At 41.4% G+C, this 110,887-nt stretch overlaps 2 protein-coding genes across 12 annotated transcripts; both read right to left on the minus strand.

Moving 5' to 3' along the window:
• Window positions 1-1,748: 1,748 nt before the first annotated feature.
• On the minus strand, window positions 1,749-67,230 carry SOHLH2 (spermatogenesis and oogenesis specific basic helix-loop-helix 2). Of its 3 annotated transcripts, XM_084981545.1 has the most exons (12): window positions 66,426-67,230; window positions 62,210-62,304; window positions 44,402-44,616; window positions 35,143-35,204; window positions 34,958-35,062; window positions 33,293-33,401; window positions 31,204-31,314; window positions 8,609-8,756; window positions 8,355-8,446; window positions 7,589-7,710; window positions 4,064-4,320; window positions 1,749-2,655 (listed from the first exon to the last, which is right to left on the minus strand). In XM_084981545.1, exons 3-12 carry the CDS (start codon window positions 44,464-44,466, stop codon window positions 2,635-2,637), a joined length of 1,092 nt encoding a protein of 363 aa, XP_084837671.1. In that variant the 5' UTR covers window positions 44,467-44,616; window positions 62,210-62,304; window positions 66,426-67,230; the 3' UTR covers window positions 1,749-2,634. The 3 variants fall into 3 exon arrangements, with proteins under 3 accessions (XP_084837671.1, XP_084837670.1, XP_020921046.2); XM_084981544.1 differs by lacking the exons at window positions 62,210-62,304; window positions 66,426-67,230 and adding an exon at window positions 53,908-54,156 and having other exon boundaries at window positions 4,064-4,146; XM_021065387.2 differs by lacking the exons at window positions 62,210-62,304; window positions 66,426-67,230 and adding an exon at window positions 53,908-54,156.
• CCDC169 (coiled-coil domain containing 169) lies at window positions 62,538-107,771 on the minus strand. 9 transcript variants are annotated; one of them, XR_014819287.1, is made up of 9 exons: window positions 107,581-107,771; window positions 105,057-105,136; window positions 96,497-96,607; window positions 96,349-96,389; window positions 80,130-80,228; window positions 79,587-79,640; window positions 74,030-74,106; window positions 65,980-67,230; window positions 62,538-64,434 (listed from the first exon to the last, which is right to left on the minus strand). XR_014819287.1 is itself a non-coding variant. In XM_084981558.1 (8 exons), the coding sequence occupies exons 1-7, from the start codon at window positions 107,661-107,663 to the stop codon at window positions 74,062-74,064; spliced, it is 513 nt and encodes a 170-aa protein (XP_084837684.1). In that variant the 5' UTR covers window positions 107,664-107,771; the 3' UTR covers window positions 65,640-67,230; window positions 74,030-74,061. The 9 variants fall into 9 exon arrangements, 7 of the variants coding, with proteins under 7 accessions (XP_084837684.1, XP_084837688.1, XP_084837686.1 ...); XR_014819288.1 differs by lacking the exon at window positions 62,538-64,434 and having other exon boundaries at window positions 65,640-67,230; window positions 79,799-80,228; XM_084981558.1 differs by lacking the exon at window positions 62,538-64,434 and having other exon boundaries at window positions 65,640-67,230.
• Window positions 107,772-110,887: the final 3,116 nt, after the last annotated feature.

A 110,887-nucleotide genomic window follows, 5' to 3' on the forward strand; every position in this document is an offset into this window, starting at 1 on the left:
TCCTGGCATTCAGGACAGTGCCTCACTATCAAATACTTACTGAATGAATTAAGAAATAACTAAATGGTTCTTGAGTTTTTTAACATTTGCCTGTTTTTCACTGAACACACAACAGTTTGATTATACACATAACCAATTACTGTCATTTCTGCCATGCTGGCAGACCATCCAACTCCTGTATGAGAAAAGCATGTGAGGGACAGGAAACAGGTGTAAAGAGAGTGACACTATCACTAAAAACTGTAACAATAGGGAGTTCCTGCTGTGGCTCAGTGGTAATGACCCTGATGATCACGAGGATGCGGGTATGATCCCCGGCCTTGCTCAGTGAGTTAAGGACCTGGCGTTACTGTGAGCTGTGGTGTAGGCTGGCAACTGTAGCTCCCATTCGACCCCTAGCCTGGGGCCTTCCATACGCCTTGGGTGTGGTCCTTAAAAAACAAAAAACAATAGTCACGGATAGCCAAGTATCCAGTATCTCTCTCTTCCTTCTCTCTTGACTTCCAGTGGGTCCCTAAGTGCTGGAGCACGTCTTCCCCTTTCCTTTCTCACAGGCATCACCCATGTTCAGATGCTTACTTCTTGGTCCCCCATTCCCCCAGGTACCCATCCAAACACCTGCACATCCAGCCAGCCAGCCAGCAAGACGGCTGACACTGAGGGTGGGACAATGAGTCATTTGCTTAGGCCGTGGAAAGGGCTCCATAAATAATTGTTTCTGCCCCCAGTCCCTGCTTGGACAGGGACAGGGACTGGGATCACCACCACTGTGAAACCTGCAAGCTGCCACCTTTCCTAGACAATCTCTTTACACCCTTTTCATTGTGAAAACAACTGCAACTGTCTCGTGACCAGCCAACCTGCTTTTTGAAGGAAAAATCCTGTTCTCTTCTATGGGCTGAGGCCCAACTAACCTTTCCTTCCTGGCTGAGAGCTAAACTGACTTGGAAGAGTATAGTTTATTAAAAACTAAATTCTAGTATTAGAAATGAATTTGGGAGTTCCCACTGTGGCTCAGCAGATTAAGAACCCAAAATAGTGTCCGTAAGGATGCAAGTTTGATCCCTGGTCTCACTCGGTGGGGTAAGAACCTGGCAGCGGCATAGGTTGCAGATGTCGCTCAGATCCGGTGTTGCTGTGGCTGTGGTGTAGGCCGGCAGCTGCAGCTCTGATTCGACCCATAGCCTGGGAACTTCCATATGCTGCAGGAGTGGCCCTAAAAAGAAAAAAAAAGAAAGAAAAGAATCTGGACACTTGCATGAAGTTCAGGATCATGGGAACCAGCGGTGGAAAAAAGATGGATCCGGCAGCCTCCTCTTCATGTTGAAAGCACAAAGGGGATGCTAAGAGTGAGCAGAAAGGACCCCTGGGTCACCTCTCCAGGCTGAATTCCCACAGGCTGTCTCTCGTGGTCCACGTGTGGGTTTAGGGAAATGCTGATGCAAAGAAAAAGTCCCGGGAGAAATCAAGGCCAACTGTGAACACAGAAAACACCTCAACAGGTTCTCCAACAAATGTCAACGCAGTTTCTCCTACCAAAGGCAAGGGTCAAAGGCACATTTATAATGAGCATAGCATCTTACTCGGAAACTTCCAGTTCCTTGAAAGAGTTTGTCAGAATCTACAAATTCCATCATCATGGCATCCTCAGAGAAAAATTACACAATTTGACATGAAAATCAGGCTATGCCCAAAGTAATTTTGAAACTTTTCAATCAGGTAAAATTAAACTCCCTGCATGACACTACTAAAAGAGGGAACACATATTTATTAAGCAGAACAAAAATGGGTTAACATTTTCAGAGTCAAAATTGTTTTTTTTAACAATAAACTTATACATAAGAACATTTCAGTGAAATATAAAACAAATATTTTCCTCCCTTTATCTTCATCTTTTCTAATATCTATAGGGAGATTATAAGGAGACAAAAAACAAAAAAGGACCTGCTAATCTGTAACTAAAGATCCAGAAAGAAAGATCTATTAGCTATTAAAGATCCAGAAAGAAAGACCTATTAGTTATTATTTCACTCAAGGGATGGTGAAATACAAAAACCAACACATCAATTTATTCATTGTAGTCAAGTGAGGATGTCAACACCTCTTTCAAACTAAGCTTTTTTAGTTTGAATGGTGCATAATGAAGGGAGCTCTCTAAAATGTCAAATCTAGAAAAGATATTACCTAGACGTAAGCGGCAATAATTCACAGTGATACTAAATGCCAGAATCAAGTTGCAATACCTGTACTCAGTGATGCCAGCGCATCGATGCACTTTATCAAGCCCGTGCCAATCTTCCTTAGAGGGGACTTTTTGCATAATCTGTGGAATACTTTTTAAGAACAAGTGTCTAGGTCACCTAGGCCATTTGTCCTTTTGGCGCCCTGGCTGCGGGAAATGCACGTGTGTGTGTATATACGTGTGAGGATGAGCGAACGCCGAGGCCTGCGCTTTCGCTGCCTGTCTTTCTATCTGCAGAGGCTTTTAGCACATTTATCAGAAGTCACACAATGCGAACTCTTTTGATAGTAGGTCTCTGGGTGTAGCTTTCAAGATCATCCTTTGTTCCATTCCTCCTGTATTGTCAAACGGCACCCACCAGGGGGTCTAGAGGGTGAATTTCAAACGTGCTATTAATACGCCCAAAAGTGTTGCTGCAAAGGTGAAAAAAAAAGCATGAATCGAATAATCCTGGTCCGTTCTTAACATTTTCTCTGTCCTAAAGCAATAGGACATGATTTGTAAATCATGTGAAATCTTTAGGTGAATACACCTACAGGTTTTAAAGTAGGTGTGATTTATGGCTATTAAAAGTAACAATTCTCCAACAAAAACCATATACAGTACGTGCAGGTCACACACACACACACACACACACACAAATGCTACAATCTCCCCCCTCCCCGCCCCTTGTCACCTGGCTTCCTGTTGCTGCTATACCCATGATTTCCAGCAACAGCATTATATCTGTAGACATGTCATGTTTTAAAATTTCCTTCTAATTCTTTTTAGAATATTTTTCTCATCAGCGTTTTTTTGGGAAAGTCACTATCATTCTCATTTCACAGAGGCCACGTAGAAGTAAGAGTACCGACCTCAAAGGACTGTGTCGAGGTCATTCGATTCACCACATCGAGTACACAGGGTGTCGAGCCCGTTATTTACTGAGGGCTCAAAACACCTTAACTGTTAGTAACATGCAAAGCACCGGTGATCACAAAGAAGCTGCCTGCTTCTTCCATCTGAGCAGGCCGAGCTGCTGTGAGTCTCCCTCCGGAACTGGGCAGGTCTTCCCCAAAATGAAGACTGTGATGTCTACATACGCCGAGCCTTCTGCCTGGAAGGCCTTTCCCGCCTCACCTCCCAACTTCTAACCACTCTTCTGGGCTAACTCTTTCCTTCACATCTCAGCTTAGATGCACTTCTTCCAGTGTAAGCAGGCCCCAATCTCGCCCTAATACATCTGCATTACCCTCTACACTCTGGGGTACTCGTCTTAGGCGCCCCAGGGCATGTCACACCTGCCTGCTTCCTGGGAGACTCGGCTTCATGAGGGCAGGGAGCAAGGTCTACCTTTAGATACCGCATCCTAAGTGATCAGCACAAAGCTAGAACACAGGTGCTCAGTAAATATCTCGTAGGAGGACATCTGGGATCTGAAAGCAGCCTGTTTGGTGCTGGAAGAACAGGGTTTCATACAGTGCAAGGGACGGCTGCCAGCCTAAGAGACAGAGCCGCAGCCGGCCACGGGGCCAGGGCAGGGGGAGGCTGCTGGGATGGGATGTGGCAGCTTGGACATGGAAGGGCCGCCTGGGGGGAGTCCGGGGGAGATTAAGTTCCACTGGGTCACTTCCGGCCATAGCAGCAGAGCCACACCCAGACCCCATCTCTGGACATCTCAAGAGCAGTCCTGCAGCACTGGGAACGCGAGCCTGGGCTGACTCCCCTGGTCCCAGTCCAAGAGATTTCGAACCAGAGGACCAACCACAAAGGGCAGGCCAGGGACCCCAGCCGGCTGGGATGGAAGAGCCTGATCTGACCCACAGAGCCCAGAAGACTTACCAGGCAGTTGGGATGTGCTGTGCATGTCTGGCCCAACACAGAATTGCAGTGCTGAGGAAGGAACTTGGAGACTTTGGGCACAGCTGTTGGAAAATGAACAGGAGTGTTCTGATTTGCCACGGCAGCGGCATCATAGGAAGGGATGACTTTAGAATAATATGTGACAGCATGGAAGGAATTGAGAGCAAGCGCCGTGCTGGGAACTCGAGCCTTGCACCCGTCACCCAGAGCACCCTCTGACGTGGAGCCAGACTGACCTTCAGGAACAAAGAAAGCAAATGTCCGTCAGTATCCGCGAACTGAAAACTTTGTGTCTAAAATAAATTGCCTTCTATTCCATTTCCTCACAGTGCAAACCTACGCTACTGCTACACTCAAATGCTGATGAAACACGAGGTGAACTTTCTGGTGGTGACATTTAGTGCCATCCACACCCTACAAATCAGTGTTCACATGTCATTAAAAGAGATTTTAGAGAAGCATCAGATCTGTTTGGTCCTTGCGTAGCCTTCATTGTAATAAAGCCTGTGACTGTCCCTATGAAACAAGGAAGAATGTTGGGAAGAACTCCATTCAGCCACAAATAAAGTCTGCTCATTGATTTTCTATCAGTAAAGTGGGCTATATTGTTATATAGCTATATTCTGTACAGTAACTAGAAGGCGGAAAAAAAATTTTAATATATAAAGAATGTTAATGTAATCTCAACTGTGAATACCTATTTACTTCCTTCTGAAGGTAATTAAAGTAAAATAACTCTTTTTTTTTTTTTTTTTTTTGGTCTTTTTAGGCTGAAACTGCAGCATATGGAGGTTCCCAGAGTAGGGGTCAATTCGGAGATGCAGCCGCCAGCCTACACTCCAGCCATAGCAACTCGGGATCTGAGCCGCATCTGCAACCTACACCACAGCTCACGGCAGTGCCGGATCTTTAACCCACTGAGCAAGGCTAGGGATCCAACCTGCATCCTCATAGAAGCTAGTCAGATTAATTTCCTCTGAGTCATGACGGGAACTCCCAAAGTAACACATTTTTATATCTACTTTAAAATACAAAGGTGTCTGGAATATGTGTGAAAAATTATTTCAGCAAAACTGTACAGTGAGGAGTTCCCACTGTGGCACAGCAGAAACGAATCTGACTAGAATCCAGGAGGATGCAGGTTCAATTTCTGGCCTTGCTCAGTGGGTCGGGGATCTGGTGTTGCGGTGAGCTGTGATGTAGGTCGCAGACGTGGCTTGGATCTGACGCTGTGGCTGTGGTGTAGGCTGGCAGCTGCAGCTCCAATTGGACCCCTAGCCTGGGAACCTCCATGTGCCATGAGTGCAGCCCTAAAATGCAAAAAAAAAAAAAAAAAAAAGTGTACAGAGAGTTATGGGAAAGGGCGGGTAAGGGCAGCTTAATGACGTCCACACGCTGAACGAGATCAGCACTCCTGGGGTGCAGATCAGATTCAGCACAGAAACCAGGAGACCACAGGAGGCCACTTAACTTCTCCAGCCTTCGATTTACTGGCAATGTACTGGCCGAGGTGGTGAAAGTGAAATCTGAAAGACTTATTAACTGATTTCAACTGTTCCAATCCCCTTTCAAAAAACCATTTGGCAACATGCATTGCCAACTACATGTGTGCTCACGGCCTCAAACTCATTCATCACACACTTCCAGGCAACCAGCCCAAGGAAAAGTCCAAAACAGAGGAAAATCTATACGTGGCGACATATTTCCTATCATATTATATATAGAATCACTCTCCCCACAAAACTGGAAACACTAAATGTAGCTAAGAAACCCCCCAAAAAACCTATTCTCTAAATCATTTGATAAACTACTAATACCATTAAAATGGTGATGAGGGTGGCATAATACAAAATTAAAGTATATGGGACAGAATGTTCAATAAAAAAGCCTGAGGCAAAAATCAGAGGTCCAATATGATTACAGCTATATTATTACCACAGAAAACTATGTATAGAAAAAGACTTGAAGGAAATACAGTAAAAATGAGGACAGCTATTATTTTAATTGGGTTTTAGCACAAGACAAATACTGCTTTTCAAATGGAAAAATGTATATAAAAAAATAAAATTAAAATGGGGGTTTTGGCTCAATGACCTTCAGCCTCTCTACTCTGAACCTGCCTTAAGACTATGGCCCCCGTGTATTTGTTTCTTCCCAACAACAGCAGTCACTGGGTCACCCAGTCACTCTGGGTGATGCAAAACCAAGACACCCTGGGCACAAAAAGGCCTAAACTCACAACCCCGCAGACAAGAGTCTGTAGGATACAATAGTGAGAATGCGGAATTAAGTACCGTGCAGAAAGAAGTAACCCTGACAGGAGTTCCCATTGTGGCGCAGTGGTTAACGAATCCGACTAGGAACCATGAGGTTGGGGGTTTGGTCCCTGCCCTTGCTCAGTGGGTTAAGGATTCAGCATAGCCATGAGCTGTGGTGCGGGTCGCAGACACAGCTTGGATCCTGTGTTGGTGTGGGCGTGGGCGGTGGCTACAGCTCCGATTAGAACTCTAGCCTGGGAACTCCATGTGCTAAGGGAGCAGCCCTAGAAAAGGCAAAAAGACCAAAAAAAAAAAAAAAAAAAAAAAAAAGTAACACTGACAAGCTTGTGCCTGTGGCCTGATCTCTGATTTAATCTGGGCTGATTTAATCATTCTTTGTGACATTCAGCCACAGCTACTTTAAGTAGATTAACCATGGCTCCTGGCTACTTTTTATCTATTCTCCTCCCCTCTCCCTTAAGTCAGGGGAAAAGTCTGAATTGACTAATAAACACCCTGAGGCTGATTTGATGACCTGAAGGAAGAAGGTAATGTCCTACTTGGGGCCCCTTTCTCTTTTGACTTTAGACACCAACCCCAGAGATCGTGTTTGTTCCATGGTTTCTACTAGGTCCCCATAACACGCAGGGTACCTCGACAGCTTCAGATGACACAGGAATCACGATGGTTGGCATTTTATAGCAGTAAAGTCTTTTTTTAATTAAAGTACGTATATTGGTTTTTTGGACATAATGCTACCGCACACTTAATGGGCTATGGTACGTATAACATAACTTTTACATTCACTGGGAAACCAAAAAATGTGTATGACTTGCTTTACTGTGCTATTTGCCTTGCTGCAGTGGTCCGGAGCAGAACTCACATCTCTGAGATGTGCCTGTTCGTTGTTAGTACTGAATTAATATGAATACGTCCCTTCCCTCTAGATGCTTTTCACGTAACACACAACGTCACCCGTGTGCCATCATCTGTCAGGAAGATGAGTTTTCTGGTAATGATAGTCGATTTTGAGCCCCGTTTCTGAGATCACACCATTTAAATGCAGGTGGGCAGCTGTGTACTTCCCGTAGACAGCCCCAGAGGACCCAGGTGCCATCTCCCATCTAGTCTCCCTCCCCTGGTTAGAGCAGTGACTGCACAGGAGCCGGCGAGGCAGGGTGAGCAGGACAGGCCCCGGGCGCAGGCACACATCCGCCGCACACATGTGGCGGCAGCCAGAGCTCACCTCTCACGGCTTCATCCGAGCAGCCCCCGGAGGCAGGGACAGAGTACACGTTCAAGCACTTATTAGCCAGGAACCTGATGCCTCTCGTAGGTGAGTAGGTGCTTGTCAACACGCTGCTTTCCCTTAAAAGGACAGAAAACATTCTTCAGGCATTTCTCAAGGAAGACCACAGGAACACTGCTGAGCTGAACTGCTCTTCCGTCATTCAAGTTCTGAAAAGCACAGACAGAGCCTACACTCTGGATTATATATAAGAACAAGCTGCAGAACAGGACTCATGATGGTTCTTGAGAATGTGGACGAATGATTTACTTTGCCTTTAGGGTCTTTCTTGGTTTAACACATTCTAATAAATTTGAATGAGGAAGCATTCATTTAACACATCACCTTTTATATCAGCAATTGCTTTAAGGGCTCCCAACGGACAGGGGCTGGACCGCTCCAGGGCCCATGACCTCAGTGAATACTAGGTCCATCGGCCTGGGCCCTGGGTGCGCGGCCACAGTCACAACAGGCCCTTGCAAAGCCCCTTTTTAAGATCCTCAGAAACACCAGAAGAAGGAAGAGAGTCAAATGGTCAAAGGAGCACAGGCCTGAGACTATTACATATTTTATCACTGCAATTAAATGATACACATCAGCAATGGGAAAAGGTCACTGCTTCTTATGAAATTAATGGGTGATTTCAGCGCCAGTCGCGTTTTCAGCATTAGCATCAGAGGAAAATAACAAGCTGACTTCAGATTCACAAGGGCCCTTGTCATACCTCTGTGCCCTGATGGTGCCTGGGATGGACAGCTGGATGGGCATTTGCTGTTTCTTACAAAACCTCCCATTGCTCTGAAGCGCTTCTGTTATCTGAGAGAGAGAGAGAGAGAGAGCGCACTACTTAGATTGTGTGAGATGTTTTTTCACATATACAAACATATATTTTCAACTGTAAAAACCGGAAAGAAACAAAACTGTAGCATTCGAGCGCCGTCTATGAGGATAAAGCTCAAGGGCCCGACGGTTGACTACCTGGCTCAGGACGGCGGGAGGGATCTTCTCGCGGACGAACTTCACGTAATCAACCGTCGCTTCGAGAACCGAGGCCGCGTCATTCTTTCTCCCCTTGACGTAGGGCAGCAGGGCGCGCAGCTGCTCACAGCAATACTTGATCCGTTCTCTGAGCGAAGAATCATAACAAATAAGGAGCAGTTGGTCTGTTTTCTTCCTTGCGCACGAGGACAAACAATCCTTCCTCCTGGGTTTGACCATAAAGGAACTGCCCCTCCCTTCCCGGCCCCCATTTCAGAGGAAGGCCGAGGCCCTGGAATCACAGCTTCCTGGCAATCACGCTGCTGCCAAGGGTCTTGCCGACGGTGGCCCGGCTCACCGGCCCGGCAAGTGTGCAGGTTACCCAGACCCGGAGCAGCCCCGCAGCCAGGGAGAGACTCAGACGCTGTTTACAGAAGTCCTTCTGTGATGCACCTAGAGACTCAGGATGCGCCTGTCACTGTGACCTGCACCACGTCCAGCAACACACCCATTAGCATCTTGTGATACACGGGCTCTACCTGTGACTCCACATTCTGAGCCAGAGGAAAATCAGAAGCTCGCTTCCTTTGCATGAGACAGAACAAATAAACCAATATGCAAATGAGAACATCACCATCCAGGTTCGTATCCCTCGGTTCTGAAGGGAAATGCGCAGGGAACGAAAGCCTAAACTGCTCCAAGCCCCGAGGACCTTCCTTATCCACGTGTCCGCTTGATAAACGCTGTGAGATACCTGCTTTTCACCCAGCACTGCCTTGACAGTCAAGGGGCGGCTCTGCCAATTACTAACGGGACCTTCGGCAAGTTACTCGACCTCTGAACCTTAGAGTGACAAAAATAAATGGACTTTAAAAACCTACTTTAACATATAGCCAGAGAATAACTCAAATATTCCAGATCAGTGGGTGGTATTTTAATTGGACTTTGAGATGCTCTGGGGGTTCTGTGGAAACGTCTCAGGGATCATTCTGTAGAAGGGATGCAAGAGTCAATAATTTGACATGTGTATGAGGGGCTTTGAAACTTCATACACCCTCTGCCATGGTATTCTCACTCACGAGGATCTCAAACACAGCACAAACTTTCTGTAAAATGATAGCCATGATAGCAGTCTATCAGTAAAATATGAAAAATAATCGAAACACACAAAATAAGTGGATGCTTAATTGAACTCTAGCATAATAGTTCAGCAGAATGTTACCTGGCAGTGGAAATGAACTGTTATAAAGCTTACTGGGAAAAAGTAGGATATTTCTACAGGATACAACTATAAGACAACATATAAAATATGATGACAAGTATTTAGACGAAACTAAGGCAAAAAAAAAAAAAAGACTGAATGTAAAAATGCCCAGTAATCACTATTTTTGCATGGTTGGACTATAGAAAGTATTATTTTGTCCTTTTACTTTCTACATTTTCCAAATATCTTTGTGGGGCATATATTAATTTCACGACAAATCCTATTAAACATTTTTCTAACTTTCATTAGGAGAATCTTTAAACATATAGGAAGACTGACAGCATTAAGAATTCTTAAACCTTGGAGTTCCCGTTGGGGTGCAGCGGAAATGAATCAGACTAGGAACCATGAGGTCGCGGGTTCGATCCCTCGCCTTGCTCAGTGGGTTAAGAACCCGGCATTGCCGTGAGCTGTGGTGTAGGTCGCAGACGTGGCTCTGATCCCATGTTGCTGTGGCTGTGGTGTAGGCCGACAGCAACAGTTCCAATTAGACCCCTACCCTGGGAACCCCCATATGCCGCAGGTGCAGCCCTAAAAAGACAAAAAGACAAACAAACAAACAAACCCAAAGAATTCTTAAACCTTAAAAGTTGAAAGAATTAAGAATTTGTGCAGGGAACACGACGTGGGTCTATAATAAGCATTCCCTGTCCTTGCTTTGTCACATATGAATCAACCTATAGCCACACTGTCAATCCACTGAAGTATTTCAAAGTGCGTTGCTGACTTCAGTATATTAACTCCCTAAAGATAACAGCATTAGTTATGGCTCAAATTATTTTATTTTTAGGTGAAAGTTAGAAAGAATCAAATGTGCAAATCTAAGGGTACCACTTTTTGAGTTCTGACAAATGCACAAAAGCATGTTGTGTATTTGTCAACATTCTCACAACCCCAGAAAGTTTCTTATCTTCCGTCTTGGTCAATCTCATCCTCCGTAAGAGGCAACCACCTTCCTGATAGTTTTCCATCTCCCACTGCTTTTGCCCCACCTGAACTTGACAGGAATCACATCTTACATGTGCCCTTTTAGGGAAGGTGTCTTCCAACTGCATTCTGTTTTTGAGATGTATCCATGGGGCTTATGTAAGTTATTTGTTCCTTTTTTATTAATAGTATTCTGAAGTATAAATATCCACAGCGTATTTATCCATTCTTTCACTGATTAGCAGATTGGCTGTTTCCAATTTTTGGTCATTATGAACAAAACTGCTAGACCTTGTGTATATCTTTTTGTGAATGCATGTGTTTATTTCTCTGAGGTAAATACCTAGGAATATAATTGTAATGGCTTGTTTTAAAAAATTTAGAAGGAACTGGCAGAACTTTCCCCAAAATAGCATCATTTTACACTCCAACCACTGACTTATGAGAATTCTTGTTGTTCCAAATGTTTGATGACATTTAATATTGTCAGTTTCAATGTTAAGACGTTGGCCTTTCTTTTTTCTTTTTTTTTCCCCGCCGTTTCTAGGGCCGCTCCTGCGGCATTTGGAGGTTCCCAGGCTAGGGGTTCAATCGGAGCTGTAGCCACTGGCCTACGCCAGAGCCACAGCAACGTGGGATCTGAGCCATGTCTGCAACCTACACCACAGCTCACGGCAACACTGGATCCTTAACCCACTGAGCAAGGGCAGGGACCGAACCCTCAACCTCATGGTTCCTAGTTGGATTCGTTAACCACTGTGCCACGACAGGAACTCCATGACGTTGGCCTTTCTGAGGTGGATGTGGTGGTGTCTCATGCTTTAATTTGCATTTCTATGATAAGTTATGTTGAGCACTTGTTCTGCTGCTTACTGGGTACTTGTATATCTTCCTTTGTGAGGTGTCTGTTCAAGGACTTTACCTACATTTTAACTGCACTTTATTAGTGTTGAACTTTAGGAGTTGTTTAGGCATCCTTAATGCCAGTATTTTGTCAGTATGTTTCTTTTGCAGGTACTTTCTCCCAGTCTGTATTTTGCCTGTTTTTCTTCTGCTTAGTCATGTCTTATGTAAACAAAAGTTGCAAATTTTGATGAGTCTAATTCACCTACTCCTTTTATGGTTAGCGCTTTCTGTGGCCTAAGGAATAGCTGCCTACTTCATTCAGCTTGTGAAAACTGTTTCTTCTAGAACTGCAGTGTTCAGTGCAGTAGCCACTGGCCATGAGTTTATTGAAATAAACTTCATTAAAAATTAAATAAAAATTTAAACTTATTTCCTAACTTGCAACAGTCATGTTTCAAACACTCAATATATGACTAGCAGCTACCTTACCGCATGATGAGATACAGGCCATTTCTAACAGTGCTGCAAGTTAGACTGAATCATCCTTTCCTAGAAGCTTTAGAGTATAGCCCTGTCTATGCTCCACACTGAATTATTTTTTATATGGTATGAGTAAGGGGTCAAAGTTTCATGCTTTTTTTTCTATATGGATATCCAGTTATTCCAGCACCATTTACAGAACACATTTTTTTTTTTTTGCCCAAGTTGTTTGCTCTGGTGATTTGTTGAAAATTAAGTGACCATACTATGTGTGTCCAGTACTGGGCTACCATGTTCTATCACCTATTGCTCAACCTCCCTGTTAGTAATTCACTGATTATTGTAGCTGTGTACTAAGTTCTAAAGTCAGACAGTGTAAGTCCCCAACTTTGTTGTACTTTTTCCAAGTCTGCTTTATTCTAAATCCTTTTTGGAGTTCCCGTAGTGACTCAGTGGAAATGAATCTGACTAGTATCCATGAGGATGCAGGTTTGATTCCTGGCCTCGCTCAGCGGGTTAAGGATCAGGCATTGCCATGAGCTGTGGTGTAGGTTGCAGATGCGGCTCGGATTTGGTGTGACTGTGGCGTAGGCCAGCAGCTACAGCTCTGATTCGACCCTTAGCCTGGGAACTTCCATATGCTGTGGGTGAGGCCCTAAAAAAAAAAAAAATACTTTTATATTCTCAGTCCTTTCCAGTTTTCAATTAGACTGTCATTTTTTACAAAAAAAAAAAAAAAAGCCTATAAAGTATTATTATTTAAATTTGAATAAAGTTATCTTTCAATTTAGTAAGAACTGACATCTTAACAGTTTCAATCTTTCAATTCATAATTGTGACATAATGCATGATTTAGGTTTTCTTTAGTTTATCACAGTAATATTTTGAGTGACCACTATATAGACATTTTGTATCTTTTTACATTTTTGTCCCTAAGTATTCTAAGTTTTTTTCACTGTTAATATAATTATTTTCAAATTTTCATTTTCTAATTGTTTGCTGCTAATATAGAAAAATACAAGTGACATTTGTATATTAGCTTTATATCCTGCAACTTTGCTATATTCACCTTTTGGTTCTAGGATTTATTTTGTAGGTATCCTAGAACTTTATACATAAACAATCATGCCATCTATAAATAAAAGTTGTACTTTTTCTTTCTAAATTGTATGTTTTTTATCTCTTCTTCTTTACATAATTGCAATGGCTAGGACAGCTTTTCAATGATGAATACAAGTGGTAAAACAGGCACCCTGACTTTGTTTCACATAGTTTTTAGGAACAAATGGTCAAAATCTCACCATTCAGTAGAGTGTTAGCTATAGGTTTTCATAACTGCCCCTTACTCAATTTAGGAGGCCCTTTTCTATACCTATTCTGCTGAAAGATTGTTTTGTTTGTTTTTTAAGGATCAACTGCATGTTGTGAAATAATATTCAGAATCTGTTCATCTGTGCTTTTTTCTCTTTTATTCTATTTAATGTAGTGAATCATATTTATTGATTGATTTTTTTTTTTTTTTTTTTTTTTTTGCTTTTTAGGGCCACACCTGGGGCAAATGGAGGTTTCCAGGCGAGGGGTTGAATCGGAGCTACAGCTGCTGGCCTACACCACAGTCACAGCAATGCAGGATCTGAGCCAATACAGGATCTGAGCCGCATCTACAACCTACACCACAGCTCCCGGCAACACCGGATCCTTAGTCAACTGAGTGAGGCCAGGGATCGAACCTGCAACCTCATGTTCCTAGTAGGATTCCTTTCTGCTGCACCACAACAGGAACTCCCATACTGATTGATTTTTGAATGCTGCATCAGCTTTCTAGGATAATCCTGGTGTGGTCATGATATATTAGAGCTTTATTATTTACTTGATTTGATTTGTTAATTTTTTTTTTTTGTCTTTTGTCTTTTTAGGGTTGCATCTGTGGCATATGGAGGTTCTAAGGCTAGTGGTTTAATTGGAGCTGTAGCTGCTGGCCACAGCCACAGCAATGCAAGATCTGAGCCGCATCTGCAAACCTACACCACAGCTCAGAGCATCGCTGGATCCCTAACCCACTGAGCAAGGCCAGGCATCAAACCCAAAACCTCATGGTTCCTAGTCGGATTCGTTAACCACTGCGCCACGACGGGAACTCTGCATTTCACAAATTTTTAAATGCTCTATTTTCATAATCATTCAATTTGCAATATTTTCTAATTTTTCTTGTGATTTTTTTTTACCAATGGATTATTTAGAAGTATGTTTTTAAATTCCCAGATAGTTGAGGTTTTCCTTTAATTGAGTTCTTATGGATTTGAAATTTAATTGTAGACAGGAAACACACTCCTTGTGAATTCAACTCTTTTTGTACTGCATCCCCCAGCATACAGTTTATGGAAGTGAATGTACCACATGACTCTGAAGAGCCTAGATAGCCTGCCACGGTGGCGGGTAGAGTGTTCTGTAGATGTCTGAGTCAAGGTGACCAATACTGGTCACAGCTTCTACGGTCTACTGACGTCGTGAGTCCAGCTGCTGTATCGATTGTGAAGAGAGGGATGTGAAATCTCTAACAATGCTTGTCAGAATCTGTCCCTTTAATTCTGTGAATCTGTACCTCAAATACGTAGTCATGGACTATTCGTGACTGTCACATCATTCTGATAAGCTGACACTTTCATCATTATGAATTGCGCTCTTTACCTCGAGCCATACTGTTTGTCTTAAAGTCTATTTATTTATTTAATCTCATTTTTGTCTTTTTAGGGCTGCACCCCCGCATATGGAGATTCACAGGCTGGGGGTCGAATCGGAGCTTCAGTCACTAGCCTACTCGAGAGCCACAGCAACGAGGGATCAGAGCCGTGTCTGCGACCCACACCACAGCTCATGGCAATGCCGGATCCTTAACCCACTGAGCAAGGCCAGGGATCGAACCCGTATCCTCATGGATGCTAGTTGGGTTCACTGAGCCACAATAGGAGCTCCTTAAAGTCTGTTTAGTAGTAACATAGCCAGTGTAGTCATCTTATATGTACTGTTTCATGGTATACACCTTTCTACTAATTTACCTTACTGTGTCTATTTACAGTTGGTTTCTTACAGACACCAGACAGAGGGTATTGTTTTTTTGTCATTACCCATTCTGATAATATCTTTCTGTAAGCTGGATAAAGATACACCATTTTACTATGTTTTCCTGTAGTCTCTTTGGCTTGTTTTTCTATTCTTCCTTTCTTGACTTCTTTGTGAATAAATTTTTAAATCCAATTTTAATGTGTCTATTGGCTTCATAGCTATGCCTTTTGTAACATCTCTGTAGAGCTGCTCTATGTATATGTATAAACATACATATGTATTATGTATACATATTATAATATATATGTACCCATAACTGCTCAATATGCATCTTCAACTAGTCTATTTGCACTTAATTTTTTTTATTTATTTTTTTATTTTTTTGTCATTTTGCTATTTCTTGGGCTGCTCCCGTGGTATATGGAGGTTCCCAGGCTAGGGGTCGAATCGGAGCTGTACCCGCCAGCCTACGCCTGAGCCACAGCAACGCGGGATCCGAGCCGCGTCTGCAACCTACACCACAGCTCACGGCAATGCCAGATTGTTAACCCACTGAGCAAGGGCAGGGACTGAACTCGCAACCTCATCGTTCCTCATTAGTCGGAATCGTTAACCACTGCGCCACGATGGGAACTCCTGCAGTTAATCTTTTATGACATCACATAAAACATATTAACGCCGCAATCACATAAGTACATTTTTCTCACTCATTCTTCATGCCGCAGTTGTCATATGTACTACATTTACATGTATGCTACAAATCACAATTTCATAGCACAATGCTATAATTTTTATGTATAAACAGTCTGTATTATTTTAAATAAATGAAGAGGTAAAATATTTGTTTTCTAGTATTTACTCACCTTATCTACACTTCTGATGTTATTTCGTCCTTCCTGGAGACCCGAGTTTCCACTTGTTATCATTTCCCTCCAGCTAAAGAATTTCTTCTAGGGAGTTCCCATTGTGGCTGAGCAGGTTAAGAACCTGACTAATATCCACAAGGACCCAGGTTTGATCCCTGGCCTCTCTCAGTGGGTTAAGGATCCGGCATGGCCATGAGCTGTGGTGTAGGTCACGGACATAGCTCAGATCTCACGTTGCTGTGGCTGTGGTGCAGGCCAGCAGCTACAGCTCTGATTCAACCCCTAGCATGGGAATTTCACATGTTGTAGGCATGACCCTAAATTTCTTCTAGACTGCTTATCCTGCAGGTCTGCTGTGGTCAAAATCTCTAAAAGTGGCTTCCTTTCACTATTTGCTGCTGGGAAATAATACCTAATAGAATATGATTTATACAAAAAAGTGAAGAATGTCAGACATGACAAATATGGTGGCATACATAAGAGACTAACTTTCCAATTTATTAACATTTTAAATACCAAAAGTATGCATTTCTTTGACAGACTTGGAATGGTATGTCTGCTGCTAAGGTTTTTGCTACAGATGCAAGAGCAAAGAGTTCTTGTACTTTCCACCTGTCTGATGATAGCAATCACGGATGGGAGAACACAAGAGAAAAGCATGGTAATACAGAGAAAACATGGAGAGAGAATTTTTACAACCTAAAAGTAGCTTTGTAAATAGCAAAGGGCCTGTTTTTCTAAATAAATAAAAACAAAAAACAAAACAAAACAACACCCTTAAAATTTGAGTTAAAGAAAGCCCACCGGGAGTTCCTGTCACGGGTCAGTGGTTAATGAACCTTGAGCTACGGTATAGGTCACAGATGTGGCTCAGATACCGCGTTGCTGTGGCATAGGCCGGCAGCTACAGCTCTGATTCACTCCTAGCCTGGGAACTTCCACGTGCTGTGGGTGTGGCCCTAAAAAGACAAAAGACAGAAAAACAAACAAAAAAAGTAGTTACAGATATTTTAATCTGATATTTTCACCTAGTTTTAGACTAGAATTACTTATCATTTCTCTAATAAAGATAAAGGTCTATCCTCTCCTTGAATCTCTGACAGCCTGTACCTGCTTTAACCAAATGCTATCTGGAGAAGAATCCACAACAGTTCTGGGAACAGTGTTTAAGAAGACATAGCTTGTTAATCCCAAACTCCAAATTTATCTCCACACACCTGTCCCCCCGACTCCACTGCTATCCCCTTTGGTAACCACGAGTTTATTTTCTATGCCTGTGAGCCTATTTTTGATTTGCAATTAAGCTCATTTGTATCATTTTTTAGATTCCACATAAAAATGATACCATACGGTATTTGTCTTTCTCTGTCTGGTCTACCTCACTTCATATGAGAATCTCTAGTTGCATCCATGTTGCTGCAAGTAGAATTATTTTCTTCTTTTTTATGGCCAAGTAGCACTGTGTGTACACATACACACACACACACACACACACACATCTTTATCCGTTCATTGTCGATGGACATTTAGGTTGCTTCCATGCCTCGGCTATTGTGAATAGTGCTGCAATGTACATTGGGTTCATGAATCTTTTCAAATTAGAGTCCTCTCTGTATATAAGCCCAGGATTAGTGTTGCAGGATCATGTAGTAACTCCATTTTTAGTTGTTTTAAGGAATCTATCCATACTGTTCTGCATCAGCTTACACTTCTAAGAACAGTGTACGAAGGTCCCTTTTTCTCTACACACGCGCCAGCATTTATTATTTGTAGATTTTTTTAATGACAGCCATTCCTCATTGTAGTTTGACTCGCACTGAGTATTTTTTCTTGTGCCTTTTGGCCATCTGAATGTCTTCTTTGGAGAAATGTCTATTTAGATTATTGGTCTCTTTTTTGATTGGGTTGGTTGACTGTTTGATATATTAAGCTATATGAGCTGTTTGAGTATTTTGGAAATTAATCCCTTGTAGGTAGCATCATTTGCAAATATTTTTTCAGTCCATAGGTTGTCTTTTCATTTTGTTTATGGTTTTGTTTACAGTATCTTTTGCTGTTCAAAAGCTTTTAGGTTTAATTATATACCATTTGTTTACTTTTCAAAAAATTTCTTCTACTCTAAGAGATGGATCCAAAAAAGTACTGGTGTGGTTTATGTCAGAGAGCATTCTGCCTACCTTTTCCTACAGGAGTTTTATGGTATCCAGTCTTACATTTAGGCCTTTAATCCATTAATCCATTCTGAATTTATTTTTGCATATGATGTTGGAAAATCTTCTAATTTCATTCTTTTACACGGCGCTGTCGAGTTTTCCCAGCACCACTTACTGAAGAGATTGTCGTTTCTCTATTGCATATTCTTGCCTCCTTTGTCTTAGATTAATTGACTACAGGTGTGTGGGATTATTTCTGGGCTTTCTATCCTGTTCCATTGATCTATATGCCTGTTTTTGTGCCAGTACCATACTTCTTTTTTGGTCTTTTTTTAGGGCTACACCTGTGGCATATGAAAGTTCCCTGGCTAGGGGTAGAATGAGAGCTATAGCGACCAAACTACACCACAGCTGCAGCAACGCCAGATCCGGACTGCATGTGTGACCTACTCCACAGCTCATGGCAATACTGGAACCTTAAGCCACTGAGAGAGACCAGGGATCAAACCCATGTCCTCATGGATACTAGTTGGGTTCATTACTGCTGAGCCATGACAGGAACTCCATGTATCATACTGTTTTGATTTCTGTAGCTATAAACACACTACTATGTATAAAATAGATAAACAACCCAGACCTAGTGTATAGCACGGTATTCAATATCTTTTAAAAACCTATAATGGAAAAGAATCTGAAAGGAATAGTAGATAGACAGACATAGAACTCAATCACTTTGCTATATACCTGAAACTAACACAACATTGTAATGTAACAACACTTTGATTTTAAAAAATGGTTTGAAAGAAGAAGACATGGCTTAGACGCTGGTCTCATGAAAACCTAAGTGGTCTTATAAGACGTCTGTCTAGCTTGCTGAAGAGACCGTGTAGAGAGGTGGAGACCAAAGGGAAGGAGAGTAGCCCATAGAGCACAACCTTCCACTGTCTCCACCAAGAGACCATCTGAATGCAAGACGCTACACTGGGCCCTCCAGACAGGCCCTTTGCCAGCTGAACATCATGGAGAAGCCACCGTAAAGGCCACATGGAGAAGAATTACAGAGTCAATTATTGAGGACCCATAAAATTATGAGATGTGATAGATAGGTTCTTATTGTAAGCCACTAAATTTTGGAATAATGTGTTACATAGCAATAGATAACTGAAACAAGAGCTCACTGTTTAAAGCAGAAATAGCAACAATGGGAGTTCCTATTGTGGCGCAGTGGTTAACGAATCTGACTAGGAACCATGAGGTTGCGGGGTCGGTCCCTGCCCTTGCTCAGTGGGTTAATGATCCGGCGTTGCGGTGAGCTGTGGTGTAGGTTGCAGACTCGGCTCAGATCCCGCATTGCTGTGGCTCTGGTGTAGGCCGGGGGCTACAGCTCCGATTTGACCCCTAGCCTGGGAACCTCCATATGCCACAGGAGCGGCCCGAGAAATAGCAAAAAAAAGACAAAAAAAAAAAAAAAAAAGGAAAAGAAAAGAAATACTAACAATGTGGGAATGATAATGTGAAAGTAAAATGACAGCACTAACAAAAAATAGGAGAGGCTAAGTAGAAATACACAGTTGTTTGTTAAGCAGCATAACAGCAATGTGAGGTAGGCTATAATAAGTTACAACCCAAGAGCAACCACCTTCAAAAAGTTTCAGCTGAAAAGCCAATAGAGGAGATGAAAAGGAGTGTTAAAACATACTTGATCAGTCCAAAAGAAGGCAGGCAACAAAGGAAAAAACAAGGAAAAGAAAGTTGTGGCCTAAAAATCCAGCTTGACAGTAATTATATTATATGATATGTAAATACACTAAGCACTCTAAATGAAGAGATTGTCAGAATAGAAAAATAAAAAGATTCAACTACGTGCTGTTTATAAGAGGTAATCTTTAGATATAAAGACGTATGTAGATTACAAGAAAACCATGCAAACATTAATCACAAGAAAGCTATATGAGTAGCAAACCAGATTTTAAGACAAGAAGTATTAGTATTGATAAATGGTCACTTCATAAAGAAAAAACACTTAACAACAAGTTTTGAAATACAAGAAGCCAACACTGAAAGGAATAAAGTGCAAAACAGACCAATCTATAATCATCACTGAAGAGTTTCACCATCCAAAAAACCAGTAAGGATACAGAATATAGGAAAAACACTGCCAATCAACTCTACCCAATTAATATTTATAGAACACTATACCCCTAAACAGCAGAACTGACATTCTTTTCTAGTACACACGGACTACTCATCAAGGGAGACCATACTTTGGGTCACAAAACAGAAAATATCAGAGGACAGAAAGCTCACAGAGTTCTCAGATGACAGCTATAATTAAATTATAAGTCACCATAATTAAATTAAATTACTGGAAAATCTCCAAACATTTGGAAATGAAGCCATACATTTCTAAATAATCATTGGTCGAAGAAAAAAAAATCACAATGAACTGTTAGAAAAATTTATAGCTTTAAATGCTTATATTAGAAAAAGGGAGGAATCCCTTGTGACACCGCAGGTTAAATCTCCAACACAGTTACTGCAGTGGCCCAGGTTCCATCCCTGGCTCAGGAACTTCCACATGTCACAGGTGTGGCCCAAAAAAGGAAAAGAAAAGGAGAAAAGGTTAAAAATGATGATCTAAGTCACCACCTAAGAAGAAAGAAAAAAGAGTAAAGTACTGAAAAAGGGCAATGACAAAGAACAGAAATGAATGAAATAAGAAAATGGGCAAATAAGAGAGAAAATTCAATAAATAAAAATGTGGTTCATTGAAAAAAAATCAGTGAAACTGATAAATACCTTGCTGAATTGATCAAGGAAAAAAGAGAGAAAACACAAATTATCAGTATAGGAATGAAAGAGGAAACATCATCAGAAACTTACGGACGTAAGAAGAGAATATCATGAACCTAAAGCTGTTCAAAACATCTGACAACTTGGATTAAATGGACACATTTCTTGAAGACATAAATTAAACCAAACTGACATAGGAAAAACATAGAAAATATAATCCTATAATCGTGAAAGAAACTGAATTTTTTTTTTTTTAAGGCTGCACTCAGAGCATATGGAAGTTCCCAGGCTAGGGGTGGGAACTTCCATAGCTGACAGCCTGCATCACAGCCACACCAGATCCGAGCTGCGTCTGTGGTCTACACCACAGCTCACATCCACTCCAGATCCTTAACCCACTGAACCAGGCCAGGGAGCAAGCCCAAGTCCTCATGGATGCTCGTCGGGTTTGTTACCACTGAGCCACAATGGGAACTACCGAAAGAAATTGAATTTGTCATTAAAACCCTCTCACTGAGAAAAAAATTTCAAGCCTAGATGACTTCACTGTTGAATTCTATCGAATGTAGCAATCTTAAATAAACTCGTTCAGAAAATAAAAGAAAGCCTTTAATTTTATGAGGTCAGCATTTCACTGATCCCAAAATCCAATAAAAACATTATAGGAAATCTACAGACCAATATATTTCATGAACACAGATGAAAAAATTTTAAACAAAATATTAGCAAATCTAATCCAGCAATAAATAAAAAGGGTAATATGTAAGTAGGGGATAGCATTCTAAAAAAATAATAATAAAAGTAATTACTGCATTAACAGAAAAAGGGAGAAAAATCATATACCATCTTAACAGACACAGAAAACATACTGACAAAATTTTATATCCATTCATAATAAATACCTGAACTAGGAATAAAAGAAAACTTTCTTAAGCTAATTAAAGACATGTATAAAACTTAGTTTATTTCCAATGTAATGATAAGACTTTCCCTCTAAAATTGGAAACAAGGCAAGATTATATACCATCACCTCTAATTAAAAATTTTTACTGGTGCACCTATCCAGGATGTTAAGGCAAGAAACAGCAATAAAAGCCATAAAGGAATAAAGGCCACAAACGTTGTAAAGGAAAATGTAAGTTGTTTTTATTCAGAGACGACATACTTGTATAGGTAGAAAATCCTCAGGAATCTGTAACAAATGACCAGAAGAAGAACAGATACAGCAAGGTCACAGGATGCGAGGCCAACATACGAAATAAATTTAATTCTGAGTTCTAGTAATGAAAATTTCAGGACTACTAATGGAGAAGAATATTGTTTACCAAAAAACATTTCAAAACCCACAAAACATTCAGGAACAAACTCAACTACAAAATACTGCTGAAATTAAAGAAGACCTTTAAAAACGGAGAGACTGACCAGAAGCATCGATATTGCTCACTATCAAGTTTCTGCCAAACTGACCCACTGATTCAACACAATCCTAGTCACTATCGCAGCAGGGATTTTTAAAAGAAGAAACTGATACGCTTATTCAAAAACTTACATGAGAAGTTAAAGGACCTTTACCATCCAAAGCAATTTGAAAACGGAGAACAAAGTTGGAGGACTGTATCTAATTTCAAGACTTACTGTAAACCTACAGCGATCACAGTGTACTATTTGAGGGAACAGGACAGATAAACAGATCAACAGATCACTGGAACAGAATAAGGAGTCCATGAATATAGCGATAACTTAACATGATTGACTTTTAGGGAAGTATCAAGCAATTCACCAGAGAATGGAAAATGTTTTCAGCAAAATCTTGAAAATATACATCTGGAAAAAAAAGCAAAGAAACACCTCAACACCTAGGTCATGACAAACCCATTGAGAAGAATAAAACAGTCGCAGAAGCTATAAAACTTCTTGTAGACAACACAGGGACAGACTGTGACTGGCTGGTAGGCAATAATTTCTAATACAGGGTAGGAAAAGCATGTGACATATTTTTAAGTATTGATATGTCAGAATTCATCAAACTGTTAACAACAACGAAAAAACCTGCTCATCAGGAGACACTGCAACAAAAATGAACAATGATCCATAGACCAGAAGAAACAGCTCAAGACATAAATCTAACAAAGGATTTGAATCTAGAATATTAGGGAGCTCATCAAACTCACTAATAAAAACATGAGTAGCCAACTTTTTTAATGGGCAAAAGACTTGAACAGACTGTTCATAAAAGAAGACATAAAAATGGCCAAAAGTGAGGCATTCCCACTGCGGCTCTCGGCAGAAACGAATCTGACCAGCATCCATGAGGATGCAAGTTCTATCCTGGCCTTGCTCAGTGAGTTAAGGATCTGGTGTTGCTGTGAGCTGTAGTGTAGGTTGCAGACGTGGTTTGGATCCTGTGTTGCTGTGGCTGTGGTGTAGGCTGGCACCTGTAGCTCTGATTTGATTCCTAGCCTGGGAACTTCCATATGCTGTGGGTATGGCCCTAGAAAGACGAAAAAAAGAAAAAAAGAAGAAGAAAAAAGGCCAAAAGGCCAGTTAAAATGAAAAGGACTCATACCACCAAATGCTGGTGAGAACATGGAACAGCTAGTACTCAGATTGCTGGTGGGGCTACAAAATGGTGCTACTGTTTTGGAGATCTGCTTGTAAGTTTCCTAAAAAGAGAAACCTACACCCATCTTCTGATGTGCAAATTCTATTTCTTGGTATGTACTCAAGAGAATGGAAATCTAGGTTTACAAAACATACATAAAAGAAAGTTTACAGCAGCTTTATTTCGAATAGAGGAAACCCAGGGAAGGAATAACCAAAACATGGTATGTTTATGCAGTGGAATTCTCAACAATAAAAAGGAACAAACTATTGATACGTATAACATAAATGAATCTCAAAGCATTTGCTGGGCGAAAGAAAGCAGATATAAGTGTACATGATTGATGGATCCATTTATATAAAGTTCTAGAACAAGCAAAACAAATCTATGGTAGTAGAAATCAGAACAGTAGCTGACTCTGGGGGATGGGAGAGGCTAGACCAGGAGACAGAACAGTGCGACTTAAACTGTGGATTTTATTACCATTCAGAAACGGCGAGGCCAAGAGATTAGGAGACAGATGACTGCCATTAAAAGATAGTTTGTTACTCACTCACAGTTCTGAGAGGAGGGGCACAGCATGCCATGCAGGATCTCCTGGGGAAGCACCAGCGGCGGTTAGGCCGAAGGAATGAGAGAAAACGTGGGCGAGAGCCGTTATTGTGGCTTTGAGGGGAGGAATGGGCAAGGAGGGTGAGCAGGCCTAGGCTTGTCTAGCTGAGTAACTTCAGCAGGCTCTGGGGTCCAGGGGCTGTCCCAAGTTGTCCGAGGTGGTTAGGACAGGGGACTATTGGCTTGGAATATAAAAGCTAACAGAGGGCAGAGTGGGGTAGTACCTAGATGTGTTGGTTTGCATATGAAAGGTGTGCTCACAGGTAAATCTTTTACTACATCCAGAAACCGGCCAGCCCTGGGAGTGCCAGTCTCCCCAAGGTCAGGAAGATCCCCGAGGTCAAAACATCGGAATAAAAAGACATGCTTAATATACAAGGGAACAGGCTAATAGGCCGGAACTGTGGTTGACGGGTAAAAGCATCTGTCTGCCTCCTGACCTGCACCGGTTCCTCCTGTGGCCCTGAGTGTCGTGGTCCAACTCCACACCCCCTCCCTGGGAACTGAGTGACAAACCATCTTTTCAAAACTCATCAATCCATACACTTAGACACGTGTCATTTATCTCTTACAAACACTAATTTAATCTTATGATATCTACTAAGAGTAACTCTTTTCCCTAAAGTCTCCAATATTCCTGAATCTCTGAAGTGTATTTGCAAACACTACAGATCTAGACTCATTCACTGCTTCTCAAATCTTTCTGGTTCCCACATCAGGGTTAGGAACTTGAGGCCGGGACATGGCTGGGCAATATGCGACCTGTATCCTTAAGTGAAAGTGGACAAATACTTAAGTTTCATCCTTTGGGGCATAACCCAAAGTGACCTCCTCAGAGCAGAATTTCATTCAAGTTTTACGTATTGGCTTTAAATAGGTATATGTCAACACAAGCTCTGAGAGAAGGTATCTGCAATATGGACATTTGGCCAAGGGCTAGTTTCTAGAAAATACAATGAACTTCTAAAAATCAATAGAGGAAAAAAAAAAAAAAAACCTATAAAAAAATCCAGTAAAAGGGTAGACAAAAAATGATCACTTAACCAAAGAGATTTCTTTTATTTATTTATTTTTGCCATTTCTTGGACCACAACCACAGCATATGGAAGATTTCCAGGCTAGGGGTCAAATCAGAGCCATAGCCGCTGGCCTACGCCAGAGCCACAGCAACGTGGGATCCAAGCCACGTCTGCAACCTACACCACAGCTCACGGCAACGCCGAATCCTTAACCCACTGAGCAAGGCCAGGGATCGAACCCACAACCTCATGGTTCCTAGTCGGATTCGTTAACCACTAAGCTACGACGGGAACTCCTACCAAAGAGATTTTAAAAACCATACATTTAAGACTTCACTATATGTTAATGTCATTGCATGTTAATTACGCCACAATTTTAAAAACAAACAGAAACAAGAAACAACGAGAAGGAAATATTGCGAAACTTTGTGAAGGATGTTAATGTTGGCTCCAAAAAGTAGGATCCGTAGCTCAGGGACCTCAGAGGAGGCTGTCATTTTCATTTTCCTTTGTATGTGGAAGCAGCAAAAGGCAACAAGAGGCCAAAGAACATGTTTTGTTTTTGTCATGTACCACAGGAGCCAGCTTGGTTATGACCCAGTCCAAAGAAATCAGGGGAAGAACCAGTCTGGTTTCATTCTTCTTCAGTTAAAAGTGATTCTGAGAGACTGAATGGCATCTGACGACAAAGGTCTCCTCAGTCCAAACTACGTCCTTGGTCTCCCCTCTATGTGACTGTGTCTCCAGCAGACAGGAATCCATGGATAAAATCACAACCACAGTGCACTACCACCTCACACGGGTCAGAATGGCCCTCTTTAACAAGCCGACAAATAACAAGTGCTGGAGGGGGTGTGGAGAAAAGGGAACCCTCCTGCACCGCTGGTGGGAACGTAAACTGGTACAACCACTATGGAAAACAGTATGGAGGTACCTCAGAAAAATAAATATAGAACCATGATAGGACCCAGCAGTCCCTCTCCTGGGCATAAATCCATACAAAACTTTCACTGAAAAAGATAAAAGCACTATTCACAATAGCTAAGACATGGAAACAGCCTAAATGTCCACTGACAAAGGAATGGATTAAGAAGATGTTGTACACACACACAATGGAAATACTACTCAGCTATACAGAAAAAAAAAAAAAAATGGCATTTGCAGCAACATAGATGGAACTAGAGACTCTTCTACTATGTGAAGTAAACCAGAAAGAGAAAGGCAAATACCATATATCAGTTATATCTGGAATCTAATACATGGCACAAACAAACCTATCTACAGAAAAGAAACGAACTCATGGACTTGGAAAACAGACCCATGATTGCCAAGGGGATGGGGGAGGGAATGGGATGGACGGGGAGTTTGGGGTTAATAGATGTAAACTATTGCACTTGGAGTGGATAAGCACTGACATCCTGCTGTAGAGCACAGGGAACTATATCCAGTCATTTGTGATGGAATATGACAGAGGAGAATGTGAGAAAAAGAATGTGTGTGTGTGTGTGCACGCATGTGTATAATGTGAGAAAAAGAACGTGTGTGTGTGTGTGTGTGTGTGTGTGTGTATGACTGGTTCACTTTGCTGTACAGCAGAAATTGACAGACATTGAAAACCAACTATAATAGAAAAATAAAATGGAAAAAAAATTCATAGAGAGAGAGATCTCTGGGCTTCATATAACTTAAGGCTCTCTGAAAACTTACTATTCAACCTTCTTTGAAATTCTAAGACTTGACCAGCCCTGGAAAAGCCTTTTGCTGTGCAATATTGCAGCAAAACTGACTTTCACTTCTTCTCAAATGAGTGAAATCCTGAAAATGATTAAACCACCATTTTGGACTCACAGATACAGAAACAAAATGAGGGTATCATGTTGAAAAGTACACACCTTATCAAGATAAAGACATTTATATATTGAAAACATGAATAGTAAAAGGGAATTAACTAAGAATATAAGAATTAGGGAGTTCTGTTGTGGCACAGTGGTTAACAAATCGGACTAGGAACCATGAGGTTGCAGGTTCGGTCCCTGCCCTTGCTCAGTGGGTTAACGATCTGGTGTTGCCATGAGCTGTGGTGTAGGTTACAGACGCGGCTTGGATTCTGCGTTGCTGTGGCGTAGGCTGGAGGCTACAGCTCTGATTGGACCCCCTAGCCTGGGAACCTCCATATGCCACGGGAGCGGCCCAAGAAAAGGCAAGACGAGAAAAAAAAAAAAAAGAATTAGCTAATTTTTATTAATCTGTTCTAATAAAGAAACCAGAGATGTTAGAGGAGTTTATAAAAAAAGAAATTCCAAATACAAATATTCAAAACCATCAGGTGGGATCATTATTTCCTCACATTAGCAAATACGTTACTCTATGCAGCTCAAAACCAAAAAGAAAGACAAAACCATATGTAAAGCAGCTGATTGAGAGAAGGAGGTGAAGGAGGAAGCGAAATAGACTAGAAACACTTATTTTAAGATTCAGGCATAATCAGAGGGGTCAAGAGGAGAAAACAGCAAAAAATAATTAGGGATGGATTGTTACTTTCTAGTATCTCCTAAGCAAAGTCTAAGTGGGGGTGAGGGTGGGGGTGAGGAGCTGCGTTTCTGGTTACAGCTTTTCTTTTTGGGAAACAAAGATTTCTAAGTCCCCAAAATATCCTTGTAATTCTCTAGATTAGCGGTTCTCAGATTTTCATTTTCATCAACCGCTAGCATTAAATAAGGGAAACAACAGAACTTTGGAGGACCGATAAAGGATTGCTAGCATTCACAATGGCCATGAAAAATAATGTAAGAAAGGTACCATCTCCCAATAACAATTTGTTGTAACCATTTACTAGTATCAGCATGATTTTAACACTAAATAAAGGAAGACATAATCTTAGCATGTGTTATAAAACCTATAGCTTTACAAATAGTCATGGCACTGTATTTTTCTCATTTCGCTACAGGTCAGCGATGTATAGAACAGCCTGGCAGCAGGCCCCGCGTCTTCACGTGGCCAGAGCAGCAGACCTGTGAGTAAAGGCCTTTTGGACCCACTAGCCCATCGACCAGCCCATCTCATCCAGTCCCAAACCCCACGATTTTCCCACTCATCTTCAGCAGACAATGAAGCCCACCCGGCAGAACTCAGTCACGTTTCTCCTCCTTTCCAGCCCCATCAACAGATTCATCTTCATCCGTTTAGCTCCCTCTCTCCATTTCCAGTAGGAGAAGTTCTTGATCCATAGCCTTCTGCCCCCGGAGAGACGCTAACGCTATCACCAGTGTCCCTTCCCACCCGAACGGGACTAAAATCCTTTGGCAGCCCTCCCACTAAGAGAAGAAGTCTACATACTCCTCCCTCAAACCCTGGTAGGCTCTGTGACTGCTGCAACGCACAGCATGTGGTAGAAGCGGCACCAGGCCGGTTTCTGGGCCCAGGCCCCCGGAGATCGGCAGCTTCCTCCCCATCCCCGGGACCTGCGTTGCCGTGAAGAAGTCCGACAGCTCTGAGAGGGCCACGCTGGGGAGCCCCAGCTGCGCTCAACCTTCCACTCACCCCTGCAAAGGCTCTGGACCCTCCGGACCAGACCACCCTCCAGCTCAACGCTACTAAGTGACCCCATGATGTCATATGGGCAGAACAGCAGCCCCGCTGAGCCCTGCTCAGACTGCTAACCCACAAACCAGGTATCAAGTCAATTCGTTTTGGTTTCATGTCCGAACAGCCAGAGGTAACTGAAACACGAGTGTCTTCAAGACCTCTGGCTCTCTTCTGGCTGTTTTCTTTTTGAAGGTAAATATGAACAGATTCAAGTCCAACCCGGCCTTATCAAAATTTTTCATTTCCCCTAAATGTCCTTTTACATCTCATCTGTGTTCCTGCCTTTCCTTTTCCATCTTTCCGTGATGGCACTTCTTCCCTAATTCTTCTTGGCCGATTTTTGCCAAGATCAGTGACTTCTGCTAAATACCAATAGTCCATCGTCAGCTCCTAGCTTTCTTGATCTCAGGGTCACAGGACCCTCCTGCACGCTGACTCCTTCAGGAAACTCTCTTCTCCCCCGTCTCCTCTTTCCCACTCCCTCCTGGTTTTCATCTCTTCCTAGGAACTCTGTATCCCTGATCTTTTCTCACCCGCCTGGGCCTTAAATACTGAGATTTTCCCCAAGGTTCTCTTCTCCACTTGTCTCTTCCCGACATGATTTTCAAAGCCGTCATATCCACCTCCATCCGCTGCTTCAAACAGATGCTGTGTCCTGATAGCTCTTAGCCTCTACTTCCAGCCTAGCTCTTCGCTAGAACCAAAGGGCCAGCTGCTTTGGGAAGCGCCAGTCAAACTCAGCAAGAGCAAAAACCACTGCCCCCTAACCCCCCGCCAGCCTGCCATCTACCATCTACTTGGAAGGCACACCTGACTTCTCCTTCATCCACGCTCACAACCAGTTCTCCGCCTTTGCTATTTTTCCCTATCCCAGGTCTAACGCCATGGTTCAGGATTTCATCCCTTCTGATTACAGACTGCCCTGGGCTCCAGATTCAGTCCACTCTCTAACATCCTGCTAGTGTGTTCATTCTAAGGAACAGATACTACCATTTTACTCCTGTGCTAAACTCCTTAAGTGTCTCCACAGCAGTTCAGGAGGAATCTCAAATTCCTTAACGCCCTTACCCACTACCTCTCATCTCTTGCCCCCACCCCCTGTGCCCTTTTGGCCAACTCTATGAGAACACCTGCAGTTCTGCAAATCCAGTGTACTTTCTTTTCTTTTCTTTTTTTTTTTTGTCTTTTTGTCATTTCTTGGGCCGCTCCCATGGCATATGGAGATTCCCAGGCTAGGGGTCGAATCGGAGCCATAGCCGCCAGCCTACACCAGAGCCACCCAATGAGGGATCTGAGCCGCATCTGAAACCTACACCACAGCTCACAGCAATGCTGGATCACCAAACCACTGTGCAAGGCCAGGGATCGAACCCGCAACCTCATGGTTCCTAGTCGGAGTCGTTAACCACTGAGCCACAACGGGAACTCCCCACTGTACTTTCTTACACCCCCGGCCTTCTACACCTGCTGCTCCTGCCACATGAACATCCTTCCCTGATTTCTATGCCAAATTGATAGTAACTTTTTGTTTAAAGCTCGATTTAGCTATCATCTCCTCAAGAAAGCCTCCCTTGCCCCTTGTTTGGTCTTAGTAACTTTCTTAGGGGGCTCTGTGTTCTCTTCTATCATGATGGTTATGAAAACATAATTTCCTACTTCGTAGTCTACATAGAAGTCTGTCTGAGCACTGGACTAAGACCTCCTTGAAGGCAAAAATTCATTTATTTACTTTTACTTTTTTTGTTGTTTTCATTTTCTTGGCCATCGTGTGGCATACTGAGTTCCTGGGCCAGGGATCAGATCTGAGCCACAGCTGTGGCAACACCAGATCCTTTAACTGTTGGGCTGGGGATTGAACCTGCGTCCTGGTGCTATAGAGATGCCGCCAATTCCATTGCACTACAGCAGGAACTCCAAATTAGTGATTTATTTTTGCTTTTTCAGGCTGTACCCATGGCATATGGAGGTTCCTAGGCCAGGGGTCGAATTGGAGGTACAGCTGCCGGCCTATGCACAGTCACGGCCTGGATCCGAGCCGAGTCTGTGACCTACACCACAGCTCACAGCAATGTGGGATCCCTGACCCATTGAGCAAGGCCAGGGATCGAACACGCATCCTTGTAGATACTATTTGGATTCCGTTTCCGCTGCGCCACGATGGGAACTCCTCCAATTTATTTTTTATCTTGATTTTCCAATCATATTCTGGCACATAAGACACCTGTCTATTTGTTGAATGACTGAATGAATGAGTAGCATATACACAGTTGCCAGACTTACTAGTTTCACATTGACTTTTTATAATACTATAAAAAATTATGAAATTCATGATAGTAAATTCTCCCTACAAAGAAATAATACTAACATGGCTGTATCAAAATTTACCTTCTCAGCTTTTCCTTGCTTGAATGAAGAAGAGAGATCCTTTTGCTTCTCTCGAAATCTGACAATGAAGCCTTTAATTCAAGTCCAATGTCATTTCTTAGCGATTCAGAACTAGAAAAAAGAGAAAATCATACTATATATTTAAAAAGAGGAAAACTGTTAGGCAATCAAAAACAATAAGCACCAATACATGAATCAAAGGATGCTTCTTTCTCTATGTCCCTAGCTTTAGATAAAAGTGCAGTAAATATCAAAGTATTTTACCTTATGCATTTGGTGCAGAATATTTTATTTCAAATTTCCAAAAGGGTGTATTATCAAGATCATCATAAATTAAATGACTGATCAAAATTCTAAAATATACTAATAAAGAATAACAGATACAAGCAGGATTAAAATACTCTAACCTTTCTGATTATGAGTATTCCAAATTACGACTCTATCTAAAGGTACATTACAACACACACACACACACACACACACACACACACACACACACACACAAAGGATTAGAGGGCCAAGATATACTGTCCAGCTTGATCAGCAAATGGCAGTTTCCTTCCATGTAAAAATTTGTCATTTAATGGACATTTTCTAGCTCTACCATTTTTCTAGAACGTCTTCAAGGCATTCTGACTGCTTTTTTTAAAAAAAAATTTCCATAAGAAATTTATAAATTAATATTATTTCCTTTATCCCAAGGGATATAACTTGTCTTAAAAATTTTATTTATAGTTGTAGGATTCTGAATAAAAGCAAGATACAAGATGAGTAGGGCTCAAAAAGAGGTTGCATGTAACACAAGAAAATCACAGAGCTTTTCACAATCCTTCCTAACCTCATATCCTAGATAAAGCTTAATACAGTAAACTTCTTTGAGGTTAAAATGTTTAATAAGATGAAGACAGCTGTTTCTGTCTCTGCTACTTAAGTAAGTGCATCTTTGGTTTAATCATGCTTATTGGCCGTCAAGTCTCTTCCTTGTTCAAAACAGTAGATGGTCACATTTCTATGAAGAGCTAACGGTCACATTCTACAAATTCTGGAAGTAATTGACTCAAAATTCTCACCATCATCACCTATGTCCTCAGCACTTATGTCCATTCTTTATAGCTCTATGCTCTATTTAAAATCTCCTTGGAACTCGGCTTAAAATGAAACAAAGAAATTCACAAAAACAGAATTTTACAAGCATACAATGTTAGAATTGAAAGAGTCTGAATGACCCGCAGTTCAATGGCCCATCCAATGCGGGTCAGAATACCAATTCTAATATCTGAGAGACAGACAGAGATAAAGAGGTCATTTTTCAAGGGATGTTTTCAATAATTTGGGGGGATAAGTTCATGAGTCACAGAAGACATCAGGGAGTTCCCATCGTGGCACAGTGGAAACAAATCCGACTAGGAACCATGAGGTTGCAGGTTTGATCGCTGGCCTCACTCAGTGGGTTAAGGATCTGGTGTTGCCATGAGCTGTGGTGTAGGTCATGGATGCGGCTTGGATCCTGCGTTGCTATGGCTGTGGCACAGGCCAGCAGCTATAGCTCTGATTTGACCCCTTGGCTGGGAACCTCCATATGTCATGGGTGTGGCCCTAAAAAAAAAAAAAAGACATCAGGGGGAAGCTTAGTGGCAAATGGGTAACAACTGAGGATGCTTCTATCTGTTAAATATTGGGGTTACATGTACAATTTTTGTGTGAAGGAAAGATTCCATTGTTTTAAAAATCTGAACACCACTTCTTGTATCTAACCCAGAATCTACTTTAACATGTCCAGTGATGGGTAACTTCCTTCCTTACATTCAACCGGCTCCATTGTGAATAACTGTGACTGCTATGACTTCCTTGCACTGACTCGAATCCTTCCCTAATGTGGACTCACAGTGCCAGCTCAGGATTCTGAAATACACAACAAGCTACATCCCTTTGCCACAAAACAGCTATTTTCTTTTGCATCACCCCCCGCACCTGAGCTGGTAGTGTTCCACAACCGATAAGTCCTTCAGAAAAAAACTGTCAGAAAATGAACAGAGTAAAAACTGCTATTATTAAAAACAGAAGAAGAAGAAGAAGAAGAAGAACTAACCAAGCAAATAGATCAGTAGAAAAATATCCCAGGTGTTCACTGCAGGACTTCTGCAGGGGCAATTCAGGTTCTTCGGACTTCACAGAAATTTCATTCTTAACTGCAAGTGCTGAAAGGAGAGCATTTTAATTCTAAAATCATCACACATAACAAGCACTAATCAAAAGCAATTGTCATGTTTCACCCAACAGATCTTACAAAGCAGTATTTTGTAAATAAAAAGCAATGTATAGGTTTCAGTCTGGAAAGGCTGAAACTACCCAGGTGAGAAAGCAAAATTAAAATACTACATCCAATTCACTTCAGGACATCCTTTTTCAACCAGATTCTACCAACTTAGGGACAGGTATGCTTAAAATGCACTCAACTGAGTTTTTTACAAAGTTATTTATAGGGAAATGTCAGAGACAGAAAATGAGTATGAGTCTTCAGCAAGCAGCTGCACTGTCAAAATAACGCATCTGATGGTTGTGCTGGGTTTTGGTGTTTGGTTTTTCTTTTTTTTTTTCTTCTCAGCTGCTCATCCGCAGAGCTGAGATGGCTGGATGAGATGTGGTTATGACTAACAGGAAGGGTGCCAGACAGGTGGTGATGAGCAGCTGCTCTGTTCCCACTGAGGGACAAAATGGGAAGAGGTTGCAAAAGGACTCTGGTCAAGATGGTTGGTTATCTACTTCATTTCCAGGAGGAACTCTGAAACATGCAGGGCTGGGAGCCACTGGAATGTCACAAAACATACTCGCATACTCGCTCATCTTCCCTAAATACCGGAAAAGAACATTTAAAAAAAAAAGGAAGAGTGTGCTGTAATCCTGTATCTTCTGGAGTTATGAGCCTTATACATGATAATCTCAACAGTGTTTTGCAGGCCTGATTTAAGAAAAATCACGTAATTTTCAAAGATTTCCTACTAGTAACCCAGGCCTAGAAAAATCATAAGTGGTCACTGACCAACAATGATTTCCAGTAGAATTTAATTTCAGAGATTGGAATCTGTCCTTTTACAAGCCAGATTAAAGCTAATTTAATTATCTCAAGTGTTTAGAGGCAGGCAATACACATAATACAATATAGGTGAAGAGTTTAGAAATGGGAGGTCTCACTGAGGCACTGACACTAATTATCTGGGTCTAAAAGTCGAAAAGAGAGAGGATAGCCACTCTACTAACGGAAGCAAAATAATTTATACGCAAGTGCTTTGCAAAGCCCAAGGATTCAAGGTTAATGGCCCTAGCTTTTAGACAATCACACAATGACAAAGCAGGAATAATTCCATTTAAATGACTAAGAAATGGGGGTAGTAGTTTAGGCTACAAAAAAACAAAAACAAAACAAAACAAAAAAACAAACAACAACCAAAAACAACAACAACAATCCTGGGCTTAGCCAAAACTTTGTATGTGTCCTGTGCGATGCATTTTAAACCTTTGTAGACCAACTCTTTCTCCACAAGCAGAGAACACATCTGTCCCTTTATTTTATTCATACCTGCTTCACACTCTATTTCCCACTGAGATTAACAGAGACTTACAGTATACAGCATACAGCTAATCCTTCATAGATAAAAGGCCTAAGTGGAAAATCGACTTAAAAATGTACAAATACAGTTTTCATAGAATTTTAATTAGAATTTTTCAAACCTTTGGAAATTTGTTTTTCACTCACCAGTATTTGAGAAATATGTTTTCCAGTATTTGACCACAACACTCATTTTTTCCATTGTCAGCGGCTCAGTTAAAGTAATATCAGCTCCGTGCCCTGAAATACAACCTAAGAATCTTTGTATTAAATATTGACCTTATGATTTCTGTTTGGAGAAAAAACAAATAATATATCCAACAGGCATATACCTTTAAAATTCTCAGGGATTATAAAAACAAATAGCAAATGTGTATTTTTTTTCTTGCCAAATCTGAAAAGGAAAAAAAAAATGTTAAAATGAAGCAAAATCATCATTTGAAAAACTGGGATTCAGAAATTTAGCTTACTAGGAACTAAATGCACTAGAGAGATTTTCTTCACTTCATTTGAATTTTAAGTGGTGGTATTAATGTGGAAACTTAGTGACAACAGCTGCTCAAATCAGTTAGGGAAAAGAGTGATCCATTTTTTTTTAAACAATTTATAATTGTATTTTTATTTCATGCAATTGCAAGGAGAAGATTCTGAAGTGTGTGGCTGGGGTGGACAGTACAGTTACAGATTCTCTGAAAAATACAATGGAAGGGGATACTCTCCTGAAACTAACATTTACTCTCTTTACAGCTTTATCTATAATAAATGCTTCAGCTTCTTTGTCTCCACTTAATGGGCAAAAAAATCCAAATTCTGAGTCTTGAGTCAAACCCCTGGCTTTTCTGAGCAGGAGTTCATTCCATTAATAAGAATAGTCTTTTAGGGGTTCCCGTCTCGGCTCAGTGGTTATCAAATCTGACTAAGAACCATGGTTGCGGATTTGATCCCTGGCCTTGCTCAGTGGTTAAGGATCCTGCGTTGCCACGAGCTGTGGTGTAGGTCGCAGACGCGGCTCAGATCCCACATTGCTGTGGCTGTGGTGTAGGCCGGCAGCTACAGCTCTGATTGTACCCCTAGCCTGGGAACCTCCATATGCCGCAGGTACGGCTCTAAAAAGACCAAAAAAAAAGAAAAATAAAAAAGAATAGTCTTTTAATGATTCACTGCTATGGCAACCACTAATGTGTACTCTTTACAACTGGGGAAGGGGTAAGGGAGAGAATAGATGACTTTTTAAAAATAAACTTTTAATTTTAGAATAATTTTGTATTTACAGAAAAATATATGAGCATTGCAGAGTTCCCATATATCCCAAACCCAGTTCCTTGTATTGCTAGCATCTTCTATTAGTTTGGCAAATTTCTTACAACTAGTGAGCCAATACTGAAACATTATAATTAATTTAAGTTCATTCTTTATTCTAATATCCTTAGTTTTTCTTAACGGACCTTTTTGCTATGTCAGGATCCCATCCAGGATCCTACTATTATATTCAGCCATTACATCTCCCTTAGGCTCCTCTTCGTTGTAACATTTTTTACTGATTTTTTGCTGATTTTGACAATTTTGGAATACTGCTCAGGTACTAGAATGTATGATGAACCACTTTTATTCTGACTTTTTAAAAAATGAGTCCAAATTTTATCAAGAATAACCACAAATTCACAAAAAAATTAAGGAAAAGAGGAATATTTTAAAGAATGTTATGAGGATGAAATCAGTAAAATCCAGAATGTGGGAATTTCTATAAGACAAATGACCCCTTTGTAAAACCTATAAGAACAAGACCAAAAAAAAAAAAAAAAATCAAAATCAAAGGGCAGGGAAACAATTCTAATTGGCATAAACTCACAGTTCAAAGAAGAAATCCTGACATAAACAAGAGAAATCTGAACACTGATGGGATATTTGATAATATTAAGGGATTGCTATTAATTTTTAGGTGCCATATTGGTATTGTGGTTATCTTTTGAAGACTCCTTATGTTAAAGAGGGACTTACTCAAGTAAATTAGGAATAAAAGGAAATGATGTTTTAGATTTGCTTTAAAATAATGCACAGAGAGCAGGGGTGGAAGAGAGGAAACCGGGCGTGGGAGAGGGTAAAGATGAAATGAGATCAGCCACCTGTTGTTAACTATTCAAGCTGCATTATGGGCACATGGAAGGAAGTTCATTATGCTCTTCTCTCAACCTTCATACGCTTGAACATTCCCAGACTAAAAATGTCCAGTTCAGTAAGTTGGAAATTCTCATAGTTTGATGGATACTGAACTAATATTAGCTCCAGTATGACGTTAGCTACAAGAAAATGTTTTTCCAAGGAGAACAGCTAAACCTGCCTAAGACAAGCAAACTATTTTATACATTAAGCATCATTTATTAGTATGTGGTCATATATACAGGTATTATTTATTCTGTAAAAAAAGACGTGAACCCCCACTACATAATATTGTTCAGTTATCTTATACACGCATGTGAAAGTAAATACACCTGAGCCTATATTCCAAATGACATAATTAATGTCATGACATAATTAATAGACATAATTAATCGACCTGAGTCATACATACTGAGGACTTGCCATGGGCCAGACTCTACTGGGCTCTGCAGGATATCATGAACAGACAGAAAGACAAGTCCTTACTATCACAGAGTCAACACTTTGTTCAGGAGGACAGACCCTAAACCAACTAATGAGGATGAGTAAGTCAGTGGCCGACTCTGTGCCCCAGTGTGGTGAAGGAAAGCCGTGGAGCCCAAGGCGGGCACCTGCCTGGGCACCAGCCAGCTCTGCAGCCTCAGGGAGGCTCCCAGGCAGAAGTGCCCCAGCCGCTGGCTGGGAGGTACCCTGTGAAAGGCAAGGGCGGCGGGGGGGGGGGGGGAGACAGGAAGCAGACAAACAGCAAGGTGCATTCTGGGCAAAGGGAACTGCAGGTGTCCAGGCTTTGGGTTGCAGTGAACAGGTGAGTTCAAGAAAGCAAGAGAAGTCCAAAATGGCTTTAGCACTGAGCACTGATGAGAGACACCCAAGGGGAGGCTGTAGAGTAGGCAGGGCTGGAGTCTGACTACATCTGGCCTTTTAGGCCAAGTTAATGATGTGGTATTTCATGAAAACAGGCCATGGGAAAGCTTGCGATAATACGGTTATATCTGCATTCTAGAAAGACCTCTCTGCCTATGATGGGATGGAATGACAGAAGGTGGCTAAGGGGACATTTGAGAGATGGTGGAGTAAAGCAGACATGCCGGAGAACTTTCTTTAAAAAATCAATGATTTAGAACATAAAGTTAATTATGTCAAACAAGCAAGATCTTGCTAAGATGTGACATTCATCCAAATGAAGTCGTCAGGCTTGATTCTGGCTCTACGAACTCTGAAAGATAATTTGGGCTGAAAGCAACGAAAGGAAAGAACGTATGGTATCTATGAGGAAAGGAGAAACGCAGGCAGCAATGCGACCATCAAAACAGGTGCAAGCGGGAGGGAGGATGGGCTCCGACCGGCAGACTGATGCGGTGGGAAGGAGGCCCACGAGCACAGGGCGGGGTGGACGGCGGGAGTGGACAGGGAGAAGGACACCGGCCCCAATGCCAGCATTTATTCCACATCTACCTTGTAAGCGATACACAAGTGCGGTGTATGACGGTGGAGGGGCAACAGGAGGAGGAAACAGAGTTGGGAGGGACAAACAGACTGAACGGAGAGAAACGTACTGGCTCATTCAGTCCAACTTTTGAGATAAAAAAAAATAATTTGTGGATTCACGAAATATCATAAGTTAAAATAGTCTAGGAGTTCCCGTCATGGCTCAGTGGTTACCCAATCCGACTAGGAGCCATGAGGTGGCAGGTTCGATCCCTGGCCTTGCTCAGTGGGTTAAGGATCCAGCGTTGCCATGAGCTGTGGTGTAGGTGGCAGATGTGGCTCGGATCCCGCATTGCTGTGGCTGTGGCGCAGGCTGGTGGCTACAGCTCCGATTCGACCCCTAGCCTGGGAACCTCCATATGCTGCAGGTGCGGCCCTAGAAAAAAAAAAAAGACACAAAAATAAAATAAAATATTCTAGAATTAAAGAATTGAAAAAAACCAGATTCTTTACTTTTGGAAATAATCTTGCATCTATTTTTTAAAATTTTATAAATTGACTGTACCACCAAGAAAATAGATTTGATTTGGATATGTGGATTTTTAGACTCTGATGACTTTCAAATTTCAGGCTTTACACCAGACAGAGTTGGAATTTCTGGATTTTTATCATTAGTACAGAACCAATCGCCAACCCAAACACGTCTCTTGCTAGCGAAACCCTCACTGTGCAGGAACTCCAGCAATCAATAGAGTTCCCAGAATCCAACCCCCTGGTCTAGAGCTCCCTTCTCATTCACATCTGGTACAATCAATAAGCTAAAAGTTTCTAGTTTCCAGGATCACCAAAAAAGATCCTCTAATGAATGAATACTCCTTCAAACACAACTAAGCAACACTAAAACACCACAAAATTTTCCTTTATCCACCCCAACCGATCCCACCTCTTTCATGTACCAAAACCCCAAACTGCAGGTTCTGAGACCTTATGAGCACGTGCTCAGCTGAGGTCTCCTGGGTGTAAAAATTCACAGTTCTCTGGGGAGCAATTTATTTCTCCTCACATTTTACAGAATACACTGTTTAAAGGCCATGATGGTTCCTGAGACTATACTTCACACATGAGACTGGATAATGAAATTCCTACATCTTTCTCCATGTGCTCCAGCACTGGAGGCTGCCCTAAGCTCAAATGGCAGCAGTGCCCATCCCTAGCCCTGCCCCATCCCCTAGTCTGGTCCCTGGTAGCTGGGGTGGGGGGTGGGGGGGACAAAAGAGCATACAAAAGTGCTTTGAGATGAGTTGTACACTCTGATGATCAAAGAACCTCAGGAAAGCCCTGGCTGGCCTCTGAAATCTACCATCTAATAAGAGGACCAAAAGGTTCTTAAAAGTCCCTATGAAGCCAGGGGAATTTCTAAATACACTTCCTTTATACCACAAGGATTTCAAAGGACAGGAGCTGGTGTCATCTGGGGATTTCAGCCTTCCTGAGTACTGTTACCCATTATGCTACCTGTGAGCCCAACAGAGCCAGACTAAGCTGGTGTGCGTTATTTGGGACTGGCAGCAAATAATATCCTTTATTAATTACTTAATTAATTACAAACTTTTTTCTTTTAGTGAGAAAATTGAGTTTTACTATAAATATGAAAACAGTAAATTCATCTGCTACTAACAGTGCACCTGTGGAGTTCCCGAGTGGCTCAGCAGGTTAAGTATCCAGCACGGTCACTGCAGTGGCTTGGGTCACTGCTGTGGTGCCGGTTGCATCCCTGGCCCTGGAACTTCCACATGCTCTGGGGGCAGCCACAAAAATAAACAAATAAATAAGGCACCTGCGATAAAATGCAGCAATTGTGAATTTATTCTGGTCGATAGTGAAGGTTGGTGTGCCCTGCCTCCACCCCGTTTTTTGTTAGAAGAGTTTCGAGCATGACCCTCCCAAGTCAGGTTCTCCACGTGACGCGATGCTAGGAAGGATAAACGTCTTGGTCCTCAGTTCCTGTTTACTGAACGATGTTTTCAGTAAGACCACTGGGACGTTTTGCTGTTATAGCGTTTACTGTCAAGTGTTCCAGTCATGCAAACTGGCTAATCAGATGTACTGAGCTGCAGAGTGAAGCCAAGGATGTTGTGGAATTGGGGACATAACAGGACAACATGTTAGATCCCTGTGGCTCACGAGATTGGGTTTTTTTCTTTTTGTTTTAATGGCCTCACCCATGGCACATGGAAATTCTCAGCCTAGGGATCAAACCCAAACCTCTACAGTGACCCAAGCCACTGCAGTCAGATTCTTTGGTTTGTTTGTCTTTTTAGGGCTGCAACCGCAGCATATGGAGGTCCACTGCCCTTGCTCAGTGGGTTAACGATCCAGCGTTGCCGTGAGCTGTGGTGTAGGTTGCAGACGCGGCTCGGATCCCGTGTTGCTGTGGCTCTGGCGTAGGCCAGCGGCTATAGCTCCGATTCAACCCCTAGCCTGGGAACCTCCATATGCCGCGGGAGCGGCCCAAGAAATAGCAACAACAACAACAACAAAAGACCAAAAAAAAAAAAAAGAGAGAGAGAATCACAATGCCAGACAGGGTCTGTACACTGTGGATGAGTTTGAAACGCACTCTAATGTTCTGTACGACGAAGTGTCAAGATGCATCTGAACTATAAGTATCTGCCCTTTGACTGTGGCTCAGTTCTGAGAACTGATCTAAGCCAAGGGTCAAATACTCCTGGAATTCTTGCACCAAGCATATGAATCCTAAAACCATCTTAAAATATTTTACCACTGGGTGGTATGTGAGTTTGTCTGGCTCAATAAAAATGTATTCATGAAATTATATCAAATTAGGGAGTTCTACCAGCGATGTCAACCTATAATGGAGACATGCCGTAATTCTCAACAACATCAGGCTATAAAGTATCATTATTTTTACGAATGCCTAAAACTGATTAATGATAAGCTCTAATCTGAAACCACAGTTTTTTTGAAAGAATAAATTTTAAAATCTTTTTTAAGGAGATTGCTTACATTTTACCCTAAAAGAAGCTTAGTATAACTAGCAGACTATACTTCATTCTTCTTTTCTTTTCTTTTTTTTTTTTTTTTTTTTTTGGTCTTTTCATCTTTTCTAGGGCTGCTCCCGCGGCATATGGAGGTTCCCAGCCTAGGGGTCTGCAACTTTATGGTTCCTAGTCGGATTCGTTAACCACTGCGCCACGACAGGAACTCCTCATTCTTATTTTCAATAGAAATTCACTATATTTACATAAAATCAAGTGCTCTGATACTGAAAATAAATGTGGACCTCTTTTACTCTATAGTAAGTTCTTCATTCACTGGCAGGACACATAAATTCCACAAAGAGAGAAGAGTAAGGTAAATACTTGTATATTTTCCTGAACCTATCCAGATTTTGAGATATTACAAAACCACAGCAAAGATCTAAGAGGGGAAAATCTAAAATACAACATACAAAACTAAGGCAAGATTCTTCATCTTGACTTAGTCATTAAATGTTAGCCAAAACTCAAAATATAGACTGCTCTAGGAAAGGTAAAGGTTTAAAATGCCTCATAAATGGGTAGTGTTTTTATGACTCATTGTACTAAGAAAAATCATAGCCTCAAAATATAAACATGCTCCACAGGGTTTAAATAATTCATAAGGCATAAACTCATAACAGCTTGAAGGCAAGAAAGGGAATTTTAGCCTCTGAGGCCAGCATCACAAAAGGCAACGCTTCTACAGAGAAAGCTTTGTCACTTTCGCAGGAACACAGAAGCTAGAACACACCATCGGCCCTAGAACGGCATTTCTCCCACTGGTCTGCTCTCACCCGCCCACACCTAGAGCAAGGGATTGAATACCTGCTGTTCTCCAAGACTGATACTGGACACTGGAAACTGTAATGAGATCAAAAAAGGAAAGAAAGAAAAGAGAACCACATCCAGGTGTATTCCACAAATTATCCTTTTTCTCTTTTCTAACAAATGCTTTCTACAGCAAAACAACCGAAGCCCCGTATGCGTGTGTGAACGTGTAGTTTCTTCCTCTACCGTGTGTCTGCCAGCTCAGCTTAAGCCACGTTATTCCGAGCAAGAGGGGCAGCTGTGGGGAGAATCCAGAGGCGAGTGGATCAGACGGAGGTTCTCACCTCCATCCTCCCCGCTTTTCCTAACTGCGACTGGACCGAAAGCGTGTTACCGAACAAGACCCCAGTCGTCTCCTGTTCAAGACCTGGCCTCGATCAGGAGCAAACACAAAGGCTTTACCACATCTGGAGAAGCTCGGCTGTGATTCTACTCTCGCAGTAGAGAGAGATCAGGCACACGGGCTTGCTCAGGGTTCTTACAAAACGACGTGGTGAGTTTATGCTAAGGTTGCCGTCTATGGGATCTCGGAGGTGTAAAAAGGGCTTCGATACAGACGCCAAATAGTTACAGGCCGTTAGAAAGACCACAAAGAGAAGGGTAAAGAGGTCTAGTCCGAGTTTTGTGAAAACAAGCCCCGTGGTCTCAGGCAAGTCACTTGGGCCTCAGGTTTGTGACCTGCCGAGCAGGGAGGACGAAGGCCTGCTCTACCGCCCTCATGTGGCTGCTGCCAAATGTAACCACTCCATATATGAGACCTTATTAGGAGCCTGCACCGAGAGGCACCCTACAGGAGTTTTTCAAGAGAGGATTACTAAAACAGGCGCATCTTCAGAGGGGAGACAGTTCACAACATATTTTAGAAGTGAAATCCACTTGCAGTAGTTTTCCTGGTTTGTCTAGAGTTCATATTCCCAGGAGAAACCCAAAGAAATGCAGAAGACCAAATGTCCTAAGCGGCGTACTGCCTGCCTGTCTGTCTGTCTGTCTTGGACAAGGAGCGCAGCAGCTCCGGCTTCTTCCCAGTCCCACCTTTACCTTCCCCTGACGTAATACGCTTGCTCTTTTTATTCTGGGATCACAATATTGCTCTGAACTTCCTCCTTTCATCTAGAAAGCCCTTCCACAATTATAAGAAGTCTGTCTTCTTTTCTTTTTTTGTCTTTTTGTCTTTGAGGACTGCACCCTTGGCACACGGAGGTTCCCAGGTTAGGTGTTGAATTGGAGCTGTAGCCGCCAGCCTACACCACAGCCACAAAAACACCAGACCCGAGCCACATCTGTGACCTACACCAAAGCTCATGGTAACACCAGATCCTCAAGCCACTGAGTGAGGCCAGGGATCGAACCTGAGTCCTCATGGATGCTAGTCGGGTCCGTGAACCACTGAGCCACAACGGGAACTCCCATAAAAAGTCTTTCTATATTCCAATATTATCTACAATTACCCTTCATCAAGTCCTTTTATAGAAGGGAAATACATTTGATCTCCCCTAGCCCTGTCTAAAATCATCCTAAATGGCTCAAAACCCTATATTAATCAGGCAAGAAAGAACCTACTTCCACTACTAGACTCAAGATCTCCAGAGCTGAGGGGCTCAAATAGAAGTAGAGCTTCTGTGGAACTACTGGATGGAACAAGAACCATGGATGGGCAGTGACCAGGTCTCAGCGGGTCCAGAGAGCCTCGTGGCTCCTTCACACGAGGACGTCTCTTAAAACAGACCCGTTCAGCCCACAGCTATCATGACACAGACCTACGAGCGCTCACCAGCTTCAGCATCAGCTGTAACAATGAATGAGCTCTGAAAAGACAGGCCATTGTAATGAGATGGTTATTAAAAAAGGAGTCTCCATGGAATTAAGGGAAGCATCACATACCAAATACATTTCTATGACCAATTAATTCTTATATCCTCACCCACAACCTCTTACTTTTTAAGTTAAAATGATTATTCTTATAACCGTATGTCAAACTGGCAGTAAAAACAAAGACATAGATGGAGATTCTGCCCTTGAACACATTCCTCATCTTAAACATGGAAGTAGAAAGAGTATCATTTTTTTAAGGATTTTTAAAAGTAGGCTTTAATAAAAACTCTTCTAAAGGTAAAGTGTCGAGATTTTTGGAGGTTACCTAATTAGTCTGACAGCTTCCAGCTCTTCGGCAGTTGGTAAAGCAGTTAACTTCAGGAAAACCATGTTGAACGTGCAATTATCCACCAGCGCTGCTGCCTTCTGCACATCGCTGATGGTGACGGTGACTTTGGCGATGCTTGAAAAGAATTTCTGTACGATGCTAGCCAGGCACTGAACAGCGACATCGCCAACTAATAAGAGGTCTATCTTTGCCTGAAAGAGAAGGAAAGAAGCAGAAGCACCACACACTTAACATCTGGGCATAGGGAACATGCCATGTGTGAGAAGATGAAATAAATAAAAGTTAGAAATGACCAATGTTGACCGCACAGTCGGACGGAACGGTCAACTATAAACGCACCTCAAGGGCAGGAACCATTCATCTCATGTCCTCAGAACCCAAGGGAGTGAATGGATCTGAAAGTGATGCTTTTTTCTTTTTTTTTAAGTTTTACCTACTGCAGTTTCCCTGCAAGTTTCTTTCTCATTCTATGAACAGTAGGTAGGATGCTTATGGTTTCCGAATCACCCACCCTGCTGGTCAACCAACCTGTTCCCTGATGAGAGCACCAAGCTGAGACCTCTCCCACACGATTTATTTTGATGAAACACACATTCCAGAGCACTGTGAAAGATTATGTCCCCTGATCCTAGGAAATAATCAAATCAAGTCCTTTCTTTGAACACACGTTATTCAAATCCCAACATCAGGAACCAAAAGACCCTTTATTTCCATTTGGGGATACTTTTAAGCACATTCGATGACAACAAACATATAACTTCCATTTGCCTCTTTTGTTTTGTTTCCTTCAGCGATTGAACACAGTCCACTGAAAATGCCAAAGGATAGCATTATTGAACAAGCTAAACTTCTCTTAGTAGTTTCAAACGCCATATATATGTATGCATGGATGGATGGATGGGTGTCAGCATGGGGGTTTCACTCTGCTCTATTTGCTCTACTCCTGGTTAACAGCACTGTAATTACTAGCTCTTTATCTTTTATATTTGCTAGGGCATATGGTTCCTTCCCTTGCCTTTTTTTTTTGTCTTTCTAGGGCCTCACCTGCAGCATATGGAGGTTCCTAGGCTAGGGGTCAAATCGGAGCTATAGCTGCCCGCCTAACACCACATCAGAGCAAAGCCAGATCCAAGCCGCATGTGTGACCTACATCACAGCTCACGGCAACACCGGATCCTTAACCCACTAAACGTGGCCAGGGACTGAACCTGTGTCCTCATGGATACTAGTCAGATTCATTTCTGCTGAGCCACAAAAGGAACTCCGCCTCCTTGCTATTTTTCAGTTTGGTTCTTAGATATTTTCCCACGCTGACGCTTCTGATAGAATTTTATCATCAGCTTGTCAAGTTCCACAATGAACCCTGTTAAAACTCTGATTATGGTTGCATTTATTTTAAAGATTAATTAGGGAATATCACCATGGTATTAAATCTCCCTATTTATGAAGTATGACTCCGAAAAATCAGATCTTTTCATGTCATTAAGTTTTATAGTTACCTTCATATAAATGTTGCTTGTGTCTTCACACATTGAGTCCTAGATTTTTCAAAATTTCAAGATTTTGTGAAGGGGATATCTTTTCTCACTACATTTTCTGATTGATTATAACTGACATAGAGAAGCGCTATTGATTTCTGTACCAGGAATGTGCTTCAAGTATTTTATGGCACTCTTCATTTAGTTCCAATACTTTTTAATTGATTCTTCTGCATTTACTAAATAGGTAATCATACAGTTTTCAAAAATGACATTTTTGCCCCGAATTTATGCCTTTCACTCACTAATCTTAAAGCACTGCCCAGGACAGTCAAAACAATGGTAAATGTGAAATGAAATTCTTGCCTTGTTCCTGACTTTAGTGGGAATATTTCAAATGTTTTTAGCACTGCATATGAAACTGAAGGCTTCTGGTCAATACCTCTTATTGAGTTAAAGACGTTTCTCTCTATATGGAGGCCAAGAATTTTAACTCAGATATGGGTGTTAAAATTTACCAAATGTTTTTTAGTGTCAACATGGTCTATTTTCCCTTTTCTTTAGTCTGGTCAGGAGTGAATTACATTGATAAATTTCCTAATGTCAGGCTATCACTGCATTACTAGGATAAGCCTATACGAATAGATTCAGTTTTATTTTATTTTATTTTGGATTCAATGTTGCTTTACTGTACTGTCTTACCTGGTTTGGGTATCAGGGTTATGATAGCTTTAAAGAAATAGAAAAGTTTCAAGGTTATTCTATGGTCTTATATATTTTATAAAATAAATTATCGGCTTTTTGAAGTTCAGGCAAAACTTATCCGAAATCTGGGCCTAGAACCATCTATAGAGGTAGGTTTAAAACTAATTTTTACAGTTCTGTAATGCTTACTAGTAAATTTAATTGTTCTACCTTCCCTTAAGTAAATTTTGTTCACATATATTTTAAAAAACCCATTTATCTTTTCCTTTTCTTTAAATTTTTGTTATTATTATTTTTTGTCTTTCTCTCTTTTTAGGACCACACCCACAGCACCCACCAGGTCTCTCAGGCTGGAGGTCCAATCGGAGCTGTAGCCTCCAGCCTACACCAGGGCCACACCATCGCGGGATCTGAGCCACATCTACGACCTAGACCACAGCTCATGGCAACACCGGATCCTTAACCCACTGAGCGAGGCCAGGGATGGAACCTGCGTCCTCATGGATGCCAATCAGGTTCCTTAACCACTGAGCCATGATGGGAACTCCCCATTTATCTTTTCCAGTGTATTAATTTTTAAATGTATATAATATTTATTACAATATTGATTTCATCTTGCTTTCTAATTAGAAGTCAACTTATAATTAATTTTTTTCTATCTTCTTTTTCTGGTAATGCTTTACTAGAGACTATAGAAATGTGTGGTCTAAAATGCGGTCATTTAAATTTATGTTAATTAACATTAAAGTGTGGGAGTTCCCACGGAGACTCAGTGGTAACAAACCCGATGCGTCCATGAGGACGCGGGTTCCATCCCTGGCCCAGCTCTGTGGTTAAGGATCCAGCATAGCTGTGAGCTCTGGCGTAGGTCGCAGACGCAGCTCAGATCCTGCGTTGCTGTGGCTGTGGTGTAGGCCAGTGGCTACAGCTCCAATTCGACCCTTAGCTTGGGAATTTCCATATGCCTCAGGGGCGGTTCTGAAAAGACAAAAAAAAAAAAATTAAAGTGTGAAATTCAGTTCAGTTACGCTAGCCATATTTTAAGTGCTCACAATCCACATATGGCAAGTGGCTACCATTTCAGCATGATTATAGAGCATTTTCATCATTGCAGATAGTTCCACTGAATGTAGAAGTCAGATTCGTTTTCGCTGTGCCACGATGGGAACTCTGAAAAGTAACGACATCTTTTCTTAGATGTTTAATGTAAGCTTTAGGTTAAAATGGAAATATATAAACTGAAATTATATTGTGAAGGAACATGAACACAATGCATATCAAAATCTGTAGGGTACAAGTCCCATTTGGATGATTAAAAAAAAAGACAAAAAAAGGCAAAAAACAAGATGTTACTTTTCAAGAGAATACTGGGGCTTTTTTGGCTCTTGATTAGTTGTTCATTTCTTACTTCAGTGCATTGTCAACAGTGGGTGTGCCCTACACAACTTCTACTTTTTAGAATCGGTTGATATTTTCTTTGTGGCTTAACATAGTCAATTTTTAATGTTCCATAGATAACTTGAAAAGAATGTGTATTTTCCATTGGGCATATATTCTCCATGCAGCTTTTAGACTGAACTTGTTCACTGCTTTCTTACTTGCTTTAAGCCTACTTCATCTTTCATTTTATGAGACAGATGTGTTAAAAATATTCACTAATTATGGTTTGTCAATTTATCAATTTCTCTAACTATAGACTCTATTTCTGACTATGGATTAGGTATATAAAGTTTCATGACAATTACACCTATTCATATAAATACATAACTGTAATATTTAATATATGCTATATCATGATCTATATGTTTCTACAGTATATATTAATATCATATATTGATAACAATATAGAAAGGAAACTTTATATATAAAATATACCTCTGTCCTTTTTAAAGCTTTTCATCTGAATTTTTTTCAGATATAGAGCACTTAGTTTTTTATATCCTTTTGAAATTTTCTGTATCATTTTGATTTTGTATGTATGAATTTTGTAAATAACACATACTTGAATTTTTAGGGTTTTTTCCCACAATCTGATATTTCAGTCTTCAATGCAGAAATTTAAGTAATTAATTACGTTAATGGCATGACCTAATGAACATTAACGCATATCATCAATGTAATTAATTAACCAGTAGTAATTATGAAACAAAAGGGCAGTAGTCTTATTCCCTTCATTACTGTGTTTCTTTTTTCCCATGCCTCTGTTAGGGTAATCAAATCTTCCTTTTTCCTTCCTGCTGCTCCTACACTTTGGGAAGTAAACCCTTTATGTATGTTCTTTAAGCAACACTAGGGCTCACAATTCAGTGCTAGTTTTATGGTCAAAATACTCGACAGTCAAAATTTCTTTGTCTCTGAACTTTGACGATATTGGGCCATTTTCTTCTCTCCTGCTTTGTTCTTCTTTTGGTGCTTTTCTCTCAGGCTGTGGATTCTGATAGTTTCCTAGGACGTGTCTGGGAATGGATCTCGGCCTACCTGGCACTCAGTGGACCTTCGGCCTGGGAAATTTCCTTCTATTATTTATTTGATTATTTCCTCCTCTCTGGTCTATTTGTCTGTCCTTGAAAATCTTCTATTAGATGCTGGACATCCTAAATTAATCCTTTACGTTCTCCAGTTCTAAGAGACTTCTTGAAGTTTATTGTTCATGTCACTAGCCAGGCTTCAGCCCTAAAGATTTTTACAATGCATTAACTTAACACGAATTGCTCATTTCTAAGATTTTTTTTCCTCTCTTTTGGTAATTTATCATAACCCACTATTTTTAGGATGACATCCTCTCTGAAGATACCAATTAGAAATTTCAAAAATTATTTCTATCCCCTTAATAATCTGTCCCTGGAATAGGTGGCTGGCGATCCTGTTATCCAAACATAAGTATGAATAAAGGACTAAGTCAAAGCATGTGAGCAGTTTCCCCTGAAGCTGGGGTGGTCTGCTCTTTCAGTCGCTGTTTCTTTTAAAGGGATCACAATCTATGGGTTTGGTGTGGGAGCCGGGGGGACTGTGGAAGCAAAGGCTGGAGAGCAAAGAGGCTGGGACTAGCTATTTGTCAAAAAAAAAAAAAAAAAAAGGCAGACTTTACTCTGCAAACCATGTGCTTTGGTGCATTTCCCTCCTGGGCAGAGCTGCCTTCCCTTTAATTCTTGTCGGATGTCGAGGTCTGGAAATTACCACTTCCAGGAGCCCGGCTTCCGAGTACAGCTCTTTTTCTTTGGAAAGAGCAGCTCCTAGGCTGACCCCTTGGCGAAAACCTGGTTGCTCTGGCTGTAGTAGCCATGAGCTGGGAGAGTCCGGGGGTAAAGCAACCCAGGGCTAAGGCTTTAGCAGGGGCACCCTCAGGTCCGGTTCAGCTTTGTTTCCACTAACATTCTGCCTGGACCATCGCCAGAATTTTTGTATCTCCGCATTTCTTCTCCATGTTTTTTAAGCTGTGTTTTTTCTCCTCTAGTTTTACTGGCAATTTGACCCCATCTGCTTTCTAACTTTCAAGCTTTCCCGGGGATTTATTTTGTAATATTCAGAGAGAGCTGCTTTGTTCAAAGCCAGATCCCATTAAGGACTACGTACTGTACTCGGTTGTAACATGTCTCCTTGGACTTTTAATTTAGAATACCCTTTTCTTCTTTTCAATAATATTTACTTGCCGAAGGTTAAGAATCTCCTGCCACGGAAACAGGGGTGGCTGGAGCGCTGACAGGTGTGCCTACTCATCACCACGCGCCAACCCCACTCACCGGGCCCACCCCATTTTAAACAGTAGAATTCTAACTCCTCAGCATGGCTTCTCTCATGGCCTAAGAGCCACCCTGTCACCAGCCTCATCTCCTTCCACATTCTAAGAAGACCTTGTAACACTCTGAAATGAGCTTTTGAAATCTGGAATTTTTGCAGTCGAGAGGATCAGGTCCCTTCGAAAGTGTTTCCTTTTCATTCTCAGTGGTACCTTGGGAGCAGGTGGGACTCTAAGCCTTCGTGATGCTCTGGAGGGAAGGCCGTTTGGGAATCTCCACTAGGGCACAGGATTTCTTCTGTACCATTACATTCCCTTGGGAGCCAAACACCAGGCACTGAAACAGTCATTAACAAGTGGCCGTAAAAGGACTGAGTCTATTTTTGCTTTGTAAAACCAGGTTAACTGAAGCAACCTATGCATGTCCAAAAATAACCTACCTGCTACAGATGGGGTGATCATTTAATTTCCCTTCCAAACTGAAACACTTGAGAATGATAGGGGTATAATAATTCATAACAGTATTAATTATTAATATTTAGTATTAGTAATACTAAAAAACCACATATAAACCGGGATGTCCTGGACTTTGAGTCATTTGTGGACCTTTCTACCAGAAAGGTTTATTTTCTTTTTCCTTTAAAACCCAGCACGTTTGTGCATCTGCTTAAATATGCTTGATGTTAACGTGCTGTCCTCTCCACCACACATATTCCCCTGGGACCCTCCCTCCCCCAGGGCAGACGGTGCTGGGAATTCAAAGTGCACAGACAAGCTCTCTGCCCTCAGGGGCTTACATGCTTACATTTTAGGAACCTTTTTTTTTTTTTCTTTTTTGGCTGATAAGAAAGCATGGCTTTCAATCCTTGGAGCACAGGGAAAACAGTGTAGGAGCCTCAGTCATACCAAAGCTCCTGCTGATCCTTTTTTTTAACAGCTTGGCGCAGTGGGAAGAGGGCAAAGGCTTTTGAGGTGCGTGGGACAGCTTCTGCGGCCTCCTTCAGCCACTTATTTCTGTGATCCTCATCTGGGGAGTAATAATACTTATATCCCAAGACCATACACTGCCCTGTAGGTGGTCGTTATTGCCACGTGTAGGCAGAACTGGAAGGACCATGTGTCCACGCCAGGCAGGGAACCCGCCCTAAGCCAGAGTGCTCCCTGCATTACCAAGCTGCCCACCAGGCCTGGGGAAACAGGGCCTACTGAGGAGCAAAGGAAAGTTATGAACAACAGGCATCAGCTGCTAACTCGAACCCTTGCCTAGCTGGCACCTGGCGCCTCTATTCCCCGCAGAGGCCTAGTTCCCAAATTCTCCCAAGTCTCACAGATAGTGTCCTGGAGCAAATCAAGAGCTGGGCTCGGAGGGGAGAATTCAGGTTCTGGGGAGTGGGGTGAAACTGAGAGGAGGTGGAAGGAGACCCAGAGGGGCGTGGGGATGCGGCAGGGCAGCAGCACTGCGTCTAAAGCCTCCAGTGCTTGAAACCAGACACAGGGCTCAGGGCAGAAACGAGGCAGCTCTCGAAAGAACCGATTTGCTCTCCTGCCAAAGGCTTCCTTCCCTGTCCTACAAAATCAGCACCAGAGCACACCAGGAGTGCTCCTAATCAGACAATCAGAACACCGCCCTAGTCCACCATCCCCAACTCCAATTAACTGAATAGCTTCTAATCAACCTAAATTTGAATATTTATACAGTTAAAAATATCTTGTTGATGGTGTGACATGAGCACAGGTGATGAGAAGGAGCCACTCATAAGAATAAAAGGAAAATGACTAAAACTCTCCAGCACATTCACCTCTGGAAAGCTGCGTTTAAGTCCCTCGAAGATTTTCACCTGTGATCATCTCGACTTGAATCTATGCTAGACTACATTTGGTGGAAATTCTTTCCTATTTGAATGGCTTACTGCACCTTTAAAAAAATAAATAAATAAAACCAATTTCATCGTGAGAGACTGGAAAATTCAAAAACTCTAAAGAGAAAGTAAAAGGCATCTGTAATTCCACCACTCAGGGATAAACACTACTACACCTTGCTGGGGATCTGCTGAGTGTGGACAGTTTTTACCAGGCGATGTCATCGTCACCAAGGCTCTTTAGCCACCCCGTTGGATTTCTGAGGTCAAAAATCTCAGGTAACACGCAGGGCGCTCCTGTCTCTGCCATTTTTTCAACACCGGATTTCCATTTGCAATCTGTGGCGGGCTAAACCCTTAATTAGTAACGGCAGGTGCTGCTGCGCTTGAAGCAAATCCCTCCTACAGTTTAGTGAGCTGTTATTTACGTCACTCTTATCACCGGGAGCAGTGCAGACAATCACGGCAGCAGCTGCACAGGCTGATGCCCTCACGGGGCGTTGCTGCCTCCAGTTTCCCCAGGAGTCAGGGGCTTTAAGCAGCTCTATCTGGAGAAACTGAGCAAGCTGCTCTTCTGTTGCAAACAAAAGGTTCTGCTGGGGCTTCAGACTCTCGAGGGTGGGATGCCGTAATTATTTACGTACTACTCAATCACCAGACATTTTATTCAGCTGTTCCATTTTGTACAGCTTTGCCTAATCCTACAGCACAAATGACTTTTTTCCTTGGAGTTTAAATGAGGGCCACCATTTTGAAATAATTATAAAGCCTCTTAAACTTCGTCCACGTTAGTGGTAGTCATTGGTTCAGACAGCTTGTGAGTGAGGCGATGTAAGTATACATTCTCAGGGGCACCGTCTCACCCTTCCTAGGGAACTACTCAGTAAGGAGAAAGCCAACACCAGCTTGTCTTTCTGGGGTTGATGGGCTTTAGGGTTCCTTCCTAGTGGGCTGCTAACATCTTTCATTTTTATCTAAAACGGTCACAAAAAGGACTCTGTGCTTCTGTCAACGGGTTGATAAGTCAGCTGTCTCCAAAAGAGGCCAGTGGGCTTTCTGATTCCAAGGCGGGTGGGACGAGGTGTAAAGAGGGCGCACCGGCTTTCCCGCCAAAAGGCGACGGTTTTCGACACGCGTCTGCCCGCTCTGCTGTCAGGGCGGGAAGGGCCGTGCCAGGACCCTGTGGGAAATAAGGTCGCCAGGCCAGTTCGCAAAGTGAAGAAACGAACGCCGAATTGTGCCGACAAGAAAGCCGACGATCAACTTTCCCACATGCAGACTAAAACCAACATTGTCATCCCGCTTTACCAGGCTACCAGCCCGCATACCGAACCCACGACGTCTCGCTCCGAGGTCGCCCCACCAAGGTTCGGGGGTGGGAAGATGAGCCTGGGTGAGGCGAGCGTCAAGAGCTGGAGGGGCTGACTTGACACAGTACAGTCCCCTTCCCTGCTGGGCCTGGGCCGCTGGGGTGCCTAGCGCGTCCCCCACCTCGACCCGGGCAGGCGCCCAGCGGGGGCCCCCAGGAGCGCGGCGGGGCGCCCGGGCGGCAGCAGGGCTGGCTCGCGCCCCGCAGTGGCCCCAGGCGGTGCCTGCGCCGAGCAGGTGAGCGCCCGGCCCGCCCCCGCCTCCCGACCGGGTCCCCGCGCCGCCCGCGCCGTTATAAACGCAGCTGCCTCCCCTTCCTCCTCCGCCGCCTCTTACCTGCCCAGGAGTTAGGCCGAGGTTCGGGCAGACAATTGAGGCCGCCATGGCCCGTTGCCCACGTGCGGGTCCCGGGGCAGCCGTGCCGCGGGAGGAGCTCGGCAGCCCACCCGCCGCGTCCGCGGTCCGCCCGGCGCGAATGGCTCCGAGCCCGCAGCGGAGGGGCGCGCACCCCCGGCCCGCCCTTAAAGTGGCCCTGCCGCCTGCTGCTCAGAGGGTCTCTGCAGGACCCGGGCCGGGGGAGGAGAGGGGGGACTTCCGGGGGAGGGTACCCGCGGGAAAGAGATGGGCCGCCCACGGTGCCCTGCAGGTCCTTGGGGGAGACCCCGTCATTGGCACGCTGCCCAACCAAAGTTCCAGTCTGTGCACAGCCCAGATCGCGTCTAGAACTGACACACCGCCTGCAAAGAGGGCTTGTCTAAAAAGTCTTCAGAGTGTCTTTTGGGCATGCTTTCAAGTTTAAATATTAGAAATTAGCTAATTAGCTTTTTTTGCTTTTTGGGTTTTTTTTTTTTCAAAGACAAACTTGAGAGAATAGGGAAGGCGAGGGCTGTTAAGGTGCTTCCCTTCCGAACTACTAAGAAATTAAAAAATTTATCATCAATTTATCAAATCAAATTTATCAAATCAAAGTATCATCAATACTGTCCATTTTCTCATGCGAAAAAGTCAGCAGGTGGCTGCTGCTGTGTAACCCACTTTGTTCAGTTTGCTATTATTTCTTTGCCATCTAACGCGTGCCAGGGTCTGTAGGGGATCCTTCCTGCTTTACTACTGTTCTTGATTCCTTCGGTTGCCGAAAGATGTTAGGGCGAGGGGGTGATGGTATCTTATGATATTTGTCACTTTGGATTTGCCTAGACTCTTTTTTTTTTTTTTTTTTGTCTTTTTGTCTGTTGTTGTTGCTATTTCTTGGGCCGCTCCCGCTGCATATGGAGGTTCCCAGGCTAGGGGTTGAATCGGAGCTGTAGCCACCGGCCTACGCCAGAGCCACAGCAACGCGGGATCCAAGCCGCGTCTGCGACCTACACCACAGCTCACGGCAACGCCGGATCGTTAACCCACTGAGCAAGGGCAGGGACCGAACCCGCAACCTCATGGTTCCTAGTCGGATTCGTTAACCACTGCGCCACGACGGGAACTCCTGGATTTGCCTAGACTCTTGATCTTACTTGAACACATAATAAATACATGCTCTACTTGAACCACCATCTCTGATCTCTGAGCAAGCCTCCTGTTTCCTGAGCAGGTGGCAGCGGGTTGATTTAGATCATGACAGCATGCAAAAATATTACAGTGGTTGTCTAAGCTTTTCATGGGAAGAAAAGCGAAAATAAATTTCTGGTGTGCTTATTCTGCATTATCTTCAGAAGTAAATGCACACATTTTAACAGATATGAATTTTGGCTCTTTATCGCTTTTCCATCTAATCAGGAGCTGAGTGTCTGGCTAAATGTCTGTGAAGCAGTTAAGTTTTGCTCAACAATATCAGCAGAGGTGAAGTCACAGCCAGGCGCAGGGGTGGGTGTGAATTGAGGCAGTTTAGAGTATTTCCCCTATATGGTAATCAGGTTTGCACTGACCTAAAGGCCTAGATTAGCAAGTCTGATGCGGATAGTGACAAAGAGATTGTGGAAACTGACAGACTCATTGCTTTTAAATTTGAGTGGATCATGCCCCTAATTTTATGTGAGAGGAAGTAATTCCTGTGTTAGAGGAAGCAGGAAGATAATAGAGCTCTTCAGTATTGAGCATATAAGATTCCAAGCTCCATAAGAATCAAATTAGGTATCTGAAGAGTTCCCAATCTCCTGAAAGAAAAAGAAAGCTTGCTTTGTAAATGAACAGGCATCTACTATAAACTCTCACTAGGGGTGATTTTTGTCCCCAAGAGACATTTGCCAATGTCTGAAGACATTTTTTTCATCATCACAACTGGCATCTAGAGCGTAGAGGTCAAGGATGCTGCCAAACATCATACAATGCACAGGACAGCCTCCCACGACAGAGAATTAATTATCTTTTCCAAATGTCATTAGTGCTGAGGTTGAGAAGCTCTACTATAAACCTTCTGAATTATAATATAGAATTATTAACCATTTAATTTCTTTATCCACCTTTGACACTCTTAAATCATGCTCATTTTTTTTTTAAATTGCAGACAAATGGACAGATGGACTCTTTCTGTGGTTCCCAAGAGTAACAATATGTTGCTTGAGCTTTTGATGGAAAACTGAATACTAAGAATTATAAACTATGGCAAGAACATATTTAAAAAATGGCAAATTTGAATTTAAAAATTCAAATTGCCTCTTAGAAAATAGTTCTCCAGTAATTTAAAATCATTAGCATTCATAGATATGCTTTATATTTTTCCCCAAATTAAATTATAATTGTGTATTTTTCACAATACACAAATTACAAATAGGTTGATAAGTAACACAGTACACATGGGCTCTTCAAATGAACTCGGAATCTAAGTTTAAAATGTTTGGAAATTTTCCACCCACCTATTTTAATGGAACTGTCCTATATAAACTATGTCCAGTATTGCTGGTTACCTGGCTTGTTCTCAGAGTCACAGAAATTGATTATTCAATTTCTAATTATCCTTTCCTTCCAAAGCTGCTCATTATTCTTAGCATAGTTATTCTTTCCTTTCAAAGCTGCTGAGGCCCGAAGAATGTTATTGTAGGTAGGACTATAACCATGGAAGTTAAAAGCCAGAGAATTAAGAGAGTTCAATCATATTTACTAACAACTTTTTACAATTCCTAATGCACTAAATTACCTTTAAAGTACATATAGTTTTAAACGCCGTGATTGCAATATTTTTGGAATATTAAATCCAAGCGTTTACTATAGCTTGACTCTGCTTAAATTATGCTCTCGTGCAGTGTGGCAGTAGGGTCCACAGTATCTCGCCCCTATCTGGCTTTCTAGATTCAGGTTTTATCAAGTCAGCTAGATCAGACTAAATCGAGTCAACAGGATTCCCTGATAGTGTCCTGGATTCTCCCCAGCAGTCCCCGGTGCAGGATCCCCATAACCAGATGGAGGAACCTCCTTCTTGGGACTGTAGTGCTGAGGGGATGAATTGCCTGCAGCCTGGAGAAGTGCAGAGCGACCTTCAAAGGCTAGGATAAAACCGGCCAGCAACTCCCTGTGAGCACAGTTCATTGATTTGGAAACTGCCCTGGATATTTCCTCTGATCCTCCCCAGCTGCCAGCTCACTTATCCCTTGGTCTTCGTTGGTTCTGATTTCAGCCTGAAAACGTTTCCTGTCCTGTCGTCTCTGCGTCAAGGAGGATAGGACCCCGCCAACCCCCCTCCCCATTCACATGCCTCCTTTCTGACTCTGGCTCAGTTCTAACATGACTGTTCAGCTCTGACAACTGCATAATGTGAGGTTCAGCACATTGACTCCTGAACATTCTTATTCATCCTGGCTTGGGGCCTCTCCTGCACTACCCTCTGACTTACACTTTCCTTTTGTGGTTAATGTGGAAAGACAACAGGAAAATTCCCAAGGTAGTCTCAATTCCATTTCACATCTCTGCTTCAACAATTAGAATTCACTTTAAGTAGCATGGTAAGGCAGAGACTGTCTTAACTATGCTTCATATCCCAGGTTCCCGCATATAGAGGATGAGCAATAAATATGTTTTCCCCAGTGAGTTAGGAACCACTGCCCTTGGGCAACGATGAAAGTCAAGGAATGGCTCCAACTTCTAATGATGCCCTGCAGCCAAGTACACTAAGATGTGACAGTTTTCTCATCATCCAATACAGCAATTCACTTTCAACAACAGGGTTTAGTTCTTCTGAATTACAATGAGGCAGATCTGCCTCATTTTAACCATAAGTCTTTACTCGGAAATGTGGAGCTAAGCCAAAGTGACACTAGAACTGCAGATGAGGGGGGCTGTGTCACTCAAGGGAAGCGAGGCCAGGCGCTGCCATGTTGATCAATTCTGAGGGCATCCTCCCAGGTGACCACAGAGCAGAACCCTTAGAGGCAGCTCCCCTGGAGTCATTGATTCTGGCGCCACTGCCAGAGGAGGTCAGTAGTTACAAAGTCACCCATTCTCCTTAAGCCGCAAGGACTGCCCACTGGAGGTCAGATGAAATTTCTACATCACCATCAAGTCAGACCCTCTTAAAAGAAAGAAGGCTCTTCTCTGTGAAGGCGGAGGATGAGGTGAAGGAGAAAAAACGATGTTCACATTTTCCTTGTAAATACTTAGGTATCTATTTACTACCACGATTTAAAAGTCAGCTAGAGAAATTTTTATTTTTGCATTATGAAAAATTTCATACCTATTCAAGAGTATATACATAATAGATGTACATTATGAAGTATATGTGTCTAGGCACCCAGCCTAACAGACACTACTGATTTTTAAAGTATTTTATGGGCCTCTGCCATTCCCAGTCTCTCTCCTTTCTCTTTTAAGATATAAAGGTTACTTATCCTTTTTTTTTTTTTTTTTTTTTTTTTAGGGCTGCACTTGCGGCATATGGAAGTTCCCAGGCTAGGTGTTGAATCTGAGCTGCATTTGCTGGCTTATGCCACAGTCATAGCAAAGCTGGATCTGAGCCCCGTCTGCGACCCACACCACAGCTCATGGCAACACCAGATCCTTAACTCCCTGCGCGGGTGGCCAGGGATCAAACCTGCATCCTCATGGATACTAGTCAGGTTTGTTACTGCTGAGCCACAATGGGAATTCCTGGAGTTGTTTCTAATAGTCATGATGCAGATGTTGGTAACCTGAGTTAGGTGCTGAATTAACAAAATACTAAAACAAGTGGCATGGTGTTAACTTAGTAGGTCTGCAGTGGGAGCAGTGGGAGGCAGGGACACAGGTGTGAAGGTGGAAGCCTGGAGATTCCTATTATGCCATAGCAGACCAAGAGCTCACCAAAGCTGTGGGACAAAGAAAAGATGCCCCCCAAAAAACCCATAATAATAATAATGTCAGCTTAATGTTACTGGCTGCCTTAGACAAGGCAGAAGAAGAAAATGAGCTTGGGATATAATCAGCCAGTTTGCAAGGAAAAAGGAATACGGAGAGTGAGTCTAAGGGAGAATCAAGAAATTTGGGGCATCGGTGGGCATGAAAGGGTTGGAAAGGCCAACTGCTTCTAGGCCCAAAAAGCAAGAGATAAGACCAAGAAGGATACTGAGCAAGAAGAGACCCACTAAGACAGCCTTGTGGCAAAGATCAGATTATGAATATTAACTTTATAGCCTAACCTATTATTGCAGATAGCTGCAAGGTAGCTGCCATTAGGTAGAAACAGATACAGGCCAAAGAAATAAATCACACTCTAAAATTATCATTATTATACATGGAATTGACTACCACTTTGATGGAGTTACATTATCCAAGAAACCATAAACTTGGTCTAAAAAGCTATTGATGGTTTGAACTATGAAGCCATCACCTGTGGGAACCCAAGTTTGTTCAAACAGAAAATGAGTTATAAAAGCTGTGCATCCCCAAAGGAGGGCCTAACCTTCAATGCCCACTTCGAATATGAGCAAGAAGACTGAAATGAAAGAAACTCCCAGGGAGTAGAATTAGAAACCGTTGAGAAAAATAAACAAGAACCTTCCCACCAGGAAGCAGAATCAGAGCTTGACCCACCCCATTCCCAGGGAAGAGGGCTTCCACCAGGTCTGCCCAATGGGACTCCATAAACACTGTGGACCAGCGGTGCTGTGCGGTCTTCCTTTTCCGGGTAAGTGATTACGGGGATCCTCCCCTCTCAGACACAGATTGGTACCATGGTTGTTTGGGCCCAGCCTGTATTTGGCTCAGACTATACAGCATTCGCACAAGGCTTTAAAGAGTAGTATCCTAGAAACACACTGATGAAAAATCAGGAGGTTCTGTTTCGTTATATATATAATGAATATATTCTGGTTATGTTCAGCAGACCAGAAAATACACTGAGTTAGAAGCACTTTAAAAATATCAATTGAAATTCTAGATTCTGACTCAATGAGGCAGGCAGGCCAGGGGCCATCACTGTCAACGAACAGCTGAATTTCTCTCTCCGTAGTTTCAAAGAAGGATAGCATTATCTACTGAACACAATATCCAAAGATTTGTAAGCCTTACTAAAAATATTATTTGATACTGTAGAGTGAGCATAGGCTGCTTCAACAAATAAAATACAAATGTCAGTAACTTAACACACACCCACTCATAAAAAACTTACTTTTCACATACACCACAATCAAATGAGGGCTAGCAAGGGAAGAGAAATGGGTCTGCTATATATGCAATGATTCAGATACCTAAGTTCCTTCCATCTTGTGGCTCTTCTCTCCCCTGGGGCACTGGCAATTACTTCTAGACCCTCCACTCATCAACTGAGACTGAAAAAGAGGAGACCCAAGAAGGATCACCTGGGAGATGTTTATGGGCCAGTCACAGAAATGCCATACATCATGTCTGCCTGTATTGTATTGACCTGAGGTCAGGCACAGGCCCACACCTAGCTGCATGGTGTTTCACAAATAAACCTCTAAACGCCATAGCATACATCCCACACACTACTAACCAGAGTGTTTCACACGTAGATACCACCCAACAAAGTAGTGTGTGCACCATGCACTGTTAAAATATATCACACGTGGAAACTGTAGCCTAGGTTTGCATCTCATAAAAAAAAAAAAGAGTCTGGTAGGCATAAAGAAGTCTGCCACAGTCCATCAAATTTGTTCACCAAATATCCTTTTGCTCCTTTCTTGCCAAAATATACTTACCAGCCCCACCAAGGAAAACAAGACAAAGCTGTGTCCATTCATTTTGTTCATGCAAATCTGAGCAATTAAGTTGAGAAAAATATATTTGGGTCATATAAAGAAAATGTTACAGACTCAAAGTAAAATCAATTTTTATATTGAATTTAAAAACATTTTGTTTGCTGTTTTGATGCTTTAAATTTAAATGGATGGACCCTTTGCTCTTGGCCTTCATAGAGTATCAGGGTGAGATATACCCTCTTGCCTGAAGAAACAGAAAATTGGACAAAAATATACAAAACACTTGTTTGCAGACATTGAGAAACATGCACTGTGAGAATGTGATCCATAAGAGAAATAAAGTGAGCCCTGCTCTTTCTCACATTTCTGTCTTGAGGAACATTCCAGGCCTCAGGGCAGGGAGGGGACCCCAGGAAGGCAAAGTAGTTTTAAACAGTGGAGGAGACAGAGACAGAGTTCAGGGAGACAAAAGATGTCGCAGGGCAGAGGAAGAAGTATACGAATCACAACTCCACGTGGGGGCCTCTGGAGTCTTGGATGGACACTAAGATGCCTAAGTTCAGAGAGAAAGTCTACACGGTGGGGCAGGGTGCTCACACAGGGCTAAGAGGCATCTGAGCTCCAACCAGCGAGAGGTGGGTATCCAGTTGATCACTCAAAACATGTAACGAAGACCCCAACAGCTATGCCTTAGTAACAGGGCTAAACTCCCTCTAGACCTACCCTAACAAAGGCCCGAAAAGACTGAACTGTGAGTAACTTAACTGCCTATAAGAACAAAGCCCAGTGAAAATCTGTAACCAACAACATAAAATCACCAATGTCTAGTATTGAATAAAAAATTAATAAACAAAAAGCAGGAAATGAGACCCCAACCAGGAAAAAATAAACCAATCACTAGAAACAGACCAAGAAATTACAGATAAAGGAATTAGCAAAAAAGCATGTTAAAATAGCTACCATAATATATATCCAATAATTTAAAGGAAAACATAAAAGAAATAGATATAAAAAGAATCAAAAGGAACAGATAAATGCATCTGTATAACTGATTTACTTTGCTGTTCACCTGAAACTAACACCATTTCCTAAGTCAACTATACTCCAATAAAATTTATTTTTTTAAAAAAAGTAAAGGACCGAGTGGAATGACATCAAGTGGTCTACCTCAGGTTGCAATTAAAGTCTTGAAAAGAGAGAAAGGGATAGAAAAGGAACTTGAAAAAAAATGACCAACATTTTTCCAAACTTGATGAAAATTTAAAATCCAGACATCCAAGAAGTGCATGACGAGGATAAACACAAAATCACACTAGGGCTCATTATTTGTTTAAAATGTTATAAACAATTCCTGAAAACTAGTAATAGAAAATCTTAAAACCAGCCACTTATAAAAGCCACATTATGTACAAAGAAACAAAGAAAACTGCACACTTCTCATCAGAAACTGGATGCCATGAGACACAGGAATGGGATCTTTAATGTACTGAAAAACTAAAAGTGACAACCTAGCATGTTACCTCCTGTTCCAGAAGGATTCTTCCTCTCCCTCTCCTCTGAAGCCTGGAATCATCATTTGGGCCCACTCTTCTTCCCAGTGGAGCTGGCCATTAAACTGAATACGCCAGAGAAAATATGTGTCAAAAATGAAGGTGAAATAAAGACTTCCAGACAAACAAAAGTACAGGAAATTCATTGCCAGCATACTTGCACTTCGAATGATTTTAAGGCAGTTCTTCAAGTGGAAAGAAAATAGTGCCAGATGAAAACTTGGATCCACTTAAAGGACGAAAGAATGTCAGAAATGACAAACATGTGAGTATAAATTAAAATGGATAGACTCCAAAAGGCAAGTTATTGTGGTTTATTAGAATAGTGGGGTCAAAGTTAATCAAAAAAGCAAAAGCAGTAGTACCTCACATTGGATTAGACTTAAAGAGTTTACAAGCATTTTCACACAGATCAGTTGATTATGTCCTTACAAAACCCAGACGATAGGTATTTCACTGGATGGATGTGTAGTGAAGAATTAACCTTACCAAAGAGAGGTCTGCCTGACTTTTGCTCTTGGCTGCTGGGAGGTGATCTCCGGGTCCTTAAAACAGTTTGCCTGATACGAGCGTCTTTATTTGCCTGGTGGTTTTGACCACCAGGTAGTCTAACAATGCGATTTTTTTTTTTTTTTTTTTTTTTTAATAATCACACCCTTAGCACATGGAAGTTCCTGGGCCAGGAACTGAATCTAAGCTGCAGCCACAACCTACACCACCGCTGTGGCCAGGACGGATCCTTTAACTCACTGCACTGGACCGGGGATCAAACCCATGCCTCCATAGCAGCCAGAGGTGCTGCAACTGGATTCTTAATCCCACTATCCCACAGCAGGAACTCCCAACAATGTGATTTATGATAGGGGTTTTTGGTCATGTGGTATCAGCTCTGTCATGTGGAGACTAAGCATCAGCCTTGTAGGGAGTGTGTGATGGGGAGTTATGTGAACCCCAATAAAAACTCTGAACACCTAGGATCAAGCGAGTTTCCCTAGTTAACAACACGCCATGCATGTTGTCACATATCATGGCTGGAAGAGCTATAACTGGCCAAGACCTAATGAGACGGGGACAATTGGAAGATCCGTGTTCGGAGCCCTCCTGGAGTCTGCCCTATGCGTGTCTTCTCTCAGCTGATTTTAAACTCTCTCTTTTCTGTGTAATAAACAGTAACTACATGAGTAACAGCTTAAAGAGTTCTATGAACACTTCTAGAAGATTACTGAATGTGTAGGTGGTTATGGCAACCCCCTGAATTTGCAGTTGGTGACCGAAATGAGGCAGTCTTCTGTGTACTACTATCTCCTTTAACTTCGCAGGTGGTTGTAGACACATTAGCAGTCCTTCTCCATACCCACCTTTCAAGCAGCCCTGCCAGCCTTCAGCAACTACTGTTAATCTACTTTCTGTCTATATGGATTTGCTTATGCTGGACATTTCATATAAATGGAATTATACAGTATGTGATCACTCGTGAACGGCTTGTGTCACTCATGATAATGTTTTCAAGGTCCATCCATGTTGTAGCCTATGTCAGTACTTTATCTCTTCTTACTGTTGAGTAATATACTACAATTTGTTTGTATATACTACAATTTGTTTATCCATTCATCAGTTGATGGATATCTGGGTTGGTTCCACATTTTAGCTATTATGAATAATAGTGCTGTAAACATTTGTGTACATATTTTTATGCGCACCTAGGAGTGGAATTGCTAGGTCACATGGTAACTCGACGTTTAACCTTTTGAGCAATGGACAGACTATTTTCCGAGTGGTGGTGCTGGGGGAAGGGCAGGGGGTTGGGTTCTTTTGTTTCATTTTTGGGTTTTGGGTGTGCCCATGACCTGTGGAAGTTCCTGGGCCTGGGATGAAAACTGAGGCACAGCAGTGACAACAGTGAATCCTTAACTACTAGGCCACCAGGGAACTCCCGTGTGGTACTGTGTTACACCCCACCAGCAGTGTAGGAGGGTTTTAATTTCTCCACATCTGCATTATTTTTTATTTAAAAAATTTTTTTTTTGTCTTTTTGCCATTTCTTGAGCCACTCCCATGGCATTATTACTCATTACTCCTAGCCATGTTCCCAGGCTAGGAGTCTAATTGGAGCTGCAGCCACCAGCCTATGCCAGAGCCACAGCAACATGGGATCCAAGCTGCGTCTGTGACCTACACCACAGCTCATGGCAACGCTGGATCCTTAACCCACTGAGCAAGGCCAGGGATCGAACCTGCAACCTCATGGTTCCTAGTCGGATGCGCTAACCACTGAGCCAAGATGGAAACACCCACATCTGCATTATTACTCATTAATATCTGTCTTTTTTTTTTTTTTTTTTTTTTGCTTTTTAGGGCCACACCTGTGGCATATGGAGGTTCCCAGGCTAGGGGTCCAATTGGAGCTACAGGTGCCAGCCTACATACATCACAACCACAGCAACGCTGGATCTGAGCCACGTCTGCAACCTACACCACAGCTCATGGCAATACTGGATCCTTAACCCACTGAGTGAGGCCAGGGATAGAACCCACAACCTCATGGTTCCTAGTCAGATTCGCTTCCACTGAGGCAGGATGGGAACGCCAATATCTGTCTTTTTTGATTATAGCAACATGTTTTTATAAATGGTACTTTTTATATTTTATAATATATTTGGACATTAAAAAATTTAAATATATTAAATATTCACTGATTTTCTGCTTTATGAATTCTGAACTCTTCAAAACAATCCAAATCCAAATACTGATATTAATACATATTTAAATATTAAACAAAGACCCCAAACTATCACTTTAGCACTAGCTATTTCAATACATAACTGCAACTTCTTATAAAACTTTCCATGAAAAATTGCCTTCAGAGCTTAGAATTTGATACAACTTTTTCTCTACTTGTATATTCCCTCTACAAAAAAAAAAAAAAAAAAAGGCTGTATAACTCATTCCTTGTGCTGATTACTAGAAAGCTTAAAGGTGGAGCTTTTCTTAGTTGGGAATCTTGCAAAACTTTAACTTTTATTTTTTATTTTTATTTATTTGCTTTTGAGGGCCACACCTACGGCATATGGAGGTTCCCAGGTTAGGGGTCCAATCGGAGCTACAGCTGCCGGCCTACACCATAGCCACAGCAAGGCAGGATCCCAGCCATGTCTGCAACCTACACCACAGCTCATGGCAATGCCAGATCCTTAACCCACTGAACAAAGCCAGGGATCGAACGCACAACCTCGTTTTCTAGTTGGATTCATTTCTGCTGTGCCATGATGGGAACTCCTTTACTTTTATTTTTATCTTTTATCTTCTTGGTATTGTTTTTATAGCTCTATATTTAGTAAAAGATAATACAACCCTCTTTAAAGGGAAATAGGGTATAAAGAAGTAAACAACTAAATAAGTAGTATCTAGTAATTATTTAATAACATGAGTCATTACACCTCATATCTATAATTAACTTAAACAGGGAAAAAGAATTCCAAACAGTTCCCATTTGGAATAATTTATAGGAAGTTACTTTATATTTCTCTGCATTACTTTTTAAAGATGTCACATTAAAATTTAAAATCACACTAAAAATCATTTGTCTATGTGAAATGTATGAATTCTTAATTAAAAAAAGAAAGTGAATATCTGGAGTTCCCATTGTGGCTTATACTGGGTTAAGAACCCGATTAGTATCCACGAGAATGTGGGTCTGCTCCCTGGGCTCACTCAGTGGGTTAAGGATCCAGTGTTGACACAAGCTGCAGTGTAGGTCGTGGATGCAACTTGATCTGGCATTGCTGTGGTGTCGGCCAGCAGCTGCAGCTCCAATTCGACCTCTAGCGAGGGAACGTCTATATGCCGCAAAGGGGACCCTAAAGAGAATTTAAAAAGAAAAAGAAAGAAAGAAAAAGAAAGTAAATATCCCTAAGTACCTACAGAAATGCATTTGACATTCACTACTGATCATTCTGAATAGAATTTAGGTTTTAGTGCCAGATATAAGGTGAGAAGACCATAAGCCGGAAACTATACTTACCTCTGAGTGATTTCTATAAAATTAAAGTCCAATAATTTCACTTATTAACTTGGGATAATAAATCACATGCATCTTCCAAACCTAGCTGACAATTATAAAACAATCTAAACATAAAGAGGAGGACTCGATAAAAATGTTTATGCCTTAAAAGAACATGTCTCTTACCCTCCTTCTAGCTCCACTCTTGACTTGTGAACCCTTGGCAAAGTTTGGTCCAAAGAATTAGGCCATAACTACAAATTAATAAACATCATAAAATGACTAACATTACCAAGTGCTGAGTGGCAGGACCTTGTAGTTGAATAAGTATTGGATTTCTAGAATGGTAAGAAGTCTTAGAAATTGTGTGGTTTGCCTCAGTCATTTTACAGATGTGGGAAATGAAGATGAGGTGAAAGAACTTGCCCCAAGTCTCTTAAGTTGAAAGCAGTGTTAGAACTACACCCAAGCTGATTCCTGATTGAAGGCTGTTTCCACAACACCGTGATAGTTCAAAAGAGCTTAAAATGCATCTGATTTGCAGCTTTGTTTAAACTTTGTGTTTTAAAAAGCCGAACATGACATATCCTAAAATAGCAGTGAGTTCCAATGCACTCTAGCACTGTTACTATCAGAGCAGATAATGGGTATATTATTAAAAGCAAGTGTAATGAAGTGTAAAAATATCTGGGATATTTTTTAAATTGTAAGCGTGCTTTTAAAATCACTTTCATACAGACAAAGGAACAAACTTCTAGAAGAGCTAAAGAGAGGCTTGATAGCTCTATCTTATCTATTTCATTCCCTGGAAAGTGTGTGGAACATTAACGTCACAAGTTAAATATCACAGATGAAAAAGTGGAAGAAATAGTAAGCAATCCTCTTCTAGAATCACAGGTTGCGTCTTGGAAGATAGTTTGATCTTGAAAGCTTTTTTACTGGTCCTCTCATGGCATTCGTTGTCTTCTGATTAAGTGAATTACATCTTCCTCTGAAATAAAATAAGTTTCAGTCATGATTGTTCTGTCACTATCGTGTACAACAAAAGCATTGTGTGTTATGTGGGAAGAGCTGTTTATTTCACCTAGTTCCCCCAGCCCTCAGTCCTTCACAAGGAATCTCTTTATGTAATTTTTTTGCTTACCATATAATGTTATACCACATCATCTCCTCAAGCTAGAGAGGCAGCTAGCTCAAGGACAGATATTCCAAAGGCCTGGAAGCAGCCTATGAGGTGGTCTAATGTAGAAAGTTTTGTCCAAAGAGCAATGAGATGGGCCATTCTGATACTTGCCTGTGGAAATGTGAATTAAAGCTAAGAAAATACATGGAGAGAGGCCATGAGGACAAGAGCAGGGACAAATGGAAAGAAGGATCAAGTTAAAAATTACAGTAAAATTGAAACTATGATATACCAAAATCTGTGATAGAAAAGTGGTATAGAAAGTGAAGATGGCAGTTGGTAATGAGAAGAAAATGAAGTGGAGAATAAACCAGTGGTCCATTATTCTACAAACGACAGCAGCAACATTTTTGTAGTGCATCATCTATGTCAGGGACTACTCTAAATTTTATTTATTTACTAATATCGACTTCATAAAATACCTATCATGTGGATAAATCATTAGCTCTGTTAGAAGAAAAGAAACAAGGTGATAAAGTTAAAGTATATCTGGAATTGAATACAGGAAGTATGAGTTCAAAGTCTGTGCCTTTAATGACCACTTTACATGGCAAACCACTAAAGCGGTGATGTGTGAACATCTGCTGAGGTCTTTAAAGCTTCCCTGAGTTCTAATTCTAATATCTGTCAGTCCAGTTCCATTGGAATTCCTGTTCTTGCATTACCATGGGATATTCTTTCCCTCATTGACTTATAAATCTTTATAAAACCAACTTCCCCATGTGCTCACTTGATATAGTAAGAGCCAGCTTCAATTCTTTGCAAGAAGCTTTAAAAAATATTTTACTCAGGGAGTGATGTCAGCAAAAATGACAGAAGAGGGGGCTCCAACAATTATTTCCTCCATAAAAGCAATGAGAAAATTGGCAACAATGGTCAGAAGCAACTTTTTCAAAACTATAGAAATTAACCAAAGGCTTGCAGCAATCCTGAAAATTTAATAACACACACACACACACACACACAGCTGAAACTCAGCAAGAACAATGAGCTCTGCAGCATTTTAACTTGCCCTACCCTGCTTTCCCCAGCTCTGCGGTATTCCTGTGAAGAAATTGGACAAATTAACCCTGAAGTTCATAGGGAAAATAAAAGAACTATGAAAAACCAAAACAATCTTGGAAAAAGAAGAATAAAGTTGAAGGATTCTCACACTTACTGATATCAAAACTTTCTGAAGAGCTATAGTCACCAAGACAGCATGGTACTGGTGTAAGGACCGACTTATAGATCAAAGGAATAGAAGTGAGAGTCTAGAAATAAGCTCATATGTTCATGGTTAATTTTAAAAGGGTGCCAAGGTAATTCAACTGAGGAAGAACAGTCTCTTCAGCAAATGGCGCTAGGACAACTGAATAAACACGTGCAAAAGACTGAAACTGGACACTTATACCATATACAAAAATTAACTTACAGTGGATCAAAAAGGAACTAAAATTATAAAACTCTTAGAAGGAAGCATGTGTAAATCCTTGTGTTCTTGGATTAGTCAATGATTACTTAGATCTGATACCCAAATTACAAGTAACTGAGGAGAAAAAAAATCCTAGGAAGCCAAGATCTACTGGAGTTGATCAAAATCAAACTTTTATACTTCAAAGAATATAATCAAGAAAGAAAAAAATGGGAGAAATATTTGCAAATCATATATCTGATAAGGTCTGGTAACCAGAATATATAAACACAACAAAAATTAGACAAACAAAATAGTTAAAAATGGGCAAAGGACTTGAATAGATATTTCTCTGAAAATGATATACAAATGGCCAGCAAATACATGAAAAGAAGCTCAACATCATTAGTCCTTAGGGAAGTGCAAATCAAAACTACAATGATATACCACTTCACATCCACTAGGATGGCTAAAAAACACCCGAACAATAACATTGACAAGTATGTGGAGAAACTGGAACCCTCACACATTGCTACTGGGAATATAAAATGGTACAGCCACTTAGGTAAAAAGTTTAGCAGTTCCTTAAAAAGATAAACAGTTACCAATTGACCAACAATTCCATTCCCTACCATGTACCCAATAGAACTGAAAACACACATGCACAAAAACTTGTGCACGAATGTTCATGGCAGCATTATTCATAGTAGTCAAAACATGCAAATGACTCAAAGGTCCATCAACTGATAAATGGATAAATGAAATGTGGTATATCCAAAACTGAAATTTTTATTCAGCCCCTCAAAAAAAGAATAAAGTACTAATACACACCCCCTACAAGGATGAGCCTTGAAAACATTACGCTAAGTGACAAAGTCAGACACATAAGACCACATATCATTTGCTTCCATTTATATGAAATAACAAGAATAGATAAATCCACAGAGACAGAAGGTAGATTAGTGATTGCCAGGGGCTGGGGGGAGAGAGGGATGGAGAGTTACTGCTGATGGGTGCAGGGCTTTTATTTTTTGGTGCAATAAAAATGTTCTGGAACTATATAGTAGTAATTGCACAGCCTTGTGAATACACTAAAAATCAACAAGTTGCACACTTCCAAAGGGTAAATTTTTAATGTAAATTATATATCATTATTATAATTTAAAAATGTACTTTTGGAATAAACTATTTCCTATGTTAAGTTTTTAAAATTCAAATCATGTTTTAGTATAAATTTCATCTTCTAGTATAATATGGAATTAACCATAAAAATTCAATTACATCATATTTAATAGTTCCTAAATGTGAACTATTGCTATAAGATCCAACTTACCAATCATCAAAGTGAAATGCATCACTCTAAGAACACGTTTAATCTCCTAGACATCTTTTAGAGTAATGCTTTTCGAGATGAAGAAGGCAACTCAACTCAGTGGGCTGATTCAGTGAATTACATCAGTATAAAAACGAAGCAGAACAGGAAACACCAGCATGCATACGCACAGTAAGGGTAAATACTGCTTCATAACTCAGTTGTACTTTAATATGTATGTGGGTATACTGGGCCACAACAGGCTCTAACTTATGGTCAGCAAAGTTTAGAAACCATTTTACAGCCCTAAGTATTGCAAGATTATGTCACATAACACTGCTGTGGATGTGCCACTTGCTGTTTCTAATTATTGTCATGTGTCCTACTCTCTTCCTAAAAATCACCTTTATTACTTTGCTGATTCCTTATAGTCAACAAAGTACTATACAATAAAGAAGAGGCGCTAACAATTATTGATTTTTCAACAATCTTTAATTCTCCTACTAACTATTCAGTTTGGGTTTCATCATCATTTTTATAGGTAAGCCTGAAAAAGTTACTTATATGAAGTCATGTTAAATAATAAGTGGCAGAAGCAAAATAGATTCAAGTTTATCTGCTCCAAAGCCAGTGTCAATTTCCATTTACCACCTTTGTTCTTAACTATTTTTTAAAAAAAATACTGTACTGTGTTTACAGTGTTATTTTGACTTGAGAATTTCCTTAGTCTACCTAATACGTATACATCTTTTGAACTTCTCCTTTAATAAAGTTATTAAAATGAGTACAAAGTATATATATTCTCCTAGAAAATACTAAAAATTGCTAATAGAAATCATCTGACCAGGGCCCAGACCCTCGGATGTAAGGGCCTGGTCACTTCATCAGAGGAAAAGCGATGAACCAACCACACGTGGTTCACTGCTGAACCGGCTTGGCCTGCGTGATGGCAGCTGCACTGTGGTCCTCCTCCCTCTGCCCCAGCTGCTGCCTTCCCTTCCCTCTAGCGGCACTGAGTCCGAGTGCTCATGGGTAAACTGCCTGCATGCTCTTTTCCACCTCAGGGGCTCCTCTTGAGAGCTCTGACCTATGTCTGTGTTCAAGGAAAAACCAAACTGCCCTCGGAAACCTACAGTCTAGTAGTATTTATGTGTATGTGTGTTAATATAGGATTAGAATAAAGAAGCTTTTTTTATTTCAAAATATTTCTCCCTCCAGTATTTAAATAAATCTTAACAAGAGAGGTGAAGAAATGTGAACTAGAAGGTAAATATACAAATCAAAAATAAATATTTAGGATGATCACAAAAAGAGTTTAACACAGCAGGGCTGAGACTGCTACCTTAGAAAGAGCTGCTTATAAGACTGGAAACTTAGTGGTAAATGGCTTCCTACACTGACATAAAACTTTCCTTAAAGAAGAAGAATGTAGGGTCTGGGGGTGGGGAATTGGAGGAAGGTGGTCAAAGGTATCAATTTCTAGTTATAGCTAAGTAAGTACTAGGGATCCAATGCACACCATGAGGACCACGCTTAACGCTGCTGTAGATACACAGGAGAGTTACTAAAGAGGGTAAATCCCAGCGTTCTCTACTGGCCTAATGGGTTAAGGATCTGGCATTGTCATGACTGGGGCTCAGGTCACTGCTGTGGCTTGGGTTCAATCCCCGGCCTGGGAACTTCTGCATGCTGTGGGCAGTCAAAAAAAATTAAAAAGAGGAAATACTAAGAATTCTCATTACAAGGAGAACATTTTTTTTCTCATTTCTTTCTATTATATCTAACTAAGATGATGGATGTTAGCTGAATCGATCATGGAAATCATTTCATAGTATAAACAAATCAAACCATCATGCTGTGTGCCTTACCTGTCTATCAATTATTTATCAATTAAACTGGAAAAAACCTTTGAGTACTAAGCATCTAATGAGGGTCCCTAGAATAGAAAACTTCACACATTGTCACAAATCATCGCTGGAGGAACAAAGTATTGTCCTATGCGACTCCACTGGGGGACATTTAGAAGCTTGTACCGGGTTTCCTCCAAACTTCATCTTATACACCTTTTCCTTGAAGATTTTGCTGCGCATCCTTCTGCTGTAATAAATCTTAGCTGTGTGCACAAATAGATCTGCATCCTGTGAGTTGTTGTGGCGAATCACTGAACATGGGAGTCGTCTCGAGGCCCTTCCAACAGAGTTGCAGAGGGAAGGCCTTCTCCAGAATTTACTTTCATGTTTTCACTACATTTTATTTCCACTGATTAAAAAAATACAAAGATAATGAATTATCTTTGTAATGAATTATATTTTAAAGTATTTGACTACTCAAGGAAGAATATGTTTTTATCCATCTAGCCAAATATTGAAGAAAATGTCCCAGGAATTTTCAGAAGAAACCTGCTATATTGCATGCACCCTGAGTGCCTGTATTTGAAAAGAATTCTGATTCATAGCTAAGTTATACCTTCATTTACAACTTTTATACTGTTATGTATGAATATATCCCCTACGTGAAATAAAGTTATAAAAGACAAGGATTAGAGATGGCTACAACATTGTAAATCAACTATCCAAAAAAAAAAAAAAGAAAAAAGAAAAAAAGACAAAGATTGCCTGAATAATTCTTTTATACTTAATGGAGGATCAGGAAAAATCATGTGTAGATATAGCTTCCTAGACTCATAAAATATTCCTCTGGGTTGGTTTTTTTATATAATTTTTTTTATTACTCAAATGAATTTATCACATCTGTAGTTGTATAATGATCATAACAATCTGATTTCACAGGATTTCCATCCCACAGCCCAGGCACATCCCCCCACCCCCAAACAGTCTCCTCCGGAGACCAGAAGTTTTTCAATGTCTGTGAGTCAGCATCTGTTCTGCAAAGAAGTTCAGTCTGTCCTTTTTTCAGATTCCACATGTCAGTGAAAGCACTAGATTATAAATTGGTGCAACCACTGTGGAAAGCAGTATGGAGGTTCCTCAGAAAACTAAACAGAGAACTACCATTTGATCCAGCAATCCCACTTCTGGGCATCTACCCAGAGAAAACCACAACTCACAAAGACACATGTACTCCAGTGTTCATTGCAACACTATTTGCAATAGCCAAGACATGGAAACAACCTAAATGTCCATGGACAGAGGAATGGATCAAGAAGAGGTGGTACATACACACAATGGAATATTACTCAGCCATTAAAAAGAACGCAATACCAGCATTTTTTGCAACATGGATGGACCTAGAAACTATCATGCTAAGTGAAGTCAGCCATACAATGAGACTCCTCTGGGTTTTTTTGTTTTGTTTTGTTTTGTGTTTGGCCACCCTGAGGATATGGAGTTCCAGGCCAGAGATCAGATCTGAGCCACAGTTGTGACCTCAGGGATGGAACCTGCGTCCCAGAGCTGCAGAGGTGCCATGGATTCTGTTGTACCACAGCAGGAACTCCTATTCCTGTTCTTTATTCATCCTAAATTGTTTTTTGTTGTTGTTTTTGTTTACACAGGAAAACATAGTTTAAACTGCACTGTCATCTATGTTTATTTCAGTGTCCATATTTCCTCATTAAAAAGGTCAAAGCTGATATATTGCTTGCATTTATATTGTTGTTAATGATGGAGTTTTAAGCTTTCCTTGGAAACAATAGTATTTTAGCATTAAAAAATAAGATCTTATCATGTTTGAGGAAGAAATACATTCCTGGGACCTAAAGAATGTATTTAAATAATGAATGGAGAGTACAAACTTCTTTAAGTTCTCTTACCATCTGCTATTTTATATTATTGCTATAAAATCTAGAAGTTCAACTTCCAAAATTAGGGGACACCTGTTTTGTCAGTACCAATCACATGTGCATATAATTAATTAGAAAGGAAAGCTATAGTTAGGCTTACGTTTTCACTAGATTCTCTTTCATCCTAGGCAGTTAATCCATCTGTTGCCTTTTAGAAACTTGGTTTGAGCCAGAGACCTGAAATACAAAAAGTTGAGCATTTACCCTCTTATTTCATGACTGACTTCAGAGATAAGAAATAAGTTAACTTTCAGAGATAAGTTACTTCCCAATTAACTCTTTCCTAACCAGACCCTTCTGTAGCATATATAAGAGAAGCTGAAGAATAATGTGAAATGCCGGACTTCTCCAGTATTAACAGGTTTCTAAAGATGCTGGAAACCCCTCTATCTCAATCCCACAGTCCATGGTGATTTTTTTCTTCTTTTTAGGGCCATGCCTATGGCATATGGAGGTTTCCAGGCTAGGGGTCAAATCGGAGCTGCAGCTCTGGGCCTACGCCACAGCCACAGCCACAGCAACGTGGGATCCAAGCCATGTCTGCAACGTATATACCACGGCTCATGGCAACGCTGGATCCTTAACCCACTGAGCAAGGCCAGGGGTCAAATCCACATCCTCATGGATAATGGTTAGGTTCTTAACCTGCTGAGCAATGATGGGAACTCCAGTCCATGTGATTTTTAACATAAATATAGAAGAAATTACGAAAATCATATCATTCATGTGATACAGATGATTAAAAGTTTTTATAGATACTAAATATTAATAATATATAAACTCTGCCATTAAGGTAGACAAAACAATAGAAGCTGTAGCTGTTTTGAACAGACAAGATCATATTTTCATTTATGTCTATTTTAAAATTTCTCCAAGATACAAAAGTGGACACTTCTGTGGGTGGTGTGAATACAGTCTGCAATACAGGAAAAACTGAAGCTGATGTTCTTAGTGATGGCGACTGCAGCCAGGAGAAAATGAGACCATTTGTTAAGAGTAGCTAGAGGAGTAAGAGAGTTGCTGATATAAACTTTGAAAAGCAACTTTTAAGGGATAGGAGAATCGCTAAAGATAGAGCCTCCATTTAAATAATTGGAAGGCGTTCCCGTCGTGGCGCAGTGGTTAACGAATCCAACCAAGAACCATGAGGTTGTAGGTTCGATCCCTGGCCTTGCTCAGCGGGTTAAGGATCTGGCGTTGCTGTGAGCTGTGGTGTAGGCCGTCGATGAGGCTTGGATCCCGAGTTGCTGTGGCTGTGGTACAGGCTGGCGGCTACAGCTCCGATTGGACCCCTAGCCTGGGAACCTCCATATGCCAAGGGAGCGCCCAAGAAAAGACAAAAATAAATAAATAAATAAATGGAAAACCTAGAAAAATATATGGTCATATGTGTTGAGGGGGTTAGCCTTAAAAAGTGAGCATAGTTAGCAGTATGAAATGCCTCAGAGATGCCTGTTACCAGGAGGCTTGAATTTGGTTTATTGTAGTCATTGTATTTGGTTTATTGAGAAACATATTGTGGCCGAGCCCAGTGCAGGGGCAGAAGGCAGCTGAAAGAGGTACCGGAGTAAACAGCAAAGGCAGTGAGTGTATTCACTCATTCAGGAAGTTTGGCTGAGGAAAAGAAAACTAAGGTAGCAGTTTTATGAAGATGCGGCATAAGAGGCCAAATAAAGTTGGTTTTTGTAGACGAGATGAGCATGTCACAGACACAGGACACGGCACAGCCAGTGGAAGACAGGTAGGAATTACGAAATAAGTCTTAGATGCAGCAGACAGACTTGGGAAGAAGTATGGGATCCTTTTTCTTCAAGGCAGGAGGAGGAACAGGAAAGGTGGATAAAGATGTGACTACATCTGAAGGTAAAGGGATGACAGTTGGACTTCACACCTGATGAATTCTTTGCTTTGTGAAGCAGTATGTTAGAGCATTTCCTGAAAGTGGCAACTGTGGACATGTTGGATCAGCAGACGGAATCCACTCATTTATTCACTCAGGAAACGTTACTGAGCATCTTCTGTGTGCCACGGCCAGATCAGGCCCTGGAGTACAAAGCTAAGTCACGGTTCTTACAAGCTACTGGGGAAACAGCAAAATAAATAGACTGTATAATGTGCTGCCTCGGCAGAGGCTTACATAGGTGCTTTGCAAGCATACAGAAGACACGACTAATTCAAGCCGTAGTGGGAGCCACACAGAAGGGTAGTCAGTTAAGAACCAGAGAAAGGACATTGTAGGTAGAGGGAGCAGCACAGGCATAAAAGTATAAAGCAGAGGAGTTCCTGCTGTGGCGCAATAGGTTAAGGATCTGGCATGGCTGCATAGGTCACAACTGTGGCTAGGATTTGATCCCTGGCCCAGAAAATTCCATAGGCCACGGGTGCCGGCAGTTGTGGGGAGTATAGAGCAGATGAAACCGCTGAGCAGCTTTGCTGAAATCCTTTGGAACGCAAAGTCGCTGAAGATGCTACACTGGGAACACCACCATATCTGTATTTCAGAATGATGACTCCGAAAGCAGAGAAGAAAAATAAGTATGGTGGGGACAAGACTTTAAGAGCTGTGCTGCTGGGATTCTCTCTCAAGTCTAGATTTAAACCTGGGGAGTTCTATCTTTAAAGAAGCATTAATAAAATAGAGTTGGCCAAAAGGGCAACAGAAATAGCCGAATAGTCTGGCACCTATGTCATAAGAAATGGCTAATACAACTTAATATTTTAGCTTAAGGAAAAAAAAATTATGAGAAGATCAACAGCTGTTTTCAAGTCTTTGGAAAGCTGTTACATAGGAAAAGTATAGACTTTCTCTTCAGAGGATGGAATTAAAACCAATGGGTTTTAAGGAATTTTCAAGGAAAAAGAGGAGCAGAGGTTTCAAGGAAGAAAAATAAGGAGTTGACACATGAATAAGACTAACTATTACAATTGCCTTACAATCAGAATGGCAAGCCATGAGGTCCCACCGTACATACAGCACAGCGGACTATATAATAAAAATAGAATTAAAAAAATTATTTGTAAATCCAAACTAAAAAAATGTCCCAGGCAAGAGAGAAGATACATGCAAATTAACTGATGTTTTTGGATCTCTCCAAAAGAAGAAAGTTTGGCTTGTGTTTTGCTCTTACCTGTATCCTTTGAATTATTAGTAGAAAAAACAAAATTTAAAAGAAAAATAAGAAGGGAATGGCCTGAGGTTTTCTTGTCTGTAAAGCAAAGAATTATATTCAACAATTCTCAGATCCATTGCTAGAATTCTATGTTTGTAGGAATAGAAGTTAGGTTTACCATATGTTGCAACAAGCTCCAGTCAGTCTTTCTGCCTGACTTTTTAAAGCTTTTCTAAATGTTTTATTAAAGTAGAGTTGATTTACAATGTTGTGCTTTTAATTTTAAAAAATTTTAATTACAGTATTCTGCCTGACTCTTAACTGAAGTATAGCTGATATACAATATTCTATAAGTTACAGGCGTACAACAGAGTGACTGACGATTTTTAAAGGTTACATTTCATTTATAGTTATTATAAAATATTGGCTATAATGCCTGTAGAATCTTAAAAAGCAATGTCCGTACTACTCATACACTGTAAATCAGAAGAATCCTGAGATGTGGAAACTCAGTTTAAGTCTAAACAGTGAAGCCAGCAGAAATATAAAGAGCAGACTCAGCAAATAGCTCTGGTTATCTATGAAAGAATCAATTATTTATGTATTCAGCAGGGAAAGAACAGCAAATCGTTAACCGACCTTTCCAGTCACCACAGTATCCACGTGGTCAGAACCATCTTTAACTACAACGATTAACAATTTACTCTAGAGTGAAAATCCTTATTAACATTTATACAGGCAAACAGGATTAGCATCTTCCTGGGAAGCTGTTAAAACAGGCTTTGATTGTATGTTCAGTGAGCCTGTATAATGAGAGTCGGAACCACTCTACCGAAATGATTTATTTTTAGATAAACAAGGATAAAGGAGGAAGGCTAAGACAAGCAGAAATTCTGATGCCCCGTCACAGGAGAGGGGTGAGCAAGATCAGGAAGGAAAAACAGGAAAATAGTGTTCCCCAGAAAATCTACTGGAATTTAGAACCAATTATGTGCCAGGCATTTCACTCAGCACTTTCCATGCATTGTATCTCTAAAGCGCGCGAATCCCATGCAAAATACTGCAGCTATTTCCCTTTCACAGAGGAAAGAAATGAAGGCCCCCAAAGGTCGCGCCCCAGTAGGTACAAATCTGCGATTCAAATCCAAATTTGCAATGATTTCGAAGTCTGTGGTCTTTCATCACATCATGGCCTCACAGAGGAGGCAGCAGTTTGCTACACCTTGAGGGAAGCAGCCCCGGCATGTAAGGGAAGCAGCGTGTTCCAAGCAGAGCACACGGTCTGGGGAAAGGCGTGTGGGTGCCGGTGCTGCGGGAGGAAGCAGTGCTTCCAGCCCAGGCTCCAGGCCCCAGTTTGCACTGGCTGTCCACGTCGCAGGTAAGAGCGACAGGCAGTGAAGCCACCGGTCTCGGTCTCCTACTTACCTCAGTTGGCACGAGGAGTCAGGCCCCCTTTTCCCACGACTGCCCTGACGTTCCTCCGCCGGTTGTTCTCTGGATACCCCCTGATGGGCGCCAGTCCTCCCACTGACCCTCCGAGACTCCAGATCAGTGATTAGCTGACGACCTTTACGTCAAAACCAGCCCTCAGGTGCTCCACCTGCTTGCCTCGCCTACTGTGTCCTGGGCACTCCAACCCTCCACCTGGCCCTTCTTCCCTTGACCGCTACTGCTACAGCTCTGCAGAGCTATACCTTAGACTGTCTCTTCTTGCCCTGTGTATCCTCCCTGGTGCATTTCATTTGTTCACATGATGCATTTACTCTCCATATGCTACTAAAAGTTCTAAACCCTTATCTTCAATCCTGATCTTTTTTTTTTTTTTTTCCCTGAGATTCATATACTCAACTGCTTTTTGGACATTTCCATCTGGATAATGCACATCCAAAAGTGAATTCATATATTCATATCTTAACCTTAAAACATATGCCAAAATAAAGTTAATAAGGATTAAACATTTAAATGTCCAATACTAAGCCATATAAGTACTAAAAAGAACTATGACATAAGAAGAAGTCATACATAAAAGATAGCTCTGACAACACCAAAACCAAAACTCTCTAATGCCAACAACTTCATAAACAAACTGGTAAGGCAAATGAAAAACCGTGGAAAACACGGGCACCGTCTTTCCGAATTCACTGAACACTTTCCTACCCTGTCATTTGTGAGCACACCCTTTCCACCAATAGAAATGCTGGGTCCCTTAGACCTCACCATGCATAACTGTGCCTTGAACTTCACAACAGCACGGGGATAAGTGCTTATTTGTTTGGAGTTTAGCAATTATAAGTCAAACTAAAAGGACAAATGAGGAAGCAACTACGCAAAACACTCTCTTAATTTGGGAAACTTTTACCTCTGTTTTACCTTTTTATAAATGTTACATATTTTCCTCTTCATGGACCCTCTATAGAAACTTGGTACCTTGTCTCCCCTAAGTCCAACATCTGTTTCTCCACCAAACCAAACTAATCGAAAAGTGAAAAACATAGTTTATAGTAAGAGAAAACTCTTAGAACTTGGAAGTGAAAAAGCAAAAGTTACCTGAGACGTTTCGGCTAGGTATGTACGGCGCTCATTGCTGGTCTTATGGTAAGCCTGGACAAGACCAGAGAGAATCTGATGTCAGAGAAGACTGGCAACACTAACGAGACTATTGCTAAGTCGAGTCTGTCTCTGCTTTTTTAATAGTGTAGAAAATAGTTTTGTAAATATTTTGTGATAATTACGTAGTAGTAGGTTTGTAGATAACATACCAGAAGTCATGGCAGCTCCAAAGGAATTTCTTAGTACAGAATAAAAACAAAACTTTGATTCATTTCTTTTTTCTTTTTTTCTTTTTGCCTTTTCTAGGGCCGCTTCCGTGGCATATGGAGGTTCCCAGGCTGGGGGTCTAATCGGAGCTGTAGCCGCTGGCCTACACCGGAGCCACAGCAACTCGGGATCCGAGCCGCGTCTGCGACCTACACCACAGCTCACAGCAACACCGAATCCTTAACCCACTGAGAAAGGGCAGGGACCGAACCCGCAACTTCATGGTTCCTAGTCGGATTCTTTAATCACTGTGCCATGACGGAAACTCCAAACCTTTGATTCTTGTTCCAGTCTCAGTGCATAATCTTTCACTTGACTTTCCAGACTCCTTTTTTCTTTCTCTAGTTGCTTAAGTACTGCATTTAAGGATTCCTGAAAGTATAAACAGTAAATGTTTACATGTGCTCACATTCTAAACAACAATAAATATGACCATCAATTTCTTCACTGGCAAATTCCTTCTATCCCAAATCATTTGTGATTTCAAAATTCTATAAAATGTACCTTTTCAGTAACGGTAATAATAATAGTTTCAATACTGGAGTTCCTGCTGCGGCACAAAGGGATCAGTGGCAACGCTGGAGCCCTGGGATGCAAGTTCAATTCCCTGCCTGACAGAGGGGGTTAAGGGCCTGGCATTGCTGCTGCTGCGGCATAGGTAGCAACTGTAGCTCCAATGTGATCCCTGGCCTGGGAACTCCATATGCTGTGGGACAACCAAAAAAGAAAAGAAAAAACTTACAGTATTTATTGAACCTTAACAATATGCCATGTACTGTGCTAAGTGCTTTTCACAGATTATTTCCTTTCATCCTTATTTTAGCCATGGAGATGCTAATATATTTATTTCCATTTTACTGTAGAGAAAATTGCACCCCAAAGAAGTTAGATAACTTGCCCAAAGGCCCGTGGTTAATAAATGGTAGAGCTGGAATGAGAACACAAGTAATCTGACTCCAAAAAGACACACGCTAAACAATTATTATATGTGTATTCATAGATTGCTACAGGGGTAACAAAAGTAGAGTATTAGAACAGGCAACAGGTTGATAGCAGGGGAACTGTGAGACTACTGTAGAGGAGGACAGTTCTGGAAACTAACACGTCAATCCAGACACCCCTCATGGCAAATAGCTGAAGTCAAGGAGAAGAGAAGGTGAGCCAAGTGTCAGAGCAAATTGGATTAAAATTTTAATTCCTAAAACAATAACTGATCTTTTTTCAGTATCTCCAATTATTTCCCATATTCTTACACATTAAATTTTAAAATCTTCAAGTCAAAGTCTACACAACTTTTGTTGGTCATTATCTAGGTCACTGAGTCTATTAAAAGAAACATTCAACTAAAAATGGAAGCAGCTGATTTAAATCTCCACAAAACAAAACTGCAAGAAATTGTAGAGTTCATATCTTCCTCCTGAAATATAGCTCATTCTCTAAAAACTTTATTTATTCTTTCTTAAATATCTGTTAATAATTATGAGAAGTGTAAAAATTGTATTGTAGGAATCGTTAGGTCAGCTGGAACAGCAAGTACTAGTCTCTAAAAATGACAGCAGTGATCAAACAAACTTTGCAAGTGGCAGCTCTCCACTGTGTATATTTGCTGAACATCCCTGTTGAACCTCAGTCAGTGATATTTCTCAGGCAGGCATTATTTGTCTTTAAAAAGTATGCACTGGCATCCTAAACGGTTTTCAACCCCCGTCCTCCAAATATAAACTTGCTCCAGAAGAAAATCAATGAAAGCCCTATAAACAGAAGAGGATAAACTGAGTTCTCTACAGAAAACCAAACCCTTACAAAATAAACCACTGCTCAAGTATGAGAGTTTCTGAAGGGACAATCAGGGTAGTGATGAATGTAGTTTAAAATTTTGCTGTATACACCCTTGCTCCAAGGATTCCAAGCTCAGCCTTCCACGGTAAAGTGGTTCACCTGCATCATTGTTGAATACATTTTTTTTGGCCACGCCTGTGGCATGTGAAAATTCTCAGGCCAGGGATTGAACCCACATCACAGCAGTGACCAGAGTGACAGCAGTGACAACGCTGGATCTTTAACCTGCTGTGCCACGAGGGAACTCCTAAAGACATTTTTATAGACGTGCAAGAGAATCTAACCATTTTTAACATGGTGTCAGTGGGAAAACACATTCCAAATGCCAGAAATAAACCCTGACACCTATGGTCAATTAATCTTTGACAAAGGAGGCAAGAATATAAAATGGGAAAAAGACAGTCTATTCAGCAAGAATTGCTGGGAAACCTCGACAGCTGCATGCAAATCAATGAAACTAGAACACACCCTCACACCATGCACCAAAATAAACTCAAAATGGCTGAAAGATTTAGATATAAGACACGACACCATCAAACTCCTGGAAGAGAACATAGGCAAAACACTCTCTGACATCAACCTTACAAATGTTTTTTCGGGTCAGTCTCCGAAAACAACAGAATATAAAAGCAAAAATAAACCAATGGGATCTAATCAAACTGACAAGCTTTTACACAGCAAAGGAAACCAAAAAGAACACAAAAAGACAACTTACAGAATGGGAGAAAATAGTTTCAAACGATGCAACTGACAAGGGCTTAATCTCTAAAATATACAAACAACCTATACAACTCATCAGTAAAAAAGCCAACCACCCAAATGAAAAATGGGCAGAAGACCTGAACAGACAGTTCTCCAAGGAAGATGTGCAGATGGCCAACAAGCACATGAAAAAATGCTCAACATCCCTGACTATTAGAGAAATGCAAAACAAAACTACCATGAGATACCACCTCACACCACTCAGAATGGCCATCATTAATAAGCCCACAAATAACAAATGCTGGAGGGGGTGTGGAGAAAAGGGAACCCTCCTGCACTGTTGGTGAGAATGTAAGCTGGTACAACCACTATGGAGAACAGTATGCAGGTACCTTAGAAATCTATGCATAGAACTACCATATGACCCAGCAATCCCACTCTTGGGCATACATCCGGACAAAACATTCCTTAAAAAAGACACATGCACCTGCATGTTCATCGCAGCTTTATTCACAATAGCCAAATTCTAAAAGAAATTGATTTATAAACAGCTGGAATACAAATTATTTTTGTATTAAAGATGACCTGAATGTGCTATTGTCCAAAACTCTAGGAGCTTATACTAGAAGTGCAGATGGGAAATAGGTAAATTCAAGAGCTGAAACAAAATGTGTGAGCAATAAAGAGGCAAGGGAAGATGACTAAGGGAGGCCCTGGCTGGAGAAGGATTAGAATGCTGCTCTCAGGAGTCAAAACATTGGGAGCTACTGGAAGTTATGAAAGACGGTGAGGGCAGGGTAGGAATATTAATCAAAGACAGTTTCTATGACAAAGGGATAATTTCTTTTTGTGGTATGGATATGCAGTTTTAACCTTTAAACATTTTTAATACACCTTCCTTGGGTTAGACTGTATCTTGCTGCTATTCCAAATACATGCTGACTGGATTCCATGCCTTGTGTCCTAATTTTACAATCCACTTTTTCAAAAAAAATATTCAAGCACCTACTACGTGCCCAGCATTGTGCTTGGGATGCCACAGTGAGAACTACAAACCCAGACCCTGCCTTCGCAAAGCTCAGAGCCTAACGCCGTGCCCAGAACGTGGTTTATGTTGATGAATATTACACATAAGCTTAAGAAGAATCTTTATTCTGCTGTTGTTGGATGGAATATTCTATGGAGTCAAAGATGGAGCTGATGTATAGTTCAGGTCGACTGTATCTTTACTGTTTTTTCTGATTTTTTGATCTCCCGACTATTGACGGGGGGTGGTTGTTAAGTCTCCAACTTTAATAAAGGATTTGCCTATTCTTCCTCCAGTAATTCATCAAAATTACCATCTAAGTGCTCCTATCAGTTTGTGTTTGCAGCAGCTTCTCTGTTCCAGGTTAAGCAGATCTCAATGATTATCTGGATTTGTCTGTTTATACAGATGTCAGGGTGGGAATTCGTCCTGCAAATTCAGTTTGCCAGTGAGTCAGGAAGAGTCATCAATTTTCAGGTTATCCACTTCTTGTTGTTACTGTAACGACAAGACTGATGACTTCCAAGCACTGTGTATTCATTGGAGCTGAAACCAGACATCACAACCTGTGCATGATGCTCTTTTCTAACTGGAATGAAAAGAGCTCACTCTCCACAGCAATGGCTGCACACCCTCCACTGCAGACTCACTAGTTGGCTCTAGCAGTGACACCACATCTGGCAACACAGTTGGGTTCCTAAGTGGCTCAGTCTGCAGTAGCCTACAATTGTTCTCCAAGATACATCCAGGCTGTGCAGGGGCCGGACTGGCAAGTTAAACAGAGCCATGTCAGGCCTTCTGTTGTCCTCCCTGGGATAATAAATTGCTTTTCTTTGACAATGTTGGCTCTGGATGGGGAAAGCGCATTTTGCAACATTTCCATTCGGCTTTCTGCACCGTGACAGCTCTTACTTCAGAGATGAGGGCCCAATGTGGGGTCAACCTCAGTTACGTCAACTTGAGTCAGGCACCCAGGGGGTTGGGGAATGATCCCTGCAGGGGCAGGGGATTCTGTGCCCACGTGGGGCCCAGCATGATCTGTGCTTTAGGCATAGGTTCTCATTCTCAGAGCTCAAAGTGTCTGGTTACTTCCTTTCCCACAGCATGCGGTCCCCATAAGTGGAGGTCTCTTTAGGGGAAGACTGGAAATATTGTCATGATATATACACTTGGACTGATATTGCAGGGTCCTTCCTTCTAGGAACCCAACCACCTCTTTGGTCAGTGATTTCTGGGTCTGAAAATTGGTTCAGGTCTGGGAAATAAGCAAAGAATTATGCTTTCTATGAGGTCAGCAGTCCTCAGCCTCTGCTCCCCCTTCTCAGTTTTTGCTAAATTATAAAGTTGAACAGCATTCTCATCCGTTGGCTTGGCAGCCAGGAGAGAAGGTGGGGCAGCTCCTGAGGGCGACTGGCCGCCTTGTCGGAGAGAGGCCCGTGCAGGAGCTTCAGGACAGTGAGTGCTCTAGCTCCCACTCAAGCTACAGGTCAGCCGCCTCTGCCCACCCAGGGGGTCAGCACAGTTGTAAACATCATCACCAGCATCCGTCCAGATCCCCTGTCAGTTTTAGGACGGCGGGTTATCGCTGTCAGGCCCTGCCCTTCACATAACAGCCTCGCCTGGAATGGTAACCCCCACAATTGGATCTTCAGCCTCGCTTTTCTACTGTGGCTGCCCTTTCTACAGGAAAAGATGGCCTCTTTAGAGGCTACACCAAGGCTCTTTGATCTTCACTCTTAGATTTAAGTGCTTGCTAACTATTCTCAGCCTCTCACCATCCTTATGCAGGATGACAATACCGCTTAGCAATAATCCCATATTTTCCATATGCCTGCATTGCGGCTTCTTCCACAGTATTACCTCCACGAGAACACTTTGCAGGGTCACCACAGTGGAGTCTTTCACAACTGAACCACCACACTGAGCCACAATCTACTGGAGCCACATCTGCTATCAAGGCACCGCGTCTGCCATGCAGTGAGTGAGCCAGTCCCAAATCCCATCCTACCTCCTGTTCTCCTACATCGCTCCCAGTACCTCTAGCTGTAGATGTGATCCTCTGAGAAGCAGACACCACGATGGGATGAAAAGTGAAAAGACCGTGTTATTAGAAATGCCTCCGTGAAGGGAAATCGGGAAGGAGCAGGAGAAGGCTGGAAAATCGTCCATTACAATGCAGATCGGACCCCCAGTGAAGGGGAGAGGCAGAGAAGCTTGGGTGGAAGCGGGAAGCATCCCAGGCTGGCCTGCAGCCTGAGGACAGTTTGGCAAAGTCATTAGGGAATCTTTAAGCCAAGGTCACCATCAACAGAGTCCCATGTTTCCCAGTTACAGGTCTGCTTTAGTATCCGCCCTGCACCTGACCATGGGCCCAGTATAGCCCATAGGCGGTGCAGTGCAGTCTTGATACAAAAGCAGTGATGGATTTTGAAGCCCAACACAGAGTGTCCTCAATTAACCTCTCTGTCCTGGGACATCTGTGACATGCATTCTCCAGGTGGCCCCACTGACTGCTCTTAAGAGCATTTCAGTTTTTTAAGTGAAGAACCTCCAATTTCTTACTCTGAGAGGTTTACTCCTGGCTGCTGGTTTTTTGGGAGTAGGGCAAGAGGGGATGGCGGGGGGTGGGGGGGGAGAGCTGGGAGATTGTGCAGACTGCATGTGCTCATTTAATTCCATCATTTTTAGACCTGTATCTCACTCTTACCCCCTCTCTATTCCTGAAGGCCAAAGTTCAGACCTATTGCAGCTTAATTTTTCCAGAAAATAGGCGACTGACTGAAGGAGAGAATCCTGACTACGTGGGGTGGCAGAGGGGTCCCAGCAGCCAACTGCTCCACGGATACATGTTCGACTAACCTCCCAGCTTCTGCCTCCTTCCCCACCTCCAGCTCCTTCAGTACCTGGTGCTGCCAAGTCCTAAGGAGTAAGCAGGTCTGGAGAGTGACTGCTTTGTTTTGACTGATATTCCTCTCGGCAGGCACTTTGCTATTGCCTCCTCAACTCTCAAGTCAGTGACTATTCCTTCAACTGAGGGTTTTCCAAAACATTTATACATTTGACCAAGTCCATAGAATGTACAACACCAAGAGTGAACCTTAGGGTAAACTATGGCCTTTGGGTGATTATGATGTGTCAGTGTAGGTTCATTCTGATGAGTGATGCTGGTAAGGGGATTGCATGTGTGGGAAATCTCTGTACCTTCCTCTCAATTTTGTTGTGAATCTAAGACTGCTCAAAAAAAAATTGATTCATTAATTAACTTTAAAAATTGCCTTGAGAGAAAATGAGAACACATTTTTAATTTTGTGAAAACTGTATTAGTCATTAAATACCCTGGACTATTAAAAGCAAGATATTTGTGATTTCATTTATAAGTTATTATACACATCAGAAATCCTTTAAAATTATAAAATCACACTTCAATAACTTTAAGGTTCATTTTAGATTTGGATTATTTATTTTACTGAACTAGTAAAATAGTAATGTAGAATTAGTAAATAAACTAGTATTTTATTTTATGCCTTTTTTTTTTTTTTTTTAGGTCTGCACCCACAGCATATGGAGGTTCCCAGGCTAGGGGTCTAATCGGAACTATAGCTGCCAGCCTGTACCACAGCCACAGCAACGTCAGATCCCAGCAGTGTCTGCAATCTACACCACAGCTCATGGCAACACCAGATCCTTAACCCACTGGGTGAGGCCAGGGATCGAACCTGCAACCTCATGGTTCCTAGTTGGATTTGTTTCTGCTGGGCCACTACTCCAGAACTAGTATTTTAAAGATGATTTTATCAAAGGCACAAAGTCTCTCATTCCATTACTTCCAATTCATTGGGAGACCCACAACTTAAAGTTCTTGGTCTTCCCAAGGAGCTGGTTTTATCTGATTATATACTCAGTGGTCACATACTAGAAAAGTGCAGCCTGGACAGATGTACCAAAATCTAGAGCTAAATGAAAGACTCAACAGGAAATTAAACCTCAAAAAAAATTACATACACAAAATTAATTCTTCCACTATCACAGAAGAGTTGTTTTTGAAACTATTCAGTTCTTCACATTTCAAGCTGTAGCATACTTCACATATGCTTATGTCTTTTTGTCCCTTTTTTTTTTTTTTTTTTCCCTTTCTAGGGCCGCTCCCTCAGCATATGGAGGTTCCCAGGCTAGGGGGTCTAATCAGAGCTGTTGCTGCTGGCCTTACACCAGAGCCACCGCAACGCAGGATCTGAGCCGTGTCTGCGACCTACACCACAGCTCGTGGCAACACTGGATCCTTAACACTGAGCAAGGCCAGGGATCAAACCTGCAACCTCATGGTAGTCGGATTCGTTAACCACTGAGCCACGACGGGAACTCCACATATGTTTATGTCTTAATTGTAAAAAGTCACCTTCCAACAGGAGATTGAAACAAAAGGATAAGAATAAGAAATTTCAGGATAATATTTACATAGCTAAAATCAAATATACTTTTTTTTTAAAGCCCCTTTCCTTTATTCCAAGTAGAAAGTAAGCTCTATTACCATCTATTTTTTAAAACAATGGTAATTGCTATACTAAAGAACACATAAAATCTACAAGTTAAAAAACCCTTCTATTGAATGCTTACAAGAGAAAAACCGAGAATGTAATTAATCACAGCTCCCGGATATGTGGTACTTCTCAGTGAAGGCAGTTGGAACAATGAATGAGCGCAGCCTTCTGCAGGCTTAAATGCCGGGTACCCCCTTGTGGACACCACTGTTATTACATTTATATACAAAATGTGTTCACTTTTCTCTGAGTTGAGCCTATATCTATCTCCAAATTAACCATTCTGATCTTTGGGGAGAACACACATCCGGTGATACTTATGACAGAATACCTCATATTGATTCAACAGACTTAGTTTTTAACAAATTGAACCTTCCTTTGAACGCCTTAGGATTATATTTATAAGCACGCATTAAAGGATTTAGATGTCGGCAAATTGGCTTTCTATGAATTAATTTTCTACAAATTGACCAGGAGTCTTGCAGAGAACATTTGAGGTGAGACTAAAATCTTCCTAAAGAATGTCTTTCTGTTTCTACACCTCCTCTCTCATGCCTCCCACCACCGGCTAGTCTTGTTGGTTTTAGAAGGATCTACGCTCTAACTGTCTGATGGACAGAACATGGGTGCTGGTGAGAGGTTTCCTTGAAGGGCCAAGCTGTCTGGGTGTGGAGGAAAACAGCAGAGAGTGCACTGACGGGAAAACGAGATGCAGAGAGGAACAGGAGTGCTATGGTCTGAATTTTAGTGTCTCCCTCCACCCCTAAGTTCATACACTGAAATCCCAATGCCTGATGTCATGGCCTCGGGAGACGAGGCCTTTGGGAGATGCTTAGGTCATGCGAGCGGAGCCGTCATGAGCAGGATTGATGTTCTTACAAGACAGACCCCACACAGCCCTTCACACCTTCCCCCACGCGTGGACACAGCAAAAGGCACTGTCTCCGAACCAGAAAGCCCTCACAAAACACTGAATCCACTGGCATCATAATCCTGGACATCTCAGCCTCTAGAACTGTGACAAATACATTTCTGTTGTTTACAAGCCACCCAGTCTGTTTTTTTGTTTTTTGTTTTTTGTTTTTTTTTTGTTTTTTTTTTTTTTTTTCATAGCAGCCCAAACAGACTGAGATAAGGGATAATTTTTTTTTTTTTATCATTCCAGCTGACTCAAGGCCCAGGATTTCCACTTTGCGATAGAGTTGGACACAGGGAAATGGTGGAACTTAATGATAAAAGACTTTATACTAACACTTGTCATAAGAAAGGCTCTCTTGCACATCATTCTCTGGGGGTATAAATTCTCTAAATTTTTTCCCCCCAAAATGTGCTCTGTAATAGAACCTACTTATTTTTTAATTTTTTGTCTTTTTGCCTTTTCTAGGGCCACTTCTCGTGGCATATGGAGGTTTCCAGGCTAGGGGTCTAATCAGAGCTGTTGCTGCTGGCCTTACACCAGAGCCACCGCCAACGCAGGATCCGAGTCGCGTCTGCGACCTACACCACAGCTCACGGCAACGCCAGATCCTTAACCCACTGAGCAAGGCCAAGGATCGAACCCACAAACTCATGGTTCCTAGTCGGATTCGTTAACCACTGCACCACGACAGGAACTCCAATAGAACCTATTTAGATGCCTGCTAACATTATCAATCTCCAGGCTTTACCCTACTGATGAAGCAAGCCCAGAATGTACACTTTCAATAAATTATCACTTGATTCTTATAGAGTTTGAAAATTAAAGAACCAAAACTTGACAGACTGACCAGCAACTAAGGATGTGGCAGGGCTGGACAGCTGGGAAACTGGAAAGCAGAGGTGCTAATCATCTTTCCTGCTTGTGTCAAAGGTACTAAGGTTGACTTGGCCTAAACACGCTCATCTAGGAAAGGAGACAGGCTAGTGTTAGGAGTAACAGGAAAGCTCGGGATGCTGACTCAGAATATTGCTGGGCTGCACAGTGGGAGCCACCACGCTGATAAAGAACTCAGCATCCTTAGCGCCTTCACCCAACTACCTGACTGGAGATTAATGAAGAGGCCAAAGGAACAGGTCAGAACCTGAGAAACAGCTATTGCTCATCGGAGATGAAACAGTCTAATTAGCCTTAACTTTTAATTATCTGGAACCTTAAAACAGTTAAACAGTTCTCATCTTCCAGGGCAGCACACACCTGGAAATTCTTAGAACATTGGGGAGGCTCTAGGTTCTTTTTCTGGGGGACACAAACAGAAGGGCTAGAAGCAACTGTACACCCAGATAGCTCATTTTTATTTATTTATTTATTTTTATTTATTTATCTTGTTTGTTTGTTTATTTTGGTGTAACCACCAGCATGTGGAGGTTCTGGGGCCAGAGATCAAACCTGTGCCACCACTGTGACCTGAGCCACAGCTGTGACAATGCCAGATCCTTAACCCACTGAGCCACCAGGGAACTCCAAAGGTTCTGTGCTTTTTATCAAAAGATTAAAACCCTGTGGAAGCCCCTGCTTTCTGGGTGGGGTATGAAGAAACACAAAATTCTACGATAGCTTTAAGAAAGTACAAGAAGATTCACAACTTGTGTAACAGCAGAGGTCAATAATTCAGACTGCACATTTCTGGGCCTCGCCTTTGCCCTTAGTCCTTCCAAATGGATTAAGGTTAATTTCACAACAGACTTGTTTTAGTGAAATTTTACTTCTTTATCAGGTGAAGGAAGGGAACGAGCATGCATGCTGCTCGCTCTGTCAGGCACTATGCTGGTTGCTTTACTCATCTTTAGCAGTTTTCATGGCAACCTTTCCTCATTTTACAGATGAGGAAATTAAGCCTCAGAGACGAAATTACTTCCTTCACGTCCCACAGTCTGAATCTGAACCAGAACAGTCTAACTCCAAAAGCCCGGTTTCCAGGGTTTCCAGGGAAAAGAGGTTACACTGGATCCATTTTCTCCCCCCCCCACCCCACACCACTTTTTCTCCCAGCATCCTCTCTTCTGCTCAGCACCTGCTTCCTTCCTTCGTTTGTGAATAACGGGCCGTGTGCTTCACCCTACCCTGCACGGGCAGCGCAGGCAGCTTCCTGGAGAACACGCCTCTGCGGGCGCGCGCAGCCCTTCTTCCCCTCGGCTCCTGGGAGGCCACTCTTGCCTGGTCTCCCCCTCATCCTTTTTTGATAGTTTTCCTCTGTGACTTATCTTCAATCGCAGTATTCCCCAGGGTTCAAGGCTCCGTCCTATTTGTCAGACTCGATATTTTTGCCTGAGCAATCTCTTACACTTTCACGACTTCAAGCAACACTGATGACTCCACGGTCTCCATTTTCAGAGAGACAATGTTCTATAGTCTAAAACTGTTTCCAGCTGCTTAGTGACCACTGTTATCTGCGTAACACACACAACACTGAAGTTTTCCTAATAGCCCCACTAGTTCTGATTTCTAGAGTCCTGCTCATTGTAATCCATAGTTATTCAAGCCTGACTGTCCTTAAATCCTCTCCCACTCTCACCCCAGTATCCAAATATTCATGGAATCCCCATTCCTAAATATCTCTTCAATCTGTTCTGTCCCTAAATACCACCCTCCAAGCTGAAAAACACCTTCCCTTACTTCCGTTAGTACAAGGGCATCCTACTTGGTTTCCCCGCCTCAGGTTTCACCCACCCTTGGGGAATCCTGGGGTGTGGGGTAGGGGAGGACTTTGAATTCTCTATAAAATCTATCAATAGCTTCCCATCACATACAAAAGGTCACACCCCCTAACATGGATCAAAATCCTTTGTTAGCTTGTCATATATTTCCAGGCTCATCTCCCATCACTTCTGTTTCCAGACATACTGAGCTGGGGTGTCTTTGGTACGATTAATCCAGACTTTATTTTCTTTCTTTTTTTTTTTTTTTTTTTGTCTTTTTGCTATTTCTTGGGCCGCTCCCGCAGCATATGGAAGTTTCCAGGCTAGGGGTCTAATCGGAGCCATAGCCACCAGCCTATGCCAGAGCCACAGCAACGCAGGATCTGAGCAACGTCTGCAACCTACACCACAGCTCACGGCAACGCCAGATCGTTAACCCACTGAGCAAGGGCAGGGACCGAACCTGCAACCTCATGGTTCCCAGTCAGATTCGTTAACCACTGCGCCACGACGGGAACTCCCAGACTTTATTTTCATTTGAACATGTGCATTTCGCATGATCTAAAACCTCTCCTATAAGTGTGCTAGAGCAGCACTCAAACTTTGGTGTGTATTTGAGTTTCCTGAGAGTTGTTACAGACCACAGAGGTGGCAAGCTGGATAACGGATGGGGCTGGACTTGGTATTTTTATGAAGTTCTCGAGGTGATTCTGTTACCTCCCAAAGTTTAAGGGCTATTGCCCTAAAATCAGTGCCAGCCAACTACAGCCTGGAGACCAAATCCAGCCGCAGGCTGTTTTTGTAAGGGAAGATGTGTTTGAACACAGGCCCACTTATCTTTTCGGTATTGTCTATGGATCCACAACAGCGAGCTGAGTAGTTGCAGGGGAGATCGGTGACCTGTAAGGCTGAAATTATCTACTCTTTAGCCCCTGGAGCAAAGTGAGCCAAGCCCAGAGGACCCTCTGTACCAGAAGACATTTATGAGGATGTTTACCTTGGCAATGCTTGTCACCCCAAGATTTTGAAAAATTTCCAATGTATTGAAATAGGTGAATACACAAATAAATTAGGATATATATATATATATAAAACGGAACATTTATAGCAGATAAAATTTACTAGATCTTTAGGTATTAACAACAATAGAATAAAAAAAATAGAAGAATGTTATGTAGTATGTTATTTTTATATGAATTTTTTTTAGACACAATATATGTAGAAAAGCATTTAAAAATAAACTGGAATGGCTTATATCAAATCCATGATAGCCTTGCCCAGACTATATAAATTATTATCATTAAAACATCTAAAGCCGAACAGCGACAAAAATCTGAAAATTTGAAAACAGTAGAACATATTTTTACCATACTATCCGCTGTGGGTTTTGTTGTATTCAAAACTGAAACCAGAGATAACCTAACCTGTTAAACTACAGGGGAAAGCAAATGAACATTGGAATATAGTATAGCCCTTAAAAATGTACATGAAGAAAATATAATATAAAAAATAATTGATTTGTCTGTGATTAATATAAAATAGATGGGAGTTCTTTGGTGACCTAGCAGTTAAAGGATCCAGCATTGTCACTGCTGTGGCATGGGCTTGATCCCTGGTCCAGGAACTTCTGCATGCTATGGATGTGGCCAAAAAAAGAGAGAGAGAGAATACAAAATTGCCCTTGAAATAAGGTTACAATTATATATATATTATATATATATATATAATTTATATATATATATATATTTTTAAGTGTAGTCTTTTTTTTGTTCCTTTGTTTTTTCTTTTTTGCTGTTTTATTTATTGAATTTGTTTTGTTTTGGTTTGGTTTGGTTTTGGCTGTGTCTGCATACATTCCCAGGCCAGGGATGGAACTTGAGCCACATAGTAACAATACTAAATCCTTCACTGCCAGGCCACCAGGGAACTCCTTGAGCTGTCCTTCTTAGTCAATATATATACATACAAAAACTACTAAGAAGACAACAGTAGTCATGTTTGTAATATTTTTCTTCCTTTTTTACTTTCCAAGTAATAATAAATAAACATATATTACTTTAAAATGAAATGTGGAAGACAGTTTGTGTGGTGGATAGAGTTAATTGCACACCCAGTATCCATTCTCCCCTTTGTCCCATGATGCTCAGTTAAAACACTACATCTCCCAGGCTTTCTTGGAAATATGGTTGCCGTCTGATACAGTTCTACCCAATGAGATAGAAAGCGAAATTGCTCGCTGCTGCTCTTTAATAGAAAGCTGACTTGACTGGCCTTCACCTTCGCCCTTTTCCCTTCACCTACATCTCTCCTTGAATGAAAATGTGAAGCAGGCGAGACGCCCTCTTGTGAGCAGGGGGACAAAGCCACACACTAAAGGATGGCAGAGTGAAAGCCAGGAGGCGTCCGGATTGCTGAAGGCGTGAGAACCACCACACCAACCCTGCACCGCATACCTTCAACACTTCCTGTTACATGAGGAAAAAGCCCCCAAATACCTTACTCTTTTAAGCTCATAAGCAAACCTGCAATTCAAAGTTACTTAAAATTAGTATTCAAGCTAATCAGTTTCTTACATATATGTGTTACTCCTAAAGACTGAGCAATCTACAGCAAGGATACAGAATCAGTCAATTTACAAACAGTGTTTGAATTCATACTCTAGCTCATAGAAACAACTAATTTAAACCCTTTTCCCTAATTATCAACCTAACAGAAAGTCAAAAATGTTTGCATTACACAAAACAAGGCATGTCTGAATCTCGCAAATATTGTTTTTATATAAAGAAGAAGACTACCTCTTTTGTGCTTAGATAAGAGCGATTTCTTGACTGGTCATAGGATTGCTGGATCCCAGTGCTTTTTGGTCAGTAGTTGGCTACTTTCATCACTAACTCTCTGGCTAGATCCCTCATCCCTGCTCTGAAAACTCTTCCCAGATTCCGCAGTGTAAGAAAAACCCCCAATACTCAGGGCATCTGCCCAGAGAATACAGAGGACCAGTTCCTTAGACTCTGAAATCTCAGTATCTTTCGCTATTTTCCCCATATGTTAGTATGTAGCCCCACTTTTGGTTCTTCTAATATTTCTTTTCTCCTTTACTGAAGAGACATATAATTCTCTGCCTCCAGATCTAAACCTCTTAGAGAATCACATTTTGTTCAAGGGGAATAAGTGTATTTTTTTTTTTGTTAACATGAACATATTACAGAGTCTGAGGCAGCAGGGAGAAAGCTGATTAAATGCATCTTAAAGGCGCCATAAAGTCTTTTCTTATGTCACAGAAGCACTTGTTGCTGGTCTTCATGAGACTAGATGGCCCAAGTTTTGAGCTGGGATCAGGGATGGGTTATCAAGAAGCAGGAAGCCAGAGTATTATATATTCTGTAGGTAGCAGTAAAATTCTACCTACAGTTAAGAAACACCTAGCTTCAAACAACCCTTAGCTTGCAGTAATTTCTAACACCACAAGATGGTGACATGACTCCATGGCAGAAGAAAAAAACTACTACTTTTGCAATTAAAAACAAACACATGTTATTTTCCTGACTTTCCAAGACATACACATTTCTGGGTTACAAATAACAGAGAGGTATGCAAAACAGTTTATTTCTCCTCAGTTCATTAACAAAAATACAAGATTTTTTGGTATCTTTCACTAAAGGTTTGCCGTGATTCAAAGAGCACACTCTGTAAATGCTCAGGTCTTCTGTGAGCACCACAGGCAGCTCAGTGCTCTACTTGCAGCTACTAAGAAAACATCATTTCTGATCAGCGGTACCAAAGGGCTGTTGGTGAGGCAGAGTTAAAGGGCACAGGTTTAAGAGGGAGAGAATCTGACTCCACATTTCCACACCGTGTGAAATTGATAAACCAACTCCATCTCTTTCAGCTTAGAATTACATGTATTGAAAGGAATAATATTAAATTTTAAGTTTTATGTCATGGGATTGTTTCAGGATTGAAATAACATACATGAAATTAATTTGTATTGATATATATGTTTAATGAAGGACAAGTTATTATTAGCAGTAGTATAATGTTAAGTCCCGCCAATTCAGCTGAGTATTGAGTTTTTATTTCTATACATAATACTCTAAATTTTTTTTACAAGATTTCCATGTTTTTCTGGGTATTTTTGAAATAAAAATCCAGTAAGAGTTCAGCATAAGTCATAATTTGGGCCTCTTCTACATTTTAAAGGACAAATATTTGAATGGATGAAAAAAAAATCAAAGTGCTTTGTAAAGTATAAAACATAAATGTATCTATTAGATTAAAACTGACTAGCAGGTAAAGCAGCCCAGGCAGTTTTACAGGTTCTCTGCTGCTAAGATTTTTACACATATTATGTGTGTGCATGAATGCAGGTGAACGTGTGTCTATCTGTGCCTGCGTGTGTGTATATACCAGAGGAACTAGAAAGGAACTGTTTTAGAGATGGGTCTGAGAGAGGTATTTCTGGGTTAAAGAGGCTCCTTAAGGGTGCAAGGACACGCTCAGGTCTCCTCCAAGCTGGACCACTGAGATCCTTTTACCTGTGTGTTGTTGGTACAGACAGAATCCCTGCCCGGCTTTATAAAGAAGACACCTGGCTGAAGGCCTCGTTGATGGGATTCCTTACATCCTAGGAACAGCTCCCCTGAACAAAGTATTTTATTTGGACCTTGCCACAGTCTTCAAACTTCTGTTTAGAATCAGTGGGGAAATATATATATATATATATATATAATTTCCTTCAATTATTCCTTTTGTTTAACCATCTTTTACTCACCACTGGCATCTGTTCATAGACTTGAATAGAAGACAATCTGTCTATAATAAAGCAAATATAAGCAATTAAGGTTTTATCAGGTTTTTTTTTTTTTTGGTTTTATCAGTTTTAACTCAACTTATAAACATATATACAGTTGCTTCTGTACCTGAAGGAGTTCCACAGATTTTCTCCAATTTCTCTTTGAGGGAAACAATTTGCTTTTCTAGTTGATCATTCAGTTCAAGCTGTGTCTCGTAACGGGTTTTCCATTCACCACCTGAGTGAAGGGGGGCGGGGATCAAGATCACCTGACCACCTTTCAATTATTCATGAAAACAACACGAATCAGCTCAGCCCTGCTCTGTTACTATGCTGGACTTCATCACTAACACAAGAACCAGAGTGTTAGTGAGAAAGTCACTGACCTAATGCCTCTGTTAGGGTCTCTGCAGACACCAGACTCACAGATTTCCACCCAGTGCAACCTTAGTGTCACTACTGTGATGCCTGGTCTTCTCCCTCCCCACCTTCTTCTCTTGTGTATCCTTATCAGCAATTTCATTAGAGGAAATTTCAGGAATACATTTCTTTCCTCAGAACTTGAATTATCCATATACTACAGCCTAAGCAGTATTAGCCTCCCATCCAATGTCACATCCATTTTTTTCCCTTTGCAAAAGAATTCCAAAGTCCATTTAACAACTACCAATTATGTGTCTGCTATGTTAAAAGGACACAACGCCTTAATATACTAACTAATTTAATCCTTATTTACAAAAACTTAGTTACCCATTTTACAGATGAGGAAACCAAGGCTCAGAGATGTCAAATAACATTATTAACATGACAAAGGTAATAAATGGGGAACTGGGATTTCAAGCTAGTTTGTTCCAGACTTGTAAGTGTGTCCCTTTTTTTTTTGGCTGTCCCGTGGCATATGGAACTCCTGGGCCAGGGATCCGATCCAAGCCACAGCCATGAACTAAGCTGCAGCTGCAGCAATGTTGGATTCTAACCCACTGTGCCAGGGCTGGGATCGAACCAATGTCCCAGTGCTCCCAAGAGGCCACTGATCCTGTTGCACCAGGAGCTCCAAAAGCGTTCCCCTTAACTGCTGTGCTATGGTGACACTGTTTACATTTGGCCACCTAGTCAAGCATCTTCTCTTACCCATAAGCAGTTTTCTTTCACCAAGTCCCTTGGCTATGGGGTCAACATATCTGTCTAATTGCTCTGGGAAAGGGGGAAGGACACAGCTTAGAATTAAGACCTCCTTTTAAGGCCCAAAGCTACATTTTTTATTTTGTATTTATGTATTTATTTAGAGTCTTCAAAGTCACACTTTGTAGAGAGAAAAAAGGTGGCGTATTTCTAAACTTTAAATGCTCTTTACAAATATGGGACAATATCTGCTATGTAACAGCTGATGGAGGAATCTAAGCAGAAAGACTTATTAGCTCACACCATTCCAACCACCTCAACCCTGCCCTCCCTCTCATCTCTAAGCAAACATAGTCTCCCAAAGAGAGGGAGAGGAATGCCTTCCCAAACTCAAGTCCAAAGTCATTAGTCCAAATGCTTAACAAGTAGATGGAGGCTCACAAAACTGGAGATTAATAAAATTTTTGTTTCCATGTAATAGTATTGGTTCCCCCAAATCTGGTCAACTTCCTACTTATCAACTGTTTTCTTTTTCTAGAAAAGGACCACACTGAGTTTTACTGTCCCTACCACACTTTGTTCTGTGATAAACCAAAAGTACTGAAAATACTCAAGTTTGCAATTTTGGCAAAAATTAAAAAAAAAAGTTTTATCTGTCTTTAAATGTAATAATGTTTATATTATGCTTTCAACTAGGAATAAGACTGGCAGTTGAAAATAGCAAGCTTCTGGAATAATCTTGATGCTGAGGGATGGTCAGAGCCATCTGAAACCAGCCAAAGTGACAGATGTGGTGCTGTCATTAGAGGGCCACAGAAAGGTGACACCAAAGAAGATGATCACAACCGTCGACCTATAAAGGACTAAGACATACTTATAACAAACCTTTATTATTATGAGGATAAAAATTTAGCAGACACATTTGTGTCTCTCGGGGGAAAAAATTACCCTGAGCAGTAACTCCATGAAACCACTGCTTGTGCAACACCTCTAGACACAAACCAAAAAACCAAGCACTGACTTTCAAAAGGAAAAAAAACCAAACTGCTTTGCAGTCTCAAAGTGGGACCTTGGCTAGAACCACTATAATGCAAAGCAAACCAAAAATCGAAAAATTTGGAGATCCCGTTATGGCTCAGTGGAAATGAATCTGACCAGCAGCATCCACGAGGATGCAGGTTCAATCCCTGGCCTTGCTCAGTGGGTTAAGGATCCAGTGTTGCTGTGAGTTGTGGTGTAGTTTGCAGACACGGTTAGCATCCTAGAATCCTGCGTTGCTGTGGCTGTGGTGTAGGCCAGTGGCTGCAGCTCTAATTCAACCCTCCTAGCCTGGCAACCTCCATGTGCTATGGGTGTGGCCCTAAAAAGACAGAAAAAAAAAAAAAAAAGAAAGAAAGAAAGAAAAAGAAAAATTCTAGAAATTTGATTCATTGTCAGTTTTGTGAGTTGACCTTCAAAGAGGAAGCAAGACAATATTATTTAGATGCACGCCTATCTTTCAGATATGGATTTTTTTTTTTCCAAAAAGAGGTGGATAGCATGTTCACAAAATCAAAACAAATCCCAACTAAAACTATACCAAATAATAATTTAAAGGTGTTAAAAAGAACAGTTGAATTGACTGACTCTTGACCCTACATGGACTTTCATGTTTGCACTGTTTGCATGGTTCACTGTATTTATAACGATCCTCAGTGATGGGATTACATTAACCTGAAAAGACGTTGTAAAATGACTATATATATATATATTTTTTTTTTTCATGGCCACATCTGTGGCATATGGAGATTCCCAGGCTAGTGGTCAAATCTGAGCTGCAGCTGCCAACCTACATCACAGCCACAGTGTGGGATCTGAGCCACCTGCAACCTATACCACAGCTCACAGAAATGCTGGATCCTTAACTCACTGAGGCCAGGGAACGAAGAACCCTCGTCCTCATGGATACTAGTCAGATTCATTAACATGCTGAGCCACGATGGGAACTCCAAAATAAGAGAATATTAACGAGCCCAGCCCAAGCATACTAAAGCAATGATCATTTGGTACCTTCCTATTTTGTATGGTGCAGTTTTTATAATAACCTGTTTCCTACAAGTTTCATAAATAAAATGGTTTCTTCCTTTTTTCACAGATAGCTGAAAGACTACCTGACAAAAAAAAAAGATTAATTAACTTAATAAGCTGGACCTGAATTTCACGGTATTATAATGATTTCACAAACTAGAATTTGTTTCTGTTCTGTTGTGGGCTAAACTATGTCCCCTCCTGCCTCTCCCCACATTCATATGTTGAAGTCCTAAAACGCCCCTCTCCGTACTCATATGTGACTGTCTTCAGAGACAGGACATTTAAAGAAGTCATTAAGGTTGAATGAGGTCCCATAATTGGCCCTAATCCAACATGACTGAGCTCCTTACAAGAAGAGATTAGGGAACAAGCAGGTCCAGAGGGAAGACCACGTGGAGACACGGAAGAAAAGGGCCATCTACAAGCCAAGAAGAACTGCCCTCGCCAACATCATGATCTGGGACTTCTAGTCTCCAGAACTGTGAGAGAATAAATTTCTGTGGTTTAACCCAGGCTGCCTTTGGTGCCTTGTTTGAAAGCTCTAGCAAACGAATGCACTATCTTCTGTTCCGCTGATTTGTTTCATGTTTTAATGATAGTTTTCTTACATCTTGGAGGAATCTCCTGACCTCCACGGTTTCTTATCAGTAATCCCTGTTTATTCATCCAGTTAACTTCAGAGTCAGTTACTGAAGTCAAGGGAAAGAAAGCGCTGTGTTTTAATAAATATTACATATCAGTAAATTAATTACATGAGGATGAGCACATGTATAACATCCAGTTCTCCTATATAGGAAAAGTCTATGTCCCGCTTATAAAGCCTATTAATAAATTTCCCAATTTCACTTTCTTTGAGGGTTTTTCTCCAAAACGAAATCCCCTATGTTGAACAAGGCGAGAAGTCTGGCTTTACGGTTATTACTCCCTTATAGTCTTCTGCTATATCTTCATATGTGTCAATATTTCTTATCAAGGATATTCAGATATTTTAAGACTTAGGATAGAACTGTTGGTGCAATCGTTAAAAACACTACTTTCTAATTGATTACTGCTGAAATTTTTTTAAATAGAAATTTCTTCCAGTACTGTATCCAATCATTTTCTAATTTTTCGCTAATAAACTCATTTTACAATTGATCCCCTGGAAAGTTCTGGATATCAAATTATAAAAGTTGCAAAATATAATTTTATTTCTTCCTATCTAACTGCTATAGCTCTTAGTTATATTTCATGTTATATTGCTTAATTGGAATGTTCAAAACAATATTAAATTTTAATGGTGGCAGGAGGCATCTTTGCTTTTTTCCAGGAATGGGAATGCTTCCAATGTTTCATCATTAAGTATTACACAAGTTTGAGATAATTAGAACTTTTTTTTAAATAGGCAAACAAATTGAATTTTATCGAAACATTTTTCAGCATTTACTAAGATGAGTTTTTAAAAACTATTTGATCTATTAATAAATTACTTAACAGCCAAAGAGTTTTGAACTAGAAACCAGCCTACAAATGAAGACTCAAAAGGAGCTCAAAGGAGAGGGCGGGATGGAGATGGAAGTCTGGGTAAGGTCAGTATGCAATGGTGCTTCATACCTTGTGACCAGAGGAGACCCCCATAAGCAGTGGGTGCATGCATCACAGAAGAGTCGGAGGGCTGAGCCCTGGGGCACTCCAAGTTTTTAGAACTGCTGAAGATGAAGAGAAATGAGGAGTGGCCAGTAGGTACGAAGAATACCAAGAGAGTGCAGTGTCCCAGAAGCCAAGCAAACAGTTTCAAGGATGAGGGTGACCAACTGCAGTGATGCTGCTGATAAGTCAAGATGAAGACTGAGACGTGACACCGGATTTTGGAAATTCATAGTCATCACTAGTGACCCTGACAAGAGAAGTTTCAGTTGATTGTACGTAAATTTTTTTTTTTTTTTAAGGCCACACCTGAGGCATATCGAAGTTCCCAGAGCTATGGGGTCAAATCAGAGCTGTACATGCCAGCCTACACCACAGCCACGCGGGATCTGAGCCACATCTGCGTCTGCAACCTACAGCACAGTTCATGGCAACACCAGATCCTTGACCCACTGAGCAAGGCCAGAGATTGAACCTGCATCCTCATGAATCCTAGTCAGGTTCACTACCACTAAGCCACGATGGAAACTCGGTAAAACTTCTGATTAAAGTGAGTCCAAGTCCGTGCTTGTGCTGGGCAAATGCGGCCCATTTCTAGGTGTAGATGAGCAACACTCCAGAGCCTCAGGAAACCAAGGTTCTCTTCTTTAGATGAAAAAGCTTGAGCAGCAAACTTAGGACACTAAAGTGGAAAGAAGGAGAGGCTAACAGTGTGGGATCTGATGCCAAAATGCCTGAATACAAACTGCAGAACCCTCCCCACCTCTGAAGCCTTCAGAAAGACATTTAGAATCCCCGGATCTCAGTTTTTCATCTGTAAGAAGTAATACTTTTTTTCAAAGAGTAGCTGTGAGGTTTGAATTTTTAAAAATGTACTTCAAGCTCTATACCAACACTGACTCTTCTTACTCAAAAAGCCACTTGGATATTTTCTTTCCTGTTCTTTGTCTTGTCACTGAGCTTTAAGATAGCAAAATTCAGATTCACTTAAAACATAAACCACTCTGTCTGTTTATGGTTTCCTATGAATCCTAAAAGACTTCAAAAGGCCACTACAGGAATGTGAAGCCCTCTGAAATTGGTTGTTTTGCTGTTTTGCCTAAAAATTAATCCAGTAACAAATCAGGTCCTGTTCTTATTAAACAGGAATAAAGATAGAGTGGAAGTAGAAAATTGCTCTTTTGAAGAGTTTTGCTGAACACAGAGGAGTGAAAGCTGCAAGAGGATAGCAGCAGAAGGGGAAATGTGAGACCAAAGGAGGTTTGCCATTCATTTTTTTAGATAAAATAAATCTGGCGTGTTTGAATGCCATTGGGGATGATCCAGTGGAACCAGGAACACAGCTGGTGCAGGAAAGAGAGAGGACAGTGAATCACTGGAGTGATGTTGCTGAGGAGGTGAGAGCAGGTGGGATCTACTGCACAAGGCGAAGGATTAGCCTTGGGTGAGAGTAAGGACAGAGCGTGCAGAGAAACAGGAGAGAGGGAAGAGGATGTGCAAACATGCAGGCAACTGGGGGCTGACTGGATAGAAACATGTGGAAATCCTCTTCAGATTGCTCCCCACTTCTCTTTGAAAGAGGAAGGTAAGCTCATGAGCTGAGAGTGAGAATGGGGAGGAGAGAGTGGAAAGTGTGAAAGAATTACCAAAAGAGGTGTAGCCATAGTTGTCACTTGTGCATCTTTTTTATAATACTAAACAGTAGTGAATTTATTTTTAAAAACCTTCAATAAAACCCCATTGCCTTCAGCATAAATACAAATTCATTAGCAGCATGTTAAAGACTAGTCTTCATTTGTCTTCTTCATAAAACTTAACCTCATCTCCTGTCACATTCTCATTACAATCTAGGCTCCGTTTTATCAGTTACTTAAGAGTCTTCCTCAAAAGGCATTATGTTTAATGCTCCCACATGTTCTGTACTGTGACCTTGAAAAGCAGATTTGACTTCTCCATCCCCTTGAACATGTAAGTTTTGACCAATAGAATATGGGTAAATGGCACTGCCAGTTCTGGAAGTCACCCTTAACTGGCCTGGCAATTTCTGTCACTGTGCCTTTTGGAATGCTTGCTCTTGGGTACCATGCTGTGAGACACAAAAGCTACAAGAACCAGGTGAAGGCATTTCTGATGGGCAGCCCCAGCTGAGCTCCCAGCCAACACTCAGTATGAGTTGCCCACCATGTGGGTGAGCGATCTGAGAATGTCCAGCTCAGCCGAACCTCCAGATGACTGAGCACCAGACTGTATCTCACTGCAATCACCTAAGACCCCAATTAAGAAGCTCCCTGATGAACCCAGTCAATTACAGACTTGTGAGAGATAATTTGTTGTTTACGCCCTTAAATAATAGAGTGGTTGGTTACGCATCAGTAGAGAGCCAGAACTACTGAGAGCTGATGGGGGTGACAACAGTTGCCATGGTGATGGCGGTAGTGGTAGATGACCTAGGATGAAATCATGGCTCTGTCACTCCCTGGCTATGTGACCTTAGCAACTTATTTAAATTCCTAAATTTCATTTTTCCATAAACAGGATAGTAATAAACACTACACCTGACACAGTCCCTGGCCTTAGTTGATGTTGGAAAAGGGATAAACGTTTCTGTCCTTTGCCTTAGGCTTTAGCTTGACCCACTGAGGAAAGAACTTTCTCGCCTACCATTTCACCTGTTCTCTTTATACCCACATACCAGGTCCTCTCTGTGAGAAAGGCTGTGGATAATACAGCTTTCTGGGCTCAGGCTTTATGAGGGGCATAGTTATTGCATTGCGATTGTACCTGTGAGCATGACTGTTTTGTCTAGAGTTAGATTGATGAGGAAATTCCAGCCAGCCTTGCTAGTGCAACTACTTAGTAAGTGTGCTCAGTCTGCCGCAGAGAATCAGTTTTATCAAAGTCATAGACATGAAGATGTAGGAAGCTACTTCAGGCCTCAGGCTATGCAGTGTTCTCCAAAGAAGCTTTAACAGAGCACTTGGTATTATGAACAGTAGCGTTTTATCTGTCAGACGGCTACTAATCCATTTGTTCGTGGCTTCCCCAACAGAAGCAGAGAGAAGTATGAGTTTTTTTTAAGAACCAAAGATCACCCGACAGCCCTAATAAATTCCTACTCTTCTGTAGCATTCAGTTCAAGCACTGCCTCCTTTGCCCTCATCCGAGTTCTGTTATGTTTCCCTTGCCTGAGTTTCCATTTCTCCTAATACAAAACTTACATCACCTCTCACATTCATATTTTAGTTTGACACTTCTTCCCAATAATTAGTGAACCTCTTTAAAAAAGAGAAAAGAAAGGTCTTTCATCCAAAGTGTTAATGTATGACAGGATCTCAGTCAACACTTGTATAATGAATTAATGTCCGGGATACATTATAACTTTTATGGATACACGGGTATGCACCTGTATCTAGGTGAGTGTGATATGTGTGTGTGTGTGTGAAACACTCACCTTCCCATCCCCCAGTCTTCTAACACAAACAGCCAAAACCTAGATAAAAACTTTAACATTATACCCTAAAACTAGCATTTAGCATGAAGAGTATTAACCTCAGTTAACAGAAATCTTGTGGTATTTTATTATCTACTTAGGAAATAATGTGTTGGTCTCATGTAACAAAGGTTTTACTAATTGAAGAGTGAACATTTTGAATTTATAAGTAGATGAATAATTATGAAGTAACAGGTTGGGCACTCCGAAATACCAGTTTTTAAAGCCTCTATATTAAATTATTATTAACGCTGCCAAAGAGCAATACTGAAACATTGGCACTATTATTCCAAATATGCAATTTAACATACTATAGGTATCTTGATAAAATGAACAATAACTACACAAGAGTTACAAATAAAAATATTTAGTTATATACCTTCATCATCAGTACTGAGTTTGGCTTCCAGTTCTGCTACCTTGTGTTCTATTTCAAGCACTGAGAGTTGGACAATATCCCTATTATTAAACACATTTTGTTAATTATTCAATTAAAAATAACATGAAAAGAATAATACATAGTAGCCCACCATTATTTCAAGAAAAACTTATAATGAAACCTACTGAAGTCCTGGTTGAGAATCAGGAGCCAGGCAAGTGCAGGCTTTTGATAACTCAGGTCCAGAAGGACATTAATATGAACTAAAGCTCAAAGCCTCCCACAACTAACCACTAAAAACCCTTTACTCTTAACTTTTACCCCAAGAAGTTGATTATCTAGTTTCTCAAAGCCCAGCAAATGAGCTGCAAATTATTATACAAGGAATAGCGGAGCTCCCATTGTGGCTCAGCGGGTTAAGAATCAACTAGTATCCATGAAAATGTGGGCTGGATCCCTGGCCTTGCTCAGCGGGTTAAGGATCTGGCATTGCTGCAAGTTGCAGTGTAGATCACAGATGCAACTTGGATCCAGGTGTTGCTATGGTGGTGGCGTAGGCCAGAGGCTATGGCTCTGATTCAACCCCTAGCCTGGGACTTTCTATAGGCTGAGGGTGCAGCCCTAAAAAGACACACATACACACACATGGAAAGAAAGAAAGAAAGAAAGAAAGAAAGAAAGAAAGAAAGAAAGGAAGAAAGGAAGAAAGGAAGAAAGGAAGAAAGGAAGGACGAAAGGAAGAAAGGAAGAAAGAAAAAGAAAGAAAGAAAGAAAGAAAGGAAGAAAGAAAGAAAGGAAGGAAGAAAGAAAGAAAGAAAGGAAGAAAGAAAGAAAGGAAGAAAGGAAGAAAGAAAGGAAGAAAGAAAGAAAGAAAGGAAGGAAGGAAGAAAGAAAGGAAGAAAGAAAGAAAGGAAGAAAGAAAGAAAGAAAGAAAGGAAGAAAGGAAGAAAGGAAGAAAGAAAGAAAGGAAGAAAGAAAGAAAGAAAGGAAGAAAGGAAGAAAGGAAGAAAGAAAGAAAGGAAGAAAGAAAGAAAGAAAGGAAGGAAGGAAGGAAGGAAGGAAGGAAGAAAGAAAGAAAGAAAGAAAGAAAGAAAGAAAGGAAGAAGGAAAGAAATAAGGAAGGAAGGAAGGAAGGAAGGAAGAAAGAAAGAAAGAAAGAAAGAAAGAAAGGAAGAAGGAAAGAAATAGGGCAATGGGTAACAACTGATAACCTGAAACAAAGAGGAAAAAAGAAACACTTAAAACGCACACACACACACAAATAGCATTCCAGAGATTATCTATTTAGGACATCAGTAAATAGCATATTTGTTATCAAAATATGATGTCAGAGTCATATATTCAATACATATTTTTGAATGTCTATTATGTTAAAAGTATTAAACTAAGGCTGAAGATACTACGGTACACAAACAGATCATCAGCAATAGTAGGAGCTAACTTCCCCTGAATGTTGATTGCAAGCCAATGCTAAGTACTTAACATACATTTCACTTAGTCCTGGCAACAACCCTATGTGTGAGATAATGGTTTCTACACCAAACTTAGACTTAAGAGGTTCATTAACTTGCCCAAGACCATGTAGTTGCTGTGTAATAAGAGCTAGGATTTGAATTTATACAGGATTTCTCTAAAGTATTGGTTCCTATACTCTGTTGCTTCAGGGAATACAGAACCTGGCCTCAGAGTGCTTACAGTTGAGTACCAGATCAAGAAATAACTGAACAGTTAAAAGAGCGTGGTGGGGCTATAATAGAGAAAAAAAGCAAGAAGTCATAGGGACAGAAGAATCTAGCTCTCCTGGAGCCTGATGGTGTGGTTGTGGGCTTCTTTTTAAAAATATTTAAAAGTTTCAAAGACTTAGTAGTAAGTTTTTTTTGTTTGTTTGTTTGTTAGTTTGTTTTTTGTCTTTTTTAGGGCCGCACCGGTGGCACATGGAGGTTCCCAGGCTAAGGATCTAATTGGAGCTGCAGCCGCCGGCCTACGCTACCGCCACAGCAACGCGGGATCTGAGCCGCGTCTGCGACCTACACCACAGTTCAGGGCAACGGAGATCCTCCAGTAAAAAGTATTAATACTGAGTATTTTAAGAACTATATATAGTAGGGGCTTCATTTTTACAAAATGTCACCAAATTCTTAAGCTCTTCTAAAGGGATGAAAGAGAAGCATGATATTTCAACCTTTTGAATCTGAAACAGAAACCCTGAAATTAGTGGACCATTAACAGCAAACTGATATTTCAGCATCATGTAGTATATGCACACAGGGCACTCCATTTGGCTTGATCCTGAAGGCAGGACATCCTAGCTCAAAACCTATTCTAATAGCAAATGCAAGAGGTAAAGGAATCTTTGCTATAAAACACTGACTGCTTCCTGATGTCACTACTTTTGCCTAGGTATTAATCACACTGCAGGTGTCACATCAGCCTCAGTGGCTTTGGCCGTGAACCACGGGGCACCAACAGGCGCAGGCGCGGACGTGAACCCTACACCCGACGGGAGTGCGCCCCCCCAACTCACTTCAGGTGGATTTCTTCTAGTAACTCCAATTTAAGGCGGTCGGTGCTCACACCGTCGAAGGTGTCGCTTCGTCCCTCCTCCATAGTGTTAGATCAGAAGCCACCCACACCTTTCCCTCGACCGGCTCCCAACGCTAAACCTCAGGGAACACCCAGAAGCTGGGAGAGGCCAAACTTGGTCAGGCCGTTGTCAGGGCGACCTGCCTCACGGTCGCATCCCGGCGCCTCCGGATGACGTCACAGGACGGCGGTGGGGGCGGGACACAGGCTGGGCTGCCCAGAGCGGCTTAAACGCGAGGAGGGCTGCTTGTGCTCGGGACACCTCCAAACTCCTTCGCAAGTCCTGTGGGCCGCGGCGTCCATCCTTCTCCCAAACCCGCGGAGGGGGCAAGCCTTGCCCAAGATGGCAGGGGGAGTGTGCGTGGCCTGCGTGCCTGAGGATAAGGTGTCGAGGGCTGTTGGCCTTGGCTGCTTTGCTTAAACCCCGACACATGTCCGCCGTTCACGTTGCTCATAGCCCTCGTTAGGGAAGGGCTGGATCCCAGAACAGCTGTGCCTTTCTTTGCTTAAGTTAACCAAGCCCCCAGGCTTTGGCTCGGAGAGTCTGGGGAGGAGGACTCTAAAGAAGGTACTAGAATTCTGATTGTTTGAGCCTTCAGTTCAGATTGTCTTTGAATTCTGGCAAATCTGGCAGCTGTCTGCGGACCTAGCTGAAAGCTGCCCCAACTGCAACTTGAAATTTCATGATTGTATTTGTAATTGCAAACTTTGCAGTCTACTCTTGGCTTACCTGTGCTTTAGTTCCATCCGTGGCTCCGGTCCAAAGATGCAGCTCACTTTACCTCTGACTTCTCTGGTACATGTTCCATCCGTTGAACAAACTTGAGAAGTGTGAGCAATGGGACCATGTTTTCTAACAGAAATCAGCTCAAGGAGTCTGGTGGAGTTCCTTTGTTCTGTTTACTGCCTTTTTACTGCTGAGAAAAGTGACCCAGAGTGGTCAGTAAATGCTATTGGTCATGTACCTATAAAAGGAAACAAAGATTGGGGGCGGGAGCATAAAAAGCACATTTGAGTATGTGTTATTGCTGCTTACTGGAGATTCCTGGAAAACTGATAATTTATGGGGAAAATGTTAGAAACTGGAATTGAAGAAACCGCATCTAAAACTGGAGTCAGGGCAGGCCTGTAGGAGGAGCTCACACACCCTGCCATAAGTCCTCAGTTGCTCTTAACAGCGAGAAACGTCTGTCTAGGACAGGAAGGTGCCTCTCCTTTAGTATCCTGCAGGAAGAAAACTGAGTCGTCAGCCTAGTCAATGAGAAGCTTTCATACTTTATAAGACTCCCAGCTTCCTCCGCTGGACTCCCTGATTATTGCGACCCTTCTTAACCTCCTCCTTTTCTCTATAAAACAAGTTTCCAGTCCCTGTCCTCTGGATTGTTTCGTGATCCGCCATAGTTCACCTATCTCAAATTGCAGTTCCTCTGGCTATTCCTAATAAGCTTGCTTTTGCTGGTGAAATAACTGGCTATTATATTATTAAAATTGACAAAACTAACCTATGGTTGCTATACTGAACAGTTTGTATCAAATAAACTATAAAATGGTTCGCAAGATAAATGCTGGAGCTAAGGGAAGTCTTCAATTAGCACTCGGGCAGTTTGCTCTTAGCTAACGAATTTGTCTTCTGAATTCCAACAGAATAGATTAGGAGGGGGTGGGGATTGGAGAGAGAACACTTTCCCCCACTAGCCACTTCTTCCTCAATGAGTAGTCTCCTGGTTGATCAAACTGTTTCTTTACATATGGCTTTTTTTTTTCACATAGCATACATTTAAAGACATTATTTGGGATTTCTATTTTTCTTCTGATCTGTGTTAATTTTTTAAAAATTCATCTTCCTGGATATACATACATATATATATATATATATATATATATATTTTTTTTTTTTTTTTTCCTTTTTAGGCCCACACCTGCGGTATATGCAAGTTCCCAGGCTAGGGATCAAATTGGAGCTACAGCTGCTGGCCTATGCCACAGCCATAGCAGCAAGGGACCCAAGCCACATCTGCGACTTACACCACAGCTCATGGCAACAGTGGACCCCTGACCCACTGAGTGAGGCCCGGGATCGAATCCGCATACTCATGGATACTAGTTGGATTCGTTTCCGATGTGCCACAACAGGAAATCCCATTTGGATCTTTATATTGTGAATAGAAAAAAAATTTTTGAAGAAAAAAAGCTATTCAGAAATCAATAAAATGTTTTCTTTTAAGCATTTCTGTTACTAAAACACAAAATGACGAAATCCATTAGGAAGTCTGTTTAAAAACACCTAGTCTTGATTTTGGCAAGAATAGACCACAGAACTAATTTCCATTTAAGCATAGCATTATTTTGTAGACTTACCTGATAAGCCTACCTTTGCTTAGCTTAGATGTGAAGACAATGAAAAAGACAAAAGTCCACACTATCACCAAAATCTAGGATTGTTGATCTATTCTGCTAGTAACAAGAAATTTTCTACCAACCATCAATCCAATAGAATTGTAATAAAAATTTGATAAGCAGCTGGAACCAGAAGAAATCTATAAAAACCATTTGTCTTTTCCCATCTACCTGTTTAAGACCGGCCTAGCAGTCACTGTACTATGTAGGTCCCTTCTTGGAGGCATGTGGGTGAGCCCTGCTTTCATACTGTTCCCTTCTATCTTGGAAAAGTTACTTAACATCTCTAGGCCTCAGTCTCCTATTCTGTGAAATAAGGACTAATGGCATATACACCTCCTAAGAATGTTGAGATTAAAACGAGTTCATCTATGAACAGCACTTACACTACTGGTTCACAGTAAGCACTATGTAAACATTAGCCGTCATTATTTCTATAGCAGGGAGGTTCCCAGAGGTGCTGCCAGAAAACTGCCCACTACGGCATGGAGGGTGAGTCTGCAGAGGTGAAGTGAGGATGAACTCTGGTAGCAGTAAATATGGAGACCTGTTTTTCAGGCACTAGATCTGTTTGCATCTCAAAGAGCCACAAGAGACCTAGGTGAAAAGGCCTCTAAAAAATGAAAACTGGGCAAAGAAGCTATGATGGTTAATTTTATTTGTCAGCTTAACTGGGCAACAGGGTGTCCAGATAATTGACCAAATATTCTGGTGTGTCTGTAGGTGTTTGTAGGTGAGATTAACATTTCAATCAGTAGACTGAGTAAAGCAGGTCTCTCCCACTAAGATGGGTAGACCTCACCCAATCAATTGAAAACCTCAATAGAACAAAAGGGCTGAGTAAGAGGGAA

Source organism: Sus scrofa, chromosome 11 (assembly GCF_054392235.1).
Source record: "Sus scrofa isolate SSC_HxYL_T2T_F1_AM1 chromosome 11, Sscrofa_HxYL_maternal_Yorkshire_Landrace_v2.0, whole genome shotgun sequence".
In the NCBI taxonomy this organism is placed as follows: Eukaryota; Metazoa; Chordata; class Mammalia; order Artiodactyla; family Suidae; genus Sus; species Sus scrofa.

Bases quoted from the DNA above. Each gene is read 5' to 3' on its own strand.
- SOHLH2 (XM_021065387.2), bottom strand. From the start codon at position 53,955: ATGGCGGCCTCAATTGTCTGCCCGAACCTCGGCCTAACTCCTGGGCAG. The intron at 7,711-8,354 runs GTATGACAAGGG...TGTCCTTTTAAG, and splicing joins GGCACCATCAGGGCACAGAG to GGAAAGCAGCGTGTTGACAA. The intron at 2,656-4,063 runs GTAAGTCTTCTG...TCACCTTTGCAG, and splicing joins CAGCACATCCCAACTGCCTG to CAACACTTTTGGGCGTATTA.
- CCDC169 (XM_084981558.1), bottom strand. From the start codon at position 107,663: ATGGAGGAGGGACGAAGCGACACCTTCGACGGTGTGAGCACCGACCGC. The intron at 96,608-105,056 runs GTATATAACTAA...CCCTTCACTCAG, and splicing joins ACTCAGTACTGATGATGAAG to GTGGTGAATGGAAAACCCGT. The intron at 80,229-96,348 runs GTGAGTAAAAGA...TTATACTTTCAG, and splicing joins TCTATGAACAGATGCCAGTG to GAATCCTTAAATGCAGTACT.